Consider the following 144,179-nt stretch of genomic DNA (forward strand, 5'->3'; position numbering starts at 1 on the left):
GTTAGCATTACATCACAGATGTGGAAACTAATATAACTCTATCAGATAATAACACTGAGTTGTAGAGTGCTAGAGTTGCAGCTACTCCATAAGACATCTCTCAGGGTTTTAAAAGAAAGAAGAAACATAGTTTATTTTTCTTATGGGTAAATGCAACAGATGAAAGAATAGCTCTTCATAAAGCAAAATACAAGAACATTCAAACAACAAACAACTTTCCATTTTGAGTTCCTGTGATGAAAGCCTTGACTTCTAGACAAAATCTACTAGCCATTTCAGTGGAATCATGTTAATAAATTAAATAATCAATTTAATTAAACTTTTAATTATGTTATACTCTAAAGCTTTAATTGTGAGAAGTTACCAAGTATCTGGGAGATGGTGATGAGGGTGTAGGGCAAGAAGTGAGACTTTTATAGTTATTTCTCCTCTAAATAACTGGACTCTACAGGCAAGGGGTCCACCAAATCAGAGTCAGAATCTAGACATCTCTCCAGGTCTTAGGACAGTCTGACAGAAAAACACAGCTTTCCTTGGAATTTTGACCAAAAAAAAAGCTAAAACACCAAACAAAACCAATTTTTTTTTTTAATGAGTAGGCTGCGGATATTATTCCTCTATTTTCCAAAGTGGATAACACCATCAATGAATTGCTAATACCTACCCTCTGTACAGAAGATCCTATGGACTTGGCCCTGTCCTTGTCATTTTACACTTAAATTATAGCTAATCCTCTGTAAGGAAATACCAGCTCAAATAGGTCACTTGCTAGACTTTAAGGCTAGGCGTTTGGTTCCAAAGCCATTGCTCACAACTTTCTGCAGTGTAGACGTTTGCTTGCTTGTGTCCATCACAATGACAAAACAGGTGTGGCCCATCATGTGGGCAAGAGGAAAAATGTTATTTTCAGATTCCTTAGCTAGTGGCCAACATCAGTTACCATCATGAACTACAATGACACTTGTTTCTGTACAGCCCGCCAGGTAAGAATGATTTTTACATCTTTAGAAAGTTTTTCAAAAACAAACAAAAAATGACACAGATATGAAGTAGAGACCTGCATATTTATGGCCCCAAAAGCCTAAAATATTTTACTGTGTGGCCCTTTATGGAAAGTTTGCCCACCCTACATTACACAAACCAGACTGTTCTTTTTTTCTTTTCTTTAAATATCTTATGAGAAAGGTAGAAGTTGAAACAAATGCACTTCCACTTTTGAATGCAAGTGCTTATTCTCTTTCACCTTCAATTAGCTGCAGCAAATTTGACTCACTCTGACATCCATGGAGTACCTACAGTGTACAGCACTTTGCAGCGTTTAAAAGGAAAAAGCACCTCTAAGACATAAAAAGCACCACAGTACAAGTCAAAATGTGGTGTTATTTAAAAAAAAAAAAAAATTGCTCAGTGCTAAGGGATAAAAAGGGACCTAGGTATTACTTGCAGCTGTGGAGGTAAAACGTGGGGCCCGGAACAGGAGGACGACAGACTGTCAAGCTGGGGGAAGACAAGGGCAGGGGCCCAAAGGCAGGAAGGTAGTAGTGAGGGTTCCCAGTTCCAGCAAGGGGAGGTGCGCTGTGTGTGTGGGTGCAGTGCAGAGGGAGATAACGCCGGAGGGTAAGCTGGTGTCTCCTCCACGAAGAGACTCTCGAAAAAACACTCATTTGGGAAACCTTAAATAAAAAGGAAGTTACTCTTAAGACCAGTTGTCTGGGATCAGAAACCAGAAATGGAAAGTCACCAGGACCGCAAGGGCCTCCTTTCCCCTTTCTCTTCCAAGGTACACCTGCTTCCCCGCTGTCCATCTGCTTACTTCTCCTTTCACTTTTAAACTTACTCTTGCTTTCTTCGCATCCCACAGCACCTCTTGAGACAAGTACAGGTGCGTCTTAAGTGCCCACGACAGGTAATCTAGGGATGTGCTGGATACCTTGCCCCTCCACCTCACAGCAAGCGTCAGCCACAGAGCATGTAAGCAAGGGCAGGGGTGCGATATTTGGAGAGGAACCCAGAATGCTTTCTTGGAAGGGGTGTTTTCAGTTGCAATTTCCATCCTGTACATTTAGGAAGGAGCGGGTAAGGTCTGGACGTCTCCTTAACACATACAAAGCTTGTACTGAATGCTAAGAAGTTGGACTTTCTAGCCAGACGTCGGGAAGCCACGGGAGGCTTCCGAGCAAGGTACCGATGACAGCAAGCTGTGATTATCAAAAAGATTCTGGTGGCGGTGGGTATTGGCATACAGATGCGAAAAACTTCGGTTCAAACAAGAAGATCGGGACGTGAATGTATCCAGGAACTGCGGTCGGGTGAGGATTTCTTTTATTTTTTCCCTTTCCAAGAGATTTAAAAAATAAGACTTGGTAGTAGCTAGCAATTGGTGGCAGAGTCGCCGAGGATTCGGCCAGGCGCTGTGCTTGGCACCTAGTGGGTGGCGGCGCCCACAGCCGAGGCTTCAGGGACGCGGCGGGGATGGGTCTGGAATGCGGCCGAGGAGCGCCGGGTCGGACGGCAAGTGGACACAGCAGGCGCTGTCGGGAAGAAAGACGTTCCCGGAAAAGGACTGGTCAGCGGCGACGACAAACAAGGCGAGGCGCCAAAGCGCACCGGGCGCGGCCGGAGGAACCACTCGGTGTCCGCCCGCCGCGCGGGGCGTTGGGAGCTGTAGTCCTGCCGTCTCCTCCTGGACCCGGCCGGACTCGGACAGCGCCCATTCCTCCACTTAAGAATCGCGCACTGACCCGTCCGGGTGCGGGGTCCTTCAAGACCATGAGGCGCCGGAATGACGTCATTCTCAGGTCACCTCTCCTTCGTTGAAGGTTTTAGGTGTCTATGTGAAGTGTGCCACACAGCAAGCCGGCAATGAAAGAGTAAACCCTACACTGTGGAAGAAGGGCCCCTCCGATGTCTCTTCTCTCCTCGACGTTTCCTTCGCACCTGTCTTCCCAGCCGCATCGGCGCGGCTCCGCTCCCTATTTTGCTCAGGCAGCGCCTCAGGCAGCCCCGCGCCGCGGCGAGGGGCGGAGCGAGCCAGGGCGGGGCGGGGTCCTGGCCGGACTGCGTCGCGCTCGGGGGCCGCGCCGGGTATCGTTTCTTTCTAGTGCCCGAGGCAGCTCTGGCTCGGAGAGTGGTTTGTCAGCTCCACGGGGACCTCTGTGCACGGATGGACCCGCCCGGACCCGGCGGGAAGCGGCCTGGCAGGCGGCGGCCCCGGCGGCGTCAGCAGAGGCAGGACAGGGCCGAGGTCGCGGGTCCCTGAGGCGCGCGGGCTCACCGGGCCCGGCGGCGGCACCATGATGCCGGGCGAGACCCACTCGGCAGCGCCCGGGACGGCGGCGGACCTCTCACGCTGTCAGGGCTGCGCTTCCCTGCAGCAGGTACGGCGTCTCCCCCGGGCCGAGGGTGCGGAGGGGCTGGGCCGGCCGTTCAGGGCTCCGGCTGCGGGTCGGGCCGCGCGCGTTAAGCTTCCGTGCGCTGCTCCCACTCCCGGGAGGAAGCCCCCCTCCCCCCTGCCGCCCTTTCCTTCAGTTGCTTTGGAAACGGCTTCCTTTGCGTTATTTAGGTTTAGGATCCAGGATTCATTTACTGGGATGCAGTGGTTGGGGAGCGAGTTCTGGAGGGCCCCCTGCTGCCTTTACGCAGTCTCAGGGCTCCCCAGGGCTGACTTGTAGGTAGATGAGGGATGGTCAAAATGACAAGCGAAGCCACCTTTCCCAGAATAAGCTTTTTTTATTGTGCTGGTCTGTCCTTAAAATATTTCTTGCCTGGGGGCAGGTTCTTATGCGGCCTGCGGATTGGCCGAGAGGGTCGTTCATCGATTAAAGGCATGACGATACTGGAGGTCCCTAACTGTAGCGTGGTCTGTGCGCTACCGTTACAGAAGAGCTGCTAGTGTGTGGCCCCAGGTCTCACGGAGTCGTGGAAATAGTCCCAAGCAGTCGTTTCCAGTAGACTCTCCCAGGTACCTGATATCAGGAGTCTCTCTTCTGGCTATCAGTGTCTTTAATGGTAAAGCGGAACTGTCTGCCACGGTATTGACATGTAACTAAATTGTCACCTATTTTACTTAGTATTTTAGGCACCACGGACGTAGTGGTGAACAAAGTAGGTAAGATCTGCTGTCATAAATAAGATACATGTGTGCAAATAGGACTTTAGAAGGTTTTAAGTGTTAGGAAAATAAAGGAGGAGTTGGAGTGGTGGTTTTGTCTCTTGGCTGGGGTGGCAGCAGGCAGGGTGATTTTGAAGTGGTGGCATTCGGACACCTGAATGATGAGAAGAAGCAGACTGGCAGAGGTGTGAGAGGAGTTTTCTAGGTAGAGGGCTTAACGGGCGAGCGATTATTGACGTGAAAAGGAGCAAGGTGTCTTTGAGGAGCAGAATGAAGTCTGGTTGGTGTGAGTGTAGCGCAGAGGGGAGAGCACTGATGAAACCAGAAAGGAATGTAGGCTAGATAAGCTTAGGGTTTTGTTTTGTTTTGTTTTTAAACTGCATCATCTATGAACTGATCCCAAACATTTAAGGGCTGAGAGCAGGGGAGGGAGAAAAGGAAGTCATGTGCTGGCACTCTGAAACAGAGGGGCAGCTACTAGTAAAATAATTGTCTGAGCTGAGCTGCCGCACGTAGGCATTTAGAACGTGCTTTTGTTTTTTCCCCTCAAAACCCAGGAACGTGAGTGAAGTTCTCTTGACTCTTTCACGAGTTATATTTATTCTTTGGGCCGGTTTATTTACTCAAAAAATATTTATTGATCACCTGTTGTGTTTTAGGCAGTGCAGTTACACAGTGGGGGGAAAAAGCAAATATTCTCCATCTCTTGGAGCTTTCATTCTAGGAGGTGGGGGGAGGAGACAGATTAAACAAGTTATGTGAGAAGGTAATAAATGTGCTGGAGATAAAGTGAGCAGAGAAGGGGGGAGAACAAAAGGGTGAGGAAGGGGCCAGGGGCTAGTGGAATTTAAATAGGGAGTCCGCACAGAGGTTGTATTTGAGCAGAGTTGGTGAGAGTAAGTTCTGTTGATGTATTTGAAGAAAAGCATCCCAGACAATAGAAACGTCAGGTGTGGTGGCCTGACGCAGGAGCTTGACTGGTGTGCTCGGGGAGAGCGGGAGGCGCTGTGGGCAGGGTGGAGTGCATGTTGGTGTCTTGTCTGCTTGGGGCTGCTCTAATGAAGTCCCATAACGTGTGTGGCTTGTCAGCGACAGGAATTTATTTCTTACAGTTATGGTGGCTGGGAAATCCAAGATCAAGGGACTGGCAGCTTTGGTATCTGGTGAGAGCAAGATGCCTGGTTCATGCCTTCTTGCTGTGTCCTCACATGGCAGAAGCAGGGAGAGAGCTCAGAGCTCTCTGGGGTCTCATTTATAAGTACACTAATTCCATCCATGGAGGCTCTGCCCTTACGACCTGTTCACCTAGCAAAGGACCAATCTCCAAATGGCTAGCATATTGGGGATTATGTTTTAGCATATGAATTTTGTGGGGGACACAAACGACCTGTAGCAATCAGGGAGTTTAATGAAGTCAGAGAGAAGAGAGCTTGACTGTGGGAGCCCTTAGAGACCATTGTAAGGATTTGGGCTCTTACTCTGAAAGGATAGTGAGTCCTGAGAGGCTTTTGTGCAGGAGAACGACTGGTGTAAATTATCTTGTCCAGTTGTGGATCTGATTTTCCTTCAAAAACCTGGTCTACCCGTAGTAGTCCCCATCTTGGTTCAAAGTAGCAACTGTATCCTTCTGGTAGCTTAGGCCAGAAACTAGATGTCATCCTTGGTTCCTCACTTTTCTCTAACAACCTGCATCCAGTCCATCAGCTGATTCTGTTGGCTTCTTTGTTAGCCACCCATTTCTCACCATCCCCACTGCTTCCACCCTTGTGTGAACTGCTGTAATCTCTGGCCCCGGGGGTTTTTGCAGTAGCCTTCTGTCGCCGCCTCCCTTCCTCCCATGCCACATTCCTGCTACTGGTTCTCAAAACAGCAGTACAAGTTGTCCCGTGAAGTCCCTAAGTCCCGGGGTCTGCAGGCCTTTCTGTAAGGGGCAGCATCATAAATATTTAGGTGTTGTGGTCCCGTTCACAGATACTCAGCTCTGCCTGCATAGTGTAAAGATGACCACAGATAACACTGAAGGAATGGGTGTGATTATGTTCCGTGGAACCTGATTTGCAAAAACAGGCCAAGGGCCTTAGTTTGCAGACCTCTCTCCTAGATTGCAGTACTCCATTGCATTTGGGTTTTCTGTTGCCTGGAATGCATTTTTAGGGGAAGAGAATGGTTAGTTGTGAGTGGAGTCCATGGAACAAGTCTTTAATATTGCAAAGTAAGGCTGGAAAAGTAGGTTCCTGGCAGATTATGGAGGACCTTGAATGGTAACCACCTTAAAGTTTTGTGCTTAATTCCGTTTGCATCATGAAGAGTGAAGGGTTTTGTATGGTTACTACACAAGAGCAGTGTTTGTAGTAAAAATAACCGGTGGCGGTGTGCATGCTGGATTGAGGAGGTAAATGATTTCACTAATGCATGCTAGTGGTAATAAGAGGGTGGCTTAACTGAAGGGTCTTGGGATTGAGAATAGAGAAGAAGAAGGTTCTGAATGTGAGAAACTGCAAAGAGTGGACAGATATCGAGTCAGGAAAACAGAAGGTCCAGAGATTTAAATCCTGAGTGACTCTGAGAACTGTGGTAGAGGTAGGAAAAAGCAGACACCAAGATGGGAGAGACGTTGGAAATGTAGGAGCGAAGCTTTGGAATGACGTCAGCATAGTGGATTTTCAGCTGTTTTCACATTTGTTTGTAGTGCGAGGTGCTTCCAAGGTACTGTGATATACTTCCAGGGAAATAGTGAAGCAGCTAGGTCAGATGGGCACTGAGTTCATTGTAAGAATTTTATTTGGAGAGGGAGAGAGAATGGAGAAGTGTGTTCTGTCTCTTAAAAGAAAACCAGCGGGCTCATGACTACGGTGAGCATGGAATGGTGAAGCAAGGAGAAACAGAGGTAAACAGGAAGCATACGGAAATCAGGATGAGAAAGATGGAGGGCAGAGAACAGGCGATGGCATTTGCCAGGTAGAAGGTCCATGATCGGTCACCGGTAGAAAAGAAGTTTCTGCAGGGTTACATAGTGTCACAGCAAGTTCTGTATTTCAACTAAAATTGTACCAGGGAGAAATGGAAGAGGTTCTGTACATAGAGGAGGCATCGTGCTGTATAGCTCTAACACACTGAGACTTGTGGATCTTGCAGAACATATATGAGCACATTACAAGCGTCTTGCCTGCACGAGCCCTGGCATCAGTGCTGTGGCTTCATTCTGAACCTCCGTGGGAGGCTGGCTGTCTCTGTCCCCAGTGGAACAGTGCTGGGGTGCGCTGCAAGTCTTCCTTCCTGTCTCACTCCTCCCTGCCCTCTTTCTCTTTTTTTTTTTTTGGCCATGCCCACAGCTTGTGGGATCTTAGTTCCCTGACCAGGGATTAAACCCGAGCCCTCAGCAGTGACAGTGCAGAGTCTTAACCACCAGACTGCCAGGGAGTTCCCTGCCCTTTTTTTCTTTAGTGGGTGCGGAGATACCCACTAGTTTCTCTTTTTCTAGTCTCTCACATCACCGTATCTGTTTGCTCATCCTTATTGGTTATAATGGTTTATCACTGATCTGTAGCCCAGTGTGCATATGGGTTGCCGAGCTTTGGGAATCCTAAACCAAGGTAGATCCTTACTCTGGTGATATTATGTGCAATTAAACAAGTCTTGGGTGGTTTTAAGTCAAGCTGGCATAAGTCCCTTTAATTCTGGTGAAGGAGAGGCCCTTTTATTTTACTAGTTTCAGCCATTGCAGAGTGAGACAGTTTAACTCCCTTGGGAATCCAGGTGGGTGTTTGAAGCACATAGTTATACTGTTTAGCTCATGTAACTAGAATACAGTCAGAACAAATGGTGCTTGGTTGTCCTTGGAGCAGGTTTGAGCGAATTATTTATATAAACTTTTGTTGAACTCCCATTTGATAATCATCAGTGGTTTGAACTTCATCATTTGGAACTTGAAACATACTTGTCCCTAGACATAATGATTTGTAAGTGGTTATAAAGAATGCTTACAAAATTGTAATTCATTCATTTAGTGAACATTTTTTGAGCGTCACTGTGTCTGTGATGCCGTGGCATGTGTTGGAATACAACCATGAACAGAAGAGGCATGGAGCTTGTGTTGTGGCTAAAGTTACGGATGAGTGAAAAAGCAACCACCATATAACTGTAGTGTAATAAGTACGCATAGTTATTGAAAAAAATTTGAGGAAAAGTGGACCTGCACAGGTCAGATACATGTTGGTCAACTGTACTATTTTAGGGGATGTTCAGGGTAGGTACCTTGGGAGCATCAAGGACGGATGGGTGAAGGCTTTGCAGCAGAAGTGAGTCTAGGCCTGAAGGTGGTTCCTGACTAAATAAGAGGGAAGCGATGGAGGGAGAGTATGGACAGAGGGCGCATCATGTCAAAGACTAGGAGGGGAGAATGGAGTCTGTGATAGAGTAAGCACAAAACAAAAGGCGAGGAGAGGAAAACGAGGCCAGCGAGGCTGGAGCCTGCCTTCCCGGGCGCCAGAGCCTCTCAACTCATCCTGGTGGGTGCGCGCAGGTGAAAAGGGGTGGGCTGTTACCACTGTGCCAGAGGGCGTCACCCGGGGTCCTGCCTAACCGTTCAGAGACACACTCAGCTCTGACGGAGCTCGACCTAGACTCTCAGTTTTAAGTAAGAGCAGTTAATAAGAAGTTAGCAAACAGGAGGAGGAAGTGTGGCTTATCAGAGAGGATTCAAGTTGACCATTTAGCAGATCGCCCACAGCAGAGCAATCAAGGAGATTAGTGTGGTTTTAAAAAAGAATTTATTTTGAAATAATTGAGAACTCATAGGAAAGTTGCCAGAATAGTGCGAAGAACTCTGGTATTCTCTTCACCCCACTCACAGGTTGTCAAGATGGTTGCATTCACTCCATCATGGTGTGCACACACGCACACTTTCCCTCCCCTGCGCACTCCACAGAGTGTTTCCTCGATACCTGAGCACTTGTCAGCAGAATGAGCCACAGCTCTCCAGTCAGGATGTAAGCCTCGGTGCAGCACTTCCCTCCAGCCCATAGACCCATCTGATTGTGCTTATGGTTAGGCCCAGGTGTAGCTTTTCCCTTTCTGGTTCAAGGTCCTATAAGGAAGATGTGTTGTATGTCATTGTCACGTCTCTTCAGCCTTTTTCCTTTAGTCTTTCTCTGTCTTTCACGTTCAGGGAAGTTTGAGTACAGCCTTGTATCCTCTGCGGAACATTTGGCCAGGTCTGGAGACATTTTTGGTGGTTACACTGTATTAGCGGTCCCAAGACCACACCAGGGTCAGTGATTCCCTAGGGGGACTGCTCCAGGGTGTGGTATATTGTAGTGAAAGGATACAAAGGACAGGCGAGTGGGGTGATGTGCAGAGGAAACCAGGTGAGTGACTTGACTCATGAATTCCTCTAGCGGTGTGTTGTGACACGTGTGACGTATCGTCTACCAGGGACTCTCATTAGAGACTCAGAGCCCAAAGACTGCTAGGGGCTGGTCACGTGGGCACCCCCTGTCTAGCATGTACCCAAACTCCAGACTCCCAGAAGGAAAGCAGGTTTCAGCATCGGCTACACTGCACAGTTGAGGTACAGGGCGCCACTCTTGTCAGTTTGGGGAATGGTGGGAACCCTCCAGAAATCCAAGTTCCCAGACGCCAGCGAAGGGCCCACGTCTCCAGCAGGCCTTTCTAAGGACAGCAGTCTCAGGCCACCCTGTGAACTCTTGTCTGCACCACCCCTTGGGGATGAGGCAGTGCTCTGGACACATCGTGAGTAGAAGCTAGGGAAGCTGGCAGGCCTGTCCGTGCAAAGGGCAGTCCCACAGCTAAGTCTCCCATCTCCAAATGTTAGTATAATTTGAGGTCGACTCAGGCAATTTAGTTATTCCATTATCTATATTTCCTTGTTCGCTCTGTGTCTATGTATTGTACTTAGTGGTTTAGTAAAACCGCTTTCCTAACTATACTGCCGTCTCCTCTGTCCACTTCTCAGCCCCCAGGCCCACTGCGTGCTCCGTGCCAAGGCCCCCTCTCCTCACCCTGTGCGCTTAGCCACCATGTTGATCCCGCTTCCCCGAGAAGGGGAGGGGAGACGGGAAGCACAGAGCGCACTGCCTCTCTTTTCCTCGGTGCTCCATGCTCACGGTGACGTTCAGGAGGCTGTTGTATGGCTGAAATGCACAGTGTGCTACGGCGGGGGGCGGGGGTATGGGGAGCGCGTCTGAGTGGCATGGGGGGCGGGGCGAGGGCTGCTCTGGGGGCTGTGTTAGGGAACACGTGAGCGGGTGAGCGTGATAGAGCTTGAGGAGCTTGGCCCGAAGGCAGAGAAAAACAGAAGGTGGGAGTTAGGACAGCAGAAAAGAGAACTGGGGATAAATCTGAGCTTTCCAGTAGATGTTATAATAGAAGTTCCAGAAGGAGAGGACAAGACTGCAGGGAGAGAAGCTGTAATCAACAGACGCCAGGCCACCTTCCCCTTGCCTGGAGAGGAAGAACAACACCCTGGACCCTGCATCCTTCCCTAGAGGCTGGACAGCAGCAGGGAGGGCACACGGTGTGTGTACTCGTAAGTGAACTACTGCCTTCCACCTAGACACAGCCCACTGAGCATTCACAGTTCTGAGATCCATTAGAGACCTTGATTGCAATCAACCTAAGTGACCTTTGAATCAGATTGGAGAAAAACCAAAGAATGTTTTATTAGGACACTGCAGTAACAGACCAGATTCAAGCTGCCACTCAGCCAGGCCATAGGAAAAAAGTTAGGGACTGGAGTGCTGTAGGAAACTAAGAAGTTGTCCTCACTCAGTTTGTGTTTTATTTTCCTGTGTAATGCTATGTTTTGTGGTTTTAAGTCTTTAAAATCAGAATTATACATGAGCATAGTTTAGAGAGACAGCTAGATGTACAGAATTTGTTAGCCCCCAGCCAGTCTGTCCCCGTTCCCTAGAGATACCACTTTTATTTGCACTCTGTTTCATCTGGTTAAATAATAGATGTATATTGCTGCTGCTTGTTTTTCAGTTTTAGGCATATTGTTTGATTTCTGACTTTGGAAGGTGAGGATTGAGCTGTCTTTCTGCCCTGTACCCCAGCACTCCTGAGCATTCCCTCCTGCCCCCCCCCCCCCCCCCCCCAAAAAAAAAGTCCTCTCAGTGTAGCTGTGAATTTCCCTTAGGTCACTATTCGGAGTTGACATCATTATGACCATTTGTTTTTCAGAGCCAAACTATGGAGTAACTTAGGATGATTTTTCCTTACCTGTGTGTTTTCTTGTTTCCCCGATTAATGACTATTTCCTTAATTCAGTGTTTTCATCTTGAAAATGCTAATGAGTGTTCACTATGTGTCAGAGACTGTTAAACACTTTATATGGCTCATTCTGTTTAACCCTGATAGCAAGCCAGTTAGGTAACCCCCTACCCCCGAAACACACACTCAAACCAGTTTCAGTCTCCTTATCTATAACATTGGAAATAGTACTGAGGCAGGGGTAAGTTAAGTCAGTTTGCCCAAGGCACCCTTCCAGGAAGTGGTGGAACAGGAATTTGAATCCAGCTGTGTCTTACCTCTAGAGCCTGAGGTTTCTGGAACGTCTCTGGCACAGTTCTTGACATTACAGAATGGCATCTGGAAGCAAGGCTGGGAAGATGAGATTGACTAGCAGAGAACTCGAAAGAGAATGGGAAAAGAAGGAGGTTATTTAAAAAAGAATCCATTTAGGGCTTCCCTGGTGGCGCAGTGGTTGAGAGTCCGCCTGCACGGACCGGGTTCGTGCCCCGGTCCGGGAAGATCCCACAGGCCGTGGAGCGGCTGGGCCCATGAGCCATGGCCTCTGAGCCTGCGCGTCTGGAGCCTGTGCTCCGCAACGGGAGAGGCCACAACAGTGAGAGGCCCGCGTACTGCAAAAAAAAAAAAATAATAATAATAATAATCCATTTAAATGCGTGATGACGCTACGTGGCGCTTGCAGTTCTCTGCCAGTTAGGTAGAAATATCATCTTAATGCCTTCATTCCACCGATAATTCTGTCGTTTTGTTCTTAAGGGAAAAAAATCCCCTTCTGGGCCTTTAGAGCTGCTCCAGTCTGGTGTGCAGCTGCCTTCCTGGATTCTCTTTACCTCTGTTCTGCGCCCACCTCGTCCTTTCTCAGTTTACTCCAGGATTTGGGTGGAGTGTGTCCACATCCTTTGGCACCTCCCTGAGCAAGGGTGTCTGGGAAGTGAGTTTGTGGAGACTCCAGGTTTGAGAATGTCTGTTTTGCCATCATGACTGGCTGATAGCTTGTGCAGAATTTTACCTTGGAATTCATTTTCCCTCAAAATTTTGAAGGCTTGCTTTCTAGGTCTCTAGATGATAGTTGAAGTCTAAAGCCATTCTGATTCCAGGTTCTTTGTATATGACTTGTTTCATTTTGATTTTTTTCTGTCATGATTCTCATAGGATCTTTGTTTTGTCTCTGATGCTCTGAAATTTTATGTTTATGTTTCATGGTTTGTATCCAGTTTGTATCGATGTGCTGGGCCCTTTCAATTTAGAAACTTCTGGCTTCAGTTCTTGGTTTTTTTCTTCTTGAATATCAGTATTTCTTCAGTGATCTCTCCATTTTTCCATTCTTCTCTTACTGGAACTCTTGTTGGGCATGTGAGACTTCTTGCGCTGACAGTCTGATTTTTATTTTTTCTTCATTCTTTCCTACATCTGTGTTTTGTTTGTTTGTGTTTAAATTTTGGAGGACATTTTTGCAACTTTATCATCAAATCTTCTGAGTCTTTTATTTTGCTTCCCTGTTTTTAATTTAGTTATAACAGTTTTATTGAAGTGTAATTCACATACCATAAAGTTCATCCTTTTAATATGTACAGTTAGGTGGTTTTTAGCATATTCACAGTTACACAACCTGGTCGCCACTTGTAAAACATGTTTACCCTGCCCCGTGCCCCTGCCAAGAAACCTCTTAAGCATCAGCAGACATCCCCCTTCCCCAGCCTGCAAGTCCCTGGCTATCACTAGGCTACTTTCTGTCTCTCTGGATTTGCTTATTATGGACAATTCATATGAATGGAATCATACGGCGTATAGCCTTTTGTGACTGGCTTCTTTCACTGAGCAGGTTTACAAGGTTCATGCACATCGTAGCATGTGCCATTCATTCCAGTTCATTGTCAGATATTCACATTGCATGGCCGTACCACATTTTATTCATTCATCCATCAGGTGATGGTTCATCCATTTATCAGTTGCCATTTAGTTTATTTCCACTTTTTGGCTAGTGTGAATAAATGCTCCTTTACATAAAAGTGTACAGATGTGGCGTGGGCATGTTTTCAGTTCTCCCGGGCATATACCTAGGAATGGAATTGCTAAATCATCTAATTAACTGTTTAGCATTTTGAGGAGTGTCAAATTATTTCCACAGCAGCTGCACGTTTCCTGTTCCACCAGCAATGCTATGAGGGCTCCAGTTGCTCTGCATCCTCACCAGCACTTGTTATTGTCTGTCATTTTGATTTCAGCCATCCTAGTGGGTGTTTCTTTTTAAAAACTTTTTGAAAAACTTCTAAGAACTCTGAGTATTCCTTTTAAAAATAGCTGCTTGTTCTTGTTTTATGAAAATAACATCATTTATCTCAAGTCATGTTAATTAGTACCTTTAAAGGTTTCTCAGTTTTTGTCTACTGCAAGTTGCTGTGGTTCATTTTGTTTTGGTCTCTCTTTCATATTACAGGTTTCTGTCTGATGTTTGGACATCTTTGATTGATTGTTCATATTAAGAGCGGTAGCTAATAGAGCGGTGGCTGGCAATGATGACTGTTGTGGGCTTTTGGACCCTGAGCTTCATTGCAGTAGGTCTGGGTGGGCCACTTCTTGACTGAAGAATATCTCATGTTGCTACTTTAGATCTTGTCTCCAGGCTGGTTAGATTTCCTCAGAGAAAGGGCTTCTAGTCTTCTGCCTGGAGGGCGAAAGGATTGGCTGCCACTGTCTGGGAGCTTAATGGGGAGAAGCAGGCGGTCAGTATCAGCGCAGTTGCTTAGATGTACCTGGTCCCTCTGTTTTTGGTGCATTCCACCTGCCCCAAGTGTTCACAGTGTTCTAGGCAGAGGCTTCTTCAAAAAGCAGACCTCCTCCTGCTGGCTAGGGGTGGGGCAGTTTCCTGGTAGCAGAGCAGAGTGGGGATTTGAGGGTTCATGCTTACCAGGAAGCTTGCAACTAGTTATCTTCTTAGTGACCCCCGCCCAACCTTCCTGAGGACCCTAGCCCCTCCGTGCTTGTTGAAGTTTTGTAGTGTAAACTGAGAATTGAGTGGTTTGTCCCCCCTCGCCCTGCCTGCCTCTCCTGGGTCTGCTGAATCAGTATTCTCAAGTCAGCTTTCCTGTGTTCCTTTGTCTTTTATCCGCTTCTCATCCTTGTGGGTTTGGCCTTTTGGGAAAAGAAATCCCTTGACTTCAGTTTTAGCTGGTTTTAGGGAGGGAGTAAAAGCAGATGCATTATTTACCCTCTCTGCCTAGAAATCTGCCATGTAGAATTTATTTTTTACATAATGAAAGATTTTTTTTTAAATGTGGAAAGCCAGATACACTAAAGTTATTGAATAGTCCATTCATTGCCCTTTGATTTATGTTCAGAGTCTCTACTGTACCCAAGAATCAATTCTAGAATAAAGATAGAAATAGGAAGAAAGGGCATAAAAGTACTAGAAAAACATGTGGAAGACTCCTTATGATTTAGCATCTTAGGTGGGGTAGAGCCTTCTAAATATATTAGGAAACCAAAATTTAAGAAAAATGACAGATTCAACTATGTGAATATTTGAAACTACTGTATTCATATATAGTTGTATATTAATGATCAATTGAGAAACATACATCTGTATATATTTGTAACTTTTGGATCAGATGTTACTGTTCCTCATATATTGCAGCTCATAAGAAAAGTGCAACCACACCAATGAGCAAATGATATAAGGGGCCGTTTTTCTTACTAAAAGAAAAATGATGAACGACCAGAGGAGATAAGGAAGATTTCTCAGTATCACGCATAAAGAAATATAAATGAAAAATATGTCTTCTGAGATTATCAAAGTTCCCAGCTATTACTAATGCAGGGAACCTATTTGGACTTTATCCTAGGGGAAACTAGAAGTATCTCCCAGAGAACTGGGCAAGGAAATACATTGCCTGTTGTTAGTAAAGACTGAAAAGGACCTAACTGGCTTTCAGTGGAGAATTGGTGAATTGAGTACATCCAGATGTATTTTAAATATATAGTGACAGTTCTGAAAGAATATATACAAAAAGTAACAGTGATTTTTGACAGGTGTTGTGATTATGAGATAACATATACTTTTTACTTTATATATTTTAATGTGTAGATTTTTTTTATTTTAGTAAATATGTTACATGTATGACGGCAAAGAAAATGCATATATTAGCATGAAGGAAAATAGTTCTGTAATTCTGAAAATTAGTTAGATTACCTAGATAGAAAAAGATGTTTTGGGGATAATTAATGAAAAATAAGTTATTTCTGAAGTTTATCAGTGAAAAAAGGAGACATTAAAGGAAAAAGTCACTTAAAGGAAAGAAAATCTGTTCAGTTTTAAATTTTAGGAACATTTTGAGCAGTGTAACTAATGTTTTTTTTCTGTCAAGTTGATAGCAGTAATTTAGAGCCACATTTGCAGTTTGTCCCTAAAGTGTAACATAGATCCTTATAAAAAGAAGTTTCACTTAATCTTGGCCCCATTTTAATATTCCTATTTGCTTTTCCCATGTTATTTTTTTTTATTTTGCTGTTTTTAATAATTTACGTGTATTTTTGGATTAAGTCCTTTCGGAAGTAATGTGGAGTGAAGTGTAGACTGATGGTCGGTAGTAATCAGTTAACTAAAGTAATGAATATTTATTGAGTTCTCGCAGTGAAAAAGCACACACAGTCAGAGCATCAGTACAACTGCCTTGCTGTTAGAGTGACGTCATTCAGGTAAAGAAAGAGATTCAGAGAAATGCAGCATGGGCTCAAGGTCACATAGAATCTCTGTGGGTTTATACTCAACATAAATAATAGATTTACGTATTTCCATGTTTATATAATATAGTGAACAGTATGTTTATATTTTATAATAAATGTTACAGAAAAAATAATAAAGTAGTTTATACTATAAAAGCAAATAGCTAACTGTAGCTTTTTTTCTTTCAGAATTTAAATGAATATGTTGAAGCATTAATTACTCTGAAGCAAAAAATTATTAATACAGAGTGAGTATGTTTTCCTCTGTTTGGCCGAACTTCGTGAACCTGACATACAAGCTGGAGCAGATGGTGGTGGTGTTAGACCCCCTCGGGCTGAGAGTGGAACTGGGGTTGCTCACCTGGTGCCCCTGTGGTGTGGGTTATAATGGAACTCCTCAGGGCCTGCCCCAGGCCCTCAGCAGCCAGAGCGCAGAGTCCTAACCACTGGACCGCTGGGGAGTTACCAGTGCTCAGACCTTTACAGCAAGGCTCAGCGGTTAGAACATGATTTTTGCTAAACTGGAATTTTTTTTTAAAGCTGTTTTCTATCTTTAAAGCCTTCTTAGCTTTAGGACTGGACATCAGATTTCTTTGTAGTAAATTTCCTGGTGTGATTGTTTTTTTAATCCTGTGAAAGTTACAAGAATTTGTAGGCAAAGATATTATTTAGATCATAGGAATTTTAACTTAAAAACTCATGTATCAGTGCAGTGCTTTTAAGGAATTTAAGGTGATATGTATATGTGTGTGCATATGTTTAATTAATTAAACATAAATTTGTTGCAGGAAACCTAGGAAGAAAGGTGCCTTGTACATTTGGAAACATGATTTTAACATAGTGTGTTTTCTAGATTGAAAAAGTAACATAACTCTTTTCTTTGTTACAGTAATTTGTTGACAGAATATCAGAAGAAATGTGATGATATCCTTTTACTGGCTTTTTCGTTGGAATTTTTAAGAATGTAAAGGAATGTGAGAAATTTCATAGTTACTATTTGGAAAGCGGTGCTTACAGGCTCCAAGTAGGAAGTGCCCCTGACAAGCGCAGTTGAGCAGCTGTCTTCTACTCATAACACACGTTTAATGGTCAAGGCTGCTGGCCTCCTTGTTATAGAATGTGTTTTGCTTTTGTCATTGATTTTGATTTTCTTAAGGTTTCGTAAGCTTTTTAAAGAGTCGGTCTTTTTCATTTATACTGAGGACATGACCTGTGCTCTTCAGGTTTAGGAATAATGTGAAGCTGAATATGATGCTATGAGAATATTTGGGGATTTCTATAAGGAGTGTACTGTAGGAATATTCAGAATGTGGGAAAATTAACTTTTGTTAATTAGTTTTGTGACTTATAGAGAATTAATGAATATATCCCAAATCAGTGTAAGTTTGTATCCCCAGGACAGTCCTTGGTCTCTGTGTCACTGTTTTGTCCAGTAGCCGTTTAGAGCACCTGCAGGCCTCTGTATTTTCTTGGCAGGGCGGAAGTAGTGGGCACAATCATTCCTCCTACATCTTTTGGTGATACTTACCTGAATTAAGTGTCTCCTGTGACAGTAAACATACATACGTGTGACCCGCAGCCTTAGCTTCAGTATTGGAGCAAATAACTGCTGTTCAACTCTGGCAATAACCTGAGGCCTGTTTCAATATTATTTCTGGCATTCCTAAACTTATATGTAATCACCAGTTATTTGTTTGTGTTGGTACCATTGCATCTAATTTGTGTGATTAGAGTAATAAAATCAAGGCACAGCATTTCGATTTATTTTTAGTATCTCAAGTTTTACATTCAAAAAAATAGGTCTTTGAAAATCTCCTCTTGTGCTTTATTGAAATTATCAGTCAGTTTAACTATAAATGTATGTTATTGCAAGAGTAATATCTTTGATTTTGAAAGCTGTACAGAAACAGTTATTATAAACACTTCTAATTAGCTAAATAGGGAAATAGGCAGTTAATTCCAGTATTAGGAAAATATGTGTTCATTGTATCCTTTTTGGAGAAAATGGTATGAACTTTTTGAGGTAATTGCAAATGTAAGCTAGCAGGGAAATTATTGATTTACTTTTCTAAAATTTATAAAATTTAGAAAATCAAAATTGTTAGAGTAATTTATTAAAAATTGATAAAACTTTTTGATTATTCTTGAACTTCCCTTCTGCAGTGTGCTAATCTGCTTCAGCCTCAACCACAGGTAAATACAGATGGTTTTAAACACGTCTGACTGGCTCACAATAAGTATTCATTGTACCTCAAGTATGCAGTTGTTTGCCCTACAACCTGAGGTGCCAGTGTTGTAGGTTTAATATGGCTTCTCGTGTGACTCGATTCTTTACTCTTTTGTGTAATTCTGACTGTTTTGTTGTTTATTAGTTCCTCTTTGTACAGGGCAGAGAGTATATTTTATTTCATCAGATATTTTTTGAATTTTTCTTTCTTGCAAAGACTGCAGTAATTTAGGGTGAAACTCCTTAATCTTCAGAAGTTTACATTCTAATAGAGGAGGGTACAGATGTGTTGTGACCAACAGACATTTCTATATTGTGATATGAGAGTAGGATTTGACAGGTGGTGAAACTTAAAGGAATGACTTTTTGCTGTCTTAGAGCATTTTACTGGCAGCATGATGGGAAATGAAGTTACCAAATTGTGCAGACTGCGAAAGTGAAAGGTTTTCCAGATTTTACGTTCTCCCTGTATTTCTTTTCTCATTGCTCGTTAAATACATATATATATATATATTTAATTCATTCAGTATTTATATTCATTAAATATATATATATATACACACATATATACGTGGTTTTAGTAAGTACGTAACTCTTATTTGCTGGAGTTGAGCTCTGGACTCTGAGAAAAGAAGGACAGGATGTTTGGGTATTCTGATACATACAGGATTCAAGGTAGTTTTCGTTAGTTGCTTATTGCATTGTCTTTATTCTTGGAATTTAATATTAATCGTATAGTTAATCAAGAATCTTTTTTAATTTAGAGAAGTACATATTTTGACTTATGGTGCATGTTATGATTAATAGGAGTAACTCAGTAAAAAGCTTTATCATATGTTGTAGATGGAACTTTGAATGTTGTTTTTTAAGAATTATGATTTTGCCTATATGTATACTGAACACAGATTATTGAAGTTTTAAGGTGAGTTTTATCTTCAGACAAGATGAAATTGTTTTATCGTCAGTAGATAAAATTGTCACAGTTTTCTTTAACAAGTTTTACAGCTGCAGTTTGCAAGAAGGTAAGCTAGCTACCTGTTTTCCTAGTCTATTTGGGGTAGACACTTATCGGACTAGATTTTTACACAGATTCAACAAAGTGCCACATAGAATTGACCCATTATGTAGACTGTTTCTTTGATGCTTATAATAAAAGAAGATTCACATTTTCCTTACTATTGTCCAAATTAATTTCTTACCGAGGTCTTAAATTACAGCCTAGTGTTTGATTTTTCAGTAAATTTTACTGATCTTGTGGCCACTGAGATGAAGTTTATTGCTATCAGTTATTGTTGTCTCTGTGAATTGGATAGTTTAAAGTGGTTGTTTATCCTGTATATTTTGATCAATTTAAAGTAGTCTTACTTAGAATTTAGTAATGTTTTATACTCTGATTACATTTATCAATTAGAAGGCGGCAAAATATGGTTATAAAATGACCACACAGTTGCCTATCACTGAATTGAAATCAGTGGTGATGAACTCAGGATTGAAGAGCCAGATCACCTGGCAGATCATCTAAGTGTCCTTGTATTCTCTAGCAGATTGAGAGCCTATTGCGCTTGCTTCTCATATGGTTTTGGATGTACTTTTATTAGAAATAGACTCATGTCAGAAATAAAAAGTGATACATAAATCATTTTGGTACAAATAGAATGCATTTAAAAAGAGAGATTCTTTGTTTTTAGGTAGAAATAAAATTGAAACCAGTAGATACATTTAATAATTCACTGTAGATACTTTTGCATAATAACGTTAATGCATTGTCCATTTTTAGAGAGAATATTACTCTGCATCACCAAGTGGAACAGATGCTTCAAAAAATTTCTCCTCTGCAGAAGTGTCAGGAAGAACTGGGATCTTTAAAAGCAGAGTTAGAAGAGAAAAAGGTACCTAAAGTAATTTTCCTACAGAAGGTTGTCGTCAGTAAATTAAGATCTACTTATTTACTATAATTGGGATAAGGGGACATTTTATGCCTTAACAAAGGAAATAAATGATAGTCAAGACTCTAAGTGTATTGCTATACTTAGAGAACATTGAATTAGTTGATTGATGGCTTGGTCCTTACGGTAATTATTAGTAATTAGTGTAATGCTGTATTAGTTGCTTATGCTTTTTGAGAGGTTCAGTAGAGGAACCTTTTTAGCTATGAATTTTTATGACTTTATGTGCCCTGCATTGCTTGCCTTTTCCATTTTTCTTGCTGTAAGTGTAAAGTAACCTGCAAAAGTTCAAACTTAAATTACAGAAATTATGTTTTCCATTTCAAAACCCAGTTACACTAAGTAAAACTATTTTAGATGCTATAAACTTATTTTTACTATAAATTTTGTTTTTTTGGAGCCTCAGAAGAGAATTCATGGCTTTTACAAATTAAACTCTGAAGCCAGTGAAGTTAGGTGGTTAGCATTAGGCAAGTCGTTGACAAGCCAGAATGATTCCTGTCTCCTCGGTCTGATAGTATTTGTGCCTCCCAGTCTTCAAATTGTTTCATTTTAGGATGCCATGCACCTCTCTGAGGTTGACATACTCAAACAGTGCGTCGATTTTCCTATTTCTATAGGAAGTATTATATATTTAACTATGCGGTGAAAATTAAACAGAAACAATCAAGATGTTGAATTTTGTCTACCTCTGACTACAAAGTAATGTCATCAGCCATACCTGAGAGGAAACATGAACATTGGAATCACAGCTGAATAATAAACCTAAATAGTCACTCTTTCACTGTGACGTTCAAAGAATTACTCAGTGTCTGGATCCTCAGACCCCTCATCTGTAAAAAGGGGTCATAAAGCCCATCTCTCAGAGCTTTGGTGACCGAAGAGCTATACACATTATATTGTACTGTGTTGTCAGGCTCAGTATGTTTCTTTCCCTTTCCATTGTGTCCATAGGGTATACATATTGATTGGTGTTAACATATTTTCCCCAATTATCATTAAGTATAATGTTTTATTTTATATTTTTGCATAGTAGTAATAATAGCTTATATTTATTACCTATAAAATTTCTTTAGGTTTTGTTGAATTTTAATTGGCTGCAACAAAAATATTAGCTGTTCGATATTATGAAGATTTGGGGTTATTTTAAAATTAGTATATTTTAAGTTTTATAGCTCTGTTTGATTAGACTGTCTTATCATATTACCTCTGTTTAGGATCTGGTTATATCTGTTAAAATGTTCAATGAATTGTACTTTGGTTTCCTGCCTAATCATATGTATTCATTTGGTTAGTTTCATACTATTAAGTGATAATAATTTAGCTTATCAGGGTCAAAATCCTTGTCACTGGTGGTCACTGACTTTCAAATTGTTGAGATATATATATATATATATATATATATATATATATATATATATATATACATACATACACACACACACACCCACAGAGACACACACACACATTTATTTCCTTTTTAGAGTTCTCTGAAGTTGTATCAGGATACTCATCAGGAATATGCTCGTGTGAAAGAAGAATGCTTGAAAACTGATGCTCAGTAAGTATTTCTGAAATTAACTGTGGAAATAGTGTTTTCAACTTTGAAAATGTTTAATGCTTAAATCAGTAGTGTTTCTCTTTTCTCTGTCTTTGGGTATGTTGACCATAATTAACTGGGTGATCTTGAACTAGCCTCACAACCTTGGTTTCCATATCTGTAAAATGGAAATTATACCTATGTTGAAGGATTAATAGGAGTAAATATGCCATCTTATGTTAAAGGCCTGCACAAAGAACTCCATAAAAGTTTTTATGTCTATATGCATGCATGCTTGTGTGTCTGTATTTTGTTTTCATAGAGAAAACATGATTATCGTCTCACTTCTTTGTACCATTCCTTTAATAGATATCATCTGGAATGGGTGTCTGTGTTCCATTAATGAAAGGGGCTCTTCCAAAGAAGTCAGTTGATTGTTTTGAAGTTTAATACTATATTCACATTGTTTACAAAACTCGTGAGCTACACATACAGTAGTTTAATGTAGATGCGATGTCACAGTAATTCAGAGACTTTCTCAGAGGGTTTCCTACCTTCTCTGCCTCAGAAGTCTATCCTAAAACAAGTGCAGTTTTCTAGCCGCTGCCTCCTGTAAGATGGTGGTATGGCCCTTGACTGCCTGTGCTCCTGAAAGCAACTGCACCTAGTCAGGTGCTGGACTGAGGCCAGGATGCCACCTGGATGCATCAGCTTGGCTCAGAGATGAGCCACACAGGCACGATATGCCGCAAAAATGCAGAATTCTAAAAATCCATCTTACATATATTACACACTAAACAGCATACTGTTCTTTCTGAAGTTTACCTTCAAAACAGTTGCTGGTATTTTTAATGATTGATGTGTTATATTTGTTGTGACTAACATTTTCTTTATTATGTAAATCTCAATAATTAAAAAAATCATGTGTATCACAAATTGTGAAGTTACTTTTTTTTAACCATTTTAATTTATACAATTATATTATCAGGAAGAAGAAATTAGAAGCCAAGGTGAAGAAGCTGGAAGGTAATTGGCACTCTTGTTGTCCAGCTAATGGAAGTCATTGTCTTTGTATGAATGATTGGTAACTGTACAAGGCTGTAGTACTTGGTCAAGTAGTTGAGTCCTGGTTTTTGATGGTGCATCCCTGGATGAGTGTATTAAGGGTACTGTTAGGAAGAAGGTTGAATACTGTACTTCTCTCAATTACTGGATAGTCATGGAAATGGAATGTGGCATATCCTTGAAGTGTTCACTCAAAATAATAACAGCCCATACTTTTACTGTAGAAAGCAGCGATCAAGAAAAGGACTTAAATTTTGAAAGTTGAATCTCATGGGGCCCTCTCATTTTTTACTAACGAAATGAATGGTTAGTAGAAAAGGGTACTACTTTTAGTACTGAGAAACTTGATGTATTTGGATGGTTGTGACACACTTATGATGGAGAGATTTCTGTGAGATTCCCTACACTGGGAATTTCCTCTGTGTCCCTGCCCACCACCCCCCTGCCCCCAGCACCCCAAGCTTGCTCAGGGCCTTCTGTCTACACTGAGCAGGCAGAGGGCCACACGAGAGTCTGCTCAGCCCTCCTGTGGCGGCTAAGAGCCCTTTTAGGAATTGAATCCGAGATCTTTTCTTCTGTTTTCTCCTCCTTATTGGGTGGTTGTGACGTGGAAATAACATCAAGTAGAGACCAGTGTGACCTGCCAGCCCATCCCTGATCCCCTCCTCCTTTGTCTCCAGCGTGGGCTGGGGCTGCCCTCGTAACTGTGGGGCTGACGGACCTGCTCTTTGCCCTGTCATCACTCCTGTAGTCCTCTGCTTCAGAGAACGGGTTTTTTTTTTTTTTTTTTTTTTAATTGAAGTATAGTTGATTTACAATGTTGAGTTAATTTCTGCTGTACAGAGTGATTCAGTTATACATATATAAACATTCTTTTTTTTAATATTCTTTTCCATTATGGTTTACTACAGGATATTGAATAGTTTCCCTGTGCTAGACAGTAGCACTTTGTTGGTATCCATTCTGTATATGATAGTTTGCATCTGTTAACCCCAAACTCCCACTGCATCCCTCCCCCAGCCCCCATTGGCAACCGCAAGTCTGTCGGAGAACAGTTTATTTTCATTTCGAGTGTGAAGTGAGAATTTGAATAGAAGTTGCTGAATATATTTCCAGTTATTAACTTGCCTTAATTGAGCCCAATTTTTCAGACTTAGGTTCTAAATGTTTTGCTAACAAGTTTTCCTCTGATTTGATTGTTGCACAAACATTGAGTGTGGCAGTAAGTACAACATCACTGTGTTCTTTCTCAGTATTACCTTCTGTTGCTACTGTGTGGAGATAATGTCTATTTAAGGAAAATTTTTAAAGGGATCTAAAATGCCTGTGAGACTCTATGAAGCTTTTACAGCAAACTTCCTTTGAAGCGAAAGTGTATTTCCCATGTGACAAAAATATTTTTCTAGTAAGTGACGGGGCTAAAAATCAGGTAAAGAAATACTCAAGTTTGTTAGAGGAATCAGGAGAGGATTGTTACTGTGGTGTTTATAGGATTTTACTTTTCATAGCAATTGTATGTGAACACATTCAGATAAAGTCAATACTGCTCAGGTTCTTAATAGTATATTTGAACCATTCAGAACCAAAAACTCGAGTTAAGAATTTGCTGTAGATCCACAGGAGAGCTATAAAAATACCTTAAACATAGATCTATGTAAAGATGTAGGGACTTAGGATGAGTGGGCTTGATGCAAGGGAACTCCAGGCAGGAAGGAGCAAAAACATAGTAAACATTGAGAAGATTGTTCCTTCCCCCACATGAAGAAAATGGTCTTAACTATTGCTTGATAAAATCACAGTTCTAAGTCTCTAAAACTTGAATGTTCCTGATTGTTGAAGAACAAGGGGACCACAGCCTCTCCCTCTAAAGGTCTTGTACATTGGATTGTTGCCTGACTAAAGGGTTGGGGTTGGCTTGTTTCAGGATTGGAAAGGAGTCTTAGGGCCTATACACCAATTCTTCAGTTTTGTAGATAATAGTTTAAACGAAAGTGTTCCTGCATTTATCCCTGATTCTGATAGAATACTGAAAGAACAGTAACTTTTTACAGAATTTGTTTCAAATTTTAAGAAACGAGGAAAGCTCTCAGTAGTTTATTTTGAGAATTTCATTAATGATAATTATAAATGTGGTAAATTACTTTTCTCTCTTACTTCACTGCACTCTTTAAATAAAGAGGCTGCTGTCAAGCAAACTCAGGACTTCAAGCAACTAAGGAATGAAAAGAAAATACTTGAAAAGGAATTTAGGAAGACACAGGTAATAGATAACAGCAGTGCCCACACATGTTCAGATCTTCCCTCCGGGACTCCTTGGGTCCTCTGTAAGCCCCGTGGGTCCTCGTCATGAGGAGTCACACGTGAGGCCCCCAGCTGAGGGCAGTCAGCAGTGCCCCTGGGTCGCCCCCTCTTACATCCCGTCTAGAACTAGCACTCCTTTATCCACTGCAAACACTGCTCGTGTTTTGTTTTCACAGGAAAAGCTTGATGAATTTTCTAAACAGAAAAATGAAAAGGGTGAGTATTCAGTTAATGCTTACTTAAGAATTCTATTTTGACACACAGTATTCTTTTCTAACTGTTTTTTCCCCACATTTTAGAGTTGAGACATATTGGAACACAAATTTCAAGTGATTCTTATGGAAGCATTGATAAAAGTAAGTATACTGCAAATTTAGTTTAAATCTCTTTGCATTTCTTTTAGTGGTTTGGGAGGTTGCTTGTTACTCTTACCTATAATTGTGGGAATTCCTGGGCTTGTACATGTTTTTTGTTAGAAGAAGCCATCTCCTGTTTCCTGTCTTCATTAGATCTGTGTATGTTATCACCTTGCTGTCTGATAAAATAATATAGTGAATGAAAGAGTTGAAAAGCAGTATTCCTTGGGAAAGAAAACTGGGAGAGCTACACTTTCCACACTTTTCAATAAATGAGTATAGTTTCCTCATTAGATTATAATTTATCAAGTTAATGTATTAGATTTCATAGGTGCCAAATATATAAAAATGGTTAAAGTCAGGCAGGGAAACTGTGGAGTCAAAGCCCTGCAGTGTATTGTTGGAAGACAGAAGGGTTTATGGAAGGCCGGAAGTTACACAGAGGAGTGCAGTGGTGCTCACAGGACAGGGACGTCCCCAGCGTCCCCGGCACGTTGCAGCACTGAGCCTGCTACCTTGTGGACGAGGAGGTGTAACATGAGAAGTGGGGATGCTGGAGTTTCATGTCAGTTTTTCTACTTACTGTTTGACCCTTGGCCATTGACTTCCCTTCTTTGTGTTTTCATTCCTAGTTGTAAAAAAGAGATTATGAATTTCTTCTCCGCCTATCTTGTACTGTTTTGGTAGAGATACATTTAAAAAGGCAAATAAGTAAATAATGGTATTTTCATGTCACTCATGTTTTCTCCAAATGGAAGTTATTAAAACCACTTAACACTGTTTTGTGCAAGTATGTAGTGTCTCTTCAGAAGTCTCCTTTACCTTTTTTTCCTTCCTTTATTTATTTATTTATTTTTAAATCCATAGATCAAGGCTTAAGACTAACAGTTGACACTTTGCCGTTGCCCGGGCCTTGAGTCTGTTTGTCACCATCACTGATGCACATTCCATGTGCTTTTGACCTTTCTTCCTACTCTGAGGTGTGGAAAGTGGGACGTTGAGTAATAGGTGCTGCTGAGAGAAGCCGGACTCGGCAGCACTGGGCTTTCCCAGCTAACAGTCAGGTGTGGACTTTAACCTTCTTTCTTTTAGGATTCTGCTGTTCTCAGGCCTCACTATTTAAAACACAGCCCTCGCGCCCTTCCATAGTTGCTTTCTAGCCTTACATTCTCTTTTTCCTTCAAAGAACTAGTTAGTTTCTCAAATAAATTTTTTTTTAATCTATCCTCACTGTGAGGGAAGGGATACTGTTTATTTTATTTTTTCCAAACAAGTAAATAAATGAAGTCTTTAGGAATCTGCTGATTATTTAGCTGTGGACCTTAATGGGTTTAATACCTAATTCTTAAGTAAATCTTTAACACTTTTCTTTGTTCATACCTGACTTCTGAAAAAACCTTACGAGCACTGGGTTGGCTTCACTTTTGAGAAGACTGCCTGGGGGTTTTGTTGGTCTGCCTTCCTTTCAAATTCCAATGAAAATGGCAGAAGATTAAGAAAAAAAGAAAAGGATAGTTAAAACGTGCTAGAAATTAATGAGGAAGGTGTAAAGCAGATGGTGTCAGTTGGTGATGAAACCCCAAATTACAGAGAAAAGCAGCAGCCCTCAAAAAGCAGGTTTTCACCACAGAAGTGTGTGCTTCCCTACATCAGAGGAGCGGGCACGGTAGAAGGGGCAGTGCTTTGGCAGTCGCCAGGTGGCCAATGAAGGGGCGAGAAGCCTGCGGCCTTCTGGCTTCGAGACTGTTCCTGGCAATGGCCCACAGGCTGTGGCCCAAAGTTCAGTTCTCTGAAGTGTTTGTTAGGACATGGGAAGACCCAGAGTGGGTGTGGATGTCAGAAAATTGGGTTACTTGTGGCTTCTTCGAAGGATAGCCCCCCCTGTTCCCAGAAAATGAGATATTTGTATATATGCCATGTAAGTCCTCACAACCGTATTCACTCTGCTTCCTCCTTCTGAAGACAGGGTCCTGTGGGTTCATGAGATGAGGACCTGCATTGATTGCCAGAGGAATAGGACTAAAAATGGAGGCTGTAGAAATGTACTCTGGCTGTGAGAGACGTCACTGAGAAAAAGCAGTGACAGGGAAGAAAGGCACCGAGCTCAAGAGAAACTAGTCCCTGAGGAAACGGTGTTAAATCATGAACAAGAAGAAAATGATAACAATTGAAATGGGGTCCTTAGAGAACATCTAAGAACCTATCCGTAGGCTGCTGATGTGAAATCTGAGTTGGGGTTCTCAAATATTAAAAATACGTTGTAGAAATAAACCCACTCGAAAGACTGGATTGTTGAGTGGACAAATAGAAGATTGCTATAATGAACCAAGAGATTTAATTGTGGACATCTGTGAGAATGTGGTGTAAAAAGATAAGGAAATAAAAGGTATTAGGGAAAACCTAAGACTCTGGAGCATAGAGCCAGGTGTTGTAGTAGTCATCTAGGACTTCTCAGAGGGGAGAACAGAGCTGTAAGGAGAGAATGTGATCAAGAAATTCTATAGAAAGAAACTTCCCAGAGCAGGACACTGATACAATATTTATATTAGAAAAGCCTCCCAGCTGTAGAGCATGATTTTTATGTATGATCTCCATCTCTGATTTGTTCAAAGGAAATACATTTAAAATCAAATGAAGCAGAAAGATTGAATATAGGAGGATGGATAAAGAAATGCTAAGCAAATGCTAACTTGAGAGCAGTAATACAAGACAAAGAAATAATTCACACCTAGAAATGAATTTACATGGATTAAAAGGCAATATTTAGATTGATTAAAGGTACAATTCATCAAGAAGATACTGCTCTTATGACCTTCGAGCATAAAACTATGTCAAGTAAAATGCTTGGATATTCTAGGGGGAATAACCAAATCTGTTTTCATGGGAGGCTTCAGTGTGTTTCTCAGAAATACAGAGTAAAAGCAAGAATTTAAATAGGAGATAAATTGGAATCATAATTGCAGGATGGATGATTTACATATAACTCTTAAACCACAAACTTTGAATTCTTTAAAATACTTTTTCAAACATATATAAAAGCTGACTATTTACTAGACAACGAAAAGCTACGATCTAATAGGAGATATGAAGATACTGATATTTCATAGGATATTAATAAAAATCTCTCCTACCTCCGCCCTGAGAAACTGATAACTGAACACACATAATAAATACAAACCCCCCTTGGATAACAGAAAAAATAAAAACTGAAATACTAATCTGTTTTGGAAATAAAAGCAGGGCAGTATTTATTAAAATCTTTGAGATATAGTCAATATAGTATTCAGTGAGTGGTTTGCGGTCTTAAGCGATTGTTAGAAAGCAAGAATTACAGAAAATGAAGCAAGGATTACAGAAAATGAATGACCAAGAAGGTAGGAAAATACAGCAGAAACCTAAGGAAAATGGAAGGAATTGTTGAAGATGGAAACATAAATTAATGAAATAGGAAACAAGGCATTTGATTTGGGACCATTAAAACTAATAACTGGATCTTTGCGATGCTCATGAAAGTGACAGCTCTTTGGCATATCTGATCAAGAAAGGAAGAAACAAAACCCAACTCGCACCAGGACTGAGAAAGCTTTAAAAATACATTTGGAGAATTATTTTTAATTTACAAATTTATATTCAGATTTTATCATGTTCATAAAATGGACCATTTTGTAGGAAAACATACTCAAATTGACATGGACTAGTTGTTGCAATCCTGAACAGAAAAATAACCCAGAAGAAAATTTTAAAAATAGTTAAATATCCAACACCATGGAAGATCTAGGTGGCTTGCAGGTGAGCAAGCCTGAAGTGAAAAACTGATGTCTTTATTATTGTTTGGTTTTAGAACTTAAAAAATGTAGAATGCTTCCTGTTTCATTCTCTTAGACTATCATAACCCTGTACCAAGATCAATTAAGAATAACATGCATACATATCTTCAAGACTCAGAAATCTGTTACTTAGGAATAAAGCTATAAAAGTACTAAATAAAATCTTAAGAACTCAAATCTATTAGTAATTTAGAATATGGACAAGTTATGACTTAAGGATTTATCTCAGGAATACCACAACAACTGGTTAAGAGGAAAATGATAGGATCATCTCAATTCAGTACCCATTCCTCATTTAAAAAAGAAAATTGGTGAGGTAATAATAGAAAAAAACATTTTGAACTTGAGAAAGGTGAAACCCTAAGAGCATAATCATTACTGTCAGAAACAAGGCAAGCCTGCTTTTCGTTCCATCCCTTCTGTGTGTGCTGGAGACCCTAAGCCGTGCAGCCAGGCAGACACAAAGAGTAGGAGCTGTGAGTGCTAATAAGGAAGAGTCAGATTGTCCGCATTTTAAATGATGTGACTATCTATGTGGAAAAAGGAAAACAGAAGTGTAGGAGCTGGGGAAGGTGCAGGTATATACAGTGAACACGCACAATGGGCCATCATTAGCCTATCAAAACGGGTGGAATAAGAACGACCAGATCTCAGGTGGCAGCCGACCTGAGATGTCCAGGGAAAGACCTGAAAGCAGCATGCCTGCCTCGGTGAAGGAAAACTAAACCATCTGAACACATGTGTAAATGCTATGTTCCTGGATTGAAAGACTTCAGGCATAAAGATGTGCATTTTCCCCATGTGTATTTATAAATACACACTTTAAAACCAGATGGTGAAGGCTTATCGGAAAGAATAGCTGTTCGGAATAATAATTTAATTTTTGAAAAGGAAAATTCTGAGCCACATATCATGCCTGTACAGATATTAAAACATACTTATAAAACTGTCGTGTTTAAAGAAGCGTGCTATTCACGTGGAAACTGACAAATCAGTGGAGTAGGAAAGTCCAGAAATACTGTACTCAGAGATGCCTGGATTTTGATAAAGGAGTAAAGGGGAAGGGGAAGGTGTGCAGTTCAGCTGAAGGAGGTGTTCACAACTAATGATGCCACAATGAAAATTATTTTCTGCTTTGCTGGGAATGGCTAGCTCTTTTATGTCAGACTGGAAGCAATGAATGAGTACTCAGTTGAAATAGGCCTAGCTCTGGTTAATAGCCTCCATAAGCATAGAAAAGTAACTTTTTTTCTTTTTTTTAACGTTCCTTGTTTGCTGCTTTGGGTATACGTAATAAGCAGGGATCCTGGTCAGGTCATTTAAGCAAAGGGGGATTACAGTATTTGGAAGCAGGCTTTTGGGTAGGTTAAATCACAATGTAGATAAACTACTTGATCATAGAATTTTGAAACTCAAAAATGGATGTACCTCACACACAGTGACAGTGGCTGATTTGTCTCAGGAGAGGTTGGAAATGTCCAACTTTTCAGACTTCTCTGTTGTTGTGCCCCATTTGTCCTGGTCCTCTTACTATGGACTTCATTTTTTAGAGTGATGTAGTTTGCCAACTTAAATAGGGCTGACCTCTTCCAAAATTTGTGATTCCTTGTAGAAATTTTGGTTTAAAAGGTTGGTCTTTTTAGCCTCTCTATAACTGGATTAGAGATTTCAGTATTTTCAATAAATGATTCCATTTAAGAACTTCCAATGAACTGTAACAGAACTCAGGGGTGGACTGAAATTACCTAATACTTAATGCTATTTTCAGTTAAATTTTAACTAGTGTGGGTTGTCTTTTTATGCATATTTGACACAAACTGTTCATGTTTATATTTTTATGAATATTTTTTGCTTTGGAACATTTTTGGGAATTTGTGTTCTTAACGTTAAATTGACTTTAAAACCATAGTATAATATTCTTAATGTTATATGACTTTCATTAGGCCTGCCTTTGTTGTAGTTGCCCTTTGCCTTTCAACTTGGACCAGTGATTCTTAACCATTTTAGGAAATCAAACCCGTTTGAAAAATATTTATGAAAATTCCAGTTTTCACTTTCCTTATAGAAGCATATGCTTCTTTCTGTGTGTCTGCTCATGTGTGATTCTCTCTCCCTATTCATGTTTATACACACCCATTTTTGTCTCCTCCCATTTCCCCTTAAGGCCATTAAATTTTTTTCCAAGATCCATGAAGCCCCTAAGTTAATGACAGCATGGTCAACTCGGATGGCTTTTCCTGATAGCCTCATGGAACTGAGGGGATACTGTTCTTTGTTCTTTGTAGACTACCTGGAGCCCTAATCTCTTCCATCGGTCATTGTATCTATGCTTCCCCCCCGGACCCCAGTCTCATATCACTCTGTAGAAAATACATAGACCAAAGATTTATTTATTCTGTGCATTCATAATGGTGATAAAGGCCTTTAACAAGTAGATTTGGTTTTTTGAGTCCTATCCCTGTTTGCACCCCACCTTCCAAAAAAAACCTGAGCTTGTATTCAGCCCATCAGTAGACCTTTTTATCAGTAGCTAACTGAATTGTGTGCAATGATTGAATTTGGGGAAGATGTTTTAAGTTGCCTGGTTTTCTAATTCCCTAGTAAACCCCGGTTTTACAGGACTGTGTTTTGGCCTCGTGTAGAATGAGCCAAATGACATGACTTTAATACTTTACTCTCTTTCACAGGAAAAGTAAAACTACTTCTGAAGGAACTCTGGCTCTGTATAAACACAACACACAGACTACCTGGTGAAGGCAGCAGATGTGTCCCAGGTGAGAGAGAAGCTTCCAGAAGTACATTTCATACATGCAGTAGAAATGCTTACTTTGGGCATTATATGCCTTCACTTTTTAATATCTCCTGAATCTCACATTGAAAGAATGAAATAAAGTAGGATGGGTACTTGAATTCATACAGAACTCCATTCCCTCCAGGGTGACTTCTAGTCTCAGTGAATACATCTGGCTTTTTATTTTGTAATAGCACCTTTCGTCAGGGAGTATTCATGGAAACTGGAAGACACGTGGTGGGAGGTGTATATGGCAGGTGTACGCAGAAGACCGAGTTTCCCACTTTTGTCGCCTCCCATCCCAGGACCCCATGTTGCGTTTAGCAGTCATTCTTCCTTTAATTGCCCCCAGTCTGACAGTTACTGCTCTTTCTTTGTCTCACATCTCTGACCCTTTTGGAGAATACGAATCTTTTGGTTTGTGGGATGTTTTCTTGTATGAGAGCGAGGCTGTGTATTTTTGGCAAGAGTTCCCCAGTAGTGTGCCAGGGGAGAGTGTGTGTGGGTCTGCATTGTCACTGGGGATGTTAACCTTGATTGCTTGTTTAAGGTGGTGTCGGCCAGGTTCCTGCATGTAAAATTTCTTTTGCTTCTTTATTCATTGATTATCTTGAGGGAGATGCTTTGACACTGCAAATATTCTGTTTCTCTCCAACTGTAGCCCACTGATTTTAGCATCTATTGATGGATCTTGTCTGCTACGATTACTACTCTAATAGCGTTTTTTGTATTTCCCTCATTCCTCCTACGTGTATTAATTGGAATTCTTCAGTAAGGAAGAGCTGTCGCTTTTCACCACTTACTTGTTTATTCACTATTTCTGTCAGTGTAGTCTCACAGATATATATATTTTTTATTCTGTATGTTATAATACAGTACTTTCATTATCTTATTCAAATTGCTCCAGATTTGGTTATTGGGACCATCTTTAGTTTGGCTCCTGGGTCTTTTAGGCATGTCCCGTCCTGTTTTGAGTACTTCTATACTTCTGGTACTGCAAGCTGTTTAAGGCTCCGCTTGTATTTTCCCTTCCCCAGCCCTGTTATCAAACACTGCTCCAAGGAGCCCTGAGGCCTTCTGCAAAATGTATTTTTACAGCTTTCAAATATGACAAATGGTTATTTCTAGTTATTTCCTAGGACACAATGTTTTTACTAACAATTACCATTACTGCAGTATACCAAAATCCAAATCCAAAGAGAACTAGCGTTTTATAGTAGTTTTCTTGTTGCGTTGTAATGCAAAGTATTTATGTGACCTACTCAGGTTCCTTAGTTAGAGAATTGTACAAATATGGTCATGGAGTAGTCTAATATAGGTTGATTTTAGACAGGGAAAATAGTGTTTCCTATCACCTTGTATGCAGAAGCTGTTTCTCCCCAGTCCTGCTGATTTCCCAAGAGAATGAGGGCATCGTCAAGCCCCATTACCATGGCGGTGGATGGGTGCCTTGGCACGGACACCCTGCTGCTAGTGGGACACGGGCATCTCACCATCCACCTGCCTGTCTTCTCGTTCGCTTGTTGTGAGGGAAGCATACTTCTGTGGAATATGTTCAAGTCTTATAGGTTATTCTTTAGGAAGGGATTGGTTGCCTTTTAAAAATGTTTCTACTTGGATTTAATGCAAGCATTTTGAACTGTTAAAATAAGGATTTTCTTTTTAAGTTTTCTTTATATATATTTTTTTCCCCACAGAAAAACCTGCCAAAGAAAACCCCAGATACTTAGAGTCCAGGGAGGATGGTGTGCCCCCTCCAGCAGGGGGTAGCCCTCTCAGGACCTCAGCCGTGCAGACGTGCCTGGCAGAGCTGTCCATGGAGATAGAGGGCGACTTCTCTGCGTGTGAAGACGCGGGGAGAGAGAGGCCGGGTGGAGCAACTTGCCGTGACAATGGTGTCTTTAAAGAGGACCGGAATCCTGAGGCTGTAACACAGAGGAATGAGGATGACCGTGCTGACTTTTCTGATCATGATCATTCTTTTGATGAAGATCTTCAGGCTGCCGTCGACTTCTTCAAGCTGCCCCCTCCTCTTCTGTCCCCGGTGCCCTCACCCCCTCTGCTGTCATCCCCACACCTGGGTGCATTTCCGTCCTCACTCTCACCTGTAAGTTGACACTTTGTATTTGCATTACTTGGTGGCAACGTTGTCCATCCTGCTACGGGATCTCAGACCAGCTGTCAGGGAGGAAAGTGAGGATTTAACAAGGCAGGCCAGTGCCCTCGGGTCCACGTGCACATACGGCTTTTTTCATTTTGTACTAGGGGTGCATTTTTATTGTTTTAATCTACAGTGTACTGTAAGTCTCCTGTGTCTTAATTGCTTACTCTTATCTTTAGTGCCTGACACATAACAGATATGGAATGAGTGAATTAAACAAGTGTTTATAGACATGGAGTCTTTCAGAGATGGGAAGTCTATGTATAGAGCATGCAGGTCAATTAGGTTGCTGAATTCCCCACCTTCATGAAATGAATTCATCATCTTTTTGTGTGTTTGCAGAATGGTTTATTGTAATTTTTTAGGAAGTTAGTCTTGACAAAGCAGATTTGTATGCTTTTTGGCTTAAGGAACAGATAAATGACTCCTTGAGTCACATCCTTCATTCGGGAAACCATAATGCACGTCTGTAGAAGTGGAGCTAATGGTTGAGTTCCACTTGAAGGTTTTCGTTTAGTCACAGTATGAATGGGGAGGGAGAGGGGAGAGTCGGGAAGGAGGCAGGACTGTAGTCGGGAAGTCATTTAATCAGCAGTTTCCTCAGTTCTTGACACCTGAACAGTAGTAGCATTTGAGTCAACTGGTTTGGAAAAGGTCCCGAGGTTGAGCGAGCAGCACGTCTCGTGAGATCTGCGGTATGGTTGTTAGGCGAGTGGGGGGTTGAGGATGTTGGAAACAACAGAGAAGAAGAACCTCTTTGGGCGGGGAGGTAACGTAGGAATGTTAGGTGCTAGGTGTGCGCGGGATTTCCAGGTGCAGCGTGTGCGAGGTGTACCCCTTTCCATGGGCTTGGTGCTCAGAGCCAGGCTGGGTGGACGCAGGTGCCGGGGTGCCTCAGCCTGGGGGCCAGCAGAGGCCCGGGGCTGCGTGCTGTCATCCAGCCGGAATGCACGTGTAGGAGAGGGTCGGGTCCCGACAGTCCTGGAGAGCTGTCAGTGCCGACGCGGCCAAACAGAAGAGGAGGAGAAGAGGTCAGGACAGCAGAGGAAAACCAGGGGGTAATGGTGCCCTAGCATCCATCCAAGGGAGGAAAGGATTTCTCCAGTGGGAGCAAGTTCATGTCAACGGTGGTGACTCTTCGTCAGTCCCTGGGCCTCGCAGACCAGGGGGCACGGGTGGCTGAACCGGCTCTCCTGGGGGCCGTGTGGTCTCTACCACTCAAGACGGGGAGGGAGGCTTCCAGAGCAGACCTGGAGTCAGGGGCCGTGGAGGAGGCAGAGGTGTCGGGGTGCAGCACAGGCATGAGGTGTGGCAAGAGGGGTCTGCAGGGTGACACCCAGAGCGATGGCTGTGCTGGCGCTGGGGCGAGCTGCCCTGGGCCAGAGCCTGCGGCTCGCCGGGGAAGGCAGGCGGGGCTGGGCAGCTAGAGGCAGAAGCCTTTTGGGCCAGAAAATGGGGACGTCAGAGTTGAGAGGAGGCCTGCTTCGAAGTTAGGAGAACAGACCTAACCCTAGGCTGCATGTGGAGTAGAACTGGGAAGCTTCTCCGTTTGGGGAGAAGCAGTGTGAGTGCAGGAAACGCTGGGGAGAGGCGGCTTCTTTAAGGAAAGAAGGTGAAGCAGCGCTGTGCTCATTGAGACCTACCCATCCATTGATAGAGTCCAGAGAGTGGACTGCCCTTTCCTCAGATTCTTCAGGAAGCACACACTTTTTTTTAATGCATTTAGTTGGTAGTTGCGTTTAGTTGACTGAAGTAGTGTTTTACTAACTAATTAATGTAATTCATTTATATTTAAGGAAATCTACTTTGGAGAGTGTACAGATTCCAGTGATCATGACTCAGCCCAACATAGGAATTCTGAGCCTGTTTCAGAAGATGATACACCAGAATCGCTGGATTGTTTTAGCTCATCTGGAAAAAGTAAAGGAACTGGAACATGGGAGGAAAAGCTCCAACCACACGACGCCACCCAAACTCTAAATACATTGGAAGTCAGTGAGGTGACAGCGGTTGGGTTTGGGACATTTACAGCAAACCTGAGAGAACCTGCAGCCACGTTCCCCTCCGCTCATGAGAAACACTGGATGGTGTCATCTGAGTTCGTGAGCAAGGGAGAAAAAGGCATTTTGGATGAGGCAGGAAGACAGAGAGAGGCTTGGGAGATGGATGGGTCAGTGCAGACGGAGAAGACACGTCCTGAACCCACGGGCAGCGGGCGTGTTGAGCAGCTGTCGAGCGGCCTGGCTGTAGAGGAGGGCACGGCTCTTGGGACGTCAGACTCGTGTCATCCTCCCCTGGGCCCGTGGCCATCGAATGAGCCCAGCGCACCTGAAGGAAAAACCCTAGTGTCCAGAGTGATAGGATCACCTAAATTAGAGGTGACCAAGTGGACACTGACTGATGGAGTCACTTCAGCATCAGGTCGTCTGTCCACTTCTGGTCATTTTCAGGGACTGTCTGGAGAATTGGAGAAGGAAAGAGAAGCAATGCGAGGGTTCATTTCGGGAGACCCTTCTGCCCCAGGAGCAGCAGGGGCCGCGCTGGTTGCCGCGGTGCTCAGTCTGGGAGAGGAGTTGTCTTCCCCCGTGGCCTCATCTCTCTGCGGTCACCCCCGGACTCCCTCTGCATTGGAGGATGACGCTGAAACATCTGTTCCTACTGAAGTAGGCCCTCCCGAACTGCATCGTTTGGAGCAGAAATCACAAGCTGCCATGTTCACCATGCTAGATGTACATTCTGAGCCCCCGGAGTGTCCCATAGGAGAAGGCCATCTGGAGAACAGCTTACATGCTCTGACCCCAGTGTTGGGGGCATCTGATTCTAATGGTCAGAGGGGCAGCGAGGTGGGGTGTACGACCCTTGTGAAGGGCATGAACGATATCTGCTCACTCCTGCAGTCAGGATTCTCGGGAGCTGCCAGAGGCGGGCCAGGTGAAAGGCAAGGTCCGAGGGTCGAGCTCACGCTGAGTCGGTCAGGTTTCACATCGTCGGCAGGGCCTCAGTCTGGCTTGATCAGGAGTGGCTTTGGCTTTGGTGAAAGCACTTTGTGGCACCACAGTGATCTGTTACAGCGAAGTGGTGAAGAAAGGCTGGGACCTCAACCTGAACGTGAACAAGAGGCGGCAGCGTCCTCAGAAAGCAGAGGATCAGCATCCAAGCCTGAACGTGCTGGAGAGGATAACAGTCCTGCAGGATTCAGGGCGCCTGCATCCTTGTTGCCTAACCAGGTGTCAGTTATCACCAAGCAGGCACGGCCTGAAACCATGCAGGGCGCACTATGGGAACCCTCGAGACTGTCTAGGAGGGAGCCCCCCTTAGTGACAGACGTTGATAGTGGGGCTGGTCGGACACCATCTGGAGCAAGATGTGGGGAGAGAGCGCCCACAGCACCGAGAAGCAGGGAGGCAGCTGCTATAGAGAGCGCTGCCCTGGGAGTTTCCTCCTCCTGGAGAAAATCAGACTTTGATTCTCCAGGGGGTTCTTTACCAGTAGAAAGTTCCCATTATCCCACAGATAGTACATTATCTTTCTCTTCTGACAACATCCTGGTCCCAAACCAAGGCGTTGTGACGGAAGCCACAGTGCAGGAAGAGGTGCAGAAGCAGAGCCCGTGTCTTCCTGCCACAAATGTGGACACGTCCAGGCTGGATGTGGATAAACTTCCAGCCATGGAGGTGACGCTGTCAAGAGGTTTTCCTGTTGGAGACACAGTCAGAGCCTCTGGGGAGGCCCTGGCTGTTACAATGGACCCGTCTGTTGTACAGCACAGCCCAAAGGAGCATCCGCAGCTGCCGTCTCACACTCCCGGGGGTGCTTCTGAAGCTCTAGACACCACAGAGACTGCTTTTTCACCAGCGTTTGGCAGCAAAGATGAGGAGAAACGTGTTGTCCCGCAGAGCAGCCTCACTGGTGCCCTGTACTGTTACACGGGCATCCGCGAGGCAGGCGGAGGTGACACTGAGGTAGAAGAGGGTGACGCGCCAAGCTGCAGTGAGGGAGAGAACGATCCTGAAGCCGGGCTGGAGGGCGGCCAGCAGAGTGCTGGCGGGGCCTCCGGAAGAGGCGTGGGGGCTGCCAGCGCCGGTGTGGCCGAGACCAGACCTTCCGTCGAGGTGGGGTGCCTGACCTCGGCTCTGCGGGACTGTAGCCTCAGTGTGCTCTCCGAGACAGACGGACTTTCCACGTCCGAGGTTGTGATGTTTCTTGAAAGTTGTCAGTTAAGAGATTATAGTTCAGGGGACTCTGTTTCAGAATGTTCTAACAAAGGAACCCTAAATAAAGGGATGAACAAGGAATTAAAGCAAAGTGAACCGTCAGGAGAAAAGTACAGAAAGCAACTGTGTGAAGAGGAAACACTAGAAACCTCTGAGGAGTGCGTCGGCTCCTCGGAGGAAGATGACTGTCCTTTAAGGGACATGAGGCGGCGGCTTGCTCAGCGCTCCCTGGAGACACTGCCTGAGGTGCTCACCAGGCTCCATCAGGAGCTGCAGCCTGACCGGGAGGACGCTGGTGGGAAGGATGCTGGTGAGTTACAGCTCTTAAATGCACCTGACAGCGTCACAGTGGAGCATGAGAAAGAGCAAGTTCTGCCTCTGGAAACAGCCGGCTCCTCTTCACCCCTGCCGACGGCCGGCTTGGACACTCGGGGCAGTTCTCCCACTAGTGGTGGACCTGGCCATGAAAACACGCAGAGCAGATCTGCGGGTAACTTGGATGCGATCAGGCCAGTGGATGGTAAGGAAGAGGCCTCGTCAGAACCCCCGGAGCCCTTGCCCCTGTGCGCTGCCCCGGGAGTGGGGCCGGGGGAAGTGGCGTTTCAGTGTCAGATCTCTACAGTGACCTCCGAGGTTATAAACGTGCTGATAAATAAGGATCAGAATCTAGTCATTGAGAAAGGGGACAACTGGACCATCATCAACGGGGTAGCTCTCATGCCAGAAGTGGACCAGGTTATCCTGTGTGACGCCCCTGAAGACGCCCCTGTTTCCCCGGATCCAGAAGGGCTGGCAGCTGGTTTCATTCCACTTCCTTCCGTGGAGAAGTCCCCAGAGACCGGTCGCCCCGGCCCTCCTTCTCAGGAGCCCCAGTGTGGCAGTGGTGTGGCCGGAACCCAGGGCGATATTTCAAGCAGCGGTCAGAGTACTAACTTTGATAAAAGTCGTTTGCGGAATAGACCCGTTAAGCCCAGCGTGAGGATTAGCTCTGAGATTTATGATCAGAACTTTGAGACTCAGACGGTTCCTTCTGATCACACGTACTATAATTCGAAACTAGAGCCGCTGAGCAAAAATAAGAATCGATCAAAGATTTCAAACAGAGATCAAACAAACAAACCAGTGAAGATGTTAGCGTCGAGCAGAATGGAGACTACTCAGAGTGAAGTTTCTCCGTCATTTTCTGGAGAAAGAGGGAACGGAAAAACTCAGAGAAGTCAGACGCAGACCATCCTAGCCAGCGCCGACACGTCCACTCCTGCGGACTGCTGTGCGGACACGCTAAGTAAGATCCGGCAGGAGGTGGGCCCCCCCCTGCCCCCATTGCTGGCTCCTCTGATAGCCACGCCTCCGAGGACTTCACAGCCAGCCTCTCCACTGACGTCAAGTTCCAGCCCCTGCTCACCCGTCTCTCCCCGCGGCCCGATCTCTCCGCCGTGTGAGATCCCGGTGTCGCCTATGGTGTCCCCCTTGCTGGAGGAGCCGGGGCACTCCTCTCCTCCACATGCATCCCCGTCCACCGCCCCGGCCAATGACAGGGTCTTGTCATCTCCTTTGCAGTTTTGTGCTGCGACCCCAAAGCACGCCGTCCCCGTGCCCGGCCGCCTGCCCCCGTTCGCCTCTGCCCATCCGGCAGTGGCAGCGCCCCAGGAGAATTCCGTGAAGATCCTGGACACCATGTACCCAGAGCTGTCCGCCAGGGCCCGCACCCTCAGCATCCTCAAAGGGAACATCCAGCTTACGCGAGGCCCGCCGGCCGACTCCAAGAACCTACCGGGGCCCGCCAGCGCCATCAGGGGCTTCAAAGCCATCACTTCAAGCTCAACCGCCTTTGTGAAAGCAGGGGGCAGCTCTGGTGGTGACTGTACGCAGGATAAGTCGAGAGATCTGGAGCCTCCGCAGGGTTCAGGTGGGAAAAGGGCACTGTCAGCGGGCACACCAAGGAGTGCTAAGAGGTTGCGCCTGGACAGCGGGTCCCCGGAGCCAGAGCCCCCCTCAGAGGGTGTCAGCAGGAGCCCCCAAAGGAACCCCTCCCAGGCTGCAGCTGTGAGGACAGAGGAGGAGGGCCGTCGTCTTCTGGCCGTCAGTACAGTCTCACAGTCACCTCTGAGCCCCAAGGAAGCCGTGGAGTCCTATGACAGAGCCGTAGCGGAGGCTCTGAAGAAGATCGCAGAGTCGTCCTTTGACCTGTTACCTGTCATTCGTAGTCATGTGTATGTGGGAAACATCTCCAAAAAGCCTGTGATGAGAGATCAAGAGAAAGAAGTTGTTTATGAATTTAGCACAACAAAAAAGGTATGTGGCTCCTTTGCTCTGGGAGCGTTAGGAATCGCATGTCCTCAGACAGAGGCTGTCTCCTGTCAGCGAAAGGGGAGGTGGCCCTGAACAGAAGTTTATTCTCAGAGATGGGCAGTCACCTGTGTAAACATTAGGACCTGTACTTTATTTCTAGCCAGCATTTTATACATTTGAGAAGTGATAGGATGTTGGAGATTTGATAATTTGTATTCACCAAATACTTTAAAATTTTAAAGGGAAAAAAAAAAAAGCCTGTCAGGACTTAAATTGCATATTTCCCATTGATTCTGGCATGCTTAAAAGCGCAAAATGATTTGCTTCAAAGCATCAAATTGCTATGTAATAGAGACTTTCTTTTCTGTGAATGATATTATATACACACTTGAGAATTTTGAGAGTCAGAAGGGTAGTGTGTGGGTTCCCCCCACTTCCCTTGGTGTAGGTCAGAAATCAAACAGGAACAGATACTTAGTTTCAGGAAGGGGGCTGGGGGAGGATTATGCAGATTTACCTACATGGTTTATTAGGACTTTCCTCGGTTTTTATTTTCTACATATTTATGTTGATACTGGGTGGATGATTTCCAGTGTCCCATGGATTATGCTTTATCGGTTATCTGTACATCCTTGGAATCACAATGGTATAAATATTTATTTTTCTTAGGTTGCATTTCAGAAAGCACAAAGAGCAGTACAGGTAACTTTGAAAAGATGTTTATTTTCAAATGACTGAATGTATCAAATTATTTAATGCTCCTTTCCCTGGGTGAGGAAAACATTACCCAGTATTTTAAGATCTAAACAGGATAAATGTGTAGAGTACATTGGAGTTCAGAAAACAAGAATGGGAGTAGAATATGAGTGGATTTAATACATACACACAGATTATTTTAGTAAAAAACAAAAAGTGGTCATTTGTAGGAGTGGTGGTAGTGACAGTAGGCATCCAGGTGTCCTGGGACTCGCCCCGTGGCCCCTGCAGCCCCGCTGACCCCCGGACACCAACAGGCATGGGCTCTCTCCTCCCCGAGCCTCACGGCTTTCCCTGCTAAAGCAAGTTACCACGGTGGGTGTTGTCCTCTACTTTCTGAGACAGGGCACATTTTATCTTTACAACTTTCCAAAAGGTACTTAATTTTGTAACTTTTAGCTGGTCTTTAGTAGGCTGAAGATAAGTATCAGTGTACATTGCCTTTTCGTTTTGTTTTTTGTTTTTTTCCAATTCAGCCTTTAGCAGAGTGCTTGCTTCACTCTATTCTCTCAGAACTGAAAATTCAGAAGATGTCTGTGGAGCACAATTACATCCACGCCCTCTGCAGAGTGTATGTGGGTATTTGTCGGCAACTGGGAGACTTGGAAAGAGCTCGCTTGTTTTGCTACAGTCTACTTAAGGAAGGTATGTTTAGATGGCGACATTCTTGTATTGAAAACGGGTTGTTGCTTTTTTATCTGCTTATATATGCATCTGTATTTTCAGCTAAGGTATTGCTGTGTATCTTTTAAAATCATGTTATCTTGTGCATTTACCAGAAGGCATGAAGAGCCTTAGCTATAGACCCAGCCATACCTGGTTTTCAGTGGGAGAATTTGTGTGACTTAAGCTTACTTAGGTCAGCATATACATTTCCACTTGTGTATAAAAGTGTATCTCTCATTAGTGCGTGTCGGTTTTATTCCTTGTGCATCTACTTTAGAGTCAGATATAGTTGACACAAGATAATGGAATCATTTTAGAGTGACAAACAGCTCTGCTCTGTTACTAGCTAGAAAGGGCAGAAATGCTAAGATGGATTCATAAGCTCATGGAAAGAAGAGTTTCAGGGAGAAATGGAAAGGAGGGCTGTCCTTTGATTCTCTTTTCCTTTTACTACTATTTCTTAAGTCTATTAATGGAGCAAATAGGACTCCTTCATATCAGATCATCAGTGGAAACATTTTAATATAGCAAAGTGATACACAAATGGAATTTAATGCTACATCAGAGAGTCTTAGCTAGATGGCAAAGATTGATAGTCTTTTATTACCATAATGTTTATGGGGCTTATAAATCAGGATAATTGAATCTGTCACTTGTAGAGTTGTGAGTGAGGCTGCTGTGTTTGTTGCCCACTTCATTTATTTTTTCAGTCACTGACTTATTTAACAAATAGTTACGGGGTGCACATAAGTGTTAAGGCTTTGATGGTGACCAAACCCAGGTATAGATGCAGCCTCCCAGTGGGGCGCACACGTCAGGTTTTGTCAGTCAAGGGCAGCAGGAAGCAGGGCAACAGGGACTCTGCAGAGTCCACGTGGGATTTCTGGTTCTTCCTCAGACACACCCAGCCTGCTCTCACCTCTGGGTCTTTGTAACAGGTTCTCTGCAGGGAAGCTTTTCCCTCTGTTTTGCTATGGTTACACTGTTACCTTTTTGTTTGCTGTCTCTTTCCTCTGCTAGGTCGTGTACTCTAAGGACAGGGATTTTGTTTGTCTTGTTCCTACTACATCCTCACCTCAGGAGAATGTCTTGTATGCTCTCGTTAAGTATCTGTTGAATGAATGAATGACTTGTGCTGTGGAAGGTGGGTTTGAGAGAGTCTCAGGGGTCGAGGAAGCTTTCCTCATCGGAGTGCCTTTTGAACTTAGATGTGAAGATAAAAGTGAGGGAGAGAATTCCAGGCAGAGGGAACAGCATGTGGAGTCCTGGGACAGGAGGAAGTATAATCAGATAAGCACAAGGTTTCCAAAGTAACAGATCAAAATAGCACAGTGAGTTTATGCTTTGAGATACCCTCTCTCTATACCCCCTGCAGTGTTAGATAAAATAGAACAGAGAAAATGAAAAAGATGTGGCGTCATGCCAAACAAGACCCGAATCTTCGTGTTGACTGATAAAACCAGTTGCGGAACACTTCGACAGTTTCTTATAAAATTAAACAGTTTATCATATGACACAGATATGTCACTCTCGGGTACTTACTCAACAGAAATAGAGACATATCCACATATCCATATACACTTCACAGGTATTCAGAGCATCTTAATTCATAATAGCCCGTGGTTGGAAACAGAGGTCCGTCAGGAGTTGAATGAAAAACGAGTGTGGTCTATCAAGCAATTGGAATACTACTCAGACAAACGAGGAAAAGGCTAGTGATGCGTGCAGCAACATGGATTTTGCTGAGAGGGGGATGCCAGACAGAAGAGGGTGCATGCTTTACAAATCTCTTCATAAGTATTTGAGAAAAGACACATGTGCAAAGTGACAGTAAGCAGATCACGCTTGTCTGTATTTGGGACAAAGTGATTCACTGAAAGGGTCAGACCATGGGAATTTGGGATGATGGAAATGTTCTATCTGTGGGTTGTAGTGGGGGTTACATGGGTGTGTTCATTTGTCAAAATCCTTCAAACTGTCTGCTTACAGAGTGTATTTTATTGTATGTAAGCTGTGCCTCGATTAACTTGATTAGACAAACAGAAAAGACAAGCCATGGCGTTGGAGAAGGTATTCATAAGAAAAGGATTATCAGTCATAATTTATAAAAAAACATCCCTTCATATCAAAAGCCTTAGGTGTTCTTCAAGTGAATTCTGTCTTGTAAATGCATAAAACATGGCCTGAAAGGACACGCACCAAATGGGAGGGTTCTGGGCGCGGGGTCTGGAACCTGCAAGAGGAGGTTTGCCTTCTCTTCTTGTTTTGGAGTTTATTGCTCTTTTCTACAGTGGTGTATACTCATGCACTGTGTTTCAAATTCGATTAAAGAAAGTTTGCCAAAGAGAGAGAAAGGTTGGCTGGGGGGGCGGGGGAAGGGGAGGGATGGGCAGGAGAGATGGAGAAGCAGAGTTGAAATAACTGAGGCTGGGGCCTCGTCAGGCTTCCTCCCTTTAGCTTTAGGTGGCCCTGCTGTGCACAAGGGGAAATTATTCAAATATCTTCTTAGTTTGTCATTTATTCACTTAATCAGACGTAAAGGTTTATTATCTTGTTTCCTTTCTCATAGATTTTCCAGAGTCTGAAAAATTGACTTTGTTCATTGCAAACATGTGGCATGATATATTTATCTCTCAATCGGTGATTAATAAGGCAATGCAGTTGGTAGCCAGGCAACGCGCTAAAGGAGAAGTTTTGAACTGTTTGCGAGCTTTCCTCAATTGGGAGAAGGTGAGGTTTCTTTTTATGTAATACTGTACTTGTAGGTCTTATATAAATGTTATTATTTGGTTTTGTATTAGTTCGTGAGCATTTCAGAGATATTATTTTTCATATTAGATCCTTTAAAATATTATTTTAGTCTAAGCTTATGCATTTTGTTCATTAAGTATGCATGAGACACTTTGGGAGAAGTTGTAGACCTGTGTGCTGTGTTAATTGAACAAAATTTCTTTTGTGTACTAATTTATGGCGATGAAATCTGTACATGCACATATATATGTGAGGGCTCAGAAGAGTTGCACATCATTTGCTTCTACAGTAGGTACTTAAGTGAAAAAATTGGTATCTCAATTCCTTCCTGTTACGATTTTTTCTGAATCTAATATTCTGTTTTTCTTTCCAGTTGATGGAATTTGTGTTTGTTCTAAGTATTGTGTTCCATGTTTTCTTTCATTATCTTATTTTCCTTCGTGACTGATATGTTAATATAGTATCTAGATTGGTGTTCTTTTCTTCATAGATTTTCTCTAATGAGAATTGCTGGATGCTGAATTGATAGTGGTAATCTTTAAGAAGAGGTATTGAAGTCAGTGAGGGGTTAACTTTCACTTTGTTCTGCCCTTTTTAATGACTGTATTACTGTCCTCTTTTAAAAAAATTCTGGCTTATGCATGTAGTCGACTTTTATATGTCATTTTGCTTTCCTTTTTAGTACTTTTTGATGTGACTCTTCATTAGACTTTTATTTTCTTATAAAAAGAAAAGGAAAGGGCTACTGGTAGATAAAAAGTTAGGGAGTTTTAAAAATCAAGTCTGTAATCATCTCTTCATCAATCCACCTAGACAAACCAGAGTGTATTGGTGTGAGGTACCATCAGATTCCAGTCCCTTAGCAGTGAGAAGAGCATCCATACACGTATTTCCACCCTCCGCGGTTACCTGCAGGGCCACTTCTGTCCCTACTTGGTCCTCCTGCTTGTGCACTGGAGCCTTCTCCTTTGGCCTGTTCAGGATGAAGCCAGATATGTTTGGATGATAAAACATGATTAATGAAGAAGGTAGAATTTTAATAAGTGTGTTTAGCCTGTATCATATCAAATAAAAATATAAAGTCAAAGCTATTAAAAAAAAAAAAAAGAACACCTGGTGGGGGGGGATACCATTATAGTCCAAGACTTCCAAATTCTGTCCTACAGAATTCAATAGATGTGAAGCACAAAAATAAGTAAAGAGTTAGTAGAATTCAACAATATAAAAAGTAAACTTGAATGAAGACTGTAGTTTTTCATATGTCTGTGACATTTGCAAAAAACAGTCATGCATTTGACCTTAATTTTTAAAAAGTAAAGAGCCTACACTCAATTCTCTGGCAATGACTCAGTAAAATTAGACAAAGAATTAAAAGATTCTATAAAAATTCCCTGGAGATCGAGATACACAGTCCTGGACAATCTGTGAACAAATAGAAACTCAGAAGTGAAATCACAGTATTTGTTGTGAAAGGAAAACCCTTCATACCGAAGACCTCTCGTTTTTGGAAAACTTACACCCATTGAAATAGTTTAAATGTCTTCATTATTAAACAAGTAATAAGTAAAGTTCCCTGATAATCATCTTAAAAATTAAAAATTTGAGAAGGAATCCAGAAGAAAAATATAGTTTAAGAGGTGTAATAGTAATGAAGTAGAGAACAACAACAAAAAAAATTGCCTTTAAAAAATACTAATAAAACAGGTAACTCAGTTCAGATTAATGTAAAAAGAGAAAAGCAAAAATGGTCAAGATTTCAGAATGAGAGAGGCAGTGTGAGTGGAGATGGAGCATGAAGAATGAGAAGACTGCCGCCTACAGCTTCATAACAGGTTCGGAAACCAAGAATGGTTCCTTAGCAACATAAAAATGGTCAGAATTGGCTTTAGGGGTAAAACACTGGAATAAACCAGTTGTTTTCCATTTTAAAAGGTTGAAAAGGTGATTAAAAATTTAGTATACAAGAAGTGTGGATAGATTTCATCTGAATTTTATCTAATCTTTAAAGAACCAACTAATTCCGGTCTTTTTCAGGTGTAAGCGAAGATTGAAAGCCCCTTGTTCATTTTTAATAACAAAACCCAATAAAAAAAGAAAAAAGTTATAAATCCACTGCTGGGTATGCACCCAAGGAAAGTCAAATTTATGTCCACAAAAGGCCTTGTACATGAATGCCCGAAGCAGCATTATTAATTACAGCCTAAACCTGGAAGTAACCCAAATTTCTGTCAATAGGTGAATGGACAAACTGTGGTATATCCATACAATGGATTCCTACTCGGCAGTAAAAAGGGGTGTTCGAGCTACCTATACGTGCAAGAACGTGGAAAAAAATATCAAAAAAAGCATGCATAGGTGTAAAAGAAGCCAGACAGAAGAGTCTAGTACAATCTGATTCAATTTTATGAATTTCTGGAAAAAGCAGACTGATATCTAGGGTCAGAAAGATGACAGAATGAATTTATTGAAGAATTTTTTAAAGATTAAAATTGTTTTTTAATAAAATTTTAATTCTCTGATTTCAGTTAATGAAAATTTGCATTCCTATCTGGATTGCAGTGTCTTTCCTACCTGACTGGATTCTGCATTCTGCCTGGAGCTTTTTTATCTGGCCTGTCGACCACCATTGTATAATCATTTTAGGACAGTTGTTATGGCTAAGATAAACATAGTTCTTTATTCAAAATAACTTTCTAAAGGTGTCCTTTAAAATTTAATGATTATTCAACTGATGCTTGTTAGTACTCTTTGAGATCACCCACATGAGATATGTTATATTTGAAACTCTGAATTTTCTTTTTTTTACCTTATTTGCTAGAATGCTCCTGCAGATGTTGGCTTCATGGTTTCTAAGCTGCTTTTGACCATACAGTTATGTCCAAAAACAGAATTTCAGTCCAGTGAAAGATTTGGCGAAGACCTAAGTGATAACACCTGGGAGTACATATGTGCCATCGATCTGCTCTGCTGCCATCAGAAGTGGGTTTGGACACATGACAACATTATAAGGTACAGGGCTATTCTGCTAACTTAAGTTGGGTTATTTGAATTGTCAGGTAGTCTGTTCAATGATTGCTGAATTGTGGCTTGAATCATTTTTGCTGTTTAAGGCAGCTGAAACATTTACAAAGCACATTTTGATTTGGTTAAGAGTTAATAAAACTACTCTTAAATGTCAGTGTCACTGCCACATCCCCTCGCTTTATTTTTTTATGGTACTTTTCACTACTTTTCACTGTATCCTCTTATTACTAAAGGAAAATGAATCTCATGCAGGGGGGACTTTGGTTTCCCTGGCCTCCCCCGGTATGTATGTAGAGAGAGCCGTGCCCACACAAGAGAGGTACTCAGAGAATATGTGTAGATTGAAATGTAATGGTCATTATCTTAATGTACAGATACTATGGAAAAACCCACAGGAACAGAAATATTCAAAATCCTGGGTCAGCAGCTCTTCTCACTGGGATTTCAGGAGAGAACTGAGCCTGTTAACGCTCATGCATCCATTTTATGTAATGAATTAACTTTTCTCTGTTCATCTATCTATGCAACATGTTTGGAGAATGGAGAAAGTAGTCAAATAACTGCTCTGCAGTTAATTACAACCCTTAATTTTCTTACAACCCTGACTGAGAAAGGCTGGTTTAAAGGGGTTTATCACATTGAAAAGGATTCACCAAAGGATTAATAGTCTGTATCTTTGAGACATTTGAGGAATATATTCTGTGGAAATCTGTTCTCTTGTTTTCCCTTCTTAACACTCGGGAAAGATTATACATCTGAATGTCAAATAATAGGTAATACAGTTATGGAATGTCTATATAATGAGATACAGCCATATTAGAATAAATAGCTATACATGGATTTTTATATACTGACACGAAAGTGTTTTTCAGTCTGTTACTAAGAAAGTGCCAGGACAGTCTGTTCAGTGCTGTCTGGGTAATGATGTGTGAGTGGCTACCCTGGGCCTCATCTTCCTGGAAGCCCAGGGGGCAGGGGCCCTTCTATCCCTAGTGACAGATGAAACAACCAGGGATGGTGCCAGTCACAGGTGCTTTGTCCACGGTCCCCCACTGGCGGTATGGACAGTGTTGGATATCAGGATCTCTGCCTGGCCGATTCCAGACCCTGATTCCTAAGCACTGCAGTCACTTTGACTGTGTTTTTCACATACATGCAAGCATAGAAGTCTGTGGGAGGAAAAACCCCAAATTAAAAGAGTGATAGTTATCTGAGAATGTGTTTTTTAATGTACATTTTCCTTTCATTTGTCTGTATTTAATTTTGCTGATATTATAAATACTATGTAAGAAGTTAATACATTTTTGAAAAGAGAGAGCAAAGAGGAATTGCCACTGTTCTCAATCAGTAGATCTAGTTTCTTTAATCCATGTAAAGTGTGGTTCATTTCCTCTGGTTTAGTTCTTTTTACAAAATATAGCCTGTTTGTCCTTGCTCCACCCCAGGAAACTAGGCTTCTAGAACGCAGGTGCCACCTTACATCTGGATGGTCCACGTGAGAATCCAGACTCTACTGCTTCCAGTTCTGTGACTTGGGGACATTGTTCAGCATCTCTACACTAAAGCCTTGTGAAAAGGGTTAAATAGAATAAAGGTGCAAGCATGGGTGTTTGCAGCCTTTTTAAAGCCACTGTAAGCACAGAGATCCTGAATAGTTGGAAAGTATGTGAGCTTTCAGAGTCTGTTCTCATGTTAGCCAAAAATGCTACATCTTTAAAAGTTCCTCCTCTTCACTGTCTCCTATGGACCATTTTTAAGATAATTTCTTCTTAATATTTGAACAATGGTGGGTGAACATACTTTCATATGCATACATACATGTATATATTTGTTGTTGTTATTTTGTAGTAAGGAGCTGTGGCCTGTAATGGATAAGTGGATAAAATACAGAAAAGGACATGCAAACATTGCATACACTCCTGATATTATCATAGCGTCGATACTGAGGCTCATTGGTGAGTTGTCTGTTGTATTAAATTTGTTCTTGTTATTGATGATATCTTGGTGAGAGAATAAGTGTGTAATATATTTTGACTGAAACTTCACTATAATAACTGACTTTACGGCCACGAGAGTAGGTACTTTTGCACTAAATTAATTTTCATTACTCTTCCTTTGTATCTCTTCCTTTGTAAATTAACATTTTATTCACCTTTTTCAGATTTAAGATTTTTCATGTTAGTACATTTTATTTATAATTGAACTCTTGATTCTCAGATATTAATTTTAGTATACACACATGCACACACTTGCGTATACACACTCCAGGATACATTGCTGGATACATTGCTATAAATTACAGTTAATTTGATTTATAAAGTAAGTAGATACCTAATCCCTGCTTGCACCCCAGTTTTTTTTTTTCATACTCACTCAATAAGGATAACTATGTACTTCTGTAATTGGAAACTAGTTTTATTTTGTTTCTGTAAATTGCAAGCTGAATAAACAGAAATTAAAATCATTGTTTAAAAATCTTTTAAGTGAAATATAGATTCTTTTTAATCTCACATCTGAAGAGGACCTCAGTGGCCATTTAGTTCTGTCCCTCCCTCCCTTTCACCCATAAATCTTTATTTTTTATTTTTACTTATTTTTTCTTCTTTTGCCCCATCTCTGACAAACTGCCCTCTAGTCCAGGCATCATTATCAGTGATGAGGTCTGTTCATTATTAGAAGGCTCTCTTTACTTTGAAGTGACTCCTCTATCTGCCATGTATTGATTGCTTGGGGGCTGACAAAACAAGGTTCAGCCTATTTCTGTGTCAGGGCCCTTTAGATCCTTGGAGATAGTTATCATGACTTTTAAGTATCTTTGGTGTTTAATTAATTAAAACTCCAAGATAAAACCATTTGAAATAGGTTTGAGAATTTTTAAATCACATAAGTCAGTCTTATAAATAGACCACAGTAAGAAATATAATATCCCTGACTAATTTTGTTACTGTATCTGCATTCCTGCACTGTGCACATTTTACATGCAAACATAGGAACATTGTAGTAAATAAATATATAAACTGGGTCTTGACAAAAACCTGGTTTCAAGGTGGACATCTAACAGTTTTCACTGGAAATAACCTAACGTACACTTGGAGTTAAGATACAGAACATGAAAGCATGAAAATGTGGAAGTGGAGATGACTAAACTGCTCAGTGGGGGACTTCCCTGAATGCCTCAGGTCCAGTGCTCTGAGGACCACTGTCTGCCCCAAGTGGGAGCAGCAAGGACACAGAAGGGCCAGTGACCTCATTTTCAGCCATCAGCTGGTGGCATGTGTGTGTCTGGAAATTCTGGTTTGGGTAGCAGCTTCTCTTATGGATTCAAGAAGGAATGTGTTCATACTTTGAACTAATTCATTCCAAATTGAGAATGCTTTTTGAGAATTTAAGAAATTAGGAAAGGTGTTAGGTCTGTAAATGCTTACATGTTGACCTAGATGAAGAATCTGAAATTTGCTGAAGAATATACTTTTGAAGTCACACTTATAAAATATGGTGTGATTTTTGCTGTTATCATTGCAGTGGTTGTTTCTTTGTGTATTTATTGATTGTAACAGGATGGAAAGTGAGAGTGGGAGGATGTGTTTCTGGTGGTTGACCCCATCCTGCTCTGAGAAGCATCTGTGGTGGAGGGTCGGCCTCACATGTCATTCTCCTCCTCAGTTAGCTCTTATCAGCTTTGGTTGATTGTCCAGATTGTCCAGACTGCCTGAAAAGCTTTTTTAAAATTACAAATTCTCAGGCTCCAGACAAACCCACACAAGATTATAGAAATACTTTTGAATATGTACCTTAAAAAGTAACTCATTTGTGAATTAAGAAGAATGTGGTCATAGTTTATCTAAAAACAAGGATGTATAATTGTAGGGAGAAAACCTGACTGGTAGTTTTAGTCAAACTCAGACTAATTTATTCTTTAAGTCTTTAAAATATAGCTTTTGAGAAAATAATTTATAACATTTGATAATATATATTATTTAGAGTAATATATGTATATTTACATAATTAGGAGTGGTATAATACAATGATGTGTGTCATAGGAATAATGTATAATTAATATATAGTTAACAATACTGCATAATAAAATTATAATATATAAGTAAATAAATTTAGTTGAGAGGATGGCTAATTAGAAAGGAAGTGTAATGTCAAAAATGAGAGCAGACTCAGGACTGGCAAACCCTGCTGAGGTCCGCGGGTGGACCAGGGCAGGACGAGCTCGTGTGAGTGAAAAGCCTGGTGTGGGGAGGGCGAGAGGGGCCACTGGGCTGTTCCCGGAGAACCAGGGATGAGCTTTGCTGGGAGTCTGTTGGCGCTGAAGGCTCCCCCCCCCCACCACCCCGAGCAAAGCAGGGGCTGGGGTCCCGGCGAGCAGGGTTGGGCCGAGGGGGAGGGTGGAAGCAGGGCGGAATCCTGAGAGGCAGCTTTAGGGGTGGGTGTGTGCTTTCCTTCCCGCACACCCGTCTGAGTTGGAGTTTGAACCGTTTCTAAGAAGAAACTCTGCTGGAGAAGCTTCTTGCAGTTTCTGAAGCTGACATTTACTAAATAATTTAGCAAATAATTAACTTGGTTGACTGTGATTTCTTAATAATAAAGTCACACAGTAGGCATTCATAAAATAAAGGAATTGTCTGTATTCTTAACTCCAGATTTGTAAATCCTAATTGGATTTTTACCCCATGGGAACAGGCTGTCTGGCAAAATGGTTCAGTGTTACCTAATGTTGGATTGGGGTATGAACACCGCCGTTAGCAAATGAAATGGTTACATGTGATTATTAAATGGGGTTTCTCTAACCTACCTTAACAATAATGGATTAAAGAGCGTTTTGTGGAACATTTGGATCGCTCTGGACCCCTGGGGACGTGGAGGACGGGGAGAGCCTACTCCAGGCGGCTCGTGTCCTGGCGGGGTCGGGGCCTCTTCGGGGGGGGGGCGGGGGGTGGGGGGGTGGTGAGCCCCAGTCTGAGGTCCCTGGGTGGGAGGGGAGCAGAGTGGGGACGGAAGTCTGCATGCCATTAGACGCAGCGGAGTATAAAGGTATAGAATACCCCATTTTGCCCCCCAAAGAGCTTTAAATTTTGAAGTGGCCCATCTGGTGTTAGGAGAGCCTAGAAGCTAGGATAACACTGTTTCTCACGTCAGGTTTTTGCACGTCAGGCTGCAATGGCCAGTACTTGGTTGATTTCTGTCCAGTGTCTCACCTTGTCTTTCAGCTTTTCTTTGCAATTGTCTTAACTCATCCTTTCCTTAACATACCTGCATCTGAAATCTTGACTGAAAACCCTGGGTAACTATCTTTCTCCGATCCCTGCCCTGTAGACTGGGTCTCACCTACCCTAAGGCCGGCAAGCTCTCCTCTTCAGGCTTCCGTGAGTGGGGAGTGTGTTGCCTTTGACTCCACATTTCTTACTTGAATTTTAATATGTTGGCTGAACTGCCCTGGACTCACTCACCTTCCTTCTGTAGAGGGACTCTTCTTCCCGTCTATTTAGCAAATTTGTCCATCATCTTTCTCAAGTCATCATATATGTAAACCTTTTCCCCCAAACCATATACCCCAGACTCATGATTTCCTCTCATTTTATCTCTGATTTGCTCCATTAACTTAAATAAAGCTTTATAAAACACACTTCATTAAGCATTTTTAATTAAAAGAAAGGGAGCCATTATAATGCAGTCGTGTATTATCTGGAAACACATGCATATCCCATGGCCAAATGATCCCATAGCTGTGCTAGGCACGCACACTGTCCCTTTCTCTGCTAATAGTCATGCATTGAATGCTCCTGATAGATTGTCTCAGAGGACAGGTCTGGTGACATGCAGTTATTAGAACTTTGATCTAATTGCAAGGAGATATCTAAGAGTGCTCAGTACCTTGAAATTTCTGATCTCTGAAGTACATTACTTTTCAACCTGTGAAAGACTTCCTAAGGGATTATCCATATGTTTACAGTTTCCTCCTGGATTAGGAATTAACCGGGGAGTCATTGATCAGTAGGAGTTTACTGAATGTCTACTGTCTATCACAGCATTTAGGGTGCGTGTAACTAGCGCTAAGCTAGTTCCTATAGGGGATACAAAGTAATAAAGTCCCTTTAGTGTCCCGTGCCTCAGTTTCTCCATATTCAACACAGAGATGAGGCTGATGGACTGGGTCACATTTAAGCCTGTGGGCTGTTTGTACTATTGAGAGAACATGGACACAGAACAGTGAGCATGCAGGATAATGTTGTCATAAGAGCACAGGAAGAGGACTTGGGTAAGACGGCATCCAAGGTATGTCTCAGAATCCTCCTCTGTAACAGCCGGGGCAAAAGGACATGAGGCCTGGCCGTGAGGGAGGTGCAGAGGCTTCTGCTTTGAAGCAAGCTGGTTTCCACAGGACCATTGGAATAAAGGAAGGTCCAGATGGGTGGGGACTAGGCGAGGAGTGTTGTCCTGTTTAGTCCCCTAGTGAGACCCCCAAAGAGGTTTCGTCACTCCAGGTTTTATGGGTCAATTATTGCACTAGAAATTAAAACTAGGAGTTTAAAAAAATGTTACTATTCACTTAAGATTAATAGTAATAAACTAATGTTAATATAAGTGATATTTTTAATGAAAAATAACTATTTCCAAAACAAACAAAAATAAGAGTGAGCAGAATGGAATATTATCTTACTGCAAACCTCTTCACTGTCTAGATTCATAGAAGGGCTGGTTTCCCATAGCTGCTCTGCATTCAGTCTCTGGCTGTATGTTGTTTTGGTTGAAGTATTTGGAGAAAGTCCAGTCTCATACAGATGTGTAGTTGATTAAAGGAGTGTTTTAATAGCCCGTTCAAGTAATTGTGGATATTCTTCTTTGACACTGCAGTGCAACTCAACAAGTGATGATTTCTTAAAGGTTAGTTGCAGTGTGAAATCTGAAACCTCATCAGTGAACTTCGCTTCTCTGTTGCACCAGAGTCCCTTGGTCCACCTGACTTGTTGAAGGGATCTTTTGCTCATTCATGATTTTGTAACATGTACTGCTCACTTGGAAAATACTGATTTGTACAGATCTTCCAAATGTCAACAATATCAAGAAAACAGACATTAATATCATCACTGATCTCATCAGAGAAATCTGAAGTATTTGAAGCTGTCAAGCTTAGGGTAGGTGATGGAAGTTTTTCCAAAATTCTAATTTTGCTTAAGAGCTCAAATTTTATCATTGACAACAATGATTTCCTTGCAGTGACAGGTTCACTTTACTCATTTTTGAGAAAATGTCTGTCTCGGTCTAAATAGCCATAGTTTGTCAGTGGTTCTTTGAGTGAAAAGTGGGTGGAGAAGGCACCCAGTTCCCCTCCCAGCTGAAGCAGCTGCACAGGTGCTTTTCCTGGAGAGAGTCTGGGTGCCGAGGTGCCAGGGGTGTGCTTCACGTGCCCTTCCTGTCCCATCCGCGGAAGATCGCAGAGCCGTGTGCTTAGGGGTCTAGATTTCATAAGAATCATTGTTACCGTTTCATGAAGGACATTCTGAATGAGTTAGCTTTTCCGACTGTGAGCTCCTGGCCATGGAGAGTGACCCCCCTGTCACTGCCCTGACTGGTGCTGAGGGTCCACTAGTTTGATCGCCACTGCCTTTGCACTGTCAGGCCACATCTCAGCACTGGAAGGAAAGCACATCACTTCTTAGTGTCGTTGGGAAAGCAAAGTTTTGACCTTGAGGACCCCGGGGGTTTAGTAGAGCACACTTGGGAGCGGCTGCTCTACGTGAGGACGGAGGTTGTGTTAGCCAACTACGTTGTAACAGCAAACTGTGTCTTATATTTAGTCCGTTAACCCACAGAAGTTAGTCATTTCACACTGAGCCTGCTAAAACCATTCATTCTGCTAAACTCCATTTATTATATGATAACTGGGAAAGCAACACATTGTGTATCTGTGTATCATCTGTATGTGTGAGTAACAGAAGAGATGACGAATCATTCAGCCAAAACAACCCCCCACCCCGGGACGGATGGTGCTGTATTGAGTCCTGATGCTTTACTGTTTAATTTGTTTTCATTTAAGAATAGGTACCCATCTAACTTCAGTTCAGGATCCTGAAGCTTAATGTACATGTTAAACGAAAGAAAACGTAAGTTTTAAATTCTTATGAAAAGTTAACATTTAACCACAGATTGTTTACATTTTGTTTTTTTTTTTTTTTTCCCCCCTAGGTCGTTTAGGCCAGTTGGGTTTGAAGGAAGGGTTTCCATCAGCTGTGAAAAACATTAGTGCAGTTATTGGTATGTTTATACAGCATGCCCAGGATGAAGGTAAAACTTTTGTTTATTATAATTATTTTTAAATCATTTGCATTCCTCTTATTAAATCTGTTTTGAGTTCTTACTACGTGCCATGCTCTGTGCATCTCTCAGTGCTTGGGGGTGAGGAGTTTGATCACGAAGCCACACTCTGCCTGCGTTCTCAGCACTGGCATTTGAACGTGTGTGGGTTTCCTGTTGTTTCAGTGGTAGCGGCTCGCCCTGTTGGGCAGTGCATCCCTAAGGAAGAGGAAACTCTCTTATTGTCCTGGTGCTGACGTTCTGTCTGAGAAACTGTCGGTACTATCTTCATGCTGTCCTGTGACCTCTGACCAGTGACTCAGCCTCAGCTGCCTGCAGAGGCCTGGCTGAAGTTGTGTCGTGATGACCAAGTGCGGTCACGTGTGTGAAGCAGCGACCCCAGTGTGGCCTGGGTATCACTGAGTACTTAGCATCCCCAGAGAACTTGGAAACTGGAGGCTTTTTGTGAGCCAGTCTTCATAGTAGTGGTTTCCTTTTCATTTGTATACCTCAGAGCATGTAATTTTATATTCTTATTCCTTTGTGGGAAGAGATTAAAACTCAAAAGTAACCCTTTGAAGTGATGAGTCTCATTTTTATTTGAATGTTATGCAATCAAGGAGTAATGCATCCTTTTTCAGAAATTAGGTGACCATATGTGTGTGGATTTATCTCTGGGCTTTCTGTCCTGTTCCATTAATCTATATTTCTGTTTTTGTGCCAGTACCATATTGTCTTGATTACTGTAGCTTTGTTGCAGAGTCTGAAGTCGGGGAGCCTGATTCCTCCAGCTCCATTTTTTTCTCAAGATTGCTTTAGCTTTCACGGTCTTTTGTGTTCCCATACAAATTGTAATTTTTTTTGTTCTAAATGTAAGACCAGACACTATAAAACTGTTAGAGGAAAATATAGGAAAAACACTCTTTGACATAAACGTAAACCACAGCAAGATCTTTTTTGACCCACCTCTTGGAGTAATGAAAATAAAAACAAAACCAAATAAATGGGACCTAATGAAACTTAAAAACTTTTTCACAGCAAAGGAAACCATAAACAAGACAAAAAGACAGCCCTCAGAATGGGAGAAAATATTTGCAAATGAAGCAACAGACAAAAGATTAATCTCCAAAATATACAAACAGCTCATGCAGCTCAATATCAAAAACACAAACAACCCAATCAAAAAATGGGCAGAAGACCTAAATAGACATCTCTCCAAGGAGGACATACAGATGACCAAGGGGCACATGAAAGGATGCTCAACATCACTAATTATTTGAGAAATGCAAATCAAAACTACAATGAGGTATCACCTCACACTGATCAGAGTGGCCATCATCAAAAAATCTACAAACAGTAAATGCTGGAGAGGGTGTGGAGAAAAGGGAACCCTTTTGCACTCTTTGGTGGGAATGTAAATTGATACGGCCACTATGGAGAACAGTATGGAGGTTCCTTAAAAAACTAAAAATAGAACTACCATACAACCCAGCAATCCCACTACTGGGCATATGCCCAGAGAAAACCATAATTCAAAAAGACACATGCAAAAAAAAAAAAAAGACACATGCACCCCAGTGTTCATTGCAGCTCTATTTACAACAGCCTGGACGTGGAAGCAACCTAAATGTCCAACGACAGACGCACGGATAGAGAAGACGTGGCACATGTATATGTATATAGTGGAATATTAGCCATAAAAACGAATGAAAATGGGTCGTTTGTAGAGATGTAGACGGACCTAGAGTCTGCCATACAGAGTGAAGTAAGTCAGAAGGAGAAAAACAAATGTCATATATTAATGCATATATGCGGAATCCAGAAAAATGGTACAGATGAACCTATTTGCAGGGCAGGAATAGAGACGCAAACATAGAGAACGGACATGTGGACATGGGGGGAAGGAGAGGGTGGGACAAATTGGGAGATTAGGAAAGACATATATACACTACCATGTATAAAATAGCTAGTGGGAACATGCTGTAAAGCATAGGAAGCTCAGCTTGGTGCTCTGTGATGACCTAGATGGGTGTAATGAGGGGGTGGGAGGGAGGTCCAGGAGGGAGGGGATACATGTATACATATAGCTGACTCATTTCATTGTACAGCAGAAACTAACACAACATTGTAAAGCGATTTTACTCCAATAAAAAAAAATTAAAAAAAAGGAGTAATGCAGTTATACAGTTTCCATCGGAAACACACAGTGACATCTGAAGTTTACATCCGAGATGATCTTAACGTGTAGGTTGTCTTCTGCTTTCAGGGTGAGGCATGGCAGGTTGAGCTAATGAGAACTTTTGTCTTCTTTGATTTTAGAATAGCTGCTGAGGTAACGGCCCTGAAAATGTACTCTTACCGTCTAGACTGTGTGTTGTCATCAGAGAGTAGCCAGGGAGTGGCTGACGGGTTGTCTCACCACAGATGCCGGGTGGACATTTCCTGGCAACAGTGTGGCCCTCCTGCTGGGAGGAGCGAGAGGGCCTTGCACTGGGCTTGCTCTGGGTTAGGCCCTGTCCCGCTGAGCAGCACGGGGTCCCCAAGGTGACCTTCTGGGGCTGGCCCTCCAGGGCTTGAACGTTGACTTCGTTCTATGCACAGGAAGCTAATGCCCTGCAAGAAGCATACTTTGCTGGAGGCCTGGCACTGGTTAGCTCCACCAGGTCAGAGCCAGGCTGCCCGAGTCCAGAGCCTACACAGTGCACATGCTCTTATAATTATTTTTAAATCCCTGTGTAAAACTCTTACTGTTTGACTTTAAGTCTTTACTATGTGCCCTTCTCTATGCTTCTCTAATTACCATGTAAGATAAGGGGAACATATTTTTTAAATTAAAAATTTTTTTTTTTGGCTGCGTTGGGTCTTCATTGCTGTGCACGGGCTTTCTCTAGTTGTGGCGAGCGGGGGCTACTCTTCCTTGTGGTGTGCGGGCTTCTCATTGCGGTGGCTTCTCTTGTTGCAGCTCACGGGCTCTAGGTGCGTGGGCTTCAGTAGCTGTGTCTCGGGCTCAGTAGTTGTGACTCGCGGGCTCTAGAGCACAGGCTCAGTAGTTGTGGCTCACGGCTTAGTGGCTCTGCAGCATGTGGGATCTTCCCAGACCAGGGATCGAACCCGTGTCCCCTGCATCAGCAGGTGGATTGTTAACCACTGCACCACCAGGGAAGCCCAGGGAATGTAATTTTAAAGCTGCTGTAGTACTATCTACATCTATAGCATTAACATTTGAATGTGTGGGTTTTGTGATATTTATTTTTAAATAGTAGTAGTTTTCCCTATTGGGCATTGCATCACTAACAGTATATAGTTAATAATAAGTTTTAATGAAATAACTCCTAAATTTTTTAACTAAATGATTGAAGTGAATTTAACTAAAATTGAACTAAATTAAATTTGAATTAAATAACTCCTAAATAAACTTATACTTAATGAGAACTCTAATATACCATAATCTCTAACCTAGCTATAGTCTACAATTAAATGCCATGATCAATAGTCATATACTATAATCTAGTGTGTAAGAGTATAGTATATGCTATACTACATACTAAAAATTAGTTTTTCACTTGCTCTCACTTCATCATGTTTTTCATTTCCGAAGTCCACTTATAAACACTTCCGGGGGTATAATGGAGTCATTTATTTGACAAATGCTTTGGGATCCACATTTTACTAAAACTTAAACATGAGGGTGTGATCCTTCCAGGACCACTTTGGAAAGCTTAGCACTGATCATGAGAGGGCAGGCGCTTCAGGTCCTGTGCCCCTACTCCGGCTCGTCGTCCTCTGGGTACAGGCAGCGCCAGGAACCTGTAGAGAGCTGTGCAGTGTTTTGCTTTGTTTTTGTTTTTGTTTTCCATTTGCAGAAGGGATCTAAATGAACTTTTTCATTGTGTGTTTTTTTTTTTAATATTTACTTTTCATTGCTGGAAGAAAGTATTTGTTGAATAGTATTTTATTAGATCAACAACATTAACATTTTGCATAACGAAGATTTTCTTGTGTGATGACTGATGTGGAAATTCTTTTCAGACATACCATGGGGTATCCAGCTGGCAGCCGTGTACGCTCTGTGTGACTTGAGTCCCAGCAACCCAGCGGAGATCTCCAAGATCCTGGAAGCCTGGCGCACAGAGACCTCTCACCGCGTCCCCTCCGCAGTGCTTAGCTCCCTAGAGGAGGTCAGCGCTCTGTGTACGGAGGAGTGTGGCTGACTGCCCCGTGCTGTGCCTGGAGAAGTGCCTTCCCGTTGCTCGAGTGGAGATAGATCAGTCAGCTTCCAGGGTGCAAACCGAGGTTCCAGAGAGAGACGTCAGGGAGATACAAGTGCTGGGGGCGGAGAAGGAAGCAGTGGCTGCTTTCCCTAAACCGCACACATTTCACTTATGGCTGCTGTGATCACATGACATGGATTGTAATTTGTTGTGTCTTGGTCAAACAACAAAAACTTGAACTTAGCCCTTTTTTGCTGCAGAAAGTGTCCTTTTAGTCGCTTTTAAAAATTGAGTGGCATTTTGTAATGAATTTAATGTAAAAACATTGATTTGGTTCCTGAGCCAGTTTTGGACTTTGCGCCCAAATGACTGACTAGGAAAAGATGAGGAGGCTAAAACAGTGCTCCTCGAAGACTCTTCCACTGTCTTAGCTGGAGTTGGGCCACAGAGCTCCTCTCAAGGTATAGAGTTTAGCTGACCAGAGTAAATAAACAGGGAGAGCCTTTAGAACTTCCTTTAATGCATTTCTTCAGATCTCTAAAGTTCCTTGCAAATATTTAACTATGTATCAGGAAAAGGAGAGCTGAGGATAGAGGTCACCGCGGGTGTTTGTACCTCGCTGTGTACATACAGACGCAGCCAAGTGCGGGCAGGTCTCTGCATGTGCCGTGTATATATGGACAGCCTATAATGTGTCTCACATTTGATGATATTCCACTTTCGGAATTTTAGTATTTGTACATAGAAAATGGGTTTAATAACTCACCGTGGTCCTGATTTGTCTTATATTCATCATTTCTTAAAACTCTTGTATGTGTTTTTTATAATAAAAAATAAAAGTAAGCCATGCACACGATTGTCCTGATCAGTAAAGAGTGACACTTGGCCTTACTTCTGCTCCAACCAACGATGAACCAAATAGTCAGTGCCAACCAAAGACAGAGGAGAGCGGCCTGCCAGAGGCACCTCCCTCCTGGACGGAGGCGTGGTGGATTGCCCGGATGTAATCAGGTTTGGGTGCTCTCCCAGCTGCTCTTAGTGAGAGCAGATACCAGATAAGTGCTGGTTGGATGTCTTTGTTTAGCTACAGTTGCTACCCTTTAAAAATCACATTTGACAAGTATTTTGTTACTTCTTCCTCCTGTTTTTTAAGTAATTATAACAAACAGATCTGTAAACAACTCTGCCTTGCCCTTTGGATGCTTTTGGTTGGTGTGTTCCCTCTTTCTACCTCTGTCTCTTGGGCCTGTGCTCTGTGCCAGGGCCTTGCTGGGAGGAGCTGGTGAAGAAAGTCACGGCCAGGTTCTCAAAGGCCTGTGAACTGTTGGTAGAGAGAACCCTACACAGTCATCCCAATAAATCAACAGTCCAAATTTGGGGTTTAAGTGCGGTGAGGGAGATGCAGCAATCTGCAGAAGAATAGCAGGGAGACTCCTCTCTTTCTGTTAGTCAAGGAGGGTCCCTCCGAGGAAGTAACATGTGAGCTAGGACCCGAGAGAAGGGAGCCCACCTTGAAAGGAGGGGACCGTGGAATGCGTCCCTCCCAGACAGGTGCACCGGCTCCGAGAGGGGAAGAGCCTGCCGTGTGTGGGCAGGAGGCCGTATGGCCAGAACATACTGTGTAAGTGGGCGAGCATCCTTTGTTCAGTGACACAGGTAACTGCCAGTCACTGGGACCTGGGCAGCCCTGGGCTCGGTCGCGCTCCTGGGGAGATGGGCGCAGGTGTCATGGTTCACGGGGCTGTCCTGTGACGCGGGGCAGGAGAAGGGCGGGGCGGGAAGCAGGCGTGTCAGGAGGCTGGGGGTCGACGCTGGTGGCCGTGCAGACCATCGTGGTGGATGGCTGCCGCACGGGTCATGGAGGTGGGGTCAATGCTGAGGTCGTGAACTGGGGGTGATGGGCAGATGGGAATCAGGGTTCCCACGGCACCTGGGCTGGGGGACAGGAGCTCCGGGATTGGTGGTAGGAGTCACACGTCCTAGGCGCGTGTCTGGGACGTGAGACATCCAAGTGGAGGTGGCAGGGATCCTTTACAGGCAGAAGTCGAGTTCGGGCAAGGTGGGGACACAAGCTAGGAAGCTGATTGAGTTTGCAGGTTATTTAAAGTGCATGGTCACCTGGGGAGGAAGATAGCCTCCCTCACTTGGCAGGTCGTGTAAATTGAAGATGCGTGGGGGAGGGTGGAGGGAGAAACGTCAGGTAGGGCAGGAGGTGGTGGCCAAGCACCTCGGCTCCTGCTACCTTGCCCGAGTCAGGAGGCAAGAAGGCAGGCAGCTGGCCCCTGAGCTGCTTGAGGCTGCGAGGTCGGTGAACAAGGGGGTGGCCAGTGGTTGGATTCCGCTTCCTGTGGGTGGCGGTGAGACTGGTGAGCGTTTCCCACAAACGATGGGCTTGGGGAGGGTTGCGGAGTGAAAGGGGGTAGGGGAGAGAGAGCAGGTCTGCAGACACAGTTTGGGGGGTATATTTGCCTAGTGAATAGATTTGTCACAGGATTCAAAACGTTTTTTTAACCTCAACAGTTTGAGGTGTTCTTAATTGGTGGAGGGTAGGTGGCACCTGACATTGGCTGCCGGCTGCCGTTCCTTGCCCACGAGGATGCATGGAGCTTACATGTCAGCATCCGGTCCTGAATTTAATACACAGGCCTGAGCTTTCCTGTCCTGCTGCGTCACTCTCAGAGGGTGAAACGATTTTAAGCTGTGGTTAAATTTAGTTGTTGGTCCCCGGGCAGGACATGGTTGTACAATTTTATCAAAAACATGCACACACGGGCTTCCCTGGTGGCGCAGTGGTTGAGAGTCCGCCTGCCGATGCAGGGGACACGGGTTCGTGCCCCGGTCCGGGAAGATCCCACATGCCGCGGAGCGGCTGGGCCCGTGAGCCATGGCCGCTGAGCCTGCGCTCTGCAACGGGAGAGGCCACACAGTGAGAGAGGCCTGTGTACCACAAACACACACACACACACACACGCACGCACGCACAAAGGTAGGTAAACATTTGAACCTGTAGTTGGGTGGGGCTTTAGGCTGGCGTCAGTCTGTGCACCCAGGAGGCACAGGGGTCCTGGCATCCTGGCTGGGTCCCGCACGCGGCAGGCAGCCTGGCCCGGGCCTGGCCCTCTGTTCCTGCATCCGCTCACATGACTCGGGGGCCCGAGGAGCGGGCGGTGCGGAGGGCGTAGAGCAGCGTGGCTAGTGACCTTAACGGTCATCTTGTCCCCATGCACCTCCTAGGGAGGCCCCAGCTTTTCCTTCCGAGCACAAATCAAACTGGAGGTGACACTTCAGGCTGTAATCCCCCACCCCACCCCCCTGAGAATACTTGGTCACATTGCTTACTTTGTTTTTATAAGAGAGGATGTGACGGCGTAACTCACAAATTTACGGTATTGATGGAGACCTGAAGGGGTTTGTGCCTGGAGTGGAATGAGCAGCGTGGTGCCGTGAGAGGGCGCTGTGGTCCCACCGTGAGCAACAAGATCCAGGACGCAAAGGCCCTCCTGTCTGCAGTCGGCACTCAGGAGGACAGCTCTCCATCCATGCCGTGGGCTTCGAACAGAGTTAGTTTTACTGCCCAGGCCCCTTATCTCCAGAAGTAAGTGGGAGAAGAGGTGTGGAAAGGGTGACTTGTAAAGCTGATGGAATTCAAGAGCACAATAATACCCCACCCCCCACCCCCCGCCAAAATAGAAGCAAATACTTTTCCAGTTTGGTCAGATTCTTCCCTGGATATTTTCTAAGGATACTAAAACAAAATGCTTTGACCAAAAATAAATAAATGAATAAACAAGTGGCAGGTGGGTGATAGTGATAGTGGGTGAGAGGTTCTGTGACACGGGCCTGATTAAGTCACCTGCCCACCTGGTTTACAAATAGCATTCCTAGAACCATAGTACAGAGAATCATGAATGGGAGTCTAATCAACCTGCCTGACCAGGGCCAACGATGCCACAGAGGTCTCCCTGAAGAGTGTTCTAGGAATTTAGGGGACTTTGGAAAGTAAGACAGAGCCATTAACCTAAACACTTCCCTCTCTTTTTTCCTTAATTTGCCTGACACTTTCTCAGAGAAATTCAGTGTACTTGTTGTGATTGTGAAACAAGCATGAGGTTCCTTTTCTTGCCTCTACAGAGAATTTTAAGGAAGACCTACTTTTATAGTGTGACATTTCTGTCTTCGTATGCTCGGATTATTTTTATGAATTAAAGAGCCGTCACTGTGTTGCAATCAGTTTGCTCAGCACAGCTGAACAGTCCTAACGGTGCAGACAAAGAACTGTGAGTGAAGAGTGGTGGTGAGAGGTGGTTGATTCAGTTTTATAAACATGGAAGCAGCTGCTTGCTTTTACGAGGGACTTTGGGCGCTTGTGAAGGGCTTTAGGATCAGGGCTTCCTGCCTCAGGGGCCTCTGCTGTCCTGCTGGGAAAGGTGATGCTGCCTTGCACCTGTCCGGGGCTGTGCCCTGGGTGACAGGGAGAGGGGATGCCTGGCGGGCTGATCCCCAGACCAGTGGTTCTCAAAGGGCACGGCCTCACCCTGGACCCACTGGGTGCCAAACTGGGTTGTCGGGTGTGTACCAGCCTCTAGGGAGAGGCATGCTCTCTGCAGCCGGGGAGCCTGCCCTGCCCTGGGCGCCTGCCACCTCTGCTCTCCCAGCTGCACTGCCTTCAGGTCAGATGTCCGCTCTGCAGGCAGCCTCCCCCATTGTCCCCCTCCTGGTCGATTTCAGTGGAGATTTAGGAAGAAGAGAAGGTGAGCATGTTAACTGCCTTCCACCATCTGGAACTGAATCTAGTCCCCACCATTTCTTCTTTTTCATTTTTTATGTCATCTTTAAGAATATTATTTTTTCCTAACAAATAGCCATTGATTGCTGCTCTGAGATAATCTCACCCTAAACTGTGAGTGTTCAACTGACAAAACTCAAAAGAGGAGGAGAATGGGGGCAAAAGAAGTGAACCTCAACCCCACCCCGCCCTTTGCATTCACAGAAGGCCCCCTCTTGATTGCCATGTTTTTATATGTAAATTTGTACTATTAAGTATCCACTTTAATAGCTTAAATTGTAATCCAGTATGTTTATTTTATTTAATGTTTTCATGCTAGTTTTGTATGCATGTAGTAAATTAAACATTAAAACAGTCCACACACTGGAATGTCCGTCCCCCTCTGCGCCGTCCCGCAGGTCCTGCTTCCCCAGACAGCTCTGTGACCAGGCTCTGGGCTTCCTTCCAGAGACCCCGGGCCCAGCTCTAGCTGGAGGAGCAGGAACATCACAGGCCACACCTGCTCTGCCCCCTTTTTTTTTTTTTTAATTAATTAATATATTTTTGACTGTGTTGGGTCTTCGTTGGTGCGTGCGGGCTTTCTCTAGTTGTGTGGAGCAGGGGCTACTCTTCGTTGTGTTGCATGGGCTTCTCATTGCAGTGGCTTCTCTTGTTGCGGAGCATGGGCTCTAGGTGCACGGGCTTCAGTAGTTATGGCTCGCAGGCTCAGTAGCTGTGGCTCACGGGCTCTAGAGCTCAGACTCAGTAGTTATGGCTCGCAGGCTCTAGAGCTCAGGCTCAGTAGCTGTGGTGCATGGGTTTAGTTGCTCTGCGGCATGTGGCATCTCCCTGGGCCAGGGCTCGAACCCATGTCCCCTGCACTGGCAGGAGGATTCTCAACCACTGCGCCACCAGGGAAGCCCCTGCTCTGCTCCTTCTGATGGCCCCCGAGGTTAACAACAAACTCAGGCGCTTGCCTTGTCTCCCAAGGGTGGAAGGCATGGGGAAGGGAGAGCTTCGGGGCTGCTGTCCTCTTGTCCCCCAGCGGGAGGAGAACCCCGCGTGCCCTCTGCTCGGCTCTGCTCTCCATTGCCTTTCCTGAGCCTGCAGCTCCGGGGGAAGGGTCGTCAGGGAGTGCTGTCGGGTCTCCACCCAGCTGTCTGTCACCCCAGGCGGCCTGAACACCTCAGCTCCTAACTCCGTGGCTGTTTGTTTCATGAACAAAGTCCAAGCCAGCAGCATCAGTTAGATTCTTAAAACTGTCCTTAATAAAAACGCAGCAAAACCTGAAAGGAGGTAACCATACAGATTTTTAAGTAACGGTCACATTTAAAGTTTTGTGACAGTTCTTGAAGAAAAAAACACCTTGTGATGTTTCAGGGATTGGGGTTTAGGGCAATCAGTGCATTCATGGTAAGGTACCCTTGTGTCACCAGGGACCCTGAGATGCTGTCTGTCCTTTACTGCTCTGCTCCTGCTGTATTGAAGGCACCTTGGTCACATGGACTCAGGAGGGCCCTGGGGGTGGGAGGCAACTGACAAGATAAGGCCCTAAACCCGAGTGCCAGGTCCTCTGCCCTGCCCAGGACACCTTGCCCAACGAGTCTCTCAGCAGCCGGGAACGTGCCCCACGTGCGCTGGGCAAAGCCCCACATAGGTTGCCCATCAGCCACCAGCGGGTAATCAGGACTTTTTCATAGAAGACAACAGTCACATTTGCAAGTGCTTGGGCAGCCCACGTGTGACTCCAGAAACATCCTTCATAGGAAGACTGGGGGTTAGCGTCGGTGTCCTTCTGCAGGAGAAAGGTCTCCTGGCCTGTATCCCTATATGTTTTCCAACCATTGCTTCACCTTTGGGGAAAAAAGTTCCCAGAGAAAGAGGATAGAGTTTTCACAAAGAGGCATTTAGCCTGCAGGGTTATTTTTTGCTTAAGTGGAGCCCCCTGCCAGCCCCCATCCCTGCAGGCAGAGGAAGGTCAAGGGGCCTCTGATCCTGAGCTGCCATCATTTTGGGATGCTCCCATCAATGATCCAAAGGCTGGCAGGACTTGTCTCAAGTTTCTGCTTTCCCATCACCCTGGGGATATTGAGGAGAACCTGCCAGTGTAGGGTGCTTGCTTCCTCCGGAGCCTTGTTAGTGTGGGAACATCTAGAAAAGAAGACTTGGGTTCTGTTGTGGTGACAGCCATTCTCCGGACTCATGATATCTGCTCTGAAGCCGTGTCATCGGCCGAGGAAGAGCCCAAGAAAACCAAACACAACCCCTATCCCGCCATAAAGTGCTGAAGAAATGCTTTATGAAATGTGAGTAGCGCCTCCTGTAGGTCAGTTTATAGCTGCTCTTCCTGCCTGAGACTCAAGGAACCTGAGTTGAACTGGAGAGCCGCCTTCAGGGAAGGAGGAAAAGGGCAACTCAGGGTCTAACCTGGGAATGTCTGTAACTGAGGACCAGATTTTATTTGCATATTGAAAATCTGTCTGTTAAATCAGCAGTGGAGCAGAAAATAGAATTTTAAAAGCATTCACTCTTGACCTTTCCTATTTGTATTTTTAAAGGGACTGAAATTTATCTCCTATCACCTTGGCAATCATCCGGAATAATAGTTTTAATGTGTCTTTCTGTTTATAAACCTATTTGTTTAGTGATGGGGAAGTGAGTTTTCTGGATTTTGATGCAGTTTTGCAATGCATAACTTTAATTTCTAAATAGAAATACTGGCATTGGAAAAACTAAAGTAAGGTAAATACAATTTCAGAAACTGTAAGTTCATGTTCTCTTTTTCTGGCTTTCTTTAGCTGTGCATCCTATTTTTAATGCAACTTAGAAAAAGGAAATGTTACCATGAACGATTTGTTTTAATTCACAGGTTGAGCTTTGCATTTTGTCCTTCCCTGGCATTCCTTTCCACTCAAATTCCACAATCTGACCAAGTGGAGAGAAAGGAGAGGGAGAAAGAAATCTTAAAAGAAGAAAACCCTTGTGCTGGTTCCTCAAGTTGATTTTTATTTTTATTTTTTTCTCTTTAATCCCATGCAAGTGTTTTCAATGGAAAACACATTGATCTTATCGGTTCCCTTGCTCCCCTCCAAGCTGGGGACAGACAGCTGCCTGACCTTCCCAGCAGGAGGCTCTTGGTCGTGAGCACAGGACCCTCAACCCATCCCAAGGACCTCCTCCGCCCAGACACAGAAACACGGGTTTAGGAGATAAAAGAAACAGAAGAACATCAAGGTAGATTTCACAGGAACCCAAATGTGCTCCTGGTGTCTTGTAAGGAGGAAACTTCCACGGAGGCAAAGGCTGCATCCGCTGGTGGTGGCAATGCTTCTGAGGGACCTGGGAAGGGGCCTCCAGCACAGAAGTTTTGAGAAAGCAATGAGAAATTGCACCCTTCCCTTTTAACCTGACCACAGTGCAACTCACCCGGGATTACTGACGTGGATTCTCAGATGGAGGCTGAGTCTGGAATGTCTGTATTCTTTTGTGACTTCGCTTGGCTTTTGCACCCCTGGGACTTGTCTTTTGTCTCAGTGTAGCAGAAACAAGCCAGGTATACCGTAAATGATATTTTTATGAGTCACCCAAGAAATTTTGCGGGGCTCAAAACTTTTTTCTATAGAAAATACAGACAACGCACCTAAAACTGCCCATGCAGGTAATGAGACTCTGAGCTCAGGAGACATTCAGCCTTGGAGACATCTCTTTGTTTCAGTCAGTAATTCCAGTAGGATCCTGATGGTTTGTTAGTTGACAGCACTAGTAATTGCTCACCATTGGAATGACATTATTTTGTTCGCTTTCATCTGCCTTTATTGTTTTCTTGTTGTTGTATCTGGGTGGGTTTTTTTTGGGGGGTGGGGAGTGAGAATTTGCTTTAAATGTTCAAGTTCATACATGGATATCACAATATTCTTTGTTAACTATTGAAGCAATTATGTGCCACTAATTTTATTTGATTAACTTTTTTAAAGTTTTACTTGGTAGTTTGTCAAGACAAACTACTATTTTTTAAAACGGAGGAATACTGTATCTCTGACTTCCTGGGGGCCTGCTTGAAAGTCAGGCACTGCCATCTCCATAGGCTCAGGCAGGCATGGTGACCTCAGCATCTGTGGATGTTGGCTTGCAAAGAGCACTAAGTAGAACTATAGGAACCTGAGGCTGCTTCTAGCATCCTGTGAGGTCTCCAATGTCCAGGGATGAAGCACGTTTCCTGCATCCCAGATCATGTGTTTCACCATGTTAGACTGAGCAGACGTGACAAAGGTGGCAGAAAGGTCAGACTTGGTTTAAGGCCACTTCGTTGTCTCTTTGATCTTGGGTGGCCTCGGCCTGCAGCAGCTTGAAGCAGGATTTCAGTTCCCCAGCCAGAGATTGAAGTTAGACCGCAGCAGTGAGAGCGCTGAATCCTAGCCACTAGGCCACTAGGGACAGTGGCCAGCGACAAGGCCCTGGCCCGTCAGCTGTTTAGAAATGAATTTCCACAAAGAGATGGAAAGTAGTGAAGCAAGTGAAGTGTTTGTTAGGAGGAAAAGAGTACCTGTGAATAGACTCACACGGGTGGGCTCAGAGAGTCGTGCCCTTGTGGTAGTTTGAATCACGTTTATGGGACATTTCTTCTGGGTTTACTCTGGCCAATCATCTTGCTTTGCCTGGTTCTGAGTCCGTATGTGGTTTATCTCAGGATCCTCCCCTGTGTGCGTGTGCTCTCTTAGCCAAGATGGATTCCAGCACAGAGGCCTATGGGAAGGCTGACATCACCTACTATGGGGTGGTGCCCCTTCCCTTTTGACCTTCAAGGAGTCTTTCTGCACATGTGTAGTCGGGAAGGTCCCCTTGACTTCGAGAATGAGGAATATGTGGTCTTTATCTTTTATCTGGGCACGGCTCAGCTCCTCCTATTATCCTCCTGCTGTTATGTTCATCTTGGAGTATCTGTCCCCAGGGGACAAACTCTAGCGGCTCAGCCTGGGGCCCATGTATCTCCGGCCTCATCTTGGCATCTCCTGGAAGAAGAAAGATGCTGGTGTACCCTGGCTGGTAGAGCAGGACAGTTAGCTGACCGGCAGCAAGAGCACTATCGGCCTCCCCTGCTCCCCAGCCCAGGACACAGGCATCGTCCCCACAGAGGTCTCTGCAGTGACTTCACCACGACCCATCTCACCCGATCCATGGTGCCAGGGCCCTGGCGGGACAGAGCTGGCAGCAGCAGAGGTAGGATGCAAACCAGGTCTCTGGCTTTAGCCTAGAACCCACCTGGTTTTCAACGTCCATGCCGCTGGCTCACTGCCCCATTGTGGGTATCCACATGTGAGGTTTCTTCTCTGCAGAAAGGGAAAACAGCACATTTTAAGACCTCACAGTTACTTCTACTTTATCAGATAGATTTTATCAGACTATCTCACAACATTTCTGTGTAATTACAGCTTTGATTATGCACTTCCCTTCTAAATTATTAAGCTTGCACAGACTTATTCAACCTTTTACTCACAGAAGTCTGCAAGAGCAATTAACACCAGACAATGTCTAGTCATTATTTAAAAGTATATATTTCTGCCAAACAATTAACTTAAAATTAGAAATAAGTGTTAAGCACTGTTTTTTAAATCATAAGGGCTTGTATGAGATTTAAAACAGTAAAAGTAAGTTTGTAGTAATGATACATTTACTTTTCAACTTAGCAATATCTACATTCATGTCAACATTTACAGTTACCAAAATAAAGACTAATATGAGAATCACTTTCACATGATATTTTTAAAGTCAGAATGGGCCAGTGGCTTGAGGAAGGAGCAGGCTTTCCCTTTTGGAAGGTCTGCATGGTGGATATCCAGATGAGCGTGTAACTACCTTATCCGATAAGGACACACATCTCCCCACACTTATCCAAATCCTGAAGTGTGCTTTCAAAATATGGCTCCTGAGGGCCCCTGGAAACTGCAGACAGACCCATTCATTGTCAGGAGAGCAGGGCCGAAATAGCAGATAAAGAGGGAATCCTGCAGAATTGCAGACAAATAGCACAACTAAAAATGTTGAATCAAATATTTAAAATATAATGCCCATTTGAGCCAGCAGAAAATAAGGGAATCTCCTGAAGGTCATAAAGGACAGGGAAGAAATCCATGGGGGTAGGGATCACTGGGGCATCAGCCTGGATGGCACCTGGTGGGAGGAAACCAGTCTCGGATGGTAAATGAGATTGAGGTTTATGGGCCATGAGGAAGGTCAAAGGAGACAAGGCCTGGGGCCAGAAGAATGTGGTCACATCACTGACAATCCCACCCCATAAACCCAGGAAGCTTTGGGTCAAGCCAGGGAAAAATCCACAGAAGGAGAAGGTAGGAATTGAAACCCACCCTCCCCCCCCACCATCCTAGCTATGGGAGGAACAGGAAGACCCCCCCCACACACACACACACACAATCTTGCATGAGAATTTCTATCCAAAGGCCTGTACTCATGGGAACTTGGGCAGGAATTTGGCCTCAATCCCTCCAAATTAGTTGACAGTGCTTCCAATTCAGTAGTACTAAAGCACCTGGAAAAGGCAAATGTGTATCCTTATTAGAGAAAAGTTCTTTTTAAACCCCATTTTTGAAGACTCCCCACAGATAAAGTTCCAAGGAGCATGAATTCATACTCATGCCAACAAAATTATTAAACAGATGAGAAAAAAACCCACTCCACGAGTGAGAATTTCCAGAAACCACAAACTCTGAAGTCAGATTTATGGAGTTTGTATATATTTTATTTATCAGGTTTAGAATACATAAAATTATTGTCTTTAATATATTTAAATAAATAAGAGGGCAATATAAAAGTATGACAAAAGAAAAAGATTATGAAAATTTATGAGGCAGCAGATTTGATGAAGAATAAAATAGAACTTCTAAAAACAAAAAGATACAAATACGTACACACGTGTATTCCAAGTACAAAGCCAAAGGACAGGATAAAAGCAGATTAGTTACAAATGATGAGATATTGGTATAAGATTGCTCTGAATAAAATTACCCAGAAAACAACTCAGAGAGATGAAATGAGAGAAAACAGAAGGTAAGAGATGTGGAAGATGTCTCTTTGGTTAGAAGGTAGACAATGACAAGAGACCATTGTTCTCAATAACCCAAACAAGATGTATAAGCCACAGAGTCACCGTCTTTAGAAACCAGTCAGAGAGCTGAGGATACAGCTACAAAAGGAGAGGAGAACTGAGATAAGTCAGCCAAAGGCATCCTGGATTTTCAGCTGCCAAGGTCTGGGCATAAGCAAGAGACCTGAGAGAATCCTCCACTCTTCAAAACACTTCAGGTTTTCCACTGATAATAGCTACAGGTGGGACAGAAAAGCTGAAAGTAATCCCTCCAAGGCATTCCAGGCAGAACAGAGTCTTCACAAGTTCCAAAAGCCTGTGGCTGGACCAGAAAGTAAAGGGAACTCTCCAACAATGTACAAAGCTGTCAGTAGAGTTGTAAATCAGAGAGAGATCCATCATGGTGTGGAAAGCTGGTGGAAAACATGAATGAATTTGGGGAGTCTTGGTAGCATTCACACCTAGAGCATTGCAGAAGGGAAAATTCTGAGCTGACTCTCAAAAGATATGTAGCTAGTAGTGAACTGAAACAAACTAAACTTGCCCAAAAGCTCAGACCCAGTTTAACTATAGAACAAATTTACTCCGTCACTCCAAACCAGTGACCTGACACAAGAAAAAACTCTTTTCTAAAGGGAAATATTATTTACTTTAGACTTTATTGTTCTAACATCTCATGATGAAGAAAGAAAACAGATAATAGAAGTAGAACTGTAGGTGGCCGAGATGTTGGAATTATTTGACAGGATCTTTAAAATAACTAGAAATATGCTAAATGATCTATTAGAAAAAGTGTGCAGTATGGATAAGGAGATGGTGAATTTCAGCAGACACAAAGAAACTACAAAAATGAATCAAGTAGAAATTCTAGAAATGAGAGAGTATCAGAAATAAATATTTGATTGGTTTTAATAACAGAATGACTCAGCAGAGGAAATAATGAGTAAACTTGAGGACAGGTGAATTGAGGTAAAAAAAGCAAACCAAAAATAAGAAAGCAAACAAACAAACAAACAAAAAAACCAGAAAACAGAATAGATAAGAGTGTCTTAATTTATGGGACAATATCAAATGGTCCAACATATCTGTAATTGGAGCCCAAGAAGGAAAAAAGAGAACAGGAGAAATATTTAATTAGATATTTGCTGAGAATGGTCTAAAATTGATGGAAGACATCAACACACAAATCCAAAAAGCTCAGGAAACACTGATCTGGAAAAATACAAAGGACACACACACACTAACACACACACACACATATCCCACTCATACACAAACAAATGTCAACCTAGAATTCCATATCTTACCAAAATAGCCTTAAAAATAAAGATAAAGCAATCTCAAACTGTTCCATCCAATAATTTCATTCTTGAAATGGCAAAATTATAAACTGGAGAGACAGAATAGTGGTTACCAAGGGTCACTGATGGAGGCAGAGAGGAGAGAGAAGTTACTAAAAAGAGCAACATGAGAGATCCTAATAGTGGCAGAATAGTCTGTATCTTGATTGCATTAGTGCTGATATCTTGGTTATAATATTTTACTGTAGTTTTGTAAGATATTATCATTGGAGGAAACTGAGTAAAGGATGTATGAAATCTCCCTCTGTTTCTTACCGTTGCATGTGAATCTACTATTTTCCCAAAAAGAAAAGATTAATTTAAAAAATCGGAGGCAAAATAAATCCATTTTTCGAGATGAAAGTTAAGAGAATTTCTCCCCATCAGAACCCCTCTACAAGAAATACCAAAATAATTTCTTCAGACTAAAGAAAAATTATATCAGATTCAACCCCAAATCTGTAGGAAGCAATGAAGAGCACCAAAAATGTACAAATTTGTATAAATTTAAAAGACCTTATCAATGTGAATGTGTATTCTTGGAATTGTACATATGTATCTGTGAATAGTAAATTTCATAATTTAAAAAAGTAGAGAGAGAAAAAAATCAAGGGAGGTAATACCACCTGGAGACTGTCACACATGCTATGCTACACACAGGAGGAGTGAAAAGAAGTGCTCTTTTGACAGCAGGAGTCTGACAGTGATAAATAAATATGGCTGGTAAGTCAGAGGGGTCCCATGCAGAGAAGCTTAAAAATGCAAGAAGAGGAGCTGGCTCTTGTGAGGTCACCTAATGCTCCCAGGTGTATTAAAGCCACTTGTCAAAACTTGTGTTAATAGCCAAATTGGGGAAAGATTTTATTGTTGCTAATATTAACACCTTGTAAATCAGTGTCTGAAATGTACTTGTGTGAGGTCCAACAGAACAAACACAAAACCAAAAAACAACCTCAGTCACTAATTCACTCCAAACAAAAACCTATTTGAGACAAATTACAGACCTAAATGTAAAGCCTAAAACAAAACAGAACAAAAAACATAGAAGAATATATTTGTGACCTTGAGGTAAGAAAACATTTCTTGTGAGACAAAAGGTGTGATCATAAAATCAAAAATGATAAATTAGACTTCATCAAATACACAAAAATTCTTCATCATAAAACATTATCAATAAAATAAGAAAGCAAGTCACAGACTGTGAGAATATGTTCATAAAACAAAGTAGTTGTATCCAGAATATATAAAGAACTCTTGAATTTCAATAACAAGGAGACAGCCCAATTTTAAGAGGCAAAGGCACACAGGCACTTCACAAAAGAAGGTATATAAGTGGTCAATAAGCACATGAAAAACTGTTCAACTTCATGAATCACCAAGAAAATGTACATTAAAAACCCAATGAGGTGTTACCACATGCTCCATTAGAATGTGTAAAATGTACAAGGTTGACCACAGCAAATCTGGAACAGCTCTGGGGCAGCCAGACCCTGCACATGTTGGTGGGACTGTGAAACATACAGCCATTTTGGCGAAGTTTCATTTTCTCGAAGTGTTAAATCTACTTCTATGACCTAGTAATTCCACTCCTGGTGTGTGTGCAAAATAAATGTGTATGTATGTCCATGCAAAACCTCTTATAACCGTCAAACCTGGACGGTTGATTGACAGAATGGATAAGCTCTGCTTGTTCATACAGTTGATTAGTACTCAGTGAAAATTTTTGGAAAAGGAGTAGATGACTGATAAGCATGTAACAGGTGTAGCTCTCAGAATCGTAGGATGACTGGAATAAGCCAAACAGAAAAGCGCATACTGTGTAATTCAATAGGTATAAATGTCTAGAATAAGCAAGAGACCCATGGTTTCTGGGTGGGAGGGAGGGACTGGGAAGGTGAGGCAGCAGATGTGTGCTGGTGAAAGTGCTCTGTGCCTTCGTAGTATTCATAGAACCTCATGGAATACTCTACTTGATATCTGAGCATGTCAATGTGTGTAAATTATACCCCCTGTCTGAGAGAGCAGACCTGAAACCTGAAGTTGCCTTCACAGGGAAATTTCTAGAGGGAAAGAAAGAAACCATGCTCCTCCCTCTGTGATCTCCTACCACCACGGATCTCTCTGGTCCATGGACAATGAGGTAGCTGACCCAGCAGCATGGTTGCTCTCTGGGAAAAGATGACTATTCATCCTGATGGAGTTCCAGAAAGAAGGGAATAGACACCAGCTGGGGTTGTTTACTTTAGGTGTCAGCTTGGCTAGGCTGTGCTGTTTCTTTGGTCAAACACCGGTATACCTCTTGCTGTGAAGGTACTTTCTAGATGTGATTAACATCTACAGTTAATTGTCTTTAGATAAAGGAGATTACCCTTAATAGTGTGGGTGGGCCTCATCCAATCAGTTGAAGCCCCAAGAGCAAAGACTGAAGTTTCCCAAAGAAGAAGATATTCTGCCTCAAGATGGCAACACAGAAACACTGCCTTACATTCCAGCCTGCAGCCCTGGGGAATTCAGACTTGAGACTGCCGTGGCAAATCTTACCTGAACTCCTAGCCTGATCCATGGTCTTCAGACTTTCTGGCCCCCAGAATCATGTGAGACAATTCCTTAAAATAAATTCCTCTCTCTGTCTCTATATATCTATAGCTAGAAGTATAGATTATATATAGATATATGTAAATATATAGATATTTTATATAGATATCTCTACATATATCTATATATCCAGAGATATGTATAGAGAGATTATAATCATACTTATCTGTCTATCTGTCCATCCATTCATCATATCACGGTCCTCTAGAAACACCGAGCCACATTCCCTGACATATATGTCCTATTCTCTGTGTCTCCGGAGAACCCAGACTAACACACCAGCTGTATTTCCCTCTGCCCCAGCCCAGCATCCTGAGTCAGAGGAAGCAGGTGGCCCAATGTGAAAGGTCATTTATTTGGAAGGAAGCATTCCTGAAGTGATTGATGAGGGTGTCTTCCAGCTGGCATGTTTGTGGACAGGGGCATTCATATTTATGAACCCGGAATCCCTGGAATGGGGTGTTGTACTGCTCACCACATAATTCAGCCTGATGTACCTGTTCATTATTTCCCCCATGAAAAATAGTGGTCAGATGCAAAATCGTTAAACCACAATCTTTTCTCCTGGTGTTTTTGGGCTTTTTAATCACAATGTACCTCTTTCTGCTGAGGGCCATTGCATTGTTGAGTACTCAGCAGCTGGGTGAAGGTCAGCATCTCATAGTTATCGTGGGAGTAGCTGCTTGAGTGTGACGGGAAACCCAGAATGAAGGGGGTAAGGGGACAGGGGGCTTTGTCCATCCCACCTGGACCACACCCACACAACCACACAGTGCAGGCAGGGGGCAGCCCCGCCCCACCCTGCCCCTCAGGATATATTAAGCCCTTTGCTTCTGTGTTCCCAGAAGGCCCTTTCTGTGGTCACATGTTTGCCTCTGAAAGCCATGGCATCCTCCATCTAGTACGTGGTGCGCAATACAGACCCTAAGATCCCACGATGAATCCCAGCTGCAGCCTGAGATCCTCAGGGTATGAGAGGGTGTAGGGTTGTAATGCGCACACAGTTAAAAAGACAGTTGCATCCAAACTGGGATAGGCCACAGGCTCCAGAGCAGGAATGTAAGGCGGCGGCTTGCGGAGGAAGCCAGGAGGAGCTGCCCTCACCAGGACCTTCTGTTATTCCACCGTAGACCCTGATGCTTCCCCACACCGACCGCCGACCACCAGACAGAGGTACCCATGCTCCTGCCCCTCTACCCCCTCCGCCTCTTCTCCTTTCTTCCTTCCTCATCAAAGGCACAGACAGACGGGACCCGGGTGGGGCCTGACACCCCCACCTTAGAGTTGAGGCACAGGGAGCCTTGGGTCCTTTCTCGCTCATCATTAGTGTGTTTACTTCACTGCCTCTACAATCACCTGCTCAGTTTTACTTGTCGCTGTGGTTGACTGTCTAGGGGGTCCAGGGGAAGACTACCGTCACTTACCCATTGCTTCTCCAGTCTCGGCCCCTCCCGCTCCTACCCCAACTCATCTGCACTGAACACGCTGCTGGGTGTGCTCCGTCCCCCTGGCTTTGTTCCCCATATTTCACATCCAGGGATTCCCTTCCCATCAGTATCTTGGACAAGGACCAATCTTCCCAACACAGCCAAAGCTCGCCCTCTTTGCAGCTTTCCTTTTGCCCTGCCCTGAAGAGGCTGCCTCCTGCCCACCCCCCTCCACTGCCCCCCACCCCCCAGGCCCTGCACTTGGCCCCTCAGCTCTGGCCTGAAGGCCCATCACCTGCTTCTCTCCTGTAGCATCAGTTGGATTGTGTGCACCAGCCGTGTGCCTAAGAACTGCCCAGGAACCACGTAGAGTATCAATTTCTCCAATAATGGTTCCAAATTATCTGCAAGTAGCCCACCATGGCTGGCTTCCTATGAGCGATAATAATGTCCTCTAGGTTCGAAAGGGAAGCAGTTGGTGGACAGGACACCGTGCATGGCCCTCCTGCTGTGAGTGAACCTTATGGAGAACCAAGGTGGGGGGCTCCAAACTCACGTACGACTCAATCCCCACAGCCAACTTTTAATTTATCTGTTTTTATGGGATCAGAAAGTTGCTTGTAAAGTCAAAAAGAACCCAATATAATAAAATTGAATAACTTTTTGGTAATATAATACAAATCAAAATGCTGCAAGTAGTTTCAGAAACAACCACCAGCTTCCAAGAATAAATATCAGGATGGGTGCTTACTCATTTTAAGGATCTTGCAGAATAATTTAATGGTGTATGTTCTACAGTCCATTCATTTTGTTGTTTCTGAACCTCAATTCCCAATGCGGTCCAAGTGATTATAGGGATGTTGCAGGAATGATTCTCCCCACAGCTAGAAACACACATTTGAGGATTACCACATGTCACAAAACTATCTTGAAATAAAGACAGCCAATGTTCCATAATAATTGTAAAGACAGATGGAGGGAAAGGGAAACTCTTGTCTGTGAACCCCTTCCACATGTTGGCCTGTCCTCCTGGACAGATTACAGATCATGCAGGTGGTGGGTAAGGAGATGCCATCCCTGTGCCAGACCTCTGGGTACAAAGTTCTGTGCAGCCCCTGACCTCACCACAATTTGACCTTGGCCATATCTCTTCGAATCCTTCACTCTCCACATCTGGGAAACAGGTGACAATAGGATGACCCCTATAGGTTGTTTGAGAGATTGTGAATGTGAAAGTCTTAGCACAATATCCAACTACAGTTAATGCACAATACATGTTACCTTCCATATGTTTGATTTCATGTTCATAACAAGACTATGAGATAGATCTCTTAACCTCTGTCTTAAAAACTGAATAATTGAAACCAACCCTGCATTCCCCAGAAAGCAGAGCCTGGGGAAAGGATTACGTGCTGGCGCTGTACTGGGGCATGAGACACCAGGGCTGCCATTTTCATTTGCTCCATAACAAATGCAGACTGGCGGGCTTAAACAACAGACCTTTATTTCTCACAGTTCTGGAGATCAAGGTGTCTGCAGATTTGGCAAGGGCCACGTCCTTCCTGGTTTGCAGATGGTGGTCTTCTCACTGTGTCCTAATGTGACAGAGACAGAGATAGAGACAGAGAGAGAGTGTCTCCTCTTTTAAGGACACTAATCCCATCACAGGACCCCACCCACATGACCTCATGAAAACCTAATTACCTCCAAAAGACTCCACCTCCAAATACCATCTTACATATGAATTTGGGGGGTGGGGGTCACATTCAGTCCACAGCAGCGGGGAAGCAGTGCCAGGGAGAGCCACAGCCAGGTAGGTGCTCAGCAGGTGAACCTGCTCTGCTGTGCAGGATGGCTCCAGGCAAAGCAGCCCCCAGGCAGAAGGAAAAAGGGGGAGTGTGTGCTTCTGTGTCCTGGGTCATGTTGACCAAATTTTTCCCCAAGTTAATGGGACTGCACTTTCCTGGGACAGCTGCTCGGGAGCCAGGTCCCAAGCCTTTGACATTTTAACAGGTTCAAGAAGTGGTACCAGTACCAGAGACAAGGGCAGGGAGCCGCTCAGCCTCAGGCCAGCGCTGATGGTGCTGGAGCAGGGCTTCCTCTGGGCAGGCAGCTGGGGTCCCCAGGAGGCTCAGGAGATGCCTCGTGGCTCAGGCAAAGCCAGGGCTGAGGGTCCTGGGCAGAGAGAGGCTCTGAGGAAGGCATCCTACGGATGCGATGGGTGCACAGGAGCTTGGTCCACAGTGAACGCCTCACCTGAACCAACTTCAGGAGGCTGGGCTCTACCCTCTGTGGGACCAGACCTTCATGCTCAGCCTCACGGCAATATGAGGAACGTGCACTCTGCATGAGCCTTGCCCAGTGTAGATGCCACAGGATCTGAGCAAGGGGAGCCCAGCCCTTCCACCACGGGGCCCTGCAGGCACCCTTCTGATAAGAGCCACTGGTGTCCTCCCCTTCTCCGGTCTGTCCAGGTCCAGAAGGACTGACTCCAGCCACTCTTGACCCGGGCCTGACCTGCCTCTGTTCCCAGGGAGATACTTTTCACTATTTTGCAACGTATGGGAGAAATGGATCCAGAATAGTCTTCAAATAAGTACAAAGTGTGCTTCTCTGGTGGTGTAGTGGTTAAGAATCCACCTACCAATGCAGGGAACATGGGCTCGAGCCCTGGCCCGGGAAGATCCCACATGCCGCGCAGAGCAACTAAGCCCATGCGCCACAACTACTGAGCCAGCATGCTGCAACTACTGAAGCCTGCGCACCCTTGTTCTGCAACAAGAGGAGCCACGACAATGAGAAACCTGCACACTGCAACGAAGAGTAGTCCCCGCTCGCCGCAAATAGAGAAAGCCTGAGCGCAGCAACAAAGACCCAACGCAGCCAAAAATAAAAAACAAATAAATAAATTTATTAAAAATAAATAAGTACAAAGTATTCACCCAACAAACAGATTGCCCTGTATATATACAAAGGTCTCTACGAGGAGTACAAATATGTTAATCAAAGTTCTATTTCCACACATTTGGGAAAGGTCACAGCATTACCACCTGATGCACAGAAAGCCACAAAGGCCCAGCCGGTGGGGTTTAGAACTGGCCGGCTCATCCTGCTGCCTGTCACTGAGCTGTTGGCCCCTTGCACTTGGTGGGGACTTTCTGAAAGGTCCTCAAGAAAACCCTGAATGTCTCATTTTGACAAACGTCAAGCTTCTCAGCAACTGTCTTGGAGCCTGGCATGTGGACTTTGCCTGTTTGGGAGAGAATTTCACCCCAAACCATGCAGCACGGTTGTATGCCATTTTGTTTTGGGGTCAAATTCCACTGTAAGAAACAGCTCTTCTAATCTGTTTTCTGACTTTGCTGTAGTTTATACCTCACACAACCATTACATCTCCTTGTCCAACAGAACCAGCTAGAATTCTGAAGCTTGAGATATAATAGAGCCTCTACTCTCATCTGTGCTTTGGACAGTTGTGATAAAGTACCTTTAAGCACTTTATTGAGGTATGATTGACATAGAAACAGCTGTACATATTTAACAGACATGACTTGATAAATTTGGAGATAAACACCCATGGAACCATCATCACCACCTAAGTATAATAGGTGATATCCATCACCTCCCAAAGTTTCCTCTTTTCTTCCCCTTCTCTTTCTCCTCCTCTTCCTCTGCCTCCTCCTACTTCCTAATATTTTTGTGTGTGTGATAAGAACACTTAACATAAGATCTACCCTCCTGGCAAATTTCTATGTGTGCAATACAGTACCACTAACTGTAGCCGTTGTGCTGTACAGTGGATCTCTAGGACTTATTCATCTTATAACTGGAACTTTGTACCCTTTGATCAATGTCTCCCCATTCCCCCCTCCCTTCCAGCCCTCAGCAACCACCTTTCTACTCTCTGCTTCTGTGGCTTTGACTTTATGAGGTTCTCAATATCGATGATGTCATATAGTATTTGTTTTCCTGTGTCTGGCTTATTTCACTTAATATCTTCCGGGTCCATCCGTATCGTCGCAAACGGCATCTCTTTAGTTTGTCTTCTACTATGTGGGATCCATAACTGGACACAACGTTCCAGGTTTGGTTTCTGAGTGTGAAATGGAATAAGATAGAGAGACCCATAAGCGCAGACATAGCTCATCTTATTGGGATTTTACAGGATGAGAAGAGACGACAACTCTGGTTCTCCCAAAGCTCCCGTGAGGTGGCTACTCTTAGGTCAGGAAACTGAGGCACAGGAAGGCTAAGTAGCCTGCCCAAGGCCACATCACACTAGAACCGTGGGTCATTATCCAGGACACCAGGCCTTGGGGGCCCAAGCTTGGTCACTTGTCTGCTTGACATGTACGAAGTTCCCCCGATCCCCACCTCGGGCCCTGTGCTAGCACCAGGCTTCACAGGCATCGTGTGGGACATGGGTCACTGCTCCAGCCTGGGCAGGGCTTTTAGTATCCCAGTTCTGTGGATAATATGGCTACTTACATGCTATTCCTCTGAGCACCGTGTCATAATACTCTGACCTGCAGAACTGTAGATTCCCACCAGTGATGCTGACAGATGCTGTGGGCGGGGCCTGGCCAGGGTCCGTTCTCATTGGTGATGTCAGCGTCATACGGTCACCAAGCATGTCAAATACGACATCTCTCATTGTGAAGGTAACCTGGTTAGCAACATCATGCACAGCTGGTCCTTAGTATTTGCGGATTCCATATTTGTGCATTCACCCACTTGCTAACATTTATCTGTAACCCCAAATCAATACTCTTGGTGCTTTTATGGACATTGGCAGATATGCCCAGAGCAGTGGGAAATTTGAGTTCCTGACACACACAGTCCCAGCTGAGGGGGAACCAAGGGACTCTGCCTCCTGGTCTCAGCTCTCACCCTGTAAACAAGCGTCCTTTTCACAGTCTATTTAGTGACACATTTTTCTCATTCTTGTGCTTCTCGTTGATGACTTTACTGTTTAAAATTGCCCTCGAGCATCATGCTGAAATGCTGCCCAGGGTCCTAAGGACAAGAAGGCTGTGATGAGCCTTTTGGGGAAAATACATGTGTTAGATGAGCTTTACTCAATCATGAGCTACAGAGATGCTGGCATGAGTTCAATGTTAATAACTCAACTATACATTAAACAAGTGTCTTCAAACAGAAACACACATAAAACCACGTTCTGTATTGATTGGTTCACAAAAATGTGTGGCCAGAGACGTGCAGGAGCCTGGCTCCATGTTTCCACAGGAGCCATGACTCAGCACTAACTCAGGGTTCAAGGAGGTTTCATAAAACAAACTATCAATGATATCGTTGCCTAGACCAGGGCTCAGTTAACTAGGCCCTTGGGCCAAACTGGATCCACCTGCTGCTTTTGTTTTGCTGGAACTCAGCCACCAGGCTGTTTGTTTACTATTCTCTGTGGCTGCCAGCAGACTTGAGTCGTGTGATAGAGACCAAACAGCCGTAAAGCCTACAGAAAATTTCTCCACCTTGTATACCAACATGATGTGGCTTCCTGGTAAAAGAGAACCAGGCTCTGCTTCCAACATGCCCCTGACCCCTGACCCCCAATTTCAAATCCCAGCTCTGCAGCTCAGCAGCCTAGCGCAGGCTGCTCAGCCTTCCTGACCCTCGGCTTCTTAATTCCACTCTAAAAATCAGATACTTAAGGGTTGTTTCTTAAATTCCTTGATATTATAACCTTGTTGAAAGTGGGAAAAAGCATGTGTGTGTTTTTTTTAATTTTTATTGGGGTACAGCTGATATACAATGTTATGTTAGTTTCAGGTGTACAGCAAAGTGGTTCAGTTATACATATACGTATGTCCACTCTTTTTTAGGTTCTTTTCCCATATAGGTCATTACAGAGTATTGCGTAGAGTTCCCTGTGCTGCACAGTAGGTCCTTATTAGTTATCTATTTTATATATAGTGGTGTGTATATATCAGTCCGAATCTCCCAATTTATCCCTCCCCTCCCTCCTTTCCCCCCGGTAACTGTAAGTTTATTTTCTACATCTGTGACTCTATTTCTGTTTTGTAGATAAGTTCATTTGTACCCTTTTTTTAGATTCCACATATAAGCGATATCATATATTTGTCTGACTTATCTTTGAAGCACTATTCACAATAGCCAAGACATGGAAGCAACCTAAATGTCCCTCAACAGACGAATGGATAGGAAGAGGTGGTACACATATACGATGGAGTATTACTCAGCCATGAAAAGAGCGAAATATTGCCAGTTGCAGCAACATGGATAGACCTAGAGATTGTCATACCGAGTGAAAAGGCATTATTTAATTGAACTTTTTACTTCAGCATTGCGTATAGTCACCAAAATGGTAGATGCTGCTGGTGGCCCCTCACCTGATATCTATTTTTTTTTCTTCCCTTCCAACTGTGGTAGGCAGAAAAATTACTCCCCCACAAAAAGGATGTCCATATCTTAATTCCCGGAACTTGTGGGTACATTACCTTAAATGGCGGAGGGAAATTAATGTTTTTGATTTCTTACTGATCTTGAGATGGGAGATGATACTAAATGATCAAGATGGAACCAAAGTAATCTCAGGGTCCTTAACAGTGGAAAAGGGAGGCAGAAGAAGGAGAACCAGACAGATAAAAACTCAGAAGAGACTTGACTGGGTTTTGCTGGCTTTCAAGATAGAAGGTAGCCACAGACCCAGGAATGCAAGCAGCTTCTGTGAGCTGGGAAAGACAAGGAAACCTTCTCCCCTAGACTTCCAGGAGGATTGCAGCCCTGCCCACACCTTGTCTGTAGCCCATTAAAACACAGCAGATTTCTGACCTCTAGAACAGAAAGAGAATGAATGGGTATTGTTTTGAGCCAACAAGTTTGTGTTAACTTTTTCTACAGTAGCAATAGGAAACTGATACACCCATAGGATTCTCATTTTGGAGCAGCAATGAACCCAATTAAGGAAGTATATTTTCTAGCCTCCTTTGAACATGGGGTGGCCATGTTACTGAACCTGGACTTGGATCCACTTGCCCACACAGTAAAGCCAGTCTACTGACACTGGCTTGTGTTGAAGGAAAGTGCAGCTTTTATTGTAGGGCATCAGGCAAGGAGAATGGGCAGCTCATGTTCAAAAGACCCGAACTCCCTGATGGCTTTCGGGGAGAGGTTTTTAAAGGCAGTGTGAGGGAGGGGGCTGCCAGGTGTGTGGTCAGCTTGTGCACAGTTCTCTGATTTGTTGGTATCAAGGTTGAGTTTTGAGCATCACCAATCTTCTGGTTTCAGCCGGTCTGGGGTCTCTGTGCTTGCAGCAGCAGTTTCCATCTGGTGGGTCTGCTCCCTGTGAAAACAACTTAGGAAGATGTGTCAGGCCCTTATCTCTATCTTTCAGGGAACTGGGAGTTCAGTGACTCTGTGATGTGGCTGGTCTATAGTCTAAATTGTTACCTGTCTCCTGGCCCAAAAGCTACTCTTTGTTTCTACGCCTTCACATTTCCTGATCATTAACTCTTGAGCCAGCCTTTTGAGACTCAGGGGAGACCTGAGAGACTAAAGCCTTTTACTACAAAGGACAGGGACACAGGGGCTTCTATGTGGTTTTAATTCCCCCTTTACTTTGATACTCCTCAATCTTGAGGGGAACAAGTTTGGGACAAGAAAGGGAACAAAATTTTTGATAGAAAGGTTAATCTTAAACTCGGCAGAGGAACTGAGTTTTAGGGGAACTTGGTTTCAGCCGTGTGATTTTATTCGGACAAATGAGATGCCCTTGGGTGGGCTTTCTGGGAAAGCTTTAAAAGGCAGAAGGCTCAGCTGGCCCTTACCACTTTCCCTTTCCCTTTCTGCTCATCCTTCTTGCTGCCTAGAATTGAGATGTGATGGCTGGAACTGCAACAGCCATCTTGTAACCACAAGGAAAGCCAAGAAAATAGCAGACACTGTGTTCCTGATATCACTGAGCCACTGAACCAAGGCCAGCAACCACCTGCCTCTGGAATTCTCATTAGGTGAGAAAACAAAACTGCCAGTTTTTAAAGATGACTAAATGCAACATAGGAGCTAGTTGGTTATGACCCATGAAAGAGGATGGGGTAGGTCCCCTTGTACTGAGGTCCTATGAGAGTGGAGTTAAACGTGTGTGGTCATTCCCCCCAGTGTCAAAGTGATCGTGGGTGCCAGAGGCTCACTGTACTTGGAACTGACCAGGCCTGTGGCTGTCTGGGTCAGCTGGTTCCCTTTCTGGTTCTCCCTGCTCCTGGTCAGGGTAATTCACCATCGTGTCATAATCAAGAAGGATCTTCCCATAACCCTACCAGTTAGTTATTATTTCATTTTACAGAGGAGGAAATGGGCTCTTACACAAGGGCAGTGCAGACACTGACCTATAATATGGCCCCCGGGGCAGGGCTCTGCCACCTGTAGGAATATGACCATCAAGAAATCGGGCCTCGGGCCACTGAATCAACCTCTGTGCACAAATTGCCCATCTGCAAAACCAGGACAATGAGGATTGTTAGATCCTTCTAAGTGAATTCACATACATACAGCGCTGAACAACAGTGGCTGGAGCACAGTGGTAAGCATTAAACAATAAGATAGTAATTACCTGCGGAGGACGATGCCAGTATTTTGCCAAATCCCCTCAGATCCCTCCCTGCCTTTGTGTCTACCTCCCCACTGGAGCTGTAGCTCTTCCTTGAGGCACTGACCTTGACCCGTCCTCCACGTGCACAGACAGGAAATGCCCAGAGTTTAGGTCCTGCCACCCCACCCGAGTGGCTGGTGACTCAGTCCCGGGTGTGGGAGTGTGACCGCAGCATCCTTGTTCCGGGCTGGAACTGCACTGAGGCATAACTCACACCCCGCGGCCCCCCCAGGGTCAGGCTGGGGCTGTATCCCGCTTGGCTTTTCCTCCTGGTCCAGCCTCAACTTCACACCATTTCCCACCTGCACCTCCTCCTCATCACACACACTCTGTTCCTTGTCTCAGGTCTGCTTCTCGGGAACCTGACCATGAACATCACCAAAGGCCGCCAGCTCCCAGACGAGGACCCTCTGATTGGACCTGCTCTGCCGTGCTGTCCTGTGTCCTGCTGGCCCTTCCTTGCCCAATCGCATTTCTGGTCCTCACCTGTGAAGATCTGCGGAGCTGCAGAGAATGGGACCCACTGCTGGTCCCTCGTGGGGCTGGCCTAGGGTCCCTGCTCCACAAGCACCCCTGCAGGTTCTGTCCCAACTGTGTGAAGAGCCACTGTATTGCTTTCTTTTCTCTTCAAAGGCCCAGAAAATAAATCCTTGTTTCCCAAATGGCGTGGAAGACCACATGGAAAGTAAGCAGGTTAGAAGTCACCAGTAATCTCTTCAAAGAGCATCTGGACATGAGAAAGAGTCCTTTCTGTTCAGTTTGTAATGTCAATGTAAACAAGAGGGGAGTTGAAGTTTGTCCTCGGGCCCCCCTGAGACCCTACAGAACCTTTTTTTCTTCACTGGCCTGTGTTAGGTTCACTTCAAGAAATGCAGGTGGTGGAATTCATGGGGTGCCCCTGATAATTGTAGTGGAGCAGTACGTGAGGGTGGTGGGCACCTGGTGAGCCCTTGGGCACAGCATAGAATCCCTCGCCAAGGTGGGAGGTGAGGTAGGCATGGGTTGGAGGTCTGAAGGTCCAGGTGTGGTGAGTTCTGAGGGCCCAGGTGGGGTGGGGTCTGAGGGCCCAGGTGGGGCGGGGTCTGAGGGCCCAGGTACAGTAGGAGAACATTGGTCTGAAATTGCACCAAATGGCAGTTGTATAATTTGTCTCCTCAGCATTGAGCTCCCCACATGTGGGCAAGCAGTTGGATTTATTTAGGACCAGTTTTTGAAAAAAATGGAGATACTAATAGCTTTTTGTCAGAATTGTACTAATGACATGGGATAATACAAGGAAGTCACCTTTGCATATCGTAGGCCAGTGTACCAATATAAGTGGTCACACCTGACATGTAAATATCACTGATACTATAAACTAGTGTTTAGTTTGCCTATTTCCCAGCTAAGCAGAAAATAAAATATTAATTTGCTTGTATTTGTGAAATGTATATGCCAAGCACTTGAGTGTGGTCTGGGGGAAGAGGTGTTTCTTTCTTCAAGTCCAGTAGCCTGCAGTATCCTGAATTACAAAAGTCCTTGATGCCAGCCCAGAACAGAGCTTAAGCGAAAATGATTATTTTATCTGTCATTCTCTTCTTGTTTAGAAGACTTAATTGTGGTTTATCTCATATTGCTCTTGGAAAACTGGGGCGCTGACGATATCAGTTGCAATTGTGGGAAGCATTTTTAAGCAGGTATTTATTTACATAATGTGCTGCTTCCAAAAACAAGCTCACCCAGACCAGATGTTTTTATCATAAGCCCTTGGTATCTGTGAAAAAAAATGAAACAGCACAGTGAGCTGACCATTAAACAGTGGGATTTCAAGAAGCACGCTCTTTGGTCCGCGGCATGTGGGATCTTCCCGGACCGGGGCACGAACCCGTGTCCCCTGGATCAGCAGGCAGACTCTCAACCACTGCGCCACCAGGGAAGCCCAAGGAGCACAGTCTTGAAAAGGATGTTTTGAATATTATTATACATTTCTTACTTCAAGGAGCTACATTTACCTGAGAGAAGATGAATTGTTAATTGTTTCGGAAAATAACAGTAAGGGTATTTGAATTTGTTTGGCCAAATTCACTCCCATTCCAAATATTTTTTTGTAATTTTTTTTTTCCCCCTAATGCTATTTATCTAAAGCTTGTGCTCTATCCTCCTGCTACTCTCTGAGGAAACTCTGGGATGATAAACAAGGTGTTCATTCTATCATAATGACACCACTGATCAAGATTATTTTTTTTCTCATTCTCTTAATGACTCTGGGTCTGGGTCTCTCCGATACCTTGGACTGATTCTCGGACACAGCTGTCCGGAAAACCCCATGGAGAACAACCCCTCATGAGCTTTTTTTTTTTTAATAAAATTATTTATTTTATTTATTTATTTTTGGCTGCTTTGGTTCTTTGTTGCTGTGTGCAGGCTTCTCTAGTTGCAGCGAGTGGGGGCTACTCATTGTGGTGGCTTCTTTTGTTGCAGAGCACAGGCTCTAGGTGCACAGGCTTCAGTAGTTGCAGCACACGGGCTCAGTAGTTGTGGTTCACGGGCTCTAGAGCACAGGCTCAGTGGTTGCGGCGCACCGGTTTCATTGCTCTGCGGCATGTGGGATCTTCCCCGACCAGGGCTCGACTCCGTGTTCCCTGCACTGGCAGGCGGATTCGTAACCACTGCGCCACCAGGGAAGTCTCCCCCCAACGCCGCCAACCCTGCCATGAGCTTTGATGGAGCCTCAGAGCCCTACTCAATACAGCGACCCGTGCAGCTGCTTGGAATTAATCTCTCTTTTTGGTTCTCTCTCTCTTTATGTATCTGGCCTTGCCATGATCTGAGGGTCCCTTCTGCTACCTTCTTCCATCTCTTTTTTGCTCTGTCTTTCTCTCTCTCCCACTTAGACTTGACAATCATTCCTTTTGCTTTCTCTCTCTTCTTCTAAATCATATTCCGTCTGTTTTTGTATCTCATGCTTTAATGTGCTTATGATTCTAACTGCCCGTGTCATTCCACCTCTACACGAATTTGTGAGATAAACAAAACTGTGAAGTTTATGCTTCAAATTAGTACTCTTCTTAATTATAAAACTTAATTTAGCCAGAGAGGGCACAGAGGCACAGGTACGCTCATAGATTATTGGTGTCACTCTAAATTGTTATAACTCTGAAAATAAATTTGCCAATATGCCTCCAGAGCCTAAAGCCATTAATCCTCTTTAACCTGGTAATTGAACTTCTGAAAATGTACCCTTTAAAACTAATCTGAAACTCAAGCATAAAATCACATACAAAGATATTTGTGATGGCATCATCCTTAATTACCCCAAGTGGAAAAGAATGGAAACATCCCGTGATAGTAAAATAGTTTTAAAAATGGAAGTAAATACAACAAAATATTATTGTACAATGAGAAGAATATTAGTGTAAAGCTGGGTGAGTGTTAAGATGGAAAATTTGCATGAGGACTGGCAGAGAATTTGAGGTCAGGATAGAAATAGATTGAGAGGTGGGACTCAGGACAAGTTTGAGTGACACGGGCAGATGTAATTGTGGGCGTTCTGGTTGAGTTCTGGGTAACAAATGACCCCAAGCTTCGTGGGGTAAGACAGCAATCATTTTATTATGTTCACAAATCCTGTCGGTCAGGAAATTCTATAGAGCACAGGAGGGAGGTCCGAGGTCTCATTTGGAAAGACTTGAATGACTGGGCAGGCCAGAGGCTGGGGACTGGAACCATCTGGATGCTTCTTCACTCAGACACCTGTTGCCTGGGCTGGGATGGCTTGAAGGCCAGGCTCACCTGGGACTGTTGAGTGGGGCACCCACACGTGGCCTCTCCCCACCAGCTTGGGCTTCTCACTGCATGGGGCTGGGTTCAGGAGGCCCCGTGGAGGCAGCACAGCTTTTATGACCTTGCTTCAGAAGACACAGGGTCACTTCCACCATTCTGCTTGACTGAAGCAATCACAAGCCTGCTCTCACTTAAGGGGAGGGGACACAGACTCAGCCCCTTAACTGGAGGAGTGTCAAAGAAGTTGTGACCTTTCTTCTTTTGCCTACAAGGACCTAAGCACCAAGGCATAAGTGGATGGAGATGATACTGCTAAGAGTGTCCATGGTCAGAGAATTTAGAAATTGATAATGCAACTAAAGACCCTCCCTCTGCCTACAGCAGACTTGTTCAGCCTCCAGAGAAGCCAGAACATTTGATGCAGAGGGGCTTTCGGATCTTGTTTCCAGGAGAGCTAAGTAATAAGAGGGGTAGTAGTCCATGTTGGATAGTAAAAAACATTTCTATTTAAAGGTGGCAGGAATTACAACAAATTCTTGATTTCTATGTTCACTTGTAGAAACTTTATTTTCTCTTTTATTAACCTTTGAAAATTTGTAAGCAGAAATTAAAATCCATGCCACGAGTCCTGAGATAAATTGGTTTATTATCAGATGCTCATTATATACAGTTCTAGAAAGTTTCCAGGAAATAGATGTGAGTACATTATAGACTGGGTTTGCTCATACCCACCTGAGGAGTCCAGGAAAAAGAACACACAAGATCAGAGTCAATCTATAAGGTTGAAAGAAATACTCCTCTCTTTCTCTCCCTCTCTCTTTTTTGCTTTCTTAAATTTGACAGTAAATTTTATATAGTTATAAAAATGTAATTCATTCAATAATCATGCTGAATGATTATATCCAAATCTCCCGACTCAATGATCTCCCATTCTGTTTTCTTGTGTCTCTCCAGTGGCAAGTACTATCATATCCTGTCTTGGATTATAGTTACTTATACATTAATCTAACCCATACTAGATTACATTCTAGTATATTTTATGCATTTAGCATGTGGCCCAAATATATATTTTTAATTTAGTTAAATGGCTCTTTTCCTGCCTTATTTTTGGGTATGCACAAAAATTAGCAGTGAAAGTTTTCAACCCCTTTTGTATTTCCTTATACGTTTGGGGCATCAACTACAGTTGACCTTTGAACAACGAAGGGGTTAGGGGCATTGACCCCCAGGGCAATAGAAAATTCATGTGTAACTTTGCAGTTGGCCCTTTGTATATGCAGTTCTGCACCTGCAGGTTCAACCAACCATGGATTGTTTAGTACTATAGAATGTATTTACTGAAAAAAAATCCATGTATAAATTCAAATACATGTTGTTCTATACTTATTTATTCCATCTGCAATATAAAAAGTCTAAATTCATGATCATTCATAACTTTTATCTTTTAGTTATGTTTTTAACAACTTTTAACATGAATGGACAGAATAGTTTACTGTTCTTTAGGGAGTATTTATTGTGTTCTCTGAGAGCAACGCTATGAATATTACTGCATCGTCCACGTTTTTACCTGATGCCCTGGTCACCGGGTGCTGACTGTCTTCCTAGCAGCTATGGGAAAATTGAATAGGAACAGAAGCTCAGTAGGAAGCTGTGGATTATGTGGTCAAATCTTGTTACATTCTAAAATGCTGTTTTCTTACCTGAAAAATGGGATTTATGATACCTGTCTTACCTACATCATGAGGTTGTTTAAGAACAAGTGAATAAATAATGAACGTATAGGATAATTGTCATTGTACACATACTTCAATGAGAGAAGTGGCAAATACACAACACCGGCACTGCTGCTCTCCCCACCCCAAGCCTCAGGTTGGTACCACTCATTGTAGTAGGACCCTTTGTCATTGACCTTGATTCAGCATCAGGATCTTTCTCAACACAGTGCTGACAGATTAAATTTGGCACCTGAGATAAATTTGTGTTAGGGAGTGTGGTTTCTGAGTGAGCAGAAATACTCACTGGCCACAGGGCTTGCAGCTTTTCCATGTCTGTGAGCACATCTCTGCTCATTCCTACAGAGGTGGCTCCCCACCCCACTTCTTCACCTCTTTGCCCTCCCTAGCAGGCTGCTTGATGGGGTCCTAAGAGTGACCAGGCGTGGGGCTGTGCACTGGTCAACCCTGAGCACCTCCTCCGTTCAAACGCATCACTGACCCTCACTCTCCAGGCTGGATCTCAAGAGAAAATGCATAATAAATCTCCCATTTCTTTCCACTGAAGACTGAGTTGCTTGATTACATTTCCCTGCCCTGTCACCTGGCTTTCTTAAATAAAGTTGTTTTTTTTTTTTCTGAGAACACATTATTAAGTTTAAGGTTAGGTTGTACATGTTCCAGATACCTCATTCTGCCCCAACCACTACTTGAAACTTAAAATTAAACAACCTGGGATGCTTTAATGAGAGGTGGACAATATCTAAGAACACCATATTATGAATCCTGAGAGAGATTTCCCGGTTTCATAAAAAGTAACTCTTTAGGCCCTTCCTGAAACCAAAGGAGGCCGGAAAAGAAAGAAAAAAGAAAGCTTTGTTAAGGAGATGACTTTAAAGAATGTAATGCAAGCACTGCACCATTTGACTTCATATCTGTGGGTACTGCCCGGTGAAATGTGTCTTTCTAGGCATCTGCCCTGCTGATGGGCTATGGAGGATATAAAAGAACCCATGTGAAATGCTTTAAAAGTTAAGAAGAGACTTGCATTTCTAGTATTGGAAGATGAGATAATGCAGACCAAATTTTCCACCAAGAATAACAGGAAAAACTGAACACACTGTAAAGAGAAAATGCCCATCTGTTTATAGCCATTGCAGAGCTCCTGAGACAGCAAGGATTTGAGGTCCAGGATGCCGGATGGAAGGAGAGGCGCTGAAGAAACCCTGAGGGATGTGTCACTTTCCTCTCAAGGCCCTTGTACCGGCTAAAAGTCTGAGTATCTGCAGAGCTTTCAGCAAAAATTGGATCCAGAGCCCAACACAAAGGAGAAGGCCTTCAGCTGGGAATCCTGCAGGGTCACACTTAAGAATAAGGGTGAAACAGTAATAGATGAAGTCTCACAAAGAATGAAGCCTAGAGCCCCCTCGCCCCCCCGACTGCCTGTCTCAAGGGAGAATAAGCCTTCCCTGAAGAATGATAGCACAAACCAGTGCCTCACAGGAGCTCTAATTTCTCATGCCTAAAGTTCTAAATGCACATTAAAACAACAGGGGTGAAAACAAATAAGGACAGACCAAAGACAAATAGAAAAAACTAGGAACCAAACCACAGAAGATGCAGATTTTGGAATGATCAGACACAGACTTTAAAATAACTGTGATTAATATGTTCAATAATTAAAAGCCAAGTTAGGAATTTCACCAAAGAACTAAGGAACAGTTGAAAGGAAACATCTAGATTGAATCATAGAAAGAATAAACGATGAAAAACATGGCAAAGAAAGAAGAGACTGAGCGACATTTCTAGAACTGGTGAGAAAACAAGAATGAACCAGGGGCAATCCTGAAAGAGATAATGGCTGAGAATTTTCCAAACACAATGGAAGATGTCAATTCACAGATATAAGAAACTCATTGGTAATTATCACTTTGTGATATTCATCAAACCATACATGTCTGAATTCTGATTTTCCTGTGTTTAGGACATACCTTAATTAAATTTAAAACACTTGGAAAAACAAAGAACTAATGCTGAGTAATAAAAACAGTGCCATTCAACGTGGCATTAATGGTATAATGGCACAGAAAACTCAGAGAAGACATAGGTATATATAATGCTAAATTCTGTATTAAGTACTGAGTGAATTCAGTGGTGGAAAGATCAGTGTTTTTCAAGTTAGCTAGACCTGGATTTCAATCCCAAATCATCGCCTCACTAGCTCAGTGATCTTGGGCAAGTTACTCAGTTCCTTTTCTTAAAGAAGGAGTTACACTTCACAGGGTGGTGTCACTAACACAGTAGCTGCCTTGCTCCTTTATTTCTGCATCTTATGCGCTTGGTGACACCGTAGTCCCCCTTCACCTGGGCAGAAGATTGAGTTTGGACAAAAACACAATTGTCCAAATGCTTCTATCCTTAAACCCATGAGCACTGACCTCCAGTGGCTCTGAAAGCTGCCTGGCCTTCATACTATGCTCCCTGATCACCATTTATACCTTCCCCTGTCTCTTGAATACACACCACCTCTTCCTCCATCCTCGACATTAACTGATACCTTTGTTTCTTTAGTTTCATGGAGAAAACAGGGATGATCAGAAAAGAACTGCTCCAAGCTCCAGCTGTCTCTTCAACTGCCTTCTGCCAGCTGTGCCCATGCCTCTGTCTCCCTCCTGTGTTCGGCATGAACGTATGCCCTAAATCCAATCTCGTCTCAGCCCCTTTCTCCTTCATGATCAATGTCTCCCCAGCTGGGTCCTTCCACCAGCAAGTGAATGTGCTATTCTTTCCAACAGTTAAGAAACGACCTTCCTTTTAGTCCACTGGTTCCCTCCAGGAGCTGCCCCAGTGTTTTCTCTTCAAATGACTCAATCAGGCTTTTGTCCCCACCTCTCCAGTGGTCTCTGGTCAAGGTCACAGGTGACGACCCCAGGGCTACATGCAGGGGTTAATTCTGGGCATCCCTCTCACCTGGCCCTCATGCTGCAGGTGCTCCCAGCTGACCACAGCCTCCTTCCGCAAGGCTGTCTTCACTCAGCTTCTGGAACACACAGCTGGCTCTCCTCCTGAATCCAGGAAGTGGACTTTGCAGAACTTACTTTTTCTTCTGATCTCTAAGACTTGGTATGTCTCAGGTTCTATCCTTGACTTCTTCCTTCTCTAGCTACACTTGCATCTATTGGTGGTAAATATACATTCACTCTTCGTTCCCAATTTATATCTCCAGCCATGACCAATATCCTGAACTGCAGACTTTCATATCTAACTAGCTATGCAGTGTCTTGTGAGTCTTTTGCCCTCCCGGGAAAGACAAGGAGCCCACAGATGAGGGGAGGAGACAGACAGAAGGACAAATATTTAGAGATGACTGTGCAGGGTGTGCTGGGTTCTGGAGGCCCAGAGGCAGCTGCCCTGTCAGCCTGGGTTGGGGTGGGGTGGAGGGGAGAGAAGCCTTCCTGCAGATTGGCCTTGAACTTGGTCTTGACTGGTGACAATTAACAAGGAAAGAAAGCAGAAAAGAATGCTAGTGTCCTACCCCCGGCGCAAAGGGAAGAAAAAAAGAAAAGTAAATGTCCCAAATGAAACATGCCACTCTGGGCCATGGTCTCCAAGCTGTCCTGCTTTGCTGACATAAATTTTGGGTGTTGAGCAAGACAGGGGAGAGGGCCAGCAGGAAGGGCCCAGGTTTGGGAGAACTGTACAAACCAGGCTCAGAGGCTTGGGCTTTCTGCCGTGTCTGTTGAGTCAGTGGAGGCCCAGCAGGAAGGCAGTGAGTAGATCTCTGTCTGGAGAGATCCCTCTGGTGGAGACACAGAGATAAATGATGGACCAGAAAGAGAGGAGGCCAGGGACCCAGAACCTGTGAAAGAGAGAGCGAGGTCCAGAAATAGGTACAGGATCGGCCCTAATGCACTGCCGGATGAGGAGAGAGAGGCAGGGACAGAGAGGCACACTGGAGGACTCCATGTGGTGACAGGAAGAGGTCACCAGGATGCAGCTGCAAGCCAAGGAATGCCAGGCACGGGTTGGCAACCCCAGAAACTAGGGGGAGGAATCGCATTCTTCCCTGGAGCCTCTGGGGACCTGCTGACTCTTTGGTTTCAGGCTTCTGGCCTCCAGAGCTGTGAGAGAAGACAATTCTGTTGATTAAGCCACCGAGTTTGTGACACTGTGTTACTGCAGCCCTAGGGAACTGGCACACCACGCTCTGAAGAGGCAAAGGAGACACGTACAAGATAGAAGGGGCGGGGCGCAGAACAGGGAAGACTTACGTACAGTGGGAGGAGCCTTGGTGCAGCTCAGGCAGAGCGGGAAGGGCCAGGAGAGAGGGAGGGGATGCAGCGAAGGGGAGGGATGGCCGGGGCAGCCTGAAACGCCGGGCAGAAATTCCACATTCTCAGCTAAAAACCTTTGACTATCTATTGAAAGACATCCCAGGCCTTTGAAAATGCAGGTTAGATGATAAAAGAGAGTTTTCTCTAAGCCTGATCAAGAATAAAATGAATACATCCCACTCAAAGGATGAACAGAACTCACGGAAGGAAACGGTGTCTGTCAGTTAGTGGGGTAAACTGAGGCCAGCACTGTTTAATCTACCTCAGGAATTTCTGCCCTTCACAATTTCAGAGGACACTTGAGTGTGATGCCAATTCCGACCCCTGAACTCCAACACACAACCTTGGGACCCCAAGTCTGTACTATTGTTTCTTTTGATTGTTCCTCCCTTGTCCCAGAATCCCCTCCCTTCCCTAATTAGCAATTGTTTGGACCTGCCCTTTGGAACTCAAGGAAGGTCATGGAGGCTGGATGAAGCTTATTTCCTGTAATCAAGAAATGGGAGGACACAGAAAGACTTTTGTGCCCAGGAGCCCCACAGGGTCCTGCTTGGTTTAAAATGCTCAGCATTTATGGATTCCTGGCAAGGTTCTGGGTCTGTGGGCTCCATTCTCCAGACTAAGGGACCTGGTCTTGGATTCCCAGGACTGCTGCAACAAAGCACCACAAACTGGATGGTTTAGAACAACAGAGATTTATTCCCTCACAGCTGTGGGAGCCGGAAGTCTGAGATCAAGGTGTCAGCAGGGCCTCCCTCCCTCCCTCTGAAGACTCCAGGGAAGGACACTTCTTTGCCTCTTCCTCTTGTGGCGGTTGCCATGGGTCCATGGCAGTTCTTGGCTTGCAGACACATCACTCCAGTCTCTGGCCCTGTCGTCACATGGCCTTCGTCCGGGTGTGTCTCTATTTTCTTTTTATTGGGACAACAGTCATTGGGTTAGAACCCAGCCTAATCCACAATGACTTCATCTTAACTAATTACATCTGCAGAGGCCCTTTTTTTCATATAAAGTCACATTAAGAGATTCAAGGTAGACTCGAGTCTTGAGGAGACACTTTCCTAGCCAGTCCAGACCTTGTAAATACTTTTCTTCTCAATCTCAGGTCCCAAGCTCTAATGCCCCTCAGCTGTGTTCATCTCACTTGACTGACTCATTATTTTTATAATGAAGACTTCCTTACGCTATTAATAGATTTTATGGTACGAGTCATTTGAGAATAGTAGAACAACTAAAGAGAGGGCAAAGTTATGTCTGCCCTCATACAAACCAGTTTTAAAAAAAATAAAGAGTAACTTGAAAAGATGATTTTTTTCCCTCATCTAGTTGGCTGAAAAAATCATATTAGAAATCCAGAGGTAATGTATGTTTTCTATACACTGTCTTCTATAAAGTCATGAGACCCAAATAATTTAAGAACTCAAATGTTTTTCCTTAGCAACATCACCATACAAGCCATCTCTCTCCACCGCTTGGTATGAAAAATCATGCTGCTCCTGTCTGCTCTAGCCTGGGAAGGAGTTATTCCCTGGATATTTGCCTTCTCAGCTTTCTCCCTTGGCAAGCATAGAGGTTGATGTGTTTCTGATTGTTTTTTAAGCATCATTATCCACTTGTTTCAACTCTCCATTGTTGTTGTGTGGAAGATAGTGCCAGGTGGCATGCAACTTCTCCTTTAATCGTGAGTGTGAAGCCTTTTCAGACATTAAGTAAATCTACACTTACAGCCTCCTCAGACACATTGGGCTCTGCTATTCTATGCAACGTTTTGTGTCCTTACATTTTATTCATTGTCTCGACTTCTCATGTTTATGTTATAAAATCAAATTTGCCTCTTAGTAGCCTAAGACTCGGTGGTCTTGAACTCAGTACTACTCCAGCATCGCCACCTCCCAGGGGCTTGTGTTGTGTGATGGTTTCTGAGTCACAGTGGACTTATGCTTTTTATTTTTATTTTTTCTGATTCAGAAAGACCGACCTATTCAAGTGTTTGATTGTGAAATTAAGAACATATAGATTGCTTTCCAAGAGAGTTCTTTTTTCGAAGGAATGTAGGTTTAGGGTGCACACATCTGCTATCTGCAAAAGGCCTTGAGGATACATCTTTTCAATAAAGGTATTGTCTTTTTTTTGCTTTGATTAAAAACAGCAGCATTCCCTGCTGCCAAATAAGTCACCTGGGTTTCATCTCACTATAAATAAGTGGAACAGGCAAGCATCACAATGAGCTTCACTCAAAACAGCAAGGCAAAAGCATCTCAAAAATGCTCCCTGAGGCCACGAGTCATTGCACTTTCAAGCTCACAGGCAGCCAGTTTCTTAATATCTTTATTTTCAGCCATCTGGTCACACCATCTCCTGGGACTGGAGTCCTCCTGCTCTGTGTCCACTGAACTCAAAGACATGCATCCTGGCTTGTCTGTGGTGTATCTGGCTCACGCAGTACTCAGTTGGATATTGACGTGCATCCCTGCCATTTTCATATGGTCAGGGGGAGAGAACACACCATTTTACCAGTGCCTTTGTGATGGGCACAGTTAGGTGCATTTAGATCCACAGGTCTGGAGTGGAGCATTCAGGAGTGTAGGAGGTGGGATAAAAAGAAGACAGAAGCAGTCTACTAGCTCCAGAATGATGTTGATGGTGGTGCTGGTGGTGATGAGGAGAATGATAATGGTGGTGATACCTATCATTTATAGAGAACACTCTATTTCAATCAGCTACCTCTAATTTAATCTAACTTAAGCCTAAAGCCCTGGGATGTAGTTCCTATTATTAGCCTGATTTGGTCAACTTGGAAACTCTCCTTAATGGAGTCTTACTTCTCTTGTTTGGGGTAATTCTTTTGGAAAAGCTATGCTATGGATTCTCAGAAGGGCCTTCCCATGAACCTATCCTCACACGTGTGATATTGAAGTCAGGGTGTCATCCATCACATGACCCTGTGAGGTGTAGAGGTTGAGATTGAAGATAAAAATGTTTAGAGGAGGGTGAGAGCAGATGAAAAGGGCTTAATATACCAGCCTTTGCCGGGAATATCATAGTGTTTTATGCCATCCGAGACTAGATGGGCTCTCCCAGAGTTAATGGTGAGGATGTGGACTGCTGTAGGAGTCATTGCTGCTGCTGATTCTAATGTTACCTGAACTGGACAGAGCTTCTCCTGCCAGACCACAGAGAGATGTCCAAGCTCAGGGTACTGACTCTCCAGAAGATACCAGCAGAACCAGCTTTACATACTTGTTCTGAGAAGCCTGGAGCTACAAGATGTACTGGGATTCCTTATGCTTTCTCTCTGAAGACCCCTCAATCACTCAAGATCTCAGAAATGCCTAGTCTGGGGCAACTTCCCAGGGAGAGTTTGACCCACCTGATTCTTTACCAGATCTTTGTTTTCTGTGGTTCTTTCACTCCCAACCCCAGTGGGAGTTATGACTATACAATCATCTACATTTTATTTAAAATCTATATGAAAAAGCCCATGGAATTGTAATGTTTCATGCTTACTTTACAGAATAATAAGATAATCTATATTTTATCTACTAGATCTTTGCTAAAATGCCACAAAAATGACCTAGTTTAATGGCTGCATTGAGTCTAAACTGTAGGTGTTTTGATTTCAAATTCCATGTACTTTTGTCTCACATATATCCAAATCATAGTTCAAGATGACCTTTCTCTGGCAGAGGTCAAGAGAAAGAGTCCAACTTTATGAGGGACCTGGGATCCTCTTACCAGGCTCTGGTCTCTGGGCCAAAAGACACACCTGCTCTGCAATCTACAAGGTTTTGAAGCTGAATCTGACCTCTGTACCTCGACACTGAATTAAATCTCAGAGACAGAGTTTTGGGTTAAGCAGAAAAGAATAGCTTTTTTGATTTGCCAGGCAAAGGGGGCCACAGTGGGCTAATGCTCCCAAGACCGTGTGTCCTGACCTGGAGGGGGTAGTGAGGAGTTTTATAGTCATGGTTCAAACAGAGCGTGATCAGCTCATGGACATTCTTCTGATTGGTTGGTGGTGAGGTAATTGGGAGTCAGCATCATCAACCTTCTGGTTCCAACCGGTTTGGGGTCTCCATGCTTGTGGGCAGCAGACAGTTAACTTCTCCCACCTGGTAAGGTTTCAGTACTTGCAGAACGGCTCAAAGGTATTGTTGTGTGTATCCCTTGAGGGGGAACCAGGACCCTGCCCCAAGGCTACACTATTGTTTCTTTTGACTGTTCCTCCCTTGTCTCTGCATCCCCTCCTTTCTCTGATTAGCAACTGTTTGTTTGTTTGTTTGTTTGTTTTTTTATAACATCTTTATTGGGGTATAATTGCTTTACAATGGTGTGTTAGTTTCTGCTTTATATCAAAGTGAATCAGTTATACATATACATATGTTCCCATATCTCTTCCCTCTTGCGTCTCCCTCCCTCCCACCCTCCCTATCCCACCCCTCCAGGTGGTCAAAAAGCACTGAGCTGATCTCCCTGTGCTATGCGCTGCTTCCCACTAGCTATCTACCTTACGTTTGGTAGTGTATATATGTCCATGCCTCAGGGAAGGTCAAGGAGGCTAAAGGAAGCCCATTTCCTATAATCAGGAAATTTCGGGACACAGAAAGACTTTTGTGACCAAGAGCCCCATAAGGTCCTGCTCCGTATCAGTCCTTAGGGGATGACTTAATAAAGGACTTGTTTTTTCAGAGTGGATCTGCCCTCTACTCCCAAAGAATAGCTATATTCTTTTTTTGTTGTTAAGTGTTCAAAGTTCCATTTATTTATTTATTCCATAAGCTTTTGTGTCTTTTAGAGTACCAAATACTGGTACTGTAAACAGAAACTATTTTGAATTAACATATCAAAATCTGGTCAAAAGGGTAAGTTAGAGGCTCCCAAGGAACTTATTTCCAACTTCAGCTAACAAATTTTAAAGTTCTTGTGCTTTCAAGTTTGACATTTGAAAGCACACATTTCCTCTTTTTAAATAAAATATAGCACATGTCCATAAAAGGTACAAATCATACATGTGCAACCAACAAATTGTTACCAGTTGAATACCCCTGTGTACTAATGTCTAGGTCAAGACATAGAACATCACCAGGCACACAAAAGTGCCATTCATGCTGCCTCCCAGTCACAACTAACCACCATGTGACTTTAACATCTTAGATCAGTTTTGCCTGGCTTTGAGTTTATCTGCGTGGGATCATACACAATAGTATAATTATTTTGTTATTGTTTGTTTTTCATTCAACTTATATTTGTGAGATTCAGCCGTGTTGTCGTATGTGGCTGTAGTTTGTTCATTTTTGTTGCTTTGTGATGTTTCATCAGTATTAGTATTCTAACATTTATTTATACATTCACTATTGGTGGATATTAGAGTTGCTTCCAGTTTGGGACTATTATGAACAAGGCTGCCACAAGTATTCTCATACATGTCTTTGGGTAGAAACCAAAGAGTACCATGGTTGAGATGTAGGGCAGGCATTTGTTCAAAAGATGCCAAACATTTCCAAGCAACATGGTTGTTTGTTACTGTCAATCCATGACACATCTAGTTTGGAGGGTGTGTCATGGTGTTCCATTGTAGTCTTAATATGTATTTCTGTAAATGACTAATGAGATTAGATGCATTTTCATGTGTTTATGAACCATTTAGATATGTTCTTTTGTGAAATTGCCTGTTTAAATCTCTTGCCTGTTTTTTTTTTTTTTTTTCCATAGGATTGTCTGTCTTTTTCCTGTTATTCTCTAGGGGTGCTGGATGCAAGGTCTTCAGCAGTTAGATAGGATGTAAATAACATAACTAATATAATACACTAATAAGCTCATACAATAATATTACTTCCTTAGTCATGCCTCTTTGATGAATACACTTTCTTAAGTTTAGCATATGTCATTTTATCACTCTTTTCATTTTTATCTTCTCCTACTCCTCAGTCAGGAAGATATTCTTTGATGTTATTTTCCAGAATCTTTATTGTTTTGTATTTCACAGGTGTTTCTATAACAACCTGGAATTAATTTTATTGTATTGTGAGAAGTAGGGGTTAAAATTCACCTTTTCCATATGGCTGATCCAATGGGCTCATTTATTGAAAAGCCCATCGTGTCTCCCTTGCTCTCAGTGCCACTTTGTTATCCAACAAGTGACTCTATTATCTGCCAATGCAAAACTGTTTTCCAAAGATGTTATTCCATTTTTTAAACATTTTGCTTAACCTTTTGTCACTACCCGTGTGTCTTAATTATAACTTTATAGTAAGTCTTGACGTCTGGAAGAGAAGATTTTCTTTCTTGTTTTTCTTCTTAAGATTGCCTTTCTTATTTTCCTTTTTACAAATATTTATTTATTTATTAGGCTGTGTTTGGTTTTAGCTGTGGCATGCGGGATCTTTCATTGCAGCACTCATTAGTTGCCCCTTGGCATGTGGGATTTTAGTTCCCCGACCAGGGATCCAACCCGCATTCCCTGCATTGGAAGCTGGATTCTTAACCACTGGACCACCAGGAAAGTCCCAGGATTGCCCTTTTTATTGGACTAGTTAAGTTTTTATTAATCAATTACATTCCCCACCCATATTAGCTTCATAGGAGAGTACTCTTTTTAAACCGGTGATTACCCTTGGGAATGCCACAGGCAGCCTTGATTTACAAAGTCTAATAGAAATCAATCCTTTTACTTATTTCCATCCAATCCAGGAAATTTAGGATGCCTTCACTCTACTAGCGTCCTCCTACCACATGTGTTACTGTTGCCCTTGACTTGAATTCTACATTATTATTATTTTGTACAGATGATTCTGCTTAGATTTATTCACATGTTTAAGTTTGCACTCTTGTTTCTTCTTTCAGTTTTCGTCTGGAGTCTTTTTTCTTCTACTTGAAGAACTGCCCTTAGCATTTCCATTAGTGTGGCTCTCATGTTGAAAATTCTCTCCTTTTTGGTCTCAAGATGTTTTCATTTCACTTTCATTTTTGAGACACATTTTTCTAGGATTAACGTGAATTTAAATTCTTGTTTTTGTTATTTGAAGATATAATTTTATTTTCTCCAGGATTCCATCACTTCTAGCAAACAGTCAGCTTTAACTCTTATGATAACACTTTGAAAGTAATGTGTCTTTTTTCTCTGCCTGCCTTCTTTTTTGTTTTTAATATTTTTTCTATGTTGGGTCTAGGTGTAGTGTTTTTGCATTTATCCTGTTTGGGATTTGTAAAGCTTACTGAATATATTGCTTTGTGTATTTCATTAGTTTAGGAAAATTACCATTATTACCATGGTAAAGTTACCATATTGCCATTATTTCTTCTGCCTCTTTATATTTTTCTTGTGTTTCTGGGACTTCAATTATAGGTAGTTTAGACTATTTCACCACATCCCTGTATCTCTTATGTTCTTTCTATATTTTTATTACATTGTCTGGACAATTCTTTCTGACTTACCTTTCAGTTTACTAATTTCATCTTCAGCTTTTTATAATTTGTGTTAAATACATTAACATGGTGTCATTGTAGCTTTTCAGCTCTAGAATGCCCAGTTGGGTTTTAAAAACAGTTTCCGGTTCTCTATAAAATTCTGTACCAAAATATTTTCCAGCTCTTTACAAAAATTCTCTGTCTAGCCTTTATTTCCTTAAACATATTAAGACATTTTAAAGCCTGTGTCTGAATCCTTTATGAGTCGACTGTTTCTCTTTGTTTTAAATAATGTTTTCTTGACTCCCTATAAATGGTAATTTTTCACTGGGTGCAGACGTTGTATTTGAAAAGTCATAGTGATAATTTGAGGTGCTGGATGACCTCTCTTCCTACACTGGGAGTTTGTCTACTTCTGGAAGGTAACTAGACCAGGGGAGTTAGAAAGCTGAGATTACCTTGTCTCTCTCAGGGAATAAGCATAGTTCAGAGCTTGACTGCAGTTTGTTTCCAAGTTTCCATCTACTTCTGGTTCACCCTCATTCCTAGCTTTACCTCCTTTGATATCCCGACTCAATGCTGAGGTATTTAGCAGAGCTTCCCTCCATGCCGGGGATGCCCTGAATTCTAGATCCTGTCCCAACCCCCGGCGTCTGTCAAAGGCTCTGCCCATCTCTACATGTTCTGCAGCTCATTTCAGCTTGAAGAAAAGCATCTAGGGTAATATGGTCCCAAATGCCAGGCTCACTTTTTGATTTTTCTCTCAAACCTTGGTTCTGTAAAATTTTTATTGTTGTATTAGTTTTCTGACATCTTTAAATACATTTCAACAATATTTTCTCAGATCTTCTGGTTGTTTTCTTTGGGAAGGATTCATCTGGTATCAGTGGAGCTGGAACTCATCTGTATAGTGATATCTTCACCATATATTAGAGAAATCTGTTTCACAGGAATTTTGCACATAACATGTGAGAAAGTAATTAAATCTACTCACCAAGCTGAGGTCCTTTCTCACCAATCTCCTTCTCCACCACTGTGGTCATGTTCAGAATGACAGCGTTTACTCAGTGCTGCAATCCCTTTGCTCTAAAATGTTCATGGCACTTGGATGTCCTGCCAACTTAATTGTGTTTTCTGTTAATGGTCTGTGAAGCTAGCATGGAGACGGTCACCCCCTTAAACACTGTGTGGGACCACCTGGCTGCTCCTCCTATGTCCCTAGCTGCCCTAGAAACTCTGCAGAGTCTTGGCTCCCATTGCACACCCCCTTCTTCCTTGAAGCTCAGATATGATGTTACAACCACTCGATACCACTGCTGTAGTGGGTAAGCAGCATAGATAATATATAAACACAGGCGAGTAGTTATGTTCCAATAAAACTTTATTTACAAAAACAGGAGGTGGGGACTTCAAGTTGGTCCAGTGGTTAGGGCTCTCTGCCTCCACTGCGGGGATGCAGGCTCGATCCCTTGTCGGGGAACTAGGATCCTGCATGCCGCGTGGTGAGGCCGTAAGTAAGTAAGTAAGTAAATAAATAAAAATAGGTTAATAATACAAGCCCCCCCCAAAAATATTTAAAAATCAAATCAGGGCTTCCCTGGGTACAGTGGTTGAGAGTCTGCCTGCCGATGCAGGGGACACAGGTTCGTGCCCCGGTCCGAGAAGATCCCACATGCCACGGAGCGGCTGGGCCCGTGAGGCTGCTGGACCTGCGCGTCCGGAGCCTGTGCTCTGCGATGGGAGAGTCCACAACAGTGAGAGGCCCGCGTACCGCAAAACAAAACAAAACAAACAAACAAAAAATCAAATCAAAAACAGGAGGTGGGATGGATTTGGTTCAGGGACCACGGTTTGCTGACCCCTGATCTATCACCTTATCCTTGAGGATGGTCAACATTACCTGGTATGCTTTCAACTCCTGACTGTATGAATACGCATTATATACACATGAATGCAGGGTAAACTCCAGCACGTGGATAGATAGATAGTATCCAGCCAACAGGGTGCTTAGACCTGAGAACATGAGGCTTTTATTCACTTAAGCCTTCCTTTGAACAAACAGTTTTTTCCTTTAGTAGATGCATCGTTCAGCCTTGCATATTTGACTCCTAGAACATGAAGTAACCTCAGTACAGTTCTATGTGTTTTTATTTTCAAGGTGATTTGTCTTTCAGATGCTCAGCATAAATTCTCCAGGCTCAGTTCTCACTCAGTATTGCAGGAGGCTGGGGGCTAAGTGCTGTCTCTTTCGGCAACCACTGCAGCTGTCACCAGGAGAAGGAGATGCCTGACTTTGAGTTACAGAAAGTACAGCAAAACAAGACAGGCCACCCAGGGAACATGAGTGACGGGGACGGAAGGGACGTTGGGATGACCACACAGACAAGAAAAAATACTGGATCCTGGTCAGCTCCTCTTAAGCATGTATACTTCAAGGTTCAGCACCAGGCCATCAGACTGTGAAATACAGGCTTCAGGCACCCCCACTAGGTGGCTTTTAAACAACTACAGTCAAAGTATTTACTCTGGTTCTACTGCTGTTGGTCTCTGGAATCAGTAAATAAAAAGAGATTAATAGAAGAAAGATGTTATTTTACTTTTTGGGTGTGAGAAAACCAGCAAGCATCTAAATTCACATTTCCCCCAATTCTGGTATACCTAACCTGAGTCTCCTGATGGGCCCTTTCAGCAAGAAAAGATTGGTCACTCCTGGTAGTGAGCTCAGGTGCTTGCATTGTTCTCAGTGACAAAAAGAGGCTCAGAATGGAAGTGTGGGCACTGCTGTGTGGAACAGAGGAGCCGTCTTTGAAGGCAGTCAACATGCATCAGAGGAAGAATGCACACAACCTTCACTCTGGCTGGGAACCACATTTCCAGCTGTCTTCATGGTCTGATTTTGTCTGACTTTGTTCTCTACAGCTGGGGTTCTCTGATGTGAGGGGCAGACTTGTGTCTATAGCAGAACTGACAGTGATACATCCTTCCTATTCACAAGCCACTCATTTGAGAGGTTTGCAAGCACATTGTAGATCAGGGGGAATGTCTGTCTACCTTTCACAGGCTCCAATTTGAAGGAGGGATCTGTCTGTTGTTAGGAGATCTTTGGGGGATTTCTGTTGAGGGGTAACATCAGAAACAAAACTGTAAATCGTGTTGGGTACTGCAAGGACTTGGTGATGCACACAGCTCTGGACCGGACTCAAGGCTTGTGTCTGTCAGGGTCTCAGCAGAAGATAGAATCGGTCTCAGATGGTTCAAGAGCATTTAAGGAAAGGCCTGGTCTCAGAAGTGCAGCCTCGTTTGAAGGAAACAGCAAAGGAAGATTACTGTTCCTCTCCCAGATCTAGAGGGCGAAGGTGGCAGAGTGTCTCTCTTTGACTAAATTCTACTTAGGGTTCTCGGAGCCCTCTTGCCAACTGCACCCTGACCTTTGGACTTTTGTGTCCACCTTCACATCACCCAATTTTAGTAACAATCCTGCTAGGTTGGTTTATCCAGAATCCCCCACCCTCTGTGTCTGAACATGGTGTCTATCTGATCAGGGTCCTCACCCTCTTCATCCCCAAGGTGATGGGGGATCCCCCAGCCTGCCTTCCTCAGGAATGCTGTTAGCTCAGTTTAGCCAGAATCCCTCCTTGGCTGTAACTTCCTACCGTTCCTCACCATATTCAGAGTTGAGCCCAAGCTCTCTCCCTGCTACTGCAAAACCCTGCTGTGTAGTTTCTGCAGCTATTGCCATAGTCCCTCTGAGTGAATCTGCCTCGCCATCTCTAACAAGTGTCATGAAGAATTTTTTCTTTAATAAAAGGGAGGAAAGGGTTTTATCCGAGCTGAGCGGGAGCTGTGAGGAAGGGACCGCAGTCACCGCTGGAAAATGGGGCCTAGAACAGAAAGTGGAGGAGAGAGAGCCTGTCCTCCCTCCTTCCCTCCAAGCCCCTGCTGGTGCCTCCTGCTGGCCACACCCAGAAGGAAGCCAGCACACAAGTGAGCCCTGTCCAAACAGCCCATAGGGCCTTGTGATGGGGGAGCAAAGGGAGAACAACCAGCATAGGCTTGGCCATTAGATTTCAATGGGCTGGAGGTTTTTGTGTGCTTCCTCTCTGCAACCCACGAATCTGTTCTCTTTGCAAGGTCCCTGGAAGGGGGTGGGCTGTATGTGTCAATTCCTGCATAGAAAGAAATATCTACAGCCTTTAAAGCAGCAAAGCTTGCAGGATGCCTGTGGCCCTGTTCACTGCAGGACACGATTGTTAGAAATCCGCTGCTCCTGCTCTGCCAGCTCAGAATTACTGGACCTGGGAGATGGAGGAGAGTGGGGGATTGGGGCCCCCGGGCTGCCTCTCCTTTCTCTCTGCTGTCCAGGGTTTTGCACAGTAACTGACACATAGTGAGTGTATCAGAGCTTTCTGAATGTGTAATGGAATGAATGAATTCCATTCAATGCATAAATTGTATTAGATGAAGAAATCAAGGCACAAAGTTGGGAAGTGGTTCTATTTACATTAATTAATGGTAGAGTTGGGGTGTGTGTCCGGGACCTCTGATGCCAGAAATTGTCTCTCCTAACTCCTGTCTCCATGGAGTCAAAGAATTATTGGGGTTTCAGAAACCCCTTGATGGGTGGTTGGATCGGTGGGCAGTTCTACTCACAGACAGAGGACAATGAAGAAGAAAGCCAGGAGTTAGCTGTGTAGTCTGGATTAATCCAGGTTTGTCATTCCCTGTGACATTTGTACCTGTCACCACATGGAACAGGGACCCGTACAGGGCCCAGAAGATGTGTGTGCCCGTAGTGGAAATTGATATTTGCTTTTTAGAAAGAAATCAGACAGGTTGTGGGCTGAATATGTCTGAGTACGTGTTGCACTCACATATGTGTTTATAGTCAGGAGCTGAATTACATTCCTTCCAAATTCATATGTTGTGGTCCTAACCTCCAGAACTCAGAATGTGCCCTTATTCGCAAATAGGGAACTTGCAGATGTATTTAGTTAAGAGAAGGTCACCCTGGAGCAAGTGTGCCCCTAATCCATTATGATTGGTGTCCTTATTTGAACGCGGACATGCACACAAGAAGGCCATGTGAAGATGAAGGCAGAGATCAGGGTGATGCTTCTAGAAACCAGGAAAGAGCAACGATTGCCAACAAACACCCAGAAGCCAGGGGAGAGGCCGGGGGCAGATCCTTCTTCACAGCCTCAGCCCCGCTGACACCTTGATCTTGGACTTCTAGCCTCCAGACTGTGAGAGAACACATTTCTGTTGTTTAAGCCGCCCAGTGTGTGGTGCTCTGTATGACAGTCCTCGCTGACTGGTACGGGCACGCTGTGTATTTTATATATTCAACTTTGTGTTTACATGTATATAAATATGTGCACACACGTGTACCACACACACAGGCACACATATCGAGTGAGTCTTCCAATGTGTAAATGTCCCACAGTGTCCCCCCGCACCCCAAGTCCTTGCAGGCCTCCTGTCTCCCTCCCTGAAGACCGAGGAGCAGCCTGGGATCCATAAGCAACCTGGGCCTCCACACCAACCCCTCCCTCTCTCCTTCCGTGTGTGCCCGGCATGCGTCCTCCCATCAGATCCGAGTGAGATGAGAGCCCTGGTGGGGCGTGACTGTGCCCCCACAGCCCCGCTAGGGCCTGCTTGTGGGCACTGACATGGTCCCATCCTCAACCTGGGAGAACTCCTTTGACCCCAGCTCTACCAGGAGAGAATTGAATGTTCGCACTCTTCACAATACCAGGATATGGAAGCAACTTAAATGTCCAGAGGAATGGATAAAGAAGATGTGGTGTATATATACAATGGAATACTACTCAGCCATAAAAAAGAATGAAATAATGCTACTTGCAGCAACATGGATGGACCTAGATATTATCATACTAAGTGAAGTAAGCCAGATGGACAAAGACAAATATCATATGATATCATTTATATATGGAATCTAAAAAAAAATGCTACAAACGGACTTATATACAAAACAGAAATAGACCCACAGACGTAGAAAATAAACTTATGGTTACCAAAGGGGAAAGACGGAGGGATAAATTAGGAGATTGGGATTAACAGATATGTACTGCTACATATAAAATAGACAACCCACAAGGACCTACTGTATGACACAGGTAAATCTACTCAATATTCTGTAATAACCTATATGGAAAAAGAATCTGAAAAAACATGGGTACATGTATATGTATAATTGAACCACTTTGCTGTACACCTGAAACAAAACATTGTTAATCAACTATACCCCAATATAAAATAACAATTTAAACAACAACAACAAAAAGCTAATAGATCAGGTTCCTAAGGAGGAGATAACAAGACATGAGGAGGGATTTCCCATGGACAAGTGGGTGTGAACAGACAGTGGAGGGTGTGTGTAAGGTGAGTGCCCACCGCTATGTTCTCTCAAGCACAGAGGCCCAGGCATTTAATAAAACGAAGGCCTTTGGCTTTGTTTATGTGGTAGTGTGATCAACGAACAGCCCAGAGGAGGGGGTGGCCCTCCATATCCCCTCCATGTGTGTCCAGACAAGCATGGGGTGCACACCTTGGGCACCTAGAAAGAAATCTGCAGTTTTCAGAACTTTATATATTAGTCGGTTTGGTTTTCTTTTCAGTTTCATTAAAGCCTCCTGCTGTTGTTTGAACATTGAAAACAAAACCCACTTTAGTATCTAAAACAGTCTTAAAAGGGAAATTGTTTTTTTCTTCCTGGCTAGAAAGCTTCAAATTGGCCATGGTGATTTTTAAACCCTGCTCTAAATCATGGAAGAAAATACCCAAGTCGGCTGTTAAAAACAAGACAACAGGCCCCAAATGGAGTTGCTTATGCTAAGCCCCCAACCAAGACAATTTAATTACAGCTCTGTCTCTCCCTGAAAACATATCTTAAACCAGTCAATCGGAATCTCCTGATCAGAGCCAGTTAGGGCTCTGCCTGATGGACCCTGCCATCCCCTCAAGGAAAGTAACCTGGAAATAACCAGACTGCTTTTTTTTTTGCCTAGAATAATTTCCTTGTCCCCATTCCTTCTGCCTGTAAAAGTGTTTCATTTTGTACAGCTCCTCTGAGCTCCTTTCTTTCTTCTGGATTGGAGGCTGCCTGACTCAAATCCTTTTTTGCTCAAACTCTCACATTTTTTAAGATGCTTCAGTTTATCTTTTAACACTGCCAAACGCCAAGAATATATCTGCATGCAATTAAGGGATAGAAATGAACAGGAGCAACTGGGTCCAAAGTCTGGCTGTCTGGACACGCCTGTCCTCCTTTGCAGAGAACGCCTTGGGTGGGATGTTCCCATCTCTGCAGTGACTCTGACCCTATGAATTTGATCATGGGATTGACACGTAGCTGGAACATTCTGGAAGCCTCAAGTCTGCCTTCCTGGTGGCATTGGAAAAGAAAGGAGGTGTTGGAGTGCTTGTGCAAAGGTCAAGGGCCAACCACAGGAGGATGGGGCTGAGGTCAGGGTGGAGCCTGCGCACAGGTGGAACCAATGAAGCCGATGGTCAGAGCTCCACCACTCCTCATCGGAAATCCTTCCTAGCCCACCCCTACCTTCTTTTGTTTAAAACCACCTACTTTAGAATGGTTGTGTCTTTTCCTTCTTGTCTTCAGTCTGTGCAAGGCCTCAGGGCTCCCCAGCTTGACCCCAGCCTTTGTAGGAAGCACACTGTGGTTTGGGTAACTCAGCTGCTGGTCACTCGTCCCAGATCTTGTTCACTTTGCTAAGTGTCATGCAGACTTAACAGATGACATCTCATGACACTCTGTCTCCTCCCTGAGACCATCTAAAGACAAGGTTTTGTCTCCAGGGTTGGGGACCCATAGATGCCAGTGGTGGAGATATGCTTTGGGAGGAAGAGCTCAGAGTCCTGATGGGCAGGCAGCCTGTGCCAAAGGCTGGCATTGACCTTGATGACGCTCAACTCTCTCTGAGTCACAATGAAATGAAGCTGCATAGAACAATTAAGCATGGGAATGGCAGACCAATACACCTGACTGATGAGCAGGGAACGACTTCTGTTCAATGCCGTGTATTCATTTACCCTGTCCTAGAATCGTGCAGCCCAGCGCCAAGCGGAATGAGCTATTTAATTTACCATCCACAAACACCTGGCGCATTGATAATTTTTGCTGTTTGTTTGGCTTTATTTTTCGTAAGTCAATAGATCCTGCATGTTTTTTCATACCTAACTTCCTTTCCATTCAATGGAACTCATTGCATCAGATTTCCACAGAGAAGTTCCCCAAAACATTTTTTTTGAAATTGTGATAAAATTCATATAATATGATATTCACAATTTAAGCAACTTGAAAGTGTACATTTTAGTGGCTTTTAGTACATTCACAATGTTGTGCAATCATCACCTCTGTCCAGCTCCAGAACATTTGCATCACCTCAGTGGAGACCCTGTACCCCTGGCAATCACTAACATATTTCTATCTCAATATATTTGCTTATTCTGGACATCTTGTATAAGTGAAATTATATAACATGTGACCTTTTGTGTCTGGTTTCTTTCACTTAGGATAATATTTTCAAAACTCATCCATGTTGTAGCATATTTTAGTACTTCATTCCTTTTATGGCCAAATTATATGGATTTACTGAGTTTGTTTATCCATCCATCAGTTATTTGATGAATACTTGGGTTGTTTCCACCTTTTGGCTATTGCGATAGGCAGGTTTTTGTTTGTTTCTGGGTTTTTTTTGCAGTACGCGGGCCCAGGCTCCAGACGTGCAGCCTCAGCGGTCATGGCCCATGGGCCCAGCCGCTCCGCGGCATGTGGGATCCTCCCGGACCGGGGCACGAACCCGTGTCCCCTACATCGGCAGGCGGACTCCCAACCACTGCGCCACCAGGGAAGCCCTAGGCAGGTTTTTTAAAGGCTTTCTTTTCTTTGTTGCTTTTGCCACAAATTTAAAAAATTACACAACATTCTTATTCTAGATTCGTACTAGACTCCTCTTCTCTGTAGCCTCTTGTCTAGCATTAAAGTATGACCTTCATTTTCCCTTTTGACAGTCAGGACAGGGTAAGGCATCCGGAAGGTAACTGACTTCTATAAAGTCATGCAAGACTTTGGGACTTTGGAATGTAAGATGTAGATAGGAATGTCAGCCTTTGGAACGCGTGCTGAAAAATTGACACACGTGACTCTGATGAAGTTAACTCTGCAGCGTGTCCCTCGCCCCGCCACGCCCCTGCATTCACACACTCCGGAACCACCCATGCTTCACATCTCTGTGCAATTACCCCCTTGAACATGAAGACAGTGCTTCATCAGTAGATGAGACAGCAAGAGGGCATCACCTACACACACCCACGTTTCCACACATGAGTATTGGAATCCTGTATCTGTGAGAAAGAAGACAGACCCTAGGATTTGAGTGGGAACCAGTTGCTGTTTCAGAGGCGAGAGAGGATGGCTCTGATTTATTCATATCTTTCAGTTAGTCATGGTTTCTCAGCCTCTGCTCTATTGACTTTGTGGCCCAGATTATTGTCCTAGGAGCCATGCAGTGTAAGATGGTGAGCTGCATCCCTGGCCTCTGTCCATTAGATGCAAATAGCACCATTCTGCCTTTTCCATCATGATAATCAAGTGTCTCCAGACATTGCTAAATGTCCCCAGGGAGGCAGAATCACTGTGCTTGAGGACCACTGGGTCCGAGAAAAGAAATAGACTCATTATTCCCAAGACCTCTAAGCCTTTTTCTGTGGTGGAAAGGAGGGGACAGATAAAGCACCAGGAAATTACAGGTAGAGAAGGGTTTTCTGGACAGAGAAAGCCATACAGGTGAGAGGTGTGTTTGTTTAGGTTCTGAGGGCTGTCTTATCAGGGGACACTTTTTTTTTTTCTTGCGGTACGCGGGCCTCTCACTGTTGTGGCCTCTCCCGTTGTGGAGCACAGGCTCCGGGTGCGCGGGCTCAGCGGCCATGGCTCATGGGCCCAGCCGCTCCGTGGCATGTGGGATCTTCCCGGACTGGGGCACGAACCCGTGTCCCCTGCATCGGCAGGCGGACTCTCAACCACTGCGCCACCAGGGAAGCCCAGGGGACACTTTTTAACCAAGTGGCTGATCACAGACTCAGGGCTCGTTACACCCAAATTGCCTGTCTGTCACTGCTCATTAAAAGAGCTTCCATTTGAAATCTGTTTCTGTTTTTTGCCCTCTTTGAAGAGACAGTGAATGAGGTCACAAGGATTAATGGCTACTAAAAGCTACCCTCTTCGGATATTTCGCCAAGGAAAATGAATCACCATGTTTTGTGAATGCAAACCCCTGTAATAAAAATACTACAAGTAGCTGGTCATGGCCAATCAGATAGTTCTATATGGAAGTCCTTGGATTAACTTTCATGTCCTTGGCTCAAAATGTTCTTGGAGAATAAATGTCAAATAGGTAAATAAGACATACCAGCAAACTCTTTTAACACAAAATATTAAAAAGTTTCATCAGAGTCCTAGACGTGTGAGTCACCTCTGCCTTGGCTTCCCTCCGGTGGTGTTCTCCAGCTGAAAGAGCACTGCTTTCCTCTGTAAAGCTACGTGTTCCATGTGTTCCGTTAGAAGTTTCCCCAACACCGGTCGTGCTCGCAGGGTTCCTCCTGAACTTTGGCTTCTGTGTCTTCAACCAGCTTACTCTAAACTGTTTCCCTCCACCGGCTGTCATTCTCCTAGCATCCACAGAGCCGTGTCATTAACTTACAGAATGAAGACCTGTTCCTGTCCCAACTTGTCTTCTTTCCCTCTGTTCAGAGATCCTTCCCAATTTGTTTCCTTCCATGTTTAAACATTGCCTCTGCTCCAAGCCATTCTACGTATTCCCTTTTGCCCTGCTTCCAGTTCGGGTGATTTCTTGTACTTTTGTCCTTTTAGCTGATGAGCCAACGGGAGTCAGAGACCTGCCACTAATGAGCTCTGTGACCTCGTTCCGACCACAGGGTGGGTCTCTCCTCATTGCTTCACCTGACAAGGAGGGCTGATGCTACCTGTCCCTGAGGCATTGATGCGAGAGTGTGAGACGAGTTTTAAAGTGCTTTGTGAGATGAAAGTACAAATGGAAAGTCGTGTCCCTATTTCTCTGTACCTACCTTGTTTCCTGAGCTCATCACAGACTACTTCTCCTATTACTCTGCCCGGCACATTTTCATGATCTTACTTGCTTCTAGCATCTTTTAAATTTCTGCTTATTTCCAGTTTCTCAGCTGTTTTGTGTGATATTCTTTAAAGTGCATGGAAATAAATGTACACTCCAGAACCTCTGCCCTCTGAAATGTCCCTGGTACTGAATGACACCCCTGGTACCCTGGTACTGGTGGCTTGAACAAATGCCCCTCAAGTGAAAGTGCCCATGTGACTCAAATGGATGGTCCTTCTTCTGGATGGAAAGTTTCCCTTCAGATATACCTACTGAGCGTATCCCAGCCTGGACACCCAGCAGGATAATCATGACAAGAAGATATACTAAGATATCCAGCTCTGCCGTCATCTTCTTCTCTCTCATTCTCGTGTATTCCTTTGTAGGAAATGGATATGAGGAGAGACAGACAAGGACAAGGAGAAAAGGAGAGATTCAATCCTGTGTGACTGGGAGAGGGCAACATCTAGCCCTGACACGGGCAACTGGATTCTTCTCATGTGTCCACTCAGAATGGCGGCTCTGGCTTCCTGGAGTGCTGTGGAGAAGGACTGGTTCACTCAGAAGGTGCTCGTTTATTGATTGGTGATGTCTATGCAGGTGTTGGGCTGGGGAGTGGTGGCAGCCTTGCTAGTGTAGGATAGGTGAGTCAGGATAAGGTAATTATTACTAGGCAAGAGGCTTCCGAATCACTGATCCCATTAGACCATCCCTCACGAAGAAGACCATCTCCGAGAAGATTAAGTAGGATGATGGGTTAGAGTCGGTGCTGTGGGTGAGCAGGTGGGGGATCCCGCAGCCCTTTGGGGGGACCATGAGCCCCTTTTCTGATGCTTCTATGCTTTTGTCTGCCTCTCCTTTCCACTCTGGCCGTTCCTGCATCACTGCATTCCCCCCGACCCACGTCCTGCGGGATGCCTGTGCACGGCATCTAGGGTCAGGCAGCGTCCTTTACAAACAGTGGGCCATAAGAAGGGATGTGATTCTGTGTTGTCCTCTATTGCTCTTTGTACTACTCGATATTGATCGGAATATGGAAAATAATCCTCAGCAAAGTCTTCAGCATAAGAGCCATCACTCCAAATACAAAACCAAGACTTAAATTCCCAAACTCGTGTGATCATGTGATTCCATGTGATGATTAAAGACTGAATCAGGGCTTCCCTGGTGGCGCAGTGGTTGAGAGTCCGCCTGCCGATGCAGGGGACACGGGTTCGTGCCCCGGTCTGGGAAGATCTCACATGCCGTGGAGCGGCTGGGCCCGTGAGCCATGGCCGCTGAGCCTGCGCGTCCGGAGCCTGTTGTTCTGCAACGGGAGAGGCCGCAACAGTGAGAGGCCCGCGTACCACAAAAAAAAAAAAGACTGAATCAGAATCTTTCATGTGAGGGCCTTGGATTCTGAATTTAAAAACTTTCCCAGGAGATTTTCATGATCAGACAAGTCTAGGAAAAGTTTGCTTCAACGAATAGTGTAACTAGTGAGCTGTTTCAGAACCTTAGAAGTTGTTGCTTCCAGAGGAATCCTGCAGTGGGCATGGAGGCTATTGAGACATCTTCATCTTCTGTCTCAGTTTTCCTTCCTTCCTGGGACGCCCTGGACTAAAGATTTGGGCTCTAGCCATGCCTCCTGTGGACTCTGCCACACCCCAAAGAAGTGGAGAAGCTGGAAGAGCTCAAAACATCATTTGCTGTGATCTCTTCCTTGCTGAAGGAACGGCATCGGAAAGGGTGTCCTCTGGGTGTCATTTCCTTGACACAGACATGGGCAAACGTGCCCACCTGAGACCTCCACCCTGATAAGCTTGCTGATTCCTCTTCAGCTTACTGGGCCTGATGGAAGCCTATCCATCCGCAAGTCCTCTTTCCTGGGCAGAGAGAGACAGAGGTCTGAGAAATCAGGCTGGAAGCACTTTTTGTGACTCCACACGTAGGATGGACAGATGATATGGGACCCTCAGAAAGGAAGGCTGCAGCTCAGGTGTGGATAGGGCATTTTAAAGCCTTTGTACCAGGGTCCCTGGAATTTGTAGAGTTGAACCCAGTATCGTTAAAAAAAAAAAAAAGTAAAAGAAAAAAAAGCTGGTGACAGGATGACAAGTGGAGATGATGGGGCCACTTATTATTTCCTAGCATCATTGCAGTTGACCACGACAGGAGGAAATGTAGTGCGATCCATTAAGAGGTGAAATTTCTTCACACACTGTGGATGCTGCCAAGACTTATTTGGTTTCACTCTCTCAAGGGTCAGAACTCCGCCAGCAGCCAGGTGTCACTTTCTGGTCATCTGTGTTTTTATTGGAATGTATGTGTTGGTTTGGTCTTAGTTCAGTGAAAGTGAGGTTGGTCTGCCTGTCCGTGAGTCCCTGGAGACATCCGGCCCGAGGACGTGCTCCAGAGACTCAGGGCTGAGGGGAGGAGTGAGTTCCTGTAAAGGGGTCCCACTTGAAGACACACATGGCCTCAGCCCACCCACCAAACTTGGCCACTGCTGACTCGTCTGTGGAATGGGGACCTCCCCAAAGATAAGGGCACGGAGGAGACCCTTCCCACCTGATTTCTCCCTGTCCATCCTCTGTCTTTGGAGGTGAGTCACTAAGTGCAGCCCACACTCAAGAAGGGCAGTTAGGGCGGGGCTAAGCCCCACTCACGGAGGGGGAGTATTTACAGATATAATATGGGGAACCAACTTTGGCTTTGTTGATTTTCTCCGTGATATACAAATCTTTTTAAAATTAACCTTTTTTTTGGTGGTCAAGGATTCTTTCTACTCAGAGAAAAGAAAAATCACCAATTAAGAACATACTTTTAAAATTTTCCTGAACTCTGAGGCACTCAATACAAAGGACCCGTTCCTCTTTCCGGAAACTTTATTTTCCCTTGTGTCGTTGACCCTGGCAGCGCTTCTCTGTGGAGATCTGCACCCTTAACCTCTGTGACCCCGTCTCCAGCGTGCAGCCACCGACCCCGATGTGGTTTCCTTCCTAAGCTGTAGAGACGCGCCCTGAACTCCATCCTGGCCAGTTCACCTCAGATGCCCCTCTTTTGTCAAGAAGCCCACATGCTTAATACCCAGCTTACGATCTTTTCCCCAAATAAATCCCCACCCTGAACTTCCCTGGCTTTATACATGGAGCGGTTATTCAAACTTAAGACATTTTTGTTTTCTTTTTTCTCTTTTTTTTTTGCCTCCTATGTTAATCCATCACCAAGCTGTATGGATTTATGTCTTTTGTTTTGTTTTTAATTTCTAATACCTCACTATGAAGTAATGGATAGGATATGGTCTTTGGAGTCAGATACAAGCACAAATCCTGGTGAGTTACCTGTGCTTTTCCTGGCAAATTACTTGAGCTTTATACTCACCTGCGTCCTCGTCTCTGTGTGGGAGTCCAGCCTACACTTGTGGAGTTACCGTGAGGCACTGATAAATGCCACATGTGAAGGGCGTGCTGCCATGGTCCCCAGCCCCTGTGCGCACCAGCCCCCTCGTGTTCCTCACATCTCAGCACCCGCCTCCTGGTCCACACCCTGTAAAGGCGATGTGGACAAGGGCATCTTACGTAGGAAATACAGCTCCCATCAGGCAGTGCCCTGGCTCCATGGCCTTGGAGAGTCCAGAACCTTCAGGGGTCTCCAGAGCCCTCCCCACCTGCCTCCATGAATGCTTCCAGTCATATCGCACGTGTATCCATAATAGTCTGGATCAGAAGTTCTCTGTCTTCAATCACTTCCTGCCTGTTCCGTGCACTCAGCCTTTTATTACCCAGAGCTGCCTCTGGAAGGCCTTCTCACCTTCCATCCATGCACACGGCCAAACCCCACACCCCTAAAACCCACCCCAAGTCTTTCCTCTGCCAGAGGCCTCATGGCCCCTACTGCCAACCAGCGCTGCTGCTGCTCCTGCGGTCTCACCACCTCTCCATGAGCTCCCAGGGGCCCTGCAGGGCAAGAAGCATGAATGAAGGATTGTAAATGTAAAGGGAGATGGAGGTGGAGCTGGGCTGCTGCTTTCTGTCAGGATTTTGGCTCTGTGGGAGCATCAAACTCTCCTCTAAAAGGACCTTTCTCTTTCCTAACCCTCGAAGTTGGGCTCTGAGAGAAAAAAAATCACCCCTTGCACCATACAAAACACCGGGGTCCCCTCAGGCACCTGAACAGGAGCTCCGGAGGGATTGTCCTTCTGACAGAACTACAGGAAAATGTCTATTCCATGTGGAACCTGGGGCTCCAGCTGCTTTACAAACCACACAGGACATGGTGGGGGACTTACTGGACGTGGGCAGGACAGACCAGCACTCAGGGCCCTGGGCACTGCTAAGGAGCGCCCTTTGCCCAGGCTGGATGTCAGTGAAGATTCTAACTCCCCCGGGCAGCTGTGCCTTTCCAGGGACCTGGATGGAAGGCTGGTCTGAATACAGGATTCTCAGATGCTCCAGGATGGGGAGAACGGCTCTAGGCCCGCAGCCTGGTTCCGAGCCCACCTCGGTCCTCACAGCCCCTGGGGCCTTGCTCATGCCCGGGGCCACCTAGACCAGGGTCTGTGCTCCGTCCGTCCATCCCTTCCTGCATCCCCTTCCGGGGCTTCACACTGGTCGCTGAGCTGGACTGGGGACACAGAGCTAGGAGAACGCCTGGAGAGAAAGGGACGTGGGGTCGTTCGGGAGAGGAGCTCTGGGCTCTGGGCTCTGCAGGATGTTCTAGAAGGATGTGCACAGGCTCCCGGTGGGCCCACCCCCTTGGACCCATGGCCTCCTCATTCTGCTAAGAGTAGGTAGCCATAGGAGGCCCTCGTGGAGCCCCCCGAGTACAGGGCCTGGAGGACTTGTCCTCCTGCTGCTAAAGCCAGCCAGCCTGAGCTGGAGACAACACAGGGAGAAACACCAGGCAAACGGGAGGACCCCAGGAACCCCCACCATGTGGGAGAGGAAAGAGATCCTTTCTACTGAGAAATGGCCCTGCTTCCCCCCACAAAGACACACTGGCCAGTGTCTCAGCTAAAGACAAAGAACTGCAGTGCAGCGTCCATGCGCAGGACCTGTGCTGTGGAGGCATGTGCCTTGCCTGCGAGGATGCTGACTGGGGCTGCATGGGCAGCTGCTGCTCCAGCCCTTCCCTGTGGCCGTGGTGTCCTGCCTGCCCACTCCCGCCTCCCTGCCTGGTGCTTCGAGGGGCACCTACAGCTTAGACTGGGCTGCATGCCAGATCCTGGACTCTATGACACTGGGTCAGGGGGCTGGAGTCACTAGGAGCCACCAAGGATGTAGCTGAGTGTCCCTCCAGGGCAGGTGTGGACGCCTATTGCTCTGCCCTGGGAACACTTGGGAGGCCAGGGAGGTGGTGATAATGAAGCCAGTGGTGAGAGACCTACTTTCTTGTCTTGTGTTTGGGTTGTGATGCTTGAGCTGCCTCTGAGCCATGTCTGTCCGGGTCCGTGCGGTTCAAAAAGAGCAATCTCGCTGTTGTGACAAGGGGAGGCGGGTGGCTAAGAGCCTGGATGGAGTCAGGGTCCAGGGCCAAATCCTAGCCCTGGGACCTAGGAAAGTTCCTGGAAAACCCTCAGAGCCCCTCTAAATGCAGATGCTCAGAACAGCACCTGTGGCATGAGGCAGGCTTGCAGACTCCCTACGCTGACACTCAGAAAGCCCAAGATCCTGGACCGGGATATGGGAAGGGTTTTGTCACTGGTGGGGTCACAGGTGGGGTCACTGGGTGACAAAGCCCTCTGGGAGCTGAGGCTCCTCGTCTGGCCCCAGAGAATATTCATGGTTCCTACCTCCCAAGGTCACGAGGAGGATTGAAGTTCACACACGTGATACACAGGGTTATTCTACTTGCTTTTGACCAGCTTGTAGGAGAAAAAGTCAACCCACGCAGTCTGTCCAGGACACAGAAATACACACTCAGCTCCTGGACAGGAGCTGCACCAAGTCCTTCTGTGCCTTGGACGAGACCTGTTTTGCCTGTGTCCATCAGCAGCCCTGACTTTTGTCAGGTGAATGAAACGGCTGCGTGGACTGCTTTTTACAGCAGAGTTCTAATATCAGAGACGACTTGATCCCACGATTTTTCTCATCGCTCTGTCAACCCCTCCCTTGCCCACCTCCATTTTCAGCCTCTTCTTGAATATCACCTCCACCTGGATTTTCCCTGGAGCATCTGCTTGGGACCCCCAGCCATTATAAAGTCCCCAGAGTCACATATCCTTTTTCTCTCCTGATGGGCATCAGCCATGTAGCATCACACCAACTGAGGTTTGTCTGGTGTGGAACAGGGGGCTCAGGAACAAGCCAAGCTACCCCGTTTGAACCCACAGCCTTGCTTCTTAAGAACACTTACTCCTTGATAGTAACTAATTACAGAACAATACAGGGAAAAGTATGGAGCAAAGAGGTGACCTCTAAGCAAACAGATGGCTCTGTGTAAGGTTAGGGGGTGTTTGGATCCCTGAAACTGACATGCACCTCGACCTTTGACAGCCTTTTTCTGAGAAAATTTTGGAAACGCTGGTCAGAATCCCAGAACGTGCCCAGCCCTCCCTGACGCGAGCACATAAACTGACCGCAGCAGACACTGACTGCTCCTGAAATGGATTTGTTCTCAGCCTCCTCATTTCTTGGCCAAATGTGCTTTGGTCCAGTTTAGCTAAGTAGGGAAAAATTGCTTCCCTGGCTGGAATTCTGAAAGGTGATTCATTTTGGTGGAAGTGCTTATAATTAAAAACAGTCACAACAAAAATGAGGAGCTAGAACATATGAGTCCCGGACCGTCGCCAAGCCCAGGAGGCCCCGCTGTAATGACAACAGATGTGAAAGCAAATTAAGTTTACAGCTCGCCTGTGCCCCTTTCCAGGGGCGAGCTCTCAACATTGGTCGGTTTATGCAAGTGATTAAAAAGCGTGGAATGCCTTTCTTGGAAATGATTATGCATATTTAAGAGTCATTAGGATGTCAGGAGTACAGAGGTGTGAATATCAGGATGAAGTGATGCTTGCTCCAGGTGAGTGCGCTGCAAACAGACCCCCCCGATGCAGAAGGAACAGGGACGCGGAGAGGCTTGGTGACGTGCAGATGGTGCCGTGTCAAGGTTAACTCAATGTGGGGAAGTCAGAGCAGCATCACAGTGGCACTGAGTGATTAAAGGAACTCATTTCTGTGCTTCACAGCCCACACTGTCCTCCAGCTGAGGTGGGGAGACATCATGGGTGGTGTAGTACTGTCTGGGCCAAGACAGCAGAAAGAGGGGATATCTGTACCCTGGAGTAGGGTCAAAAGATTTCCATCCCTTTCTCCAAGCTCAAGGCACAGCAGCTCAATGGCCCCATGGGGGCTCCATGCCAGCACCTTATGGCATCAACACCATCACCCTGAGGTTGCAGATGTGAAATATGGACATTTCCTATGCATTCAAAAATAACCCTCTTTTGAAATACCTTCATTAGTTTAGTGCAATGGGAGGTGGGGCCTGGGAAGTTTCCACTCTGGTGGGTTCCAGGGTAGAAATGTTTCCTGAGAGGATGTCTGAGCAGTGAGATTTGGAAACAGGAAAGTGAAGGCCAAAGGCAGAAGCATGCCTTCCTCTTGGCTGTGAGCTGTGGTGGGTGAGGTGGCGGGAGGGTTGGCTGCACAGGGCCGTCTGGGGACAGCTCCCTCCTGGGACAGTCTACATCAGCTCCTTCTCTCCCTCACACTCTTGCTCTCCATCTCAAGATGCTTCAACCTGACTCTCAACATGGAATTTATGGAGGATACAGTCCTGAGGGTCTCCTCTTGCCAGTGAACTGCTTCTGGAATAAAGACAAGACAGCTTTGGAGTTGGGTGCTTCACCATCGTGGAGAAAGAGGGGAATGGCCTCAAGGCTTGGCCTGGGGTCCAGCGACAACTCTGCTGGGTGGTCTGATGGGATGGGGAGGTGTTGCTGTTGCTCTCACCCCTGACGGCAGACACTCCCAGCCTGCTCCTTGTGGCTGTGAGGTTCCATGGTGGGGACAGGTGGCCAGACGGCTGTGTCCACCTCTGGCCTTTGCAGGTGCAATGCCCCACCTCACGCTTTGGAGGCTCCAAGGGGCAGGTGCACTGGGATCCTAGCTGCTGCATTGCCTGGGCACTTGAACTTCCCAAAGGGGTTGGAGCTGCCAGGTCTTCACTAAGCAGAGCTGAGATGAGGCTTGAGCTCTGCCAGACAGAAGGCAGTCTCAGGCACTCGTTGGCACTGCAGCTGCAGGAAGGGTGAGCATCAGTACTGATGATGCCAGCGACCAAGGGACCCGCCCCCACCAGCTCTGTGTCCATACTGACCTGCATCCTGGACCAGCATGTTCCCTCGTCCTGGGTTTCAATCCTCATTCTCCATGGAGGGAGGTGGGGCACGGTTCTCATCCCCAGATTCCTGTTGTCTTCTGTCTCTGAGCTCTCACTGCACTTTCTGGCTAAACCTGCAGGGTGGCAGCTTGTTCTGCAGGGACTCTTCAGGACACATTCACAAGTCAGCCCCATGCTCTAGTGACACAGCAAACACACGGAAGGACTGCTTCCTGTCTCATCGTGGAAGCCAGCACCGGGTGCAAGAGGATAGGAGAAGCCAGGTTTAGGTGTTTAGGGCTCTCAGGAAGGGCTGGAGCAGCTATAACAAAGCACCAGAGAAAGAGGAGCTTAAACAGCACAACTCTATTGTCTCACAGTTCTGGAGGCTGAAAGTCCACAACCAAGGTGTCCTCAGGGCTGGTTCCTTCTGAGGCTGTGTGGGAGAACCTGATCCAGGCTTCTTCCGTGAATTCTAGTGGTTTATTGGCAACCTTTGGAATTTCTTGGCTTGTAGAAACATCATCCTGATCTCTGCCTTCATGTTCACATGGTGCTCTCCTTGTGTGCATGTCTCCATGTCCAAAATTCCCCTTTTTATAAGGACGTCAGTTATATTGGATTAGGACCCCACAGTACTCTACTGCAACCTCATCTAAATTTAACTAACCCATCTACAGGGACCCTATTCCCATGTGAGGCTCTGGGCGTGAAGATCTCAGTGAATTTTGTAGGGATATGACTCAACCCATAACAGGCCAAGGGCAGATTTTTAGGACTGGGAGTTTCCTACTCTCAAGTGCACCAGTTGGAATGGCCTCGGTAGAGAGAGAAATGACATCACTTTTAATTCCCATAAGAGTAGAAGTGAGGTCCAGGGTAGATGAGCTTCCTGGAAGTGAAATAACTTCAGTTTTTAAGGAGCTGATTGGAGGATTCTGGGACCTTACACTGTTCTCCAAATAGAGTAGCAAATGACTCTGGAAATACTTAAGTATGTCAGCAACTTCCTCATTCAGATTAAAGAGAAGACCAGCCTTGAGAATTGGAGTTCCCTTGCAGAATTCCTTTAGAAATGCAGTTTTATCTTTTCAGCCTGTACACAGTCCAGCCCCACAGGACAGAGGCCCTGGGTCTGCAGATGGTGTTGGACAAAGAAGGAAGGAACAAGGGCTTGTAACGGTTCTGTCAAAGGCAAATGTTAAGAACTGATTGAGGAAATGAGATTTTCAGTCACTTTGGGTAATATTTTACTTTTTAATAATTTGATAAGTGCTTTCCTCATAGAAAGTGGAAAATGTCAAAATACTGGACTCTCGGACTTCACTTTTCATGAGCTTTAGTTGTGTTTTTATTGTAAGTCATACAGATGCTAGGATGGAAAGAAAGTTGTGAGGCCTTGCAAGGAGTGGGACAGAGGGTTATTTCATAAGGAAGTTTGCTGGCAGTGAACTGGAGCTCAAGATTCTCCTGGAAGCCTCCTGCACCTTTGCTGTGAAACAGCCATTGGTTCCTTGTCTCCTTTCTCTCCTCTGTCCCACACCAGGTAGTCAGAGAGCCTCACTCGTTTTAGTTAACATTGCACATTGAATCTGCAGCTTACCTGGTTTTCTTTCTTTAAATCTCTACAGAAGATATCGTATATATGCTTCTAAATCAGATTCTATAGACATGCATGAGCACCCACTATGCAGTAGGCAGCCTTCTGGAGTGTGAGGATGTGGGCATGAATGTGATGGATTTAGATTTACTGGGGAGAGCGTAGCAGCGTGGTTTGTAAGCAGGTCAGTAGGACATAGGGGAGAAAAGAATAATGCCTGTGGGTGAGGAGGGAGCTTGGCAGAGTCAGGAAGAGTGGATGATGGCTGAGTTGGGTTTTGGAAGTGAGTAAAAGGAGGGAGAGCATCCTGGGGGCTCACCAGGGTGGCCTGGACCAGAGAAGAGGGTGTGAGTGCTCTGACATTTATCCAGTGAGTGCAGGTTAACTCAACCCCCAAGAATGTTCCTGGTTGAGCAAAGTATTAACAGATCAGGCTCCAACGCACCCATCTGGGGTGAGAAGCAGGGCATGAGGAATCATCCTTTTTAGCTTTGATCACGTACCCTTGATAGAGGGGCATGTCAACTAATCACCTTTCTGTTTCTCTTTGGAAATGTTGCTCTATCTTACAAGCTCTGAACATTGTTATTAATTTCCATTCAAGCCACACATGGAACCTTTTATCCAAGCATCATGAGACACTAGACAGCCACTGAGCATCCCCACCTGTGGGATGGGGTCTGTACTTTCTGCTGGTGGCAAAGGTGACAATGCCCATGCCTTTTTCTAAGAGCTCCCTCAGCTGGGTGGCTTGGGAGAAGAGGTGAACACACATTCCCTTTGGGCACTTTGTGGCAATTACCTGATGGAAGTTTAAGTTCATCTTCTAGCAAGAGAGTGGGGGGCCCAGGGCTTCAAGCAGCTTCCTGTCCCCTGTGCAGAAGCCACCCTCATGAGGGTGACTTTTCAGGCATCTTGCAGAGAAGATTAACTGCCAAGGTAATAGAGGCACTGCATTTAATCATTTTCCTAATTAATGCATTTATTGCTGCTTTTTGGACTGAACATAATGAGCAGGAAGGAAGTGAGTGTCACATGGATCCCCAGCATTTTCACCTAAAGGTTAATTAACCTGGATATTACCTGGGGGATGACGCCTGGCCTGTGCTGGCGAGGGCCGTCGCAAAGATGGTGCTAAGCACATGCCAAGCCTGCATGTAGAGCAAGGTCACAGGAAGTGAGAGCTTTGGATGATGGGCTGTTGCCTTTGAAAGAATGTTAATGTGGATATTGATTTAATTCAGTGCTGAGCACATTATACTTGGAAGCTTCTAGTAAATGAGACATGAAGAAAAAATAGAGTTGCTGAGCAGAACTATAAATTGAAAAGGTGCTTCTACGCTGGAACGTGAATGCAAATAGACTTCGTGTTAGTTTACATATTGATCCGGATTCACATGTGTCATGAGCAGCTGTCCTGGGGCAAGTAGCTCTTCAAATAAAGACGCTGACAGACCTTGATGGTGAGCCCTTCCCACAAGCTGGTGGAACTTCCTACGGTGCCTTTGCAGGTGGTGCTGCTGATGGTCCAGGTTCAGATTTCAGGGGGTGCAACACCCCAGCTCCATAAAAGCCCCTCACGCTGTTTACCTGCGGCAGTGCTGAAGTTCCTGTGGTCCACCTGAGAAGCTCAAGAGGAGAAGGAGTCTTGAGTCTCTGGGAAGGGGCTCCCACTGGACTGAGTTTATTGTGGTTCATAATAGGGTTAGGAAGAGCAGAAATAGGAGCATCTCCCCCCGCCAGCCAACAGAGTTAAAGAACAGGATGGGGCACATGCACAGCCAAAGTGCACTTATAAAAGCGTTATCGTAGGAAAATAATTACAGATATGCACGAGTATTTGGCCATAAAGATACTCATTATAGGAATTACAGTAAAAAAATGGGGACAGCTATAGCTTTAGGATTTTTGTAAGAAAAACTGCCAAATATATAGGTTTTCCACACCAAGCAATTCTCCAGTTCTCTGTGGATAGCAACCTACAATTTAGTTTGATTCTGACACTAACTACTGAGCGTTAGCACAGGTGAAGGGCCAGACCCACAGGGCTACGCCCACTTCACATACAAATTGCAGGTCCCTGTTTGTCACCTGTATTCTGACCAACTGGCTATAGATCGGGGTTCCCCAACCCCTTCCTCAGGTTTGGTAATTTGCTATAAAGGCTCACAGAACTCGGGGAAAGACTTTACTTATATTTATCAGTTTATTATAAAGGGTAGAATTGAAGGCATAATGAACGGCCAGATGAGGAGGTACCGTGGGCGAGGTCCCAAGTGCCTGAGCACAGGAGCTTCTGTTTCCGTGGAGTTGGGGTGCATCACCCTCCCTGCATGTGGACGCATTCACCAACCCACAAGCTCTCTGCACCTTATCCATTAAGTGATTTTTTAATGGAGGTTTCATCAGGTAGGCACGATTGATTACTAACTCAATCTCCAGCCTCTCTGTCCTTCCTGGAGGGTGAGAAGGTGGGCGGTCAGGCTTCTAATCAAAGCTTGGTCTTTCTGGTGACCAGCCCACATCCTGGAGCTGTACAGGGGCTCATTCAGAGTTACCGCATTAGAACAAAAAATGCTCCTACCACTCATGAAATGACAAGGGCTTTAGGAACTCTGTGCCAGGAATTGGAGGTAAAGACCAAACATAAGTCTCCTGTTATGTCACCGTATCACAACAGCCTAGTGCATACTATCTGTGTCACACTGGGCCAGTGGCCACCCTGTACCTCAGTTTCCCCACCTGCAACTGGATAGTGCTGCTTTGAACTTTAAGTGAAACGATGCATGTGAAGTGCTGAGAACAATGCCTGCCCTGCAGGAAGTCTATTATTATTGCTGTTGATATGATTGGTTAGACAGAGGGTGACACAGTGACCGAGGACTGAGTTGTTAAAGTGATGCTGATCCTTTGCTGAATAAAACAAGGCTCACATTTTTAAGTGAAAAGAGTAATTTGATAAATTTGATACGAAAGTAAATTTGATAATAAAATAAAACATGATTCTATTTTCAGACAAAGACATGTCTGTGCATATATACATACTATAAAATATAGTTATATATATGTATTTATACATATATGTATATATACTACAAATATATAAAGAGAACCACTGCTAACATTTTATTGTTTCAACTTCATATATATATTGCATACTTTATATAATATATATATTATATATATAAAGTCTAAATCAAAACACTGTTAGCAGTGCCTCTTTTTAGATATGGGAAGTAAAAGTGATTTTAAATTTAGTCTGCGTGTTTGCCACAGTTTCCAAATTTTCTATGGTGAAAATACATATTAATTTTCAATTAGAAAATGTTCTTAATGTAATATCTGTTTAATTTAACTCAACATCAGATTCTGGAGCTTAGGACTGAAGCTAAAATCAATTTATTGTGAGAGAATACTGCTCACATATTTATACATAAACATACAGCCTAAATTTTGTCTCCATTTGTGTCTAGTGATGTCAACAGGTTGAAGACAGGAGAGTGAGAGAGTTGACCTCTTGGAGAACTGGGGCAGGAGTTGGTCTGCATGCTCCTAACCTGCTCAATACTGAACGCGTGTGTCCACGTCCCACCGTGGGGACTGCTGGCTCTCACGACTGAGTGGAAGTCCTACAGTCCCAGTGGGGCAGTGTGGTGCTTCTGGAGGTCAAAGGGATGTGGTCTGGGTGAGAAGGAGAGTGATGCTGCCTGATCCATGTAATGGGTATTTTTGGTCCTTTGACAGTAGCTTCTTAGTGGTTGAGAGAAGTCGAACGACATAGAAAGGCATGAATGAAGGAAAGTAAGGCACTTAGCATCACTTTTCAAGTTATGCATAAAGCACTGGTTCATAAAGCACTAATAAAGTACACTGTTAATACTTTTTTCTTAAAATTCAGTTTGCAGTGTTCAAGGTGCTCAAGGCTATTTCTTTATTTAAAAACAAAAACAACATCTGAATGAGATCTAAAGTTTAGAAATACCAACGTTTTTTCCTCTAAGCTGATCACAGAGGACAGACTTGATTTAGCGGGATGGATGGCAGGGAGGGACAGCGAGTAGAACGAGATACAGGAAATAGGAGTGCAAACAGAAATTTAGCAAAATTAGCCTCCCTGTTGGTTCAATCCTCATTAGATACAGTTCTCAAATAAAGATAATAAAGTAAGAATAGATTTTCTCTGCTCTTTACTTATGCTAAATAATCACATCCTTAATTTAGGGTCACGTGAACAAGACGTAAAGTGAATCAGTGAGAAAAAAATCAGTGAGTGTGTAAACATCATTTTATAAAACATTCTCTGCAAAAATCCCATCACCTTTGAGATCTTCCAAAGGATCTCATTTCTTAAAGGAAAGAATTGACAGATGTAGAACCCCAAAGCACTCATCCTTGGGGCATTGCTCTGGCCAAAGCAGGTTCTTGGTACAGAAATAGCTAATGCAACATGCTTTTATTTTTCTAGCCTCTCAAAATTAAGAGAGGTTGTCCATTAGTTTAAATATTTGAACTTATTTACTTCTCTCACATATTTCTTATGACTATACTCTTTATCCAAGTAACAAATGTTTCACAATTCTCTTTGGGCTCAGTCTGGCTTAAGAGTGATGGTAGCCATAGGCCTCTCCTCAGTGCTCATTGGCTGCCACCTCTGTGTGGCCTTTGATAAGTCAATCTCCTGTCTCATCCTCGGTTTCTGTACCATGAGCTCTTTGGGTTTTCCTTCCCCATCTCTATTGGTCCTTCTCAGGCTTGCTCTCTTCCTCTGTTCCCTATGATGGGGTCTTCTCCAGGACTCTATGCCTGAGCCTTTGGTCACCTCTCTGACATCTCACTTCATCCAATGCAGACAGCTCCCACCTGTGTGGATGGGTCTCAGTTCTTGATTTCTGGCCCCAGTCTTTCTCCCCAAATCCAGGCCTGCACTCATGTTACCTAGTCAATACCTCCACCTGGTTCCCACTAGTATCTTCAACCTCACCAACCGAAATGTAACCTATCCATTCTTCTCATCTCTACTCTTCCTTATTTATTACCTGTTTATGTCAATGCAAGCATCCTCTGATCCTCCAGTGTTACTAGTTACATTAGTAACTGTGATGCTTTTACTGAATGCCTACCAGGACGCAGGCCTTGGGCCAAGTCCTCGGGTTATGTGCTTCTCAAGCTTGTGCTTGCTAAAACATTATACAGCTTCTTATTTATGTTTGAATAGGAGAGAATTCTTTCTATCAAATTTCTTTAAATCACTTTGTGATTTAAAGTCTCCGCTTTTCACTATTGATGATTAAATTCTAAATACTTGGCTTCAGGTGTTAGCTACTTTGGCCCTTTCTCTCGCATTTCACCTTTCTGCTTAATCTATGCTCTGGTCAAATTAAACAGTCTGTTACTCTGCACCTGCCATGTGGGATCCCATCTCTGAGATCTGACTCACTTTTTTTGTTTTTTTTGCCTTTCCACCTGCATGTCTAAATATTTCTTGTTAATCAACGTACCTAAAAAGGCATTTCCAGAAACTGCTGTCTGATATTTGCAAATGAGTCTCATGTCACCTGTATGCCACGTTCTTGGAAGCATCAAGACCTCTCTTGTATCACTTGCCAACATCTCCTGGGTGTCAAGGAGATTCTCTTGTCTACTTAGACCTAAGTTACTCAAGAGTAGAGCCTGTGCCTAACTCATGTTTGCATTATTGAGGGAGAGCTGTCCTCACTCAAGGATTTCTTCAATGAGTAGCGCTGAGAAATCATTAGGTTAATACTGTACTTAGGTCATCAGGCTTACCAGTTAAGTGTCTCAAGCCTCCCAAGATCAGACACTGAATTATACAGAAATATAAAAGTATCATGGACAGTTTAAATAAACATATTCTATTTGGGGTAGGTACTTTTCATTAAGGTGTGGGGTGTATGTTTGGACTGTGAACTAACAAGGTCCACTGATGTGTTTTAATCATGTCTTTCTGTGTTTAAAATAAGAGAACAATTGGAAGACAATTGGAACTAGTGTTTTCTCTCTGAGAACCAGCCCTTTACCACCTGTGTTAGGATTCTGAAGCTGGTCTCCATCTCTAACTTTCACACGTCTGACAATGCTCAGTGTTGATCACAACCAAGACCTGGGACTGTCCCTTGGCCGGTACCTGATTTAACAAAGAAAATATGAAACTGCTGTTCTCACTATTGTCTGTTACCTAATAGTCCCTTTAATGACAAGAAGTGAGGGACTCGATGGGACTAAATTTGCATTTAAAAGAAGAAAATCTTGACATTGTGATTTAATGAGCTTAGTGAAGCTATTACTCTGAGCATTGTTGTAAAAATGATGTGAAATGGAGTAGAAGTTTGCAGCAAATCTGAATATATTAAATTCATTAAACGCTTGTTTAGCCACATACATGGAGCTATATGTTTAGCCATAAGGACAAAACTATTGATGACACAGATGACAAGGTTAAGACCACAGCTGTTGAGTTCAATGCATGAGACTGCTGCAGCTTCCTTATTTTGCTGTGTCTCAATTCTCTCATATGCAAAAAGGAACATTAGTGTCAACCTTGGCAGGTAGTCGTGATAATTCAACAAAATAGTAAATGGACAGTATGTAGCTCTGTGCCTGGCACATGGTAGGCACTGAAGGAATAATGAAAAGAAAATAATATAACGGTTGGGAGGGTCATAGGTAATATGTGAATGTCAGGCTAAGGGGTTATACATTATCTGACAGACAATGAACAGTCATTTGTGGTTGTTCAGCAGGGGGTGACTTGTTCAAAACATGGTTGTATGATGACTAATTTTGTACTAGTATAAAAAAGTGAACTGGAGGGGAAAGAGGATCAAGACTGGACATAATTGCAAAAGTTGATGCATGAGTAATGAATGTGGCAGTGCAAAATCAAAACAAAATGCAGATAGAAGAGAATTTAACAGAAGAGATCCCAAACTTGCTTGGTGAAAATACGAGAGGGAATCACTAAGGAAACACTTTCAATTAGGAGACTGAAAAAGAGTGAAAAATGGAAGTATTTGGAGGTAGAGTTAACTGGGGAAATACTAAGTTCAACTTTCATAGTGTATTGAGTTAGACATGATTATGCAACATCATTGGAGATGAACAGTAGAAAGTTTGGAGTGGGACCTAATGATTAGGAGAGATTCCAAGGAAGGATATTCAGACATAAATTTCAACACAACAGTTGAAGCCACATGAATAAATGGGAACTGTAAGAAGGAAGAGTACAGAGACGAGCAGAGGCTAAGAATTCCATGACAACAGTGAAGCTGAGGGGAACCCAGAGAGAGAGAATTGCTAGAAAGGAGGTGGTGCCCAGTACTGTCCAGGCTATGAAAAGAAGCTCAGAAGCGAAGACTAAGGACAGGCCACTGGGTTGGTCAAAGAAAGGATTGGGAGCTTCATTGACACTCCCAGATGGTGCTACGTTGAGGAGAGAGGCTGAGAGGCCAGGAACTGTCCCAGGTGCTGACCTGGTCTCCAACTGCTGAGGCTTATGGGCGTTGGTGCACCTTTTGTTGTAGTTGTGGTGGTTGGTTCTTTCCTACGGGTGAGCTCTGTGACTTTGAAGGGGATACCAAGTGATAAACTTTTCTTTAAAGCACCTATGGAAGTATTCCCAGTGCTCTGCTGAATTTCCAAAGTAGGAAAATAGATTGGGCTCCATTACCCTTTTAGAAAACTGAGCTTGGAGCAAGTTTTCCCACCTGTGATACACTTGGATGAACCTTTATAACTGGACTTTAAAAAAGAATACACTATGAGGTGTGAGGTGGTTTTCTTTGTTTTGTTTTTTTTTAGAACAGTAAGCCCACAAGAGAAAATTCTTTTTAGAATTTAGTTTCAGTCAAGGGATTAATGACTGTGCTATACTGGGACTTGGTTCCTATTTTTCTCTGAATGGTGATTCTATCTCTCCCCAGAGATGGTTCTCTCCCCTCCCAGATCCAGGAAACTCCCCAGGCCTTCACAGCAGCTGGGGCTCTGTTGGTTTCTGCAGGCTTCTCCCACTCTGTAGTTGTTCTGATGTATGAAGTGCTTCTGTCTTTGAAGACTGGTTAATAATCTGGATTCATAAAAGCACTGGCAGTGGGGAGTGGGCTATAATTCGCTGATAACTTATTCTCTTGATACTTTATAGTAATACTCCCATACTCCTCCTATGTATGAAGAAGCTAAAAATGCATAAACACCAGAATGAATAACGATACCCATGATTATCTTCCCTCCAACAGAAGTGGGATCAAGTACAACTTAGTGGTTGAGAGCTTTCAACCACTTTCATTGCACTTTCATTCCCCAGAAGGCTGAGTGGATTTGGGTGCGGTCAGGAGGGCTGGAGCCCAGGGAGTACAAGTGTGGGGAGGTCAGAGAGTGCAGTTATATTTAAAGTGCTCGTTGTATGCAGCACAGTAACAAGCCTCCCACCTGATCTCCCATGGGAAGTGGTGCATCTGGCTTGCTGAAATTAGTGGAGGGGATTGTTGAAAAAATGAAACTCAAAACAAATATCTTATGTGGTATTGTGGGGTCTTGTTCATACACTAGGTGATCAGGAAAAATTTTCTACTTGGCCAAAGATATCCAGATAAAAGAGAGAAGGATGAACTGGAAATAGCATCCATGTCATGCTGGGATGGTCATATCACAGAAACCATTCATGCAAAAACAGAGGAGGAGACCAAGGAGTGAGCAAGTGGAATATGACATACACAAGGTATTTCATGTTCTGGGCTCTGCTGACCCTTTCACTTCATCTCCTATTAGTTTCCCAGAGGCATCCTGGGTTTCAAACATCCCAGAATTTGGGGTTCCTTACCATGGGTAGAGTTTGCTCCTACTAGTTAGATGGAAATTTCCTGTCTGTTTTATTGCATTGCCATCACAAGGGATAAATAGTTCACCGAGCTGTGCCTACATTTATTACTTCATGTACTTCTTGCATCCTTCTAATGTGATTATTGTACAAAGACCCAGACAAATTACTGTGTCCTCCAAAATTCCCTGTGTTGTACTTGCCAACCATATGCTGAGAAGCAACACTTTCTCTCACAAGTGACATTACCCAGAGTCACATTTTGCCTTATCTCTGAAGACACAATGGTTGAGTAGCTGATTCATTGTGGGCAAGATAGGAGCCAGGCCACCATGTTCTGTTACCATGCTTACTACAGGGTGCTTTTGGATGCATGAAGGGCCATACAGATGGCTGGAATTTCAGGACCAGCCAGGTGATGCCCAGGTGGTATGTAATGTCCATTGGCTGCATCTCAGACTTTTGGTACTAAGAACAGAGTGATGCTGAGAGCAGGCAGGAAAAGCCATCTGTGTGAATTCTGCTTCCAGCTGCCTGCAAGACAAGGGCAACTAGGTATGATGGGGGCATGTGGACTTTCTCCATGGAGGTCTCTTCCTGTCAAAAGAAGTGGGATGGATATTTTGGTGGTAGTACTGTAAATAAGCAGATATTTTCATGGTTGGGGGAGGAGTATGTCTTGTGAACCTAGCTGGCTTCCTTCCCTATGGCCCCTCCCCTTCACTTGTCCCATGGGCTCCATACTTGTATGCTTCTTTCTGGTCATGACCCTGGTGAGAAAGTGGAACTGAGTGATACCAGTTGGGCAGCTCTTTGGGCACACAGACTTCTGTGCAGTTCTCTCCCGACCCCAGGCAGATTAGAGAGAACGATGACCAAAGCCTAGATTTTGGAAGGGTCATTCTCAGTTCTGTCCCTTCCTGGCCATCTCACCATGAGAAAATTACTTAACCTGTCAAGTTTTCTAGTTCCTCACCTGCCATTTGAGAAAAATTCTACCACTATCTTGGTGGTGGTATAGGGATAAATAAGATGGTCCATTTAGAGATGCTTATCCACCATTTATCATTAAAGTAATGTTGTGTACTTTAACTTTCCTCCATCTGTCACTCACTGTCCCATTGTCACTGTCCAATGGATTTTTAACCTATGTAAATAAAGCTCTACTACCTGATTGTTTAACCTTACTAAACTCTCATTATCCTTGACAGCAGCTACTTCAAGATGCAAGACACCCCCTCCTCCAAATAATTAATCCCAAATGTCAATTCAGTGTTACCTTTGAAATACAAATACTACTTCTACCAGTTTGCAATTTTAATCTCATCAGTGATTTTTTTCTTTTTAATTAGAGAAGCTCAAAAAGAATAAATTTTCACCACAAAAAAAGAAATGTTAATTATGTGACACGATGGAAGTGTTAGCTAACACTATGGTGGTAATCATTTTGCAGTATGTAAGTGTATCAAATCAGCACATTGTACAATTTATTTTTAAAATTTTATTCTTATTTTTTTTAAATTTATTATTATTATTCTTTTTGTGGTACGTGGGCCACTCACTGTTGTGGCCTCTCCCGTTGCAGAGCACAGGCTCCGAACGCACAGGCTCAGCGGCCATGGCTCACGGGCCCAGCCGCTCCGTGGCATGTGGGATCTTCCCGGACCAGGGCACGAACCCGTGTCCCCTGCATCGGCAGGCGGACACTCAACCACTGCGCCACCAAGGAAGCCCCTATTCTTATTTTTTTTAATATATATTGTTTTAAATTTATTTTTGGCTGCATTGGGTCTTCGTTGCTGCATGTGGGCTTTCTCTAGTTGTGGTGACAGGGGGCTACTCTTCGTTTTGGTGTGCGAGCTTCTCATTGCAGTGGATTCTCTAGTTGCAGAGCACAGGCTGTAGGCACGTGGACTTCAGTAGTTGTAGCACATGGGCTCTAGAGCACAGTCTCAGTAACTGTGGCACAGGGGCTTAGTTGCTCCACGGCATGTGGGATCTTCCCGGACCAAGGTTCAAATCTGTGTCCCCTGCATTGGCAGAGCGGATTCTTAACCACTGTGCCACCAGGGAAGTCCCTATTGTACACTTTAAATTTACACAATGTTATATGTCACTTATATCTCAGTGAAGGTGGAAAAGATACATTTTCTGTCTGTTACTTGCAAGCCTTCTTTGAACTAAACTTAAAAAGATTCCTAACAGACTAGAGAAAGAACTCAGAGAATAGCGGGGTCTTAGAATAAAAAGGAATCCAGGAAGCATACCTGGCTCACTGTCCAGGAAAAGAAGGAATCCTCAAGGCCATAGGTTTTGATCTTGTCTGGATGTTAGAATCACCTGGGAACCTCTTAGAAATCTCAGTGCCCAGGCTATACCCCAGACCCGTTAAGTAAGAGCAACAGCCTTTAAAAGACTCAGATGGTCCCAGTGGGCAGCTGTCAATTCAGAGGCCTGGTGATTCAGAGATGTCTCATCTGACGGTTACTCTATTCGTGATGCAGGATCCCAGTGGTGAGGAACTCAGCACCTTACGTGTTGGTTGATTACTTGGTTAGTGTCTTAGAAAGCTCGTCCTGCTATAACAAAACATCATAAACTGGGTGACTTATAAACAATAGATATTCATTTATCACATTTCTGGAGGCAGAAAGTCAGGGATCAGAGTTCCAGCATTGTCAGGTTCTGGTAAGAGCCCTTTTCCAGGTTGCAGATGGCTGCCATTCAACTGTGTCCTCACATGGTGGAAAGAAAGCTCACTCTCTCTATGGCTTTGTCTTATAAGGGCACTAATCCCATTCCTTATAAGGGCACTAATCCCATACTCTTCCCAAAGAGTAAAACACTCATTACCAAAAAACCTACTGTGACCTGCCCTATCTTGCTCTGATCCCCCAGAGTCACCATGCACTAAGGAAACTGGAAGTTACCCGTGATCATAGGAAAGGCAGATTCCTTCCATTTAGGCTGACCCTGGGAGTGGGCCTGCAGGTTGTGACTTGAGGTGGGAGTGGGAAGTAGGAGGGGACCCAAAGGACAGGACTTGACCAGCTGGTGTTTGAATTTCTTCAAACAGGGGTCACTTCTTTTGACTTATCCACAGGGTGTCTCTGGCCTGAACTCTGAGAATGCCAATAATTCAGAACACTAATGCTTCCCAGGTAAAACAAAAAAATGAGGAGCAAGGTGGAGACAGAGCTGAGTGTTGTCTTCATCACAGGTGACAGGGCCAGGGAATGGCCACAGAGCTCAGGAGAGTGATTTCACCAGGAGAGTGGGAGAGCCCTAAGGCCAGTGTCCAAGGACCAAAGTGGGATGAAAAGACCGAGAACTCATCTGGCATCAGAGAAAAGAGGAGGAGGTCCAAGGTGGGACACTTGGGAGAGGCTAAGGCCACATGGATAAGTGCCATTGGTTTGGCCATTCCTGTGGCACCTTAAACATTCAATACTTGAAGTCAAAAAGTTAATCCTATTATCTTTTTCTCAAAAAAAAGAATTTGATTCTTTTATTGAGAAAAGATTAAGTAGGAAATGGAAACAGTTATGATTTAAAATAAAAAAAGTGGATGAAGGGAAAGGACATGAAAAAGACATAAGTTGGGGAAATAGAAGGTCAAGGAGACACATTTCCTTCTCTACTTCTTTCCAACCCTAACCCAAGAGTCTGTTCTCACATCAGGTTAGACTGTGTCAATGACCACCAGGACAAAAGTCCCCACTAAAATAGCAATAACATCTTTAATTTGCTGTGTCTTGTTCTGGAAGAATTGTGGTTAAAGAATGTTTTAAGAAAAGTGAAGAAGATAATTTGAACTAAAAATCAAAGAAGAAGAAGGGTGGGAAGGGGAGGGATAGTTAGGGAGTTTAAGATTGACATGTACACACTGCTCTATTTAAAATAGGTAACCAACAGGGACCTACTGTATAACACAGGGAACTCTGCTCAATATTCTGTAATAACCTAAATGGGAAAAGAATTTGAAAAAGAATAGATACATGTATATGTATAACTGAATCACTTTACGGCACACCTGAAACTAACACAACATTGTTAATCAACTGTATTCCAATATAAAATAAAAATTAAAAAAAATGAGTCCCTTTAAAGAAATAAAATAGATAACCAACAAGGACCTACTGTAAAAAAAAAAAAAGTAGCTAATCTCATGATAAGAAATGTAGCAATAATCCAAATGGAATAGATTATGCTCTTGAAATATACATTTGACAGGGGTCTTTCCACTTAAAAATATAAAAGAAGCAGCTCTTTGCTTGGACAATTTGGTTGCCAGCCCTCAATGGGAAGTGTGAGTGGGAAGCTAATTTACTCAAATCACCCCTTCAGAGTCTTCATTCCATATTTGTGCCTGAGTAGCCCCTACAAGTTTGAAAAGAACTGGATGCCGTGCACAGTGACGTGCCCTGGGGACAGTTAGCTTGAAGGGACTTCGGATCAATTCCAAAGGAACCCTGGGTGTTTGGAACTCAGGACAGATGTTCAGGTGTGGAGAAGGTTTAGGGCAGCTTGATCTGTTGTCTCACACAGCTTCCCGAAGTGCCAGCTCCCGTGGGGAGGTGATTTACCTGTTGTGACAATCTGGCACCAGAGCTGTTTGTTGATCCTGCTGAGCAAGGTCGACAAGGATGCTCGCTGGTACATTTGAGATGAGAAGTTTTGTAGTCTGTGGCTAGGATTGAAATGGACTTTGCATTGGAAGAGTTAGGAAAGGTGCCTGGTATTTGTCATTGCTTTGAAAGTGAATGGGAAAAATAATGACCACATGGAGCTCAGACTGCCCATGACAGCCCTGGTCCAATTCATTTGTTTGGGATCTTTTTCTTTGATTAGGAGGACAGTGTGATTGCTGCTTCTGGAGCCACTGTTGGGAGCTCAGGGCACCAGACAGCACGGTAGTCTGAGGGGCACCACCAAAGACACATTTACAACCAGCAGAGACTGAGAGCGATGTGTGAGTGGTGATCTAATAGTGAACCAACCAAGAGAGGTGGAGGAGCATATGCCTGATAGAACAAGCCCTTCATTATCTGACTGCTCTCCTCAGGAACTCATAAAAAAGAGGAATTAAAACACAATTTCCCACCACACTGGCTATCATCTAATAAAAAATACTGGCTAGGGCTTCCCCGGTGGCGCAGTGGTTGAGAATCTGCCTACTAATGCAGGGGACACGGGTCCGATCCCTGGTCTGGAAGGATCCCACACGCCGCGGAGCAACTAGGCCCATGAGCCACAACTACTGAACCTGTGCTCTAGAGCCTGCGAGCCACAACTACTGAGCCTGTGCGTCTGGAGCCCGTGCTCCGCAACAAGAGAAGCCGCGATAGTGAGAGGCCCTCACACCGCGATGAAGAGTGGCCCCCGCTTGCCACAACTAGAGAAAGCCCCCACACAGCAAAAATAAATAAATTAATTAATAAACTCCTACCCCCAACATCTTCTTAAAAAAAAAAATTGGCTAATGCTTTGTTTCGGTGCCTGCCCCCCTACAAATGATGTGCAAACCATGAATAAAGTATTTATTTAACTGCAATGCATCCTGTCAGTTGTCTCGGGATTTGTACATGTTAGATAGAGTCTGACACATTCACAATAAGGAAAAATGCTTCCAAGGAGTGCAGGATTCTGCAGGAAGACCTGGACAGGAAGATGACAGCTGCTCCCTGGTGTGAAGGACTTGGAGAGGGCAGGCCAAAGTGTCCTTGTATAGGGGGCAGATCCGTTCCCTAGTCCTGGTGGCTTTTCAGAGATTGATGCAGCTGTAGGGACATCAGCAGTTGGTGTCAGGAGAGGGCAGTATCGCTCCCTTTCTGGTCGCCTCCTCTTGGCTCCCGCTGGTGCATTGCATTGACCTTGCACCCATCCATCTCCTATCAGGCAGACTCTGAACAAGTCCATGTAAGATAAAATGGCCGATGAACGTGTGTTGAGCACAAGGTGACTAGGACAGCTCATTAACTCTGTCATCAGTTACAGCTCGAGCTGGGGAGCCACGTGGTCAGGAACTGGGCTCATGTGACTCAGACCCTCCACAGGCATAGCTCTGGGAGACTCTGGCTCAGGTATCTGACCTCATTGCTTCTCTGTTCTCCCATCTGTGAAGTGGGGAGAGCAATAATTTTCCTGAGCTATTGAGAGGAGCGACGTGGGACATTGAACTGTAAAATACCAAACATGTGATTAGTTCACAATAAATGGGAGAGGCTGCTTTTGTGGTTTGCAGGTTAGCGAAGAGGGTGGTTTCATGTAATGGAGTCCAGGGCAGTGAAGGTGGCCATCCGTGGACATTTTGTGAGCATCTAGGATGTGCCATGCACTGAGCTAAACTATGGAAAGATGCCCAAGAAGAAGGCTCGAGTGCTGATGTGAGGGAGCTGTGTGTTACCAGACAGCAAGAGATACACTGTAGAGAGCATGATGCCTGGGATCCTAGGGCTGCCATAACAAAGGACTACACACCGGGTGGCTGGAAACAAGGACATTTATTCTCACACAGTTCTGGGAGCCAGCAGTCCAAGATCAAGGTGTTGGCAGAGGGGTTCCTTCTGAGGGCCATGAGGGAGAATCAGCCCAGCTTCTGGTAAAGGCCCAGCATTCCCATTCCATGGCTTGTAGATACATAACTCCAATCTCTGCCTCTGTTGTCACATGGCCTCCCCTCTCCATGCCTTCCTTTTCTGTCTTGTGTAAGGACACTTGTCACAGTGGTCACCCCAATCCAGGATGGTCTCATCCCAATATCCTTACCTCAGCTACATCTGCAAAGACCCTTATTAGGGTAACGTTTGGAGTTCCAAGTGGGCATATCTTCTGTGTGGGCGCCATTCATCTCACTGCATGTGGGTGCAACGGAAGCACCAAGGAGGTGCTGGTTTCTCAGAAAGTCAGCCTCTCAGCTGTGGAAGCCCATGGGGGGTTGACAGAGGTTGGAGAGGGGGTGAGCAGGGTGCTGTGAGAAAGGCATACAGAGCACGCAGAGGCCAGGAGGAGAGAAAGGATGTGGGAGTGAAGCACTCCCCTTAAAATAACTTCTCTCTCCAACACATCGCTGTGGGAAATCTTAGCACTGCCAGGAATCTTGGGAGATCTTATTTTCTACATCTTGGTATTAGATTTGGCTCACACTTTTCTAAATTTTGGGTATCAGCCTGGGATGGTGGCTTTTGGAGGCAGGGAAGCGAGTTTGCACCTAGGCCATTCCTGGGAGAAGTCCGTTGATCTTTCTGAATTGCAATGATATTCTCCTGCAAAAACAGGGATCCTTGTACAAACATTCAGTTTTGCTGGAGTATTACATGATATAATGAAGGAAATGTTGCTTCATGTCACAATAACTCATTTCAAGGCTACTTCCTTCTCTCCTCTTGTATACTCTCATAGGTCAATTCTTAGGCAGCCCCTGATATTAAATTATACTTTAAATTAAAAAATTAAAATGTAGATATTTCCAGGAGAATGTTTCCTCGTGGATACAACCTGCTTTGTGCAACCTACTTTTATGATTTTTAGCTTCATCCCGTGAACTACTTTCTGAACCACTATTTAATGAGCAATAGACAAAAACAGTCACATAGCTGGCTGTGCCCCATGGGCACAGGGGTGGGCTGTAGGGGGAAGGCATATTGCTGTGCTCACAGGGACTAACTCAGTGATCGATCTGTGCTTCTGGGGTAAGAATATCCTCACTGTTCATCGTAAACACAGGCCTTCCTCTTTCCTTCTGTAGAATGGATGGTTCTGCCTCTTACCCATTTCCAGGTCTCATTTTCTTCCCTTATGATAATGTCAACCATGTCTCTTGTACCTGTTTTAGGGAAGAGTCCAGGAATGTTCCTTGTTGTCCACAAGGCATCTGATTTGTGCTGAAAATGGGAGAAGGTGACCCCAAATTTCCTGGAGGGATAGGACCCTTCTTTGTGGACAGTCCTTATTCAGGTTTGGCCTTAAATGGCCAATCGTGCACATTCCTCCTCACCTAGTCCTAGACTGTGGCCCTGCTGTGTTTGCTTTGCTCTCCCAGGAGCAGAGGGTCTGTCTGCGGTCACACAGCAGTGCACTGTGACACAGAACCTACCTGATAAGGGCTCTTGGAGACTCTACTGCCCAGTTCCATACCCACTGCCTGTTTATGTGGTCCAGATGGTACTTCCCCTGCTAAATGGTGAATATTAAACACTGGACAGAGTCTAAAATCTTTGAACTTCAAGATAAATGTTATCTTGGCTGGAGCTGCACCACAATGAAGTATTTTCTTCCAGAGTTTCTCAGATGGCCTTGGAAATGTTTAAAAGAACATTGAGAACGATGCTTTAAAGTTGCCCATGACATGGCATTGTCCTCATGCTCCTGGCGATGACTTGTGTCGGCGGAGTTTGTCCTGTTATGAGTTCTGTGCATCATCTGATGTGACTTGTTCTAAGTTCCGTTGACCCTTTAGAAAATTCTGAAGTTGCTTTGTATTTTTCAATCTCTCTGAAAATTAATTTTTTGACTATCAGTAATCCTGTCATTTTCTGAATATAGAAACTTTTTTTTTTTTTTTACGGTACACGGGCCTCTCACTGTTGTGGCCTCTCCCGTTGTGGAGCACAGGCTCCGGACGTGCCGGCTCAGTTACCATGGCTCACGGGCCCAGCCGCTCCACGGCATGTGGGATCTTCCCGGACCGGGGCACGAACCCGTGTCCCCTGCATCGGCAGGCGGACTCTCAACCACTTCACCACCAGGGAAACCCTAGAAACATTTTTGATATTACAGAAAACACATTCTCTGACACTGTGACAAATATAAAAATTCAAAATCAATAAATAATACCCTGATAAAAGACCTATGCATTAGAAATAACTATTAAAAAAAGTTTTATATATCTCATTGATCAGAAAAGGAAACGAAACTTAAGAAATTTGGAACCAAACTATAATGGAAATGTATATATTGCAACTTTTAAGGTACAGTTTAAGAAGTTCCTGTAGGGAACTTGATTGACTCAAATCTGTATATCATAAAAAAAGAAAGATGGAAAATTAAAAAGCCAAGTATTGAACTTAAATTAGGAGAAAACAATTAGTGGAATAAATTGATGGAAAAAATAATAAAACAAAGGTAAGAAATTAATGAAATATACAATAAATAACATTACAGAAGGTCAACAACAACCATAAAAATCTGGTGCTTTACAAAGAATGTTTAAACATCAACTAATCTTGGGCAAAATCAATCAAGACAAAGATAGTTGTAAATTAATATTAAGAGTAAAATGGGGACATAATACAGACAGAGCAGTGTTTAAAAATTATAAGCCAATATCAAGAGAAAATTTTATGGCATTGACCCAAAACCCCACAAAACCCCAAAACTAAAACCCCAAATTGACACAAGAAAATATAAAAATCCTATATAGGCCCTGAATTAATTCTCAGGGTTACCCACAAAAATGTATCAGGGACAGTTGACATTATTGGCAATTTTACAAAACCTTCATGAATTAGGTAACTCCTATCATGTACAAACTGTTCCGGAATACTAAAAGAGCAGGAAAATGTCTCAACAACTTTTCTAAATCTAGGATAGCCTTGTTTCTAAATGAAACACGGAGAGTATAGACGAAGAAAAGAGTTACCAAAGATCATAGATGTAAGCATTTAAATAAAACATTAGAAAACCAAATTCAGTAATGAATAAATAAAAAATGATAAATAAAATAAATATATCTAAAAAAATTTAAAATACATGCATGCATGTGTATGCATAGACACACACACACATATACACATACCCCATTAAAGTGTATTACATATGAAGTATGGTAAATATTAGAAAATTGTGGTTATGCTATTACAAATAAGTACATATTTTATTTTATTTATTTTTTTGATTTAATAAAGTTTTATTTTTTCAAAATGTACAGTTGGTGGGACCTATTCATGCATCTTCACCAGAAGTTGGGGCATCTCCACCCTTGGTGTTTCAGGTGTAAACTACTTGAGCTCTGTGCTTTGAAGCCAGTTTAATAAGTCCTTTACTAAGGAGCTCCTGAAGGGCTGCCCTGGCCAGGGAACCACGAATCTTCAGCCTCTCAGAGATGACAGCTGGAGTTATAAGCTTACATTGGGAATTTCTTTACAGAGTTGTCATATGTTGCTTTGTCAAACAAGACTAGGTTATTGAGCTTGTCCTGAACTTTGCCTTTGGACCACTTCTTCTTTTCGGCCTTGCCCCCAGATTCTTTTCACTGGGTCTTTGTCTTTCTTGGCTGACTTTCCGGCATCTTTCTTCTACTTGTCGTCCTTTGGTGACATAGTGAAGCCGGGAGAGCAGCTGTTACCATTGCGCCTCACTAAGATGTCGGACAAAAGGGGTAAGTATATATTTTAAAACAATCTAAATTTCTATCAATTAGGGATTTGCTAAAGATATTGAGATACATCCTTGTGATGGAATTTTAATGGAGCAGGTAGTATGAATACATTATATCCACAAATATCAATGTGGATTTATCTAAAAACATAGGATGAAAAAACATTGTTTTTGGAAAACAGTATGAAATTTCCTCAAAAAATTAAAAATAGAACCAAGATACGACCCAGCAATTCCATTTCTGGCAATTTATTCTATTTATTCAGAGGAAACAAAATCACTAACTCAAAAAGAGT

General features: G+C 44.0%; 1 protein-coding gene across 3 annotated transcripts; it reads left to right on the forward strand.

Annotated features, from left to right (window-relative positions):
- The first annotated feature begins 3,073 nt into the window (after positions 1 to 3,073).
- Positions 3,074 to 61,385, forward strand: ICE1 (interactor of little elongation complex ELL subunit 1). Of its 3 annotated transcripts, none has more exons than XM_029216922.1 (19): positions 3,074 to 3,377; positions 16,295 to 16,353; positions 16,995 to 17,029; positions 19,336 to 19,354; positions 20,110 to 20,221; positions 21,763 to 21,839; positions 22,807 to 22,844; positions 25,061 to 25,143; positions 25,361 to 25,400; positions 25,484 to 25,540; positions 32,055 to 32,141; positions 33,856 to 34,265; positions 36,116 to 40,828; positions 42,058 to 42,226; positions 44,817 to 44,977; positions 47,817 to 48,007; positions 49,871 to 49,977; positions 56,216 to 56,314; positions 60,353 to 61,385. In XM_029216922.1, exons 1-19 carry the CDS (start codon positions 3,294 to 3,296, stop codon positions 60,532 to 60,534), a joined length of 6,723 nt encoding a protein of 2,240 aa, XP_029072755.1. In that variant the 5' UTR covers positions 3,074 to 3,293; the 3' UTR covers positions 60,535 to 61,385. The 3 variants fall into 3 exon arrangements, with proteins under 3 accessions (XP_029072755.1, XP_029072757.1, XP_029072756.1); XM_029216924.1 differs by lacking the exon at positions 3,074 to 3,377 and adding an exon at positions 10,568 to 10,646; XM_029216923.1 differs by lacking the exons at positions 3,074 to 3,377; positions 16,295 to 16,353; positions 16,995 to 17,029; positions 19,336 to 19,354 and adding an exon at positions 18,255 to 18,298.
- The last annotated feature ends 82,794 nt before the right edge of the window (positions 61,386 to 144,179 follow it).

This window comes from Monodon monoceros, unplaced genomic scaffold (genome assembly GCF_005190385.1).
Source record: "Monodon monoceros isolate NGI ecotype Baffin Bay Population unplaced genomic scaffold, NGI_Narwhal_1 Super_Scaffold_12, whole genome shotgun sequence".
NCBI lineage: Eukaryota > Metazoa > Chordata > Mammalia > Artiodactyla > Monodontidae > Monodon > Monodon monoceros.

Excerpts from the sequence above, each read along its gene's own strand:
- ICE1 (XM_029216922.1), top strand. The coding sequence starts at position 3,294 with ATGATGCCGGGCGAGACCCACTCGGCAGCGCCCGGGACGGCGGCGGAC. Across the intron at positions 25,401-25,483 it reads TAAACAGAAAAATGAAAAGG|AGTTGAGACATATTGGAACA; the intron begins GTGAGTATTCAG and ends CCCACATTTTAG. Across the intron at positions 44,978-47,816 it reads CTTTCCTCAATTGGGAGAAG|AATGCTCCTGCAGATGTTGG; the intron begins GTGAGGTTTCTT and ends CTTATTTGCTAG.